General features: G+C 48.0%; 3 protein-coding genes across 7 annotated transcripts; all 3 read right to left on the bottom strand.

The window, feature by feature from the left end:
• Nucleotides 1-72,921: 72,921 nt before the first annotated feature.
• On the bottom strand, nt 72,922-81,455 carry DYRK1B (dual specificity tyrosine phosphorylation regulated kinase 1B). 5 transcript variants are annotated; one of them, XM_060084500.1, is made up of 12 exons: nt 80,531-80,908; nt 79,106-79,269; nt 77,936-78,055; nt 77,658-77,846; nt 77,129-77,276; nt 75,979-76,265; nt 75,113-75,259; nt 74,891-75,031; nt 74,544-74,579; nt 74,264-74,459; nt 73,764-73,870; nt 72,922-73,668 (listed from the first exon to the last, which is right to left on the bottom strand). In XM_060084500.1, exons 1-12 carry the CDS (start codon nt 80,604-80,606, stop codon nt 73,297-73,299), a joined length of 1,983 nt encoding a protein of 660 aa, XP_059940483.1. In that variant the 5' UTR covers nt 80,607-80,908; the 3' UTR covers nt 72,922-73,296. The 5 variants fall into 5 exon arrangements, with proteins under 5 accessions (XP_059940483.1, XP_059940486.1, XP_059940482.1 ...); XM_060084503.1 differs by lacking the exon at nt 80,531-80,908 and adding an exon at nt 81,309-81,455 and having other exon boundaries at nt 74,264-74,579; XM_060084499.1 differs by having other exon boundaries at nt 74,264-74,579.
• Nucleotides 81,456-81,738: 283 nt separating this feature from the next.
• Nucleotides 81,739-90,744, bottom strand: FBL (fibrillarin). The gene is made up of 9 exons (XM_060083897.1): nt 90,641-90,744; nt 86,931-87,104; nt 86,744-86,845; nt 86,560-86,654; nt 85,370-85,540; nt 84,335-84,467; nt 82,899-83,011; nt 81,935-82,080; nt 81,739-81,848 (listed from the first exon to the last, which is right to left on the bottom strand). Exons 1-9 carry the CDS (start codon nt 90,648-90,650, stop codon nt 81,824-81,826), a joined length of 969 nt encoding a protein of 322 aa, XP_059939880.1. The 5' UTR covers nt 90,651-90,744; the 3' UTR covers nt 81,739-81,823.
• Nucleotides 90,745-96,322: 5,578 nt separating this feature from the next.
• On the bottom strand, nt 96,323-142,490 carry FCGBP (Fc gamma binding protein). The gene is made up of 20 exons (XM_060083234.1): nt 142,404-142,490; nt 136,284-136,340; nt 131,470-131,819; nt 126,510-127,080; nt 123,984-124,588; nt 120,938-121,505; nt 117,012-117,604; nt 115,491-116,076; nt 115,183-115,382; nt 113,832-113,970; nt 111,008-111,345; nt 109,330-109,903; nt 108,371-108,998; nt 107,401-107,933; nt 105,715-106,286; nt 104,826-105,399; nt 103,513-103,712; nt 100,155-100,538; nt 96,588-96,856; nt 96,323-96,466 (listed from the first exon to the last, which is right to left on the bottom strand). Exons 1-20 carry the CDS (start codon nt 142,459-142,461, stop codon nt 96,436-96,438), a joined length of 7,830 nt encoding a protein of 2,609 aa, XP_059939217.1. The 5' UTR covers nt 142,462-142,490; the 3' UTR covers nt 96,323-96,435.
• Between the last annotated feature and the right edge of the window lie 419 nt (nt 142,491-142,909).

Genomic DNA, 142,909 nt, shown 5'->3' with positions numbered 1-142,909 from the left:
TCCCTCACAAATCTACAATTTTCTATATCCATATTACTTTCTTTCCCATTTAGAAATAACCAGTTTTTGACCAAATTACTTTCTTTTCCTTAACAAAATGGATTTCCATTCCTTATACCTTCTTTTTCCTTGTATACAAAGATGTGTTTCTTATACATTTGAATTCTCAACTCTTAAAAACCTTAATTTCTAGTGAAAACTAAGAAGTAAGCAATTATAAACTTTCTTACATTAGCACTCTGTAAGATTATAAGTTACAGCACTCTGTAACTTATAAATACTCTTCATAATTTCTAAAACCATGTGCTTTTTATAGAAAATGTGCAATGTAGCACCAAATATATGTATTAATAGTCCCAAATATCTTTAGTTTTTCTGTAAAAGGAAGCCTATGTTCAGTAATCAATGTTCCATTATCTTATTTTATTTGGAAATGATCTAGATATTTAATAAACTTCCACCATTTACCTTAAGTTAGCAAAACCCTAAAGGTTCAAGTTACCAAAATCTGGAGAGACTATTTAAGTAGACAGTCATAAAACATAATTATTCCTAAAGAGTTCACCCCAAAACTTTTATTTACATTTAACTTTCCATCATATCAAGTTATTTTTCTTGCTGGCAAATTTGCAACAAATAAAATAACATCTTATTTGACTTCTAGTAAACCTAGGTACATTCAAAGTATTATACTTAATGGATGACTCTAGAGACATGTCTAAATTAATTAAGCTAACTAGCATCAGCTACTTTAATATCAGATAGTAATTTAATAGTGAGTATTTTGCAGGTCATGTGATCCTGAAATTCTTCAGTTTAGTCTCTTTTATATTTCTAAGAATTGATATAAGCACTTAATTTCTTACCTTTAAAAAAAATTATTTATTTATTTTGGCCGCATTGAGTCTTCGTTGTTGCACACAGACTTTTCTCTAGTTGCGGCTAGCGGGGGCTACTCTTTGTTGTGGTGCGTGGGCTTCTCATTGCAGTGACTTCTCCTGTTGCAGAGCACGGGCTCTAAGTGCATGGGCTTCAGTAGTTGTGGCACATGGGCTCAGTAGTTGTGGCGCACGGGCTTAGTTGCTTCGCAGCACGTGGGATCTTCCCAGACCAGGGCTCGAGCCCATGTCCCCTGCATTGGCAGGCGGATTCTGGAAGGCCAGCACTTAATTTCTTTTAAGCCAATTAAATAGAACTTTTATAAGTTAGTTTTGATAATGCTGTCTCAAGGTAAAGACATATCATATTCATAATGCACACATAGATACGTAGAACCAGAGATCTCATAAGTTCATTTTAAAATTTAGTCACGGGGCTTCCCTGGTGGTGCAGTTGTTGAGAGTCCGCCTGCCGATGCAGGGGACACGGGTTCGTGCCCCGGTCCGGGAAGATCCCACATGCCGCGGAGCAGCTGGGCCCGTGAGCCATGGCCGCTGAGCCTGCGCGTCCGGAGCCTGTGCTCCGCAACGGGAGAGGCCACAGCAGTGAGAGGCCCTCGTACCGCAAAAAAAAAAAAAAAAAAAAAATTAGTCATGAATCAGGTATTACTATATAAAAGTCACTCATTTATAAATAACAGTTGAAATAATTTAGGTTTATTACTTTTTTTATTAATTTTTATTGGAGTATAGATGCTTTACAATGTTGTGTTAGTTTCTGCTGTACAGAAGAGTGAATCAGTTATACATATACATATATCCACTCCTTTTTTAGATTTCTTTCCCATTTAGGTCACCACAGAGCACTGAGTAGAGTTCCCTGTTTATGCAATAGGCTCTCATTAGTTATCTATTGAAATAATTTAGGTGTAAAAAGACCTCCTTTACCTTTTTTTCCTTCAGTCTCAGGAATTGGAGGTGGTCTAGATGAGATAAGACAGGAGTTCCTGAGGGCCCTGGTCAAACATTTACATCTCAAGGCACAGGGAGAGAAAAGCACATTCCTCCTACAGAGACTTATTCCCTTAGGGTCAGAATTCTGAAAAGATGTTTATGGAGTTGGAAAACCGGTTTGGGATTGTTAAATGAGCCTTATCTTGGACATTTTTCTCAGGAGTCTAAAGAATATTGTGGCCATGCAGTGTTACACAAAAAATATCATTTTGGCCTTAGTCATGGAACCATAACTAAAGGTGGTCCAATTTTGTAGGACTCATTTTAAAGGACTGTTTTTAGGAACTGAACTTTCCCATGTCTGCCAATTAAAATAGTGCACCTTCTTTAAGACAAATATACAAGAGAAAAGTTAAACCACTTCCAAAAGATTTGAAGTTAAACCAATTTCAAAAAGTTTAAAGCCATTTAAAGCAATTCCCAAAGCAACCTTAGACTATTACTTTTATCAAACCCATTTTTCCCCCAATACCAGGCAATGGGCCTAGGAGGGCACCATAATACAAGGATAAATGTTTTTGGCCTGAACTGTCATGCTGGCTGCTTACCGAAAGATGTATTTCAATCCAAAAACTGTTCCTTTACTGCATGCCTAAAACATTGCCTACGGCCTTCCCTGGTGGCGCAGTGGTTGAGAGTCCGCCTGCTGATGCAGGGCACACGGGTTCGTGCCCCGGTCTGGGAAGATCCCACGTGCCGCGGAGCGGCTGGGCCCGTGAGCCATGGCTGCTGAGCCTGTGCGTCCGGAGCCTGTGCTCCACAATGGGAGAGGCCACAACAGTGAGACGCCCGCGTACCAGGCAGAAACAAACAAACAAACAAACAAAAGCATTGCCTAGGGTTGCTCTGTTGCAAAGGGAATTCCCCAGCTGGATCCCCAGGCCAAAGGGGCCTGGGCGTCTGCTGGATCTGCAAATGGAAATCCCCGCACCTGCAGAGGGCCAGCAGACCATGGACACTATCCTCAGAGGAAACTTGAGAGGTCCCTCATGGTTGCCAAGTTGTAACCAACAAGGACTCTTGTGCCTGAGGCACAGAAAGACAGATTCTGACAATGTGTTTGCAGCAAAGTAAAGTTTTTTTGAAGGGTGCCAAGCAAGGGAGTATGAGACAAATCTCATATCCATTCTGACCTGGTCTTTGAATTAGGGTTTTTTTGTTTTTTGTTTTTCAAGGGGAAGAATGAAAGAAGCTGAGATTGCATGGCCCATGGAATCCCTGTCCTTGTGCTGACCTACTGGTGGCTGGGGACTGGGACACGAGGCTGCTGGCTGTGGAGCCCCAAGGGTCCTGGGGCTAGTGCTGGCCCACTGGTGGACAGAGCCAGGTTCTCGTATGAATGGCTGAGGGGCCAGAGTCCCAGAGCTGGTGTCCTGCTGTTGTATGGGGCTAGATTCTGGGGCAGGTGGCTCAGGAGCCCAAGGTTTCTCGAGGCTGGTGCCAGCCCGGTGGTGGGTGAACCAGGTCCTGACCTGGCTGGCTGCAGGGTTGTGGTGGTCCTGGGGCTGCTGCCCACACACTGGTGAGTGAGGCTGTGTCCTGGGGCTATTGCTGAACCACCGGTGGGTGGAGCCAGGTCCTGGGATTTCTGGCTGCAGGGCTTGGGGTTCCCAGAGCTGGTGTCAGCCCACTGGTGGGTGGAGCTGTGCCCCAGGGTCTTTGTTCCAGGGTTCTGTGGGTCCCAAGTTGGTGTCACCCACTGGTGGTCAGGGCCGTGTCCTGAAGGCTAGCTGTGGGGCCCCATGGGTCCCAGGGCTAGTACAAGCCCACTGGTGGGTGTGGCTGGGTCCTGGACCTTCTGGTTGGTGGGGCCAGGTCCCAGGGCATCTACCTGCTTGGTATTGGGTATCCCAGGACTGGTGCCAACTGACGGATGGGTGGGTCTAAGTCCCTGTGCTAATAAGCTAGAGGGAGGATTCCAGAATGACACTTGCCAGTAGCAGTGTCCTCCCAGTAGAATAAGCACCCCAAAATGGCTGCTGGCAGGGTCTGCTTCCCCAGGGTGAGTCCCAGTTTTCTCCTGCCCCTCTAGGAGGCTCTGTAAGATCAGCAAGTGTGTCTGACACAGGTTCCTTTCAAATTACTGCTCCTGCCCTGGGTCTCAGAGCAGGAGAGAGTGGAGTCTCTGTTTCCTGCAGCCCTCTGACTCTCTCAAAAGTAAGTCCCAATGGCCTTCAAAGCCAAACGTTATGGGTGTATGTCTTCCTGATGTAGAACCCCTGGGTTGGGGAGCTCAGACCCCTCACTCCTTCGGGAGAACCTCTGCAATTGTAATTATCCTCTTGTTTGTGTGTTGCCTAACTAAGGGGGTTGGTCTTGACTATACTGCATCTCTGCCCCTCCTACTTATCTTGTTGTGGATTCCTTCTTATATCTTTATTTGTAGATCTTTTCAACTAGTCTTTGGGTCGTTCTCATAGATAGTTGCTCTGTAAATAGTTGTAATTTTGGTGTGCCCATGAGAGGAGGTGAGCTCAGGGTCTTCCTACTCTGCCATCCTGGCCACTCAGAGAATTTTTTTTTTTTTTTTAACATATCACAACTGACTCAAGAAGAAAATATAAAGTGTAAACAGAACTATAAAAGTAAAGAGATTGAACCAGTAACCTCCCAACTAAAGCCCTCCTAGATGAGATGGCTTCACTGCTGAATTATACAAAACATTCTATGAGGCCTTTACTCTGATAACAAAGGCAGACAAAGATATCACAAGAAGGGAAAATTGCAGATCAATATTCACATGTATTTTCTGCATGCCTCGGAAAGAGGAAATATGATTGCTTAATATCTAGCTATTCTCTCCCACAGTGTGACTCACCTGTGAATTTTACAGGGTTGCAAATGACCCCTTCTAAACCAAATTCTCTCCAAATTATGGAAAGCACACAATTTCAGAAAACATTAAAATTAAATTAATTATAGTAGAAGGTAATTGAGTACTCCTAAAACTTCTAGACTCTACAATGACCTAAATTAAAATGGTTCTTTAAAAGAAAAAACTGCCATCAAATTTCGATGTTGCAAATATTTATAACAGATATAGAGTTGTCCTAAGGCTTTATAGTACATCCAGGAAGTCACCAATAGGTCTCCATATATATGTAAAGACTACCCTGGGATTGCTAGGGACAATGGTCATCAAAGTGTGTTTCCCAGATCAATAAATCAGCCCATCTGGGAACTTCTTAAAATGTATATTTGTGGGTCTTAGTCCATATCTACATATATTGGGTTGGCCAGAAAGTTCGTTTGGGTTTTCCACAACATCTAACGAAATTTTTGACCAACCCAATATATACTAAACTCTGAGGGTGGGACCCAGCCTTATGTGTTTTTATAAGCCCTCTAGGTGGTTCTCATGTACCCTAAAGTTTGAGAACTACTGGCCAAAAAAAATCTCTCTTCTGGTAAAACAAAAAACAAAATAAAAACAAAAAAACTCCTGCAAACTCTTAAGAGAATGAGAAGACAAGCCACAGGTTGGGAGAAAGTAATTGCAGAACACATATCTTGATAAGACTCTTGTCCAAAATAAAAGAATTCTTAAAAGTCAACAATAAACCTAAACAGACCTAAATAGACATTTCTCCAAAGAAGATATACAGATTGCTAACAAACACATGAAAGAATGCTCAACATCATTAATCATTAGAGAAATACAAATCAAAACTACAATGAGATATCATCTCACACTGGTCAGAATGGCCATCATCAAAAAATCTAGAAACAATAAATGCTGGAGAGGGTGTGGAGAAAAGGGAAGCCTCTTGCACTGTTGGTGGGAATGTAAATTGATAGAGCCACTATGGAGAACAGTATGGAGGTTCCTTAAAAAACTAAAAATAGAACTACCATACAATCCAGCAATCCCACTACTAGGCATATACCCTGAGAAAACCATAATTCAAAAAGAGTAATGTACCACAATGTTCATTGCAGCTCTATTTACAATAGCCAGGACATGGAAGCAACCTAAGTGTCCATCATCGGATGAATGGATAAAGAAGATGTGGCACATATATACAATGGAACATTACTCCGCCACAAAAAGAAACAAAATTGAGTTATTTGTAGTGAGGTGGATGGACCTAGAGTCTGTCATACAGAGTGAAGTAAGTCAGAAAGAGAAAAACAAATACCGTATGCTAACACATATATGTGGAATCTAAAAAAAAAAAAGTCATGAAGAACCTAGGACAGGAATAAAGACACAGACCTACTAGAGAATGGACTTGAGGACACGGGGAGGGGGAAGGGTAAGCTAGGACAAAGTGAGAGAGTGGCATGGACATATATACACTACCAAATGTAAGATAGATAGCTAGTGGGAAGCAGCTGCATAGCAAGGGAGATCAGCTCGGTGCTTTGTGACCACCTAGAGGGGTGGGATAGGGAGGGTGGGAGGGAGGGAGACGCAAGAGGGAAGAGATATGGGGATATAAGTATATGTATAACTGATTCACTTTGTCATAAAGCAGAAACTAACATACCATTGTAAAGTAATTATACTCCAATAAAGATGTTAAAAAAAAGGGGATGTGATTGAGCTAATTAAATAAACACATATCATTGAAAAAAAAAGTCAACAATAATAAGAAGAACAAGTCAATTTAAAAATGGGCCAAATATCTGAACAGATGCCTTAACAAAGAAGATACACAGATGGCAGATAAATCTATAATAAGATGCTTAACATCAAATATCATTAGGGAATTGTCAATTAAAACAACAAGATACCACCACAAACCTTTTAGTGTGCCTAAAATTTAGAACACAGACAACACCAATACTGGTGAGGATGTGGAGAGACAGGAAATTTCATTCATTGCTGGTGGGAGTGCAAAATGGTACAGCCACTTTGGAACGACAGTTTGATGTTTTCTTACAAAGCTAAACGTATTCTCACCATGTGATTCACCATGTGCTCCTAAATGTCTACCCAAAGGAGTTGAAAACTTCTGTCCGTAGAAAACCTGCACATAAATGTTTATAGCAGCTTTATTCATAATTGCCAAAAGCTGGAAGAAATCAAGGTGTTTCTCGGTAGGTGAATGGATAAATAAACTGTGGTACATCCAGACAATTGGGATATTGTTCAGTGCTAAAAATAGGAGTTAACGAAGCCATGAGAAGACGTGGAAGAACCTTAAAGGCATATTAGTAAGTGAAAGAATCCAATCTGAAAAGGCTACATAGTATATGATTCTGACTATAGGACATTAAGTAAAAGGTAAAACTATGGGGACACTAAAATTATCAGCGGTCCCCAGGGTGAGGGAGATGAGTAGGTTGAGCACAGAGGATTTTTAGGGCAGTGAAAATCCCCTGCATAATGTTTTATTATTACGTTATATAAAATATGTTATAATATCTTATAACATATAAGTTATGTTATTACACATGTGTCCAAACCCATAGGAAGTATAACACCAAGAGTGAACCCCAAGGTAAACTATGGATTTTGGATGATTATGATGTGTCAGTTTAGGTTCATCTATTATAAAAAATGTACCACTCTAATGGGGCATGGATAATGGGGAGGCTACGCAGCCGAGGGTTTATGGGAAGTCTCTGTATCTTACTTTCAATTTTGTGTGGAACTTAGAACTGCTCTAAAAAATAACGTCTGAAAAAAGACATTAGTGGAAAAACTGGTGAAATCAAAATGAAGTCTGATATTTAGTAATAACATACCAATGTGAATTTCTTTTGGCAAGTGTACTTGGGTATGTAAGATCTTAACATTAGAGGCAGCTGGATGAAGTGTATATGGAAACTCTCTGTATTATCTTTGCAACTTTTCTATGAATCTAAAATTATTCCATAATAAAGTTTATTCACACAAACAACTACTACAAGCCCTACCTGGATATCTAGACTATAGGAGCCTCCAATGACCAGTTCAACAGAGAACATATTAAAAAATAAGTCGGGGCTTCCCTGGTGGTGCAGTGGTTGAGAGTCTGCCTGCCGATGCAGGGGACACGGGTTCGTGCCCTGGTCAGGGAAGATCCCACATGCTGCGGAGCGGCTGGGCCCGTGAGCCATGGCCGCTGGGCCTGCGCGTCCGGAGCCTGTGCTCCGCAACGGGAGAGGCCACAGCAGTGAGAGGCCCGCGTACCACAAAAAAAATTTTTAAAATTAAAAAAAATAAGTTCAACAAGGTACATATGGTCTTTGGGAAAGAGTAAGCTCCAAGTCTGGATCCTGGGAAAATCGCCTCAGAAAATACAGAAATGCTTACATATGTTCACCAAAATACATGAGTTAAGACCTATCACAGAGAAAAACGTCTTGAGGAAGAATAAATAAATGAAGGTGGAAGAAAAATGAAGAACACAGGGCCAGTGAAAGGGAAGCTAAGAGGCAAGAGAGAGGCATGGTTATTTTTATTTATTTATTTATTTTTAAAATTTATTTTTAAAAATATATTATTTATTTAGTTGCGCTGGGCCTTAGTTGCAGCAGGTGGGCTCCTTAGTTGCAGCTTGCCGGCTCCTTAGCTGTGGTGTGCGAACTCTTAGTTGCAGCATGTATGCGGGATCTAGTTCCTCCCTGCATTGGGAGGGCAGAGTCTTAACCACTGTGCCACCAGGGAAGTCCCAAGAGGCATGATTTTTTTAAAAAATTATATTTTTTATTTATTTTATTATTTTTTTTGCGGTACGCGGACCTCTCACTGTTGTGCCTCTCCCGTTGCGGAGCACAGGCTCCGGACACGCAGGCTCAGCGGCCGTGGCTCACGAGTCCAGCTGCTCCGTGGCATGTGGGATCTTCCCGGACCGGGGCACGAACCCGTGTCCCCTGCATCGGCAGGCAGACTCTCAACCACTGCGCCACCAGGGAAGCCCAAGAGAGGCATGATTTTTTAAAATTCATACGTTCCCTTGCTTAGAATTCTTCATGGGCTTTCGACTGTCCAAACTGCAAACTCCGTAACATAAGTTACAAGCACCTCTATGATTTCAGCCAAGTGTTTCACCCGAGTTTACTGCCGTCTCGTGTGGGAAAGCTGGGCAGAACTGGATATCGGGGGCTTTGACAGTCCATCTCCTCCACAAGCTGTCCCCTAGACACCTCATTCTTGCACCCCAGGTCACGCCAAGAGTTGCCCACCCACAGAACCCCTTCTTCACCTTCTGATTTCAGGTGTCTTACAAAACTTATTCTTTCCCCCAGCACCCTGTTTACTTACTCTTTTGTCCTGAGTGACAATTTTGAACATTTTATTCATTTCTTCCTTGACTTTCATTTATTTTCCTCCACTATTTGAGGTCAGAGATTAAATCTGGACTCACACTTTTATTCCCGGGACCCTGCACAGCACCAGGCACAGAATAGGTTCTCAATAAGCATGTGTTGAGTGGATGATTGGAGGGTGTGGCATTAGGGAGGGGTGGGGCAGAGAACTGATTTTGTTAAAATTTTGCTTAAATATTGGACTTCTAAGCCCAGCAGACACAGACGACAATTCAGAGTCAGGAAACACCTGGTTGAATCACTGCACTTCTAAAAGATATCATGGCAGGTAAGCTGGGGCAAAGGCAATGTATGCTTAAGATGCTAGAGTTGAGTGTTTGGGTTGTGATAAAGTAAGGTGAGAGGGGTGAGACTTTGTGGTAGCCCCTGGGCTTTGCCAACACCGGTTGTCAGTTTTGGGAACCACTGGGTTATACCAAAAAGGAGCATTTGAAACACAGTTTGTAACTGGACTACCACTACGGAGTCCAAGCTCATTCTGCTCGCTGCATAACAGGCCAGTAAATCGAGAGATGACTTGTTGGGGCAAGGAATAGCGACTTTATTCAGAAAGCCGGTTCAGTGGCCATGGCTCACGGGCCCAGCTGCTCTGCGGCATGCAGGATCCTCCCGGACCGGGCATGAACCCGTGTCCCCTGCATCGGCAGGCGGACTCAACCACTGCGCCCCCAGGGAAGCCCCAGGCTTCTTTTATGCTAAAAGGCGAGGGAGTAAAGTCAAACATTTCCTGGTTTCCATCAGCCTCCAGAGCGGATGTGTTAATTTCTTGTTTCCTGCAGTCATTCACAGGTGGGCCTGGTCAGGATGTTTCCTGTGAGCTAAACAAAAGATATTTTAGCTTAATGATCATTACCTGGGAGGCAGGGTTCCCAGAGATGGGCTATTATGTATAATTTAACATCCCTTTAATGATGAACTTGTAGTAGAATACAAATGTTTTCCCCATTTACACCACCAGTAATGTGAGTTTTTGTTTCTCCACCTTTTTTAACACCTGGTACTGGCATACTTTTAAAATGTCAACCATTTGGTGGTGTTCAAAAAACAAAATTCAACTGAGTAAATTTTTTGTTTTTGCGGTACGCGGGCCTCTCACTGTTGTGGTCTCTCCCGTTGCGGAGCACAAGCTCCGGACGCGCAGGCTCAGCGGCCATGGCTCACGGGCCCAGCCGCTCCGCGGCATGTGGGATCTTCTTGGACCGGGGCACAAACCCGTGTCCCCTGCATCGGCAGGCAGACTCTCAAACACTGCACCACCAGGGAATCCCCTCCACTGAGTAAATTTTTAAAGATCTTACTGGCTTTATTCAACGATTCATGAATCAGGCAGCATCCAATCTAGCATATCAAAAGGAGCTCCGAGGAACTGTGTAAAATGAATGATTTTTATGTGCAGAAGGGAGCAGGAACTAGGAAGTTATACAAGGCAAAAAATCAGATTGATTATTGCAGGGTTACTTTCCTTTATGGGGTGGCAGGAGTCTATCAGGCAGTTACCTAACTATGCTGATTGAGCAATTCCTGATTGATTGGTTTAAGATTCCATTTCTGGGAGAGCTGAAACTAAATTAAGTCTCTGATGATGTGGAGCTTAGCATAAGTGACTCCATTTGGGGGGTTTTGTTTTGAATAGTGGGTACTTGAAATTTGATCCAATTCCATTTCTTTATTAACCAGTGAAATTGAGTCTCTTAGCTCTATTTTAAAGTCTATTTTTAAGTTTTGCTTTTCTCTTATGCTGATTTTCCACTTCTCTCCTTTGCCATTTTTCTAGTGTTGTGGGTTTTTTTTTTTCCCCTTGAGGCTTAGTAGAACATTTTATTCTAGACACCAATAATGTATTTCTTATATTTGTTGCAAATATATTCTCCCAATCTGTGGCTTGTGTTTTTAAATTTACTCATGAGTTTTTTTTTTTTTTTTTGCGGTATGCGGGCCTCTCACTGTTGTGGCCTCCCCCGTTGCGGAGCACAGGCTCCGGACGCGCAGGCTCAGCGGCCATGGCTCACGGGCCCAGCCGCTCCGCGGCATATGGGATCCTCCCAGACCGGGGCATGAACCCGTATCCCCTGCATCGGCAGGCGGACTCTCAACCACTTGCGCCACCAGGGAGGCCCTACTCATGAGTTTTATTGCCCAGATTTTTTTTTTTTTTTTTTTTTTTTTTTTTTTTTTTTTGCGGTACGCGGGCCTCTCACTGTTGTGGCCTCTCCCGTTGCGGAGCACAGGCTCCGGACGCGCAGGCTCAGCGGCCACGGCTCACGGGCCCAGCCGCTCCGCGGCATGTGGGATCTTCCCGGACCGGGGCACGAACCCGCGTCCCCTGCATCGGCAGGCGGACTCTCAACCACTGCGCCACCAGGGAAGCCCTGCCCAGGTATTTTAAATGTTGATGTTGGGATATTTATCAACATGTCCCTTTTATTATTATATTTGGAAAGCCTAGTTTAGAAGTGTACTTCTTGTCCAGGGATGTGAATATAATTGTATACATATTTTCTTTTTAAACTGTTTGTTTATTTTTAAAGATTTTTAAAAAGTTTTTTTAAACGTAGACCATTTTTAAAGTCTTTATCGGATTTGTTACAATATTGCTTCTGTTTCATGTTTTGGGGTTTTGGCCTGGAGGCATGTGGGATCTTAGCTCACCGACCAGGGATCACACACACACCCCGTGCAGTGGAAGACAAAGTCTTAACCCCTGGACCCCCATGGAAGTCCCCTTAAATTGTTTTTTTAAGACAATTTTCTTTTAATAATAGAAGAAAGCAGTATTGTGCCTCAAGAGGCTCACTCATCAAAACTTGTAACTGGTTCTTCTGATACATGTTCCATCCCTATTGTTTGATACTGAACTAATGAAAATAGTAGTTCATTCATCAGTTTTATATATTGTCCTCTCAGTTTGGTAGATGAAGATTTTAGATCCATAGCCACATCCCACCTCATTTTCACTCTATACACCTTACTAATAGAGGTTAATAATAATTTAACACTTGATTAACATTGGTTAGTTAAAGTAATTTAATAATATTTTAATATTAATATTTTGGGGGCTTCCCTGGCAGTCCAGTGGTTAAGACTCCATGCTTCCAAAGCAGGGGGCACAGGTTTGATCCCTGGTCGGGGAACTAAGGTTCCACATGCCGCATGGTGCGGCCAAGAAATAAATTAAAAAATATTTTGATTAAGTCAATATCATTTTAATCAGACTTATGTAAATATTGTTCCCTGCAGAATTAATTTATACCAGAATGACTCACGTAACATAAACTTCACAATTTGGGGTGTTAATATTCTCCTTTTTTCCTCATATGCTTAAGATGCATCTTTCTAAATTTTCAACTGTGTGATTTATCAATTTGGCCTATTGCATATTCAGTATTTTTTCCTGATTACCCAAACCCATCAGGTAATCAATTGAACCCATTTTCCTGATTGTCTCTTATATGGTGTGTTAAATAACAAAATTCAACTGAGTAAATTTGAAGATCTAATTGGCTTTATTATTTAGTTATTTTTATTATTGTTATTTATTATAACAATTCATGAACTGGGTAACATCCCATCTAGGAAAAAGAAAGGAGTTTCTGAGGAGCTGTACAAAATGAAGTGGTTTTTTTTGTTTTGCTTTTTGGCTGTGCATGGGCTTTCTCTAGTTGCTGAGAGCGGAGGCAACTCTTCGTTGTGGTACGTGGGATTCTCATTGTGGTGGCTTCTCTTGTTGCAGAGCATGGGCTCTAGGCACGTAGTCTTCAGTAGTTGCAGCATGCGGGCTCAGTAGTTGTGGCATACCGGCCCTAGAGAGCAGGCTCAGTGCACGGGCTTTGTTGCTCTGAGGCACGTGGGATCTTCCTGGACCAGGGATCGAACATGTGCCCCCTGCATTGGCAGGTGGATTCTTAACCACTGTGCCACCAGGGAAGTCCCAAAATGAAGGTTTGTAAAGGCAGAAAGGGGTGAGACAAGGAAGTCATAAACAAAAGAAAGGATTATTTCAGGCAGAGTCACCTTTGGGGGAAGACAGGGGTCACCTTTGAGGGAAGATTAGCTCACTAGTGCTGGCCAGGAAACTCTAGATTGACTAATTAAAGGTCACATTCCTGAGGGGGGCTGAAAGTACAGTTAGGTTAAGTATTAAGTTTTGGTTTGCTGACATGGAGCTTAGCACATTTGGGGCCTACTGTGTCTTTTACACAGGTGCTTCTGTCCTCCTGGAATCAGCTCTGCTTGCTTTCCAGGCCTGGTGTATAGGACTTAACCTGGGAATTCCCCATGTCACCCTTTTGTGTGGATCCTCTTTTCTTCCACACAAATCCCACCCCCTTTTGTTTTTGTTTTCCTTGCCATACTGTGTGACACGCAGGATCTTAGCTCCCCAACCAGGGATCGAACCCATGCCCCCTGCATTGGAAGCACAGATTCTTAACCACTGGACCGCCAGGGACATTCCTCCTCCCTGACCCCCTGTTCTTTATTTTGCTGGGTTGAACTATATCCTCGTGTAGTACACGGAAGATAAGTTGGTTGAACCTGTGAGCATCTGAAAGTGTCTTCATCCTGTTGTCACATGGAAGGATAAATTTGGCTGCATAGAGAATTTTAGCTTGAAATTAGTTTCCTTAAGAATGTGATATTAAAGTCCCTAACTATTATTGTTGCTGTGTATTTCTTTATTTCTTTAATATTTACTTTCTATATTTATGTCCTCCTATGTTGGGGGCAGAAATGTTTACAAATGTCATATCTTCTTGTTGGATTGACCCCTTTATCATTCTATAATTCCTTTTTTGTCTTTTGTTACAATCTTTTAAAGTCTATTTTTTCTGATACAAGTATTGCTACCCCAGCTTTTTTTCCTTCCCGTCGGCATGGTATATATTTTTTTGATCCCTTCACTTTCATTCTGTGAGTGTTTTCAGTTTTGAAGTGTGTCTTTTATAGGCAGCATATAGAAGGGTCTTGCTTCCTTGTTTTTTTTTAAATTTTTATTTATCCATTCAGCCACCTATGTTTTTTGATTGGAGAGTTTAGTCCATTTACCTTTAAAGTAATTATTGATAGGTATGTAATTATTGCCATTTAAAAAATTATTTTCTGGCTATTTTTGTAGTCCTCTCTGTTCCTTTCTTCCTCTCTTTCTCTCTTCCCTTGTGGTTTGGTTTTCTTTTTCTTTCTTTTTTTTTTTTTTTGCGGTACGCAGGCATCTCACTGTTGTGGCCTCTCCCATTGCGGAGCACAGGCTCCGAACGGGCAGGCTCAGCGGCCATGGCTCACAGGCCCAGCCGCTCCGTGGCGTGTGGGATCTTCCCGGACCGGGGCACGAACCCGTGTCCCCTGAATCAGCAGGCGGACTCTCAACCACTGCACCACCAGGGAAGCCCTGATTGTTTTCTTTAGTGTTTTTATATCTTTTGTCATTTTCTTTAGGTATTTAAGTGTTTTCTTTGTAGTTACCATGAGGTTCACATATATAATATACTATGTATTTGACAGTCTTTTTTTTTTTTTTTTTTTTTTTTTTGAGGTACGTGGGCCTCTCACTGTTGTGGCCTCTCCCATTGCGGAGCACAAGCGCCGGACGCGCAGGCTCAGCAGCCATGGCTCACGGGCCCAGCTGCTCCGCAGCATGTGGGATCTTCCTGGACCGAGGCACGAACCCGTGTCCCCTGCATCGGCAGGCAGACTCTCAACCACTGCGCCACCAGGGAAGCCCTGACAGTCTCTTTTAAGTTGACAGTAACTTAATTTTGAACACATACCAAACTTTATATTTTTAATTCCCCCTCCCACGTTTTATATTTTTCATGACACATTTTACATCTTTTTATTTTATGTATCTCTGGACTCAAAATTAATTTTGAATCAATTTTACTACTTGTGATTTATCCACTACCTTTATTATTGGATATATCTTTTTTTTTTTTTTTTTTTTTTTTTTGTGGTATGCGGGCCTCTCACTGTTGTGGCCTCCCCCGTTGCGGAGCACAGGCTCCGGACGCGCAGGCTCCGGACGCGCAGGCTCAGCGGCCATGGCTCACGGGCCCAGCCGCTCCGCGGCATATGGGATCCTCCCAGACCGGGGCACGAACCCGTATCCCCTGCATCGGCAGGCGGACTCTCAACCACTTGCGCCACCAGGGAGGCCCTGGATATATCTTTTATGAAAGTTTTTTGTCTATTTTTTTACAGGAAAGCCAAATTCAGCTCGCCGATCCCGCACACAGTTCACCTGGGAACAGCTTGGAGCACTAAAAGATACATTTGAAAAGACCGTGTACCCAAATTGGTTCATCATAAAAGAACTTTCTTCAAATATTCATCTTGATGAGTCAGTAATAAAGGTATGTCCCTGAGTCTGTCTCTGTATAGCCAGATAGCACACCTAACCCAGAGTTTCACACACATTTAGTCATCAATATAATTCTGATTGCTTGAAAAATTGCCTTGTGCCAGAACAGATGTTAAGCATTTTATATATTTGTTCTAATGACCACCCCTTTTATTGAAGAGCACTAAGGGTCACAGAGAGGAATTGTCTTCCAAGAATTATAAACACAAGAGCTAGAACTTGAACCCAGGCCTTTCTGACTCCAGGCCCACAATGCTAGATGATATCCTTTGGTGATGGATCTCAGATACTCCCATTTGGGTCTGTTCCTGTTTATTTCTAGGTTCTCCTTAATCATGACATTCACAGTTATCTACATGCCTTGCAGCTAAGTACCCACAGAGTATTCAGGGCATAAGAACCCCTGAACGAATCCTGAAGGCACCCCAAGCTAGAATCCCTCTCCATATTCTCAGGCTTCAGAATCCTCTCTCTGAGAACCCAGAGTATCCACCAAGACAAAACCCACTTTCTTAAATATACCTCCTGTTCAAGGCTTAAGGTGTTCTGTCCTATTCTACCTATTGCTAGCACAATCCTACACTCCCTTTTCCCCCTGGATCCCAGGACAGAGAGGATAGAAAGAACTTTCCTCATTCAAATAAATATGAAGACATGTGAGAGTAACTTTCACACACTAAAGCAACCTAATTTCTGAGGTACATGAGGATTCCCCTTTGGGCACATTCCCCCCGACCTTTTTTTTTTTTTTTTGCGGTACACGGGCCTCTCCCTGTTGTGGCCCCTCCCGTTGCGGAGCACAGGCTCCGGACCCGCAGGCTCAGCGGCCATGGCTCATGGGCCCAGCCGCTCCGCAGCATGTGGGATCTTCCCGGACCGGGGCACGAACCCGCGTCCTCTGCATCGGCAGGCAGACTCTCAACCACTGCGCCACCAGGGAAGCCCCATCGCCCCTTATTAACCTACTCATCTCTTCCCTTCCCAGACTTGGTTTAAAAACCAGCGTGTCAAAAGGAGGAAGGAGGATCAAGCTCAGCGAAATCTGTCACTAGAAGACCCGCAACAGGTCATTTCAGTGAAAGGGGAAGCGATGCCCTTACCTGGCACTTCAGGAAACACTCATCCCATGAGTCCCAGCCTTTCAGATGCTCCCTGTCATGAACTACATGAGCCTTTCTGTGTTCAGCAACATGAAGGGGCTGCCAGCACTCCACGCCGTTCCTCCTGTGATTTTCTGCCTGATGATCTCCAACAGATACGTTTCAGAGACTCTGCTCTTCCTTGGGCCTCCATTCCTTACGACGTGGATCAACTTATACAATTATATGTCTTACCTGAGGATGATGATTCCAGCAGTCTAGATCAGTACCTCTTCCCAAAGTGCTCCAGTTGAGGGAGTATGGCAGGCACTGATCTCCAGAGTGATGGCAAACAAACACATCCATGGATCCTCAGAAAGTTCTGTGATCCAAATCTTGATCAACTGAGATACATTTCTAAACACCTTTAATGGGTCCACTTCAGTCTAAACAGGTCACAGCCCAGGAATTTATTTATTTTTTCTGAAAGAATAAATCCTTCTATGTTTCATCATTACCAACAATTTCTGTCCTCTAAGTGCCTCCTTAACCAAACTTCAGTATAAAGGACAGTCATCAGGTGTCTTTGGAGAAATAGCAGAAACCAACTAGTTTTCCTAGCTTGTCCCAGTTGAGCTAGCTCCGTTAATACCATGTAAAAATACCTATTTCGCATGGACCATCTTAATCTCCTAAAAAAAAAAAAAAGGATTTAGGAGTGTGACATTAGCAACAGAGTGGACTAGGTGGTCCCAGCACTTGTACCTGACAAAAAACAATGATTTAATAATTATCCACTGGGCTTCCCTGGTGGCGAAGAGTCAGTGGTTGAGAATCTGCCTGCCGATGCAGGGGACATGGGTTCCTGCCCCAGTCCGGGAGGATCCCACATGCCACGGAGCGGCTGGGTCCGTGAGCCATGGCCGCTGAGCCTGCGTGTCTGGAGCCTGTGCTCCGCAATGGGAGAGGCCACAACAGTGAGAGGCCCGCGTATCGCAAAAAAAAAAAAAAAAAAAAAAATCATCCACATTAAAAATAATAATAATAATAATAATTATCCACTGATGAAAACAGCTCTGGGAGAGCTCTTGAGTTCAATTAAGAAGTGGCAGGGTAATAGGCACATGAAAAGATGCTCGACATGGCTAATCATCAGAGAAATACAAATCAGAACCACAATGAGATACCAACCCACGCCTGTCAGAATGGCCATTATCTAAAAGAACACAAATAACAAATGTTGGCGAGGACATGGAGAAAAGGGAACCTTCATACACTGTTGGTGGGAAATGTACAGCCACAGTGGAAAAGAGTATGGAGCATCATTAAACGGGTTCTATAGCAAATATTTTATAATAACTATAAATGAAGTATAACCTTTAAAATTTGTGAATCACTGTATTGTACAACTGTAATTTGTATAATATTATACATCAACTATACTTCAATATTAAAAAAAGCAGCAGCAGCAGCAGTGTCTGTGTGGGGCACAGAAAAACCAAGAAGGTCCCCATAGGAAATGGAAGCATTTTACCTGTGTCACCACATCCTCCCATCCCACATATCTTGCTGCCAAGAGTGATCCCTTTGGCTGTGACCTCGCACTGGAGGAGAAAAGAAGAGCAGGAAGACCTTATCCACTATCACCAAGGAGTACCAAGCAGCCCTTGTGGCTGTCAGTGATACCCGCAGTTTTGCCACTGAGGACTCCCTGAGTCTTCCCATATGCTAATCCCAGCTGATGGAGCTGTGCAGAGTCCATCCCTGAGCCCTCAAGAGCAGGAACTGATGCCGCAACTTCATCAAACACTGGCCCTCACCTACTGCGTGGACACTCACGTCGCTGATGGTTAGGTGATGTCGGAGGAAGTAATCCAGAGGATGTGACCTGTGAGACAGACCCAGCCAACGAGAGCCTCCTCACCCCGTCTTCTGTCCTTGGAATGTACATTCTGCCCACATTTCCCACAGTGGAAGCTTTTGCAAGAACACAGCCTTGAGAGAGTAAGGTGTTGTTGAGACCATCCGAAGTCAGTATGTGACTGAACCCAGTTAAGTCCTCTGTATAAACATTTTAAGATTTGTTGGGTGGGTGTGGGGATCTACTTGTCTTGTGTCCACCCAGGACAAGCCTTTTAATTAAGTTTCTTTGCTCATTAGACTTGTCACCCACCAATCTAGCGTGATCTACATCTTTCTCCAGTCTCTCCTTGCCCTCTGTGAGTATGGGGACCAGTTTATGAATCATCAGGTGGTTATCAAGAAATGGGATGAATAAAATGCAAACTGGGACTTGCGTGGTGGTGCAGTGGTTAAGAATCCGCCTGCCAATGCAGGGGACATGGGTTCGAGCCCTGGTCCGGGAGGATCCCACATACCGTGGAGCAACTAAGCCCGTGTGCCACAACTACTGAGCCCATGTGCCACAACTACTGAAGCCCGCATGCCTAGAGCCCGTGCTCCGCAACAAGAGAAGCCATCTTAATGAGAGACCTGCACACGACAACGAAGAGTAGCCCCCGCTTGCTGTAACTAAAAAGAAAGCCCATATGCAGCAATGAAGACCCAATGCAGCCAAAAATAAATAAATTTATTTAAAAAAAAAGAATAAACTTAACCAAACAGGTAAAACACATGAACACTGAAATTTATAAAAAATGGATAGAAATTACACAAGTCATATTTAAATGGAACGATAACCAGCATTCATGGATTGGAAGAATTAATATTGTTAAAATGATGTTTATACTTCCCAAAGTGATACCCTCCAGAAGTCACCTCATGAACACAGTGAAAAGCACCTTTATGGCTCTCATCACAGGAAGTGCCAAGGGTTTTAGGAGCTCTGTGTCAGGAGCAGAGACTAAGACAAAATATATATTTCTTATAAATAACAGTATCACAACTTGAGCGCCCAAGTACCTGGAAAAGAATACAGAAGTTCAGACAAATCAGAGAATTGCAGAACAGGAATTATGGGTTATAAGAGATTTTGAAGGAGACTGCAGAGGAAGAGAGTTACAATCCTGGTTCTTCCCTGTACAATGTGTCCCATCTTCCACTTCCAAAATCAGCTATAAATTGAGTTAGGCTCCCCCAACCTAAAGTTTGAGAGACATACTGAATTTGACCAGGACAAGAGTGAGCAAAAGTGCATTGAAAAGTCTGTGCATAAGAGGAGTGGATGAAGAGAGGGAGAGAAGAAAAGACGGGAGAATTAGAATGGAGATATGATCCCCATCAGCACGGGGGGTGGGTAGAAGGAGGGGCTGAAATACATGAATGAAAGGGGGAAGGACAGTAATGAGGGGGTGGCAGGACTGGAGGGTATAAAAGACAGAATAGAAGCAGCTGGATTTATCGAGAAGTGATAGTATATCAGTGGGAAGGATCAACACTGACTCAGACTTGGATGTTTGAAGTGAAGACAATATACCTGGGCCAGCTCCAGGTGACAACAATGTCCTGAGTATGTATGCAAGGCAGGCTGGGAAAGGAGGTCATTTACTTGAGTTGAGTGGCTAGAGAGATGAACTCATCACCCACCTGAATTCAACTCACTCAGTGGTATGGGGAAAGCCTGTGATGCAGGGGCGGGGAATAGTGCACCATGTAAAGGTATAGGGAATGCGGTATTTTGCATAAAGTTGGGGAGGAAACCTAGAATGCACAACAGGTGGAGGGAGAACTTATAACCCAGCTCCCATTTCAGAGGTAAGAGGAGTGAGAAGGTGAGAGGTTCTACTTGAGAAAGTTTCAAGGGAGAGAGGGCTGTTTCAAGGTAAAGACAGATTTTATACTTGTGTATCTCTCTCTGATGGTGCTTTTTAAACTCAAATGTACCTTTAAGTTCTCTGGGAATCTGTTTAAACTGCAGATATTGATTTCTTGGGTATGGTGATTCCGTTGGCCTGAGATTCTGCGTTTATAACAAGTTCCGAGGTAATGCAGATGCTGCTGGTCCACAGACCACACTTTGAGCAGCTAGGCTCTATGGTACATTTTTATAGTGGTTATCAAACTTTTCATGTATTTCTGTGAGTTACAAATGGTTCTTTTTTTTTTTTTCAGGTTCTGAGTTTCCTGAGGGAAGTGTTTTCTTTAAAGCTGAACCCAGAGGCCAAGCAACGATATGAGGCAGGTACTCCATAATCTTGCAAATGATTACATATAAAAATGTGATTATTTAATTTTGTATGTATGACTTATACTGCATACTTAGCCTTGTGTGTACAGAACTTTATGCATTGTAATTGTTACCGGACCAAACTTGGGTCCACTCGCCCAAGGTGCAGCAAAGCCAATCTCTTGACACTGGGTTGTGGTGAAGCAAAGTACAGTGTTTGTTGCAAGGCGAATGCTTAAAAGACCTGGATTCTCTGATGGCTTTTAGGGAAGAGTTTTTAAAGGTGGCATGAGGGAGAGGAATGCAGGCTCCCTGATCAGCTCATGGACATTCTTCTGATTCATGGGTAACAGGGTGGTATTTCAGGAGTTAACATCATCAACCTTCTCTTTCCAGCGGGTGTGAGGTCTATGTGCCTGTGGTCAGCATGCAGTTAACGACTTCCACCTGGTAGGGTTTTAGTATCTGCAAAACAACTCATGCATATGGCTCAGGATATCATCTATAGCCCTTTAGGAGGAACTAAAGGTCCTTGACTATGTTTTATGGGTATTAACTATTATTATTTTGTCTTGCTTGTCTGTTTTTGTTTCTGCATTTTCTCACTTCTCTGATGAAATTTGCTCTTTGGACTGGGGGAAGACCTAGGAGACTAAAGCTCTTCTGCAAACAGGAGGCAGGGAAAATGGTGGGGGGAGGTCTGTGCCTGGGGGTATCCTGCAGGTTCCTGCTCAGTTTCATAATTAATGTCTTGTTCCTGGTCGCACCTCATGAACTCAGACACACAGCACCCCCTCTTCAGTTCTGGGTATCTCCCACCTGTGAGGGAGGCAGTGGGTGGTCACTAGCCTTGTCCAGGTAGGATCACCTGAAGTGGATCTGCTACCTCTTTCATTAAGTCTTATTACCTGTTATTTGAATGCTTTCTGCTAAAGTTGGTCATAATTGATGAATTTGATGAGTTCAATCAGGAAATGGACAAAGAAAATTGCTAAATTGATCTAAGAACTCTCAGGTTGTCTGGGGAAGGAAATAGTTCTGGGGAGGACACAGAGTATGGTCTAGGGGGAAAGAATGTGATATGTTAATTACAAAAAGGCAGACCTCAGAATTTCAGTTTCTAATTGGCATGTGAGGTGCTTGGAAGTTGCCAATGAATCCTAACAAAAAGTGAAAAGATGAACATATTGAAAAACCAAACAACTCTTCCTGAATATATGAGAGAGGGGAGGGACTTCCCAGGTGGTGCAGTGGTTAAGAATCTGCCTGCCAGTGCAGGGGGCACAGGTTTGAGCCCTGGTCTGGGAAGACCCCACATGCCTCACAGCAACTAAATCCATGCACTGCAACTACTGAGCCTGCGCTCTAGAGCCCATGAGCCACAACTACTGAAGCCCGTGGGCCTAGAGCCCGTGCATCACAAGAGAAGCCACTGCAATGAGAAGCCCGTGCACCTCAACGTAGAGTAGCCCCCCCGCAACTAGAGAAAGCCCACGTGGAGCAATGAAGACCCAACGCAGCCAAAAATAAATTTAAAAAATAAAATTAATTAAAAAAATTAAAAATACCTTTAAAAATTATTTTTAAATTATTAAAATAATTTAATATTTTAAATTATTTTAAAATATTGTGTTCCCTGCACTGGCAGGCAGATTCTTAACCACTGCACCACCTGGGAAGTCCCTCCCCTCTCTCATATATTCAGGAAGAGTTGTTTGGTTTTTCAATATGTTCATCTTTTCACTTTTTGTTAGGATTCATTGGCAACTTCCAAGCACCTCACATGCCAATTAGAAACTGAAATTCTGAGGTCTGCCTTTTTATTTAACATATCACACAGGGCATACTGCTGCTCCCAAGATTGGAGAGACAGGAAAATACATGAAGTCTTTGCTTGCTGGAACAGAGACTAGGGGAAACTACCATGGGAACCAGTGCTGGGGTAGGAAAACCTAAGTTGTAGCTGACAAACTGTTAGAGGACAAGTTGCACAATCTGGGAGTTAACTCCAGTGGGGAACCCAGTCATAACGGGGCTGCTATAGTATCGTGGAATTTGCCTCGAGGAGTTTGACCAGGTTCCCACATTAAATGTGGAGGAAAAACCCCTTGTGCTTCTAGCATGGGGAAGAGAAAAGAACCTTTTTTTTTTTTGGCCGTGCCATGCAACATCTTAGTTCCCCAACCAGGGATCAGGGATCGAACCTGGCCCTGGCAGTGAAAGCGCCGAGTCCTAACCACTGGACTGCCAGGGAATTCCCTTTTTTTTTTTTTTTCCAGCTGTGCTGCACAGCTGTGGGATCTCAGTTCCCTGACCAGGGATTGCCAGGGATTGAACCTGGGCTATAGCAGTAACCACTAGGCAACCAGGGAACTCCTGGAACCATTTTGAAATATGCTAGAGCACTTTGTTCTTAACAAGGCCTGCCCTCAGGGCAACCTAACTAGCCAGAGCCTAACCTGCTAGGGTATTATCAGAGTCTCACTAACCTGGTGGAAGAAAATATCCAACTTCAGCTGGCTTGAGCTGCATGGGAGAAGGGAAATGCCTACTCCAGCCCACTCTAGCCATCTTGTCCAACCTAAGGCGGGTGGAATCTGAGAAATAGTTGTGAAGTTTATAGTCCAGAATCAGAGTCACTAAAAGACTGAGACCTAATCATAGGACTATAGAATATTTCTCCTCCCCCCACCGCAACTACCACATTCCTCAGGTATTTTTTGATGCAATTTTAAATGGGAGTTTTAAAAACTTTATTTTCTCATATTTCATTATTAGTGTAAAGAAATGCAACAGATTTCTGTATATTAATCATGTATCCTGCAATCTTGCTGAATTCATTTATTACTTCTAATGGTTTTTGGGTGGAGGCTTCAGGGGTTCTCTATATAAGGTATCATGTCATCTGCAAATAGTGACAGTTTTACCTCTTTCCTTCCAAACTGGATACATTTTATTTCTTTTTCTTGTCTGATTTGCTGTGGCTAGGACTTCCAATACTATGTTAAATAGAAGTGATGAAAGTGGGCATCCTTGTCTTGTTCCTGAATTTACTGGAAAGGCTTTCGGCTTTTCACCATTGAGTATTATGTTGGCTGTGCGTTTATCATAAATAGCTTTTTTTTAAAATTGTACTTAAAAAAATTTTTTTTTTAATTTTTGGGCTGCGTTGGGTCTTTGTTGCTGCATGCGGGCTTTCTCTAGTTGTGGTGAGCGGGGGCTACTCTTCATTACAGTGCACAGGCTTCTTGCCGTGGCTTCTCTTGTTGCAGAGCAAGGACTCTAGGTGCGCGGGCTTCAGTAGCTGTGGCTCACGGGCTCTAGAGTGCAGGCTCAGTAGTTGTGGCGCATGGGCTTACTTGCTCCTCATCATGTGAGATCGTCCTGGACCAGGGCTCGAACCCGTGTCCCCTGCATTGGCAGGAGGATTCTTAACCACTGTGCCACCAGGGAAGTCCCATTATATAGCTTTTATTATGTTGAGATATGTTCCCTCTACACCCACTGTTATGAAAGTTTTTTATTATAAATGGATGTTGAATTTTGTTAAATGCTTTTTCTGAGTCTATTGAGATAATCATGTGATTTTTCTTTCCTTTAAAATGTGTATCACAGTGATTGACTTGTATTTGTTGAACCATACTTGTGACCCTGGAATGAATCCAGCTTGATCATGGTGTAGTTCCTTTTTATGTACTGTCTAATTCAGTTTGATAATACATTGTTGAGAATTTTTGCATCTATATTCATCAAAGGTATTACCCTGTAATTTCCTTTTTGTTGTAGAGTCTTTGTCTGGTTTTGGTATCAGGGTAATGGTGGCTTGTAGAATGAATTTGGGGGTGTTCCCTCCTTTTCAATTTTTTGGAATAGTTTGAGAAGGATAGTTATATGTTTATGTTTTTATGTTTGGTAGAATTCCCCAGTGAGGCTATCTAGTCCTGGACTTTTGTTTGCTGGGAGTTTTTGTTTTTGTTTTTTTTTATAATTAGATTCTATTTCACTTCTAGTGATTGGTCTGTTCAAATTATCTGTTCAAAAAAATTTTTTTTGTTCCTTCTTGATTCAGTCTTGGCAGGCTATATGTTTCTAGAAACTTGTCCATTTCTTCTAATTTGTCCAATTTGTTGGCATATAACTTCATAGTATTCTCTTATGACTTTTTGTATCTCTGTGGTATCAGTTCTTATTTCTCCTCTTTCATTTCTTATTTGGGTCCTCTCTTATTCTTGGTGAGCCTGGCTAAAGGTCTATCAATTTTGTTTATCTTTTCAGAAAAACCATCCCTTGGTTTCAGTGATCTCTCTATTATTTTTATCTCTATTTTATTTCTTCTCTGACCTTTAGTATTTCCTTCTGCTGACTTTGGGCTTTGTTTGTTCTTTTCTAATTATTTTAGGTCGTAGGTTATGTTGTTTGAGATTTTTTCTTGTTTCTTGAGGAAGGCCTATATCACTCTAAACTTCCCTCTTAGAATTGCTTTTGCTGCATCCCACAGATTTCGAAAAATTGTGTTTTCATTTTCATTTGTTGTGAGGTATTTTCTGATTTCCTCTTTTATTTCATCATTGATCCATTGTTTTTATAGTACAATGGTGTTTAGTCTCCACATGCTTAGTCTCCACATGTTTGTTCTTTTCCTGTTTTGATTTCTGTAGTTGATTTCTAGTTTCATACTATCGTGGTCAGAAAAAAATGCTTAATATAATTCCTATCCTATTAAATTTGTTGAGGCTTGTTTTGTGATCTAGTATGTGGTCTGTCTTGGAGAATGTTCCATATGTACTTGAAAAGAATGTTCTTTTTTGGATGTAGTGTACTGTAGATATCAATTAAGTCCAACTGGCATATTGTGTCATTTAAGATCTCTGTTGCCTTATTGATTTTCTTTCTGGATGACCTTTCCATTGATGTCAGTGGGGTGTTAAAAGTCTCCTACTATTATATTATTGTCAGTTTCTCCCTTTATATCTGTTTGTATTTGCTTTACATATTTAGGTACTCCTGTATTGGGTATGTATATGTTAACATGTGTAATATCCTCTTAGTGTATTGATCCCTGTATCTTTATATCTTTGTCTTTCATTGCAGCCTTTGTCTTAAGTTCTATTTTGTCTGATATAAGTATTGCCACCCCTGCTTTCTTGTCATTTCCATTTGCATGGAATATCTTTTTTCCTTCCTCTCACTTTCAGTCTGTGTGTGTCTTTTGTCCTGAAGTGTTCTCTTGTAGGCAGCAAGTCTTGTAGGCAGCAAGTTTTATTTTTAAATCCAATCAGCCACCCTACATTTTTTGATATGAGCAGGTAGCCCATTGACATTTAAAGTAATTATTTTTTTAAATCAAGCTTTTAATGAAAATATCATAAAATAACAGTTTCTCATCACTGTACACTGCACGCTTCTAAATGGAGAGATTGGTGAACTGCTTTACTATGACACTTGAGGGCTACATACCTGCAACTCTGACCTGAATTTATCCAAACTCTCGAGGGAAGTGAACTCAATGTGATGACTGACAGTGGCAGTGGCCAGTACAGGAGTGTGATGGTGGTCCCCCCCTTCCTGGGAAGGGCACATAGCAGGACATGATCCCTCTTCCAGTTCCCATTAAACAAAACATCTATAACCCCATCCCTCCCCCTCCCCCTCGAGGTATTTGTGAACAGGCCAGTGCCCAACCTGGGGTCCCCCAACAGGGGAGGGGAAAAGCAAGTGATGGGTGGGGGGATAGAGAGGTTCTCCTCAGCACCTGGCCCCATGGGGTCCTGCCAAGTGGAGGCGGGGGGAGCCCTGGGGATTCTCCCTGCCCTGAGTGAGGTCTGTTGTGCAGCATTTTGAGGTCAATAAATTACAGCAATAAATAGCAAGGTGGGGTAGGGGTAGGGGTCCCTGGTAGAAGATTAAAGTGGGGTGACAAGCCCGGAGGGGGTGGTCCTAGGCAGAGGATCCCAGGCAGCCTCAATTCCCATAGAGCACACCCACCCCCTGATTTGGAATGTCAAACTGAGGCTCTGGTCAGGCCCCGCTCCACCACCCCCTCCTGGCATTGAGCTCACATGTTCAATGATGCGCACCCTGGCTCTGGGGAAGAGCAAGGGCCTTGGTCCCTGCAGGGGGCTGGCAGGGCTGGGATCCCTGGTTTGTTCTGAGGCCTGGCACCTCTGCTTTTGCCCCCACCCAAGCCAAGGGGACGGGACAGATGAGGCCACCTCTGCCCTGAACCCTGCCCTCCCACCTGCCCAGGCCTCACCCCAACTCAGGATGGCTGTGGGGAGGGTGGCTGGGGTCCGCCAGCCCAGCCAGCCTGCCCCTATCGCACTCCTACACACAGCCAGTCCAGTGAATACTGATGGGTGGGGCTGGGGTGGAGGCCACGGACAGCCCAGAGCCCCCAACTGGTGACCAACGGTGGTAACACACATGGCTGTGTGAGGTTCTGAAAGTCCGTCTGGGCCCAGATTGTTTGTTTTACAAGCGGAGGTGTATGGCCATGCTGCAAGTCTCTGAGATTCGTATTTGCTTAAAGGTTCGTCTTTTCTTCTTTACCTTTTTTGCAATCCTGGAGGAGCCCCGGTGGTGGGCTTGGTCTGGTGGGAGTGAGCGGTGGCAGAGCCCAGTTGCTGCTCACTCGCCCCAAGTCTGAGAAATAAATACATTCATCACTGCACAAACATATTGATACAAAAACAACACTGTTCAGAATGTTTGCACCATCTGTGTAGGTAAGGACCGGCCCAGTGAGCCCCTCCCATGGCTGGGGTGGAGGTGGGGGTCCCCAGGGGGAAGGGACCTGCTGGAGTCGATGGAGCTGTGCAAAGCTCCTGGCTTTTTGGCTTGAGAGGGACCCTCACATCAACCCACGGGAGGGTTGCAGGCAGAGCTAAAGTAATTATTGATCAGTGTGTACTTATTGCCATTTCATTCCTCGATTTCTAGTTGTTTTTGTAGTTCTTTGCTCATTTCTTCTTCTTTTTGTTTTTCCCATTGTGGTTTGATGATTTTCTTCTGTAGTATGCTTGAGTTCCTTTCTTTTTCGTTTTTGTCTATCTATAGTAGGTTTTTGATTTGTGATTACCATGGGGTTCATATATATTGACCCATAATTATACTCACTTGCTTTAAACTGATAACTATTTAATTTCAAACACATTCTAAAAGATCTACACTTTTTACTCCCCTCTTCACATTTTGTGTTTTTATGTCATATTTTACATCTTTATGCTTATCCTTTTACTGTTTATTGTAGTTATAGTTGCTTTATACAATTTTTTTTGTTTTTTCCATCTACACTGGATTGTTTAAGTGATCTTCAGTCCTTACTATATATTCACCTTTCCTGTTGGAATTTTTTCTCTTTCCTATTGACACTTATTTCCCTCCTTTTAGAGAAGACCTGTCAACATTTCTTTTAGGATAGGTTTAGTATTGCTGAATTCTTTTAGTTTTTGCTTGTCTGAGAAATTCTTTCTCTTTCTATTCTATTTTTTAAAATTTATTTATTTATTTATTTTTGGCTGTGTTGGGTCTTTTTTTTTTTTTTTTGTGGTACACGGGCCTCTCACTGTTATGGCCTCTCCCATTGTGGAGCACAGGCTCAGCAGCCATGGCTCACGGGCCTAGCCGCTCCGCGGCATGTGGGATCTTCCCGGACCAGGGCACAAACCCGTGTCCCCTGCATCAGCAGGTGGACTCTCAACCACTGCGCCACCAGGGAAGCCTGTGTTGGGTCTTTATTGCTGTGTGCAGGCTTTCTCTAGTTGCGGCGAGCGGGGGCTGCTCTTCATTGTGGTGCAGGGGCTTCTCTTGTTGCAGAGCATGGGCTCTAGGGGTGCAGGCTCAGTAGTTGTGGCTCACAGCCTCTAGAGCACAGGCTCAGTAGTTGTGGCACTTGGGCTTAGTTGCTCTGCGGCATGTGGGATCTTTCCGGACCAGGGATCAAACCTGTGTTCCCTGCATTGGCAGGCAGATTCTTAACCACGGCACCACCAGGGAAGTCCCTCTCTTTCTATCCTAAATGATAATCTTGCTGGGTAGAGTATCCTAGGTTGCAGGTTCTTCCCTTTCAGCACTTTGAATATATCATGCCACTTTCTTCTGGCCTGCAAAGTTTCTGCAGAGAAAGCTGATAGCCTTATGGGGATTCCCTTATATATGACTCTTTGTGTTTCTCTTGCTGACTTTAGAATCCTCTTGATCTTTAACTTTTGCCATTTTAATTTTGATATGCATTGGTATGTGTCTGTTTGGGTTCATCTTGTTTGGGACCCTCTGTTCTTCCTGTACCTGGGTATCTGTTTCCTTCTTTAGGTTGGGAAATTTTCAGCCATAATTTTGTCAAATATGTTTTCAATCTCTTCTCTCTCGTCTCCTTCTGGAACTCCTATTATGGGTAGTTTGGCACATTTTATATTGTCCCATAGATCTCGTATGTTGCTATTGGTTTTTCGTTTGTTTTCTGCTGTTCTGATTGAGCAATTTCCATTATTCTACTTTTCAGGTCACTTATGCATTCTTCTGTGTCATTTAGTCTGCTATCCACTGCTTCTAGAGTGCTTTTCATCTCAGAAATTGAATGACCTGTTTTTTATTTTCTTTATAGTTTCTAGTTCCTTGTTAAAAGGATCTGTGCTTAGATCAATTCTCTTAATTCTTTTTTTTTTTTTTTTTTTTTTTTGCGGTACACGGGCCTCTCACTGCTGTGGCCTCTCCCGTCGTGGAGAACAGGCTCCGGACACACAGGCCCAGCGGCCATGGCTCATGGGCCTAGCCGCTCCGCGGCATGTGGGATCTTCCCAGACCGAGGCACGAACCCATGTTCCCCGCATCGGGAGGCGGACTCTCAACCACTGCGCCACCAGGGAAGCCCTCTTAATTCATTTTTATTACCAACTTTCTGAATTCATTTTCTGGTAGACTGATTATTTCTGTTTCATTATTTTATCAGAGGTTTTATCTTGTTCTTGCAATTGAGGGTAGTTCCTCTGCCTTTTTATTTTACTTAACGTGCTCTATGAGTTTAGGTGAAATAGTTATCTATTGTGGTCTTAAAGTTGGTGTTTTTATGTGGGAGTGTCTCACGTAGACTGTGTGTGCCCAATGTCTTTGTGAGGACTGGGTACGATGGGGGTGCTGGCCACCCTTTCCTCATGGTGTGCTGGGCACTGTCACCTTGATAGGGGTGTGGGTGGTGTTGGGGGAGCTAGAGCCTGCACAAAGTGTGAAGCCGAACTTCCTCTCTGTTCCATGGCTGTGGCCGACCTCTCAGAGTTGGGGTCTGCTCCCAAGTTGCTGGAGTGGAAGCCCCAGGCTCAAGCTGGCTCTGTTCCCTTTAAGTGTGTTTCTTGTCCTCTCCCCCACTCTGGGGCCTCTGCCCCAAAGGAGGGGAGTGCCGAAGTAAGTGGAGGTTGTGCGCTTAGAGGTCCAGGGTGCTGCCTGTGTAGGCACCTGCAGCTCCACTAGGGTGCAGTTCAAGTGCGCGTCTTTTCCCCTGTTGTGGTTGCCCCAGCTCTAGTGCAAGGTTCTGGTGTGGAGCCCAAGCCTTCGCCCAGCTGGGAGTGGGGATCGTGGCACGGTGGTCACTGGGGTTCCAGGGGCTGTGCAGCCGGGAGGTCTGGCTGCACCTGGGGCGACAGTGGCTACCGCTGCCTCACCTGGACTACTCCCCGGGCCCCCGGGCTGCCTCTGCATCCCTAGTTCAAGTCTTTTCCCAGGACCTGGCTGCCCTAGACCCAGCGCCAAGCTGTGGCATGATGGGAGTGGGGCCAGGGGGTTCGCTTAGTTTGGATTTGGGAATGTGGCAAGGTGGCAGCCACTGGGGCAGACCTCTCTCCACCCTGTCTAGTGGCAAGCCAGCTCCCACGCACTCCTCATGAGTGGATTCTGGGCTTCTCCAGCCTTTGTATCTATCTCAGAGATTCTCCAAGCAGCCAAAGGGGCTTGTCTTCTCCACGTAGGACCCCAGGACTGGCAGGTCCAGGCTGTGGCTCAACCCACTCACTCCCCAGGGTGAGTGTCTGCCTGTGTGATCTCCCTTTTCCTCTTAATCCCCTCCCAGGGGCACAGGTCCCAACTCGATGCCTTCCTTCCCATCCTACCCGATTATGTGGGAATCTTTCTTGCAGCCTTGGTTGTATAGGAGTTCTTCTGTCAGTTTCCAGTTAGTTTTCCATGTGAATTGTTCCACATGTAGATTTTTTTTGTTGTTGTTTTTTTTGCTGTATGCGGGCCTCTCACTGCTGTGGCCTCTCCCGTTGTGGAGCACAGGCTCCGGACGTGCAGGCTCAGCGGCCATGGCTCACGGGCCTAGCCGCTCCGCGGCATGTGGGATCTTCCTGGACCGGGGCACGAACCCGTGTCCCCTGCATCGGCAGGCGGACTGTCAACCACTGCGCCACCAGGGAAGCCCTGTAGATGTATTTTTGATGTGTTTGTGAAGGGGGTTAAACTCCACAATCTCTTACTCCACCATCTTGATCCCCCTCTACAAAGAACTCTTAAAACTCAACAATAGGGACTTCCCTGGTGGTGCAGTGGTTAAGAATCTGCCCTGGTGTAGGAAGATCCCACATGTTGTAGAGCAGCTATGCCCGTGAGCCACAGCTACTGAGTCTGCGTGCCACAATTACTGAAGCCCACATGCCTAGAGCCCGTGCTCCGCAACAAGAGAAGCCACTGCAATGAGAAGCCTGCGCACTGCAATGAAGAGTAGCCCCCGCTCGCCTCAGCTAGAGAAAGCCCACGTGCAGCAACAAAGATCCAATGCAGCCAAAAATAAATAAATAAAAATAAATAAATTTATTTAAAAAACTCAACAATAAGAAAACAAAAAGCCAAATTAAAAGTGGCCAGAATATCTGGGCACCTCACCAAAGAAGATATACAGATGGCAAATAAGCATATGAAAATGCTCAATATCATATATAATTAGGGAATTGCAAATCAAAACACCAGTGAGATAACCATTACATACCTATCAGAATGACTTAAAAACTGACAATGCCAAATACTAGCAAGAATGTAAAATGTGAGGAACTTTTATGTAGCCACTTTGGAAGGCAGTTTGGCGATTTCTGACAAAGCTAAACAAAGTATATGATCCAGCAATCAAACTCCTAGGTATTTATCCTAATGGAAAACGTATGTCCATGCAAAAACTGCACATGAATGTTTATAGAAGCTTTATTCATAATTGCCCAAAACTGGAAGCAAGATGTCCTTCAGTAGATGAATGAATAAACTTTAGTACGTCCATATCATGGAATATTATTCAGTGATTTAAAAAAAAAACATGGGTTATCCGGCCATGAAAAGACATGGGGAAACCTTAAATACCTATTGCTTAGTGAAAGAAGCCAGTCTGTGAATCTGTGAAGGGTACCTTTTTTGTTTTTGTTTTTGTTTGGCTGCATCGTGTATTAGTTCCGGCAGGCCGGAGCTTCGTTGAGGCATGCAGGCTCTTCCTCGTGGCGCGTGGGCTTCTCTCTAGTTGTGGAGTGTGGGTTTTCTCTCTCTAGTTGTGGTGCACGGGCTCCAGGGCACGTGGGCTTTCTAATTGTGGTACGTGGGCATAGTTGCCCTGCAGCATGTGGGATCTTAGTTCCCTGACGAGGGCTCGAACCTGCGTCCCCTGCATTGGAAGGCGGATTCTTTACCACTGGACCACCAGGGAAGTCCCAAGGGTACTTGCTGAATGATGCCAACCATATGACATTCTGGAAAAGGCAAAACTACAGAGGTGGTAAAAAGATCAGTGGTTGCCAGGGGTTTGGGTGGGGGAGAGGAGAGATGAATAGGTGTCCCACAAGGAATGTTTAGGCCACTGAAACTATCTTGTATAATACTGTAATGGTGGATACATTTGTCAAAACTCAGACTGTACACCATAAAGAGTGTTGTACAACTAAGGCAACTTTAGTTAATAACACTGTGCCAATATTGTTTCATCAGTTATAACAAGTGTACCACACTAATGTAACATATTAATAATCGGAGAAGCTGTCAGGGGTTGTGTGAAGGATACACGAGAACTCGGCGCTATCTGCTCAATTATCTGTAAACCTAAAAATACCTACTCAAAGAACAAAACCAAAACAGAAAAATGAAAACAACAAGATAAGTGTCCAGCTTGATTAAAATGGAATCAATGTTTCCCAAAGAGAGCTTAGTGAGTGCAGTGGCCTTGGAGTCTGCTGGCTAATCCCTGAAATTGGCTGTAAAAATGGCTCTCACTTCATTGTTCTTTGTACAGTTCAGCTTGATCAGGGACCTCCTGTCTAGTTTATGGAAGAAGGTACAATAACCCTTAAATAATAATGGTACATAAGTGACTGATAGGAAGAAATGCTTAGGCACTAAAGCTGGATGAAAAAAGAGAACGGGTGAAAACTTCTCTGAATATCTAACGCTATGCAACTATAAACAAGAAAGTGGTAAAGCTGCAGATGCTGACCTGAGGAGCCCCAAGGCATAGCCATCCGCCAGGATAGGAACAGCTGCAGAATGTGTGGACAGGGTGGTCTTGTCTATGTAACCTGCCTCCCCACGCCAGCCTTTAAGTGAGTACACATTTGCAAACACAGGAACACATAACACTGTTCTCAGTGGCTGGAGTGTGAGACCAGAGGCTGGAGGTTTGCTGCAATGTAAAACACTTTTTCAGAAGTAAGCATAGATTACTTCTGAAATTTAATAACAAAAATATTTCTAGAGAACAGATTGGTGGTTGCCAAATATGGTGAGTGGGCGTAGGAGGCAAAATGGGTGAAGGTGGTCAAAAGGCACAAACTTCCGGTTATAAAATAAGCCCTGGGGATGTAATGTACAGCATGGAGACTATAGTTAATAATATTATACTGTATATTTGAAAGTCGCTAAGGGAGTATCTTTAAAGTTCTCATCACAAGAAAAAAATGTATAACTATGTATGGTGATGGATATTAACTACACTTATTGCGGTGGTCATTTTGCAGTATGTACAAATATCAAATCATTATGTTGTACACCTAAACCAATATAACATGTCAGTTATCTTGAAAATAAATTTTAAAAAAGGCAAAACAAAACATAAATGTATTGTTTAAACTGCATGGTGGATACACAGGTATCCTTATTATTCTGTTGTATGGACAATGAAGAAAAAAAACATTAAAAGGTGGGGGTGACCAGGACCCCCCAAGCCCCACAGTCAACTATGCCAGGACTGGCCACACCCACCAGCATGCTGGCACCAGCCTTGGGACCCTGCTGGACCATGCAGCTAGCTGTGCTAGGACCTGGTCCTGCCCACCAGTGGGCTGGCAGTCACCACACAAGTCAGAGCCTGGAAGCCAACAGTCCAGGAGCCAGTCCCACCTACAAAGACACCTACAGTAGTCAGCCCCACCATGACAGAGGGCACACACAGCCCACATAGGAGGCATCCCTAGAGCATATAGCTCTGCTGACCAGCAGAGAGTGTGCTGCTGGGCCCAACAGGATGTTTTCTCCAAGACTGGGAAACGTAATCAACCTACCTAATATAATACATAGAAATAAGCACAAAGAACTAGGCAAAATGAGGAGACAGAGGAATATGTTTCAAATGAAGGAGCAGGATAAAACCCCAGAAGAAGAACTAAGTGAAGTGGAGATAGCAGTCTACCTGAAAAAGAGATCAAGGTAATGATCACAGAGGTACTCAGTGAACTCAGGAGAAGAATGGATGAACACTGAGAAGTTTAACAGTATTAGAAAATAAAAGAAGAATCAAAACAGAGCTAAAGAATATAATCACTGCAATAAAAAACACACTAGAAGGAATCAACAGTAGTTTAGATGATCCCCTAATCTGACAGAGTAGTGGATATTACCCAAGCTGAACAAAAAATAATGAAAAAAAATTGAGGATAGTTAAAGAGACCTCTGGGACAACATCAAGCCTAACATTTGGGGTCCCAGAAGGAGAAAAGAGAGAAAGGGGCATATAATGTATTTGAAGAAGTAATAGCTGAAATCTTAACTAACCTGGGAAAGGAAACAGACACCCATGTCCAGGAAGCAGAAATCACATTCTTTTCAAGAGTACATGAAACATTCTCCAGGATAGATCATATGCTAGGCTATATTAATGTCCCAATAAATTTAAGAAAACTTAAATCATATCAAACATCTTTTCTGACCACAGCAGTATGATACTGGAAATCAACTACAAGGGAAAAAACTGCAACACCCCCAAAAAACCCCATAAACACAGGGCTAAACAATATACTACTAAACAACCAACGAGTCACTGAAGAAATCAAACAGAAAATCAAAAAATACCTAGAGACAAAAATGGAAACACAAAAATCCAAAATCTGTGGGACACAGCAAAAGCAATTCTAAAACAAAACTTTGTTTTTTTAATTGAAGTATAGTTGCTTTATAATGCTGCGTTAGTTACTGGTGTACAGCAAAGTGATTCAGTTATACATGTGCCTATATTCTTTTTCATATTCTTTTCCATTATGGTTTATTATAGGATATTGAATTTAGTTCCCTGTGCCACAGAGTAGGACCTCATTGTTTATCTATTTTGTATATAGTAGTTTGTATCTGCTAATCCCAAACTCCTAATTTATTCCTCCCCCACTTTGGTAACCATAAGTTTGTTTTCTATGTCTGAGTCTATTTCTGTTTCATAAACAAGTTCATTTGTGTCATATTTTATATTCCACCTATAAGTGATATCATATGGTATTTGTCTTTCTCTTTCTGACTTACTGCACTTAGTATGATAATATCTAGGTCCATCCATATTGCTGCAGATGGCATTATTTCATTCTTTTTTATGGCTGAGTAGTATTCCATTGTGTTTATATACCACATCTTCTTTATCCATTCATCTCTTAATGGACATTTAGGTTGCTTCCCTATTTTGGCTGTTGTAAATAGTGCTGCTATGAACATTGGGGTGCATGTATCTTTTTGAATTATAGTTTTCTCTGGATCTAAGCCCAGGAGTGGGATTGCTGGATCATATGGCAACTCTATTTTTAGTTTTTTAAGGAACATTCACAGTGTTTTCCATAGTGGCTGCACCAATTTACATTCCCACCAACAGTGTAGGAGGGTTCCCTTTTCTAAGAGGAAAGTTTATAGCAGTACAAGCCTACCTCAGAAAACAAAACTCTCAAACAATCTAACCTTACACTTAAAGGAACTAGAAAAAGAAGAAACAAAACAAAGTTAATAGAAGGAAAGAAATAATAAAGATTGGGGCAGAAATAGAGACAAAAAAATAGAAAAGGTCAGTGAAACTAGGAGCTGGTTCTTTGAAAATGTAAAAAAATTGATAAACCTTTAGCCAGATTCATCAAGAAAAAAAGAGGACTCATATAAAATCACAAATGAAAGAGAAGTTACAACAGACACCACAAAAATACAAAGGCTCACAAGAGATTACTACAATTATACACCTATAGAATGGAAAACTTAAAAGAAATAGATAAATCCCTAGAAATGTCCAACATCCCAAGAATAAATCAGGAAGAAATAAAAATATGACAGACTGAATATACCAGTAATGCAATTGAATCAGTAATAATAATAATAAAATAAAAACTCCCAACAAACAAAAGTTCAGGACCAGACATCTTCACAGGTGACTTCTACCAAACATTTAAAGAAGAGTTAACACCTATCATTCTCAAACTATTCCAAAAAATTGAAGAGGAAGGAATGCTTCCAAACTATTCTACAAGGCCAGCATCTCCTTGATACCAAAACCAGACAAAGACACTACAAAAAAAGAACATTACAGACCAATATCACTGATCAGCATAGATACGAAAATCCTCAACAAAATATTAGAAAACTAGATTCAACAATATATTGAAAGCATCATATACCATGGTCAAGTGGGATTTATCCCAGGGATACAAGGATGGTTCAATATCCACAAATCAGTCAGTGTTATACACCACATTAACAAATTGAAGAATAAAAATCATACGATCATCTCAATAGATGCAAGAAAACTTTTGACAAAATCAGCATCCATTTATGAAAACAAGTCTCAACAAACTGGGAAAGGAAGGAATGTATCAACATAATAAAGGTCATAGAGACAATCTCACAGGTAACATCATACTCAATGGTGAAAAGCTGAAAGCATCTCCTCTAAGGTCAGGAACAAGACAAGGATGCCCACTCTCACCACTTTTATTCAACATAGTACTGGAAGTCCTAGCCACAGCAATCAGACGAGAAAAAGAAATAAAAGAAATCCAAATTGGAAAGGAAGAAGTAAAACTGTCACTGTTTGCAGATGACATATATATAAAAAAATTCTAAAATGCCACCAAAAAATATTAGAATAAATAAATCCAGTAAACTGGTAGAATACAAAATTAATATATAGAAATCTGTTGCATTTCTATACACTAGTAATGAGCTTACAGAAAGGTAAGAAAAATATTCCTTTTACAATTGTATCAAAAGAATAAAATACCTAGAAATAAACCTACCTAAGGAGGCAAAAGACCTGTACTCTGAAAACTGTAAGATGCTGATGAAGGAAATTGAAGATGACAGAGATGGAAAGATACACCATGTTCTAGGATTGGAAGAATCAATAATTTTAAAATGACCATACTATCCAAGGCAATCTGCAGATTCAGTGCAATCCTTATCAAAACACCAAAGACATTTTCCACAGAACTAGAACAAAAAGTTGTAAAACTTGTATGGAAATACAAAAAACCCCAAATAGCTAACACAATCTTGGGAAAGAAGAAAGGAGCTGTAGGGAAAGAACAGTGGAGCTGGAGGTATCATGATCCCTGATTTCAAACTAAACTACAAAGCTACAGTAATCAAAATAGTATTGTACCAACACAAAAACAGACACATAGATGAATGTAACAGGATAGAAAGCCCAGAAATAAAAACATGCACTTATGGCCAATTAATCTATGACAAAGGAGGCAAGGTTATAATAGAGAAAAGACAGTCTCTTCAATAAGTGGTGCTAAGAAAACTGGACAGCTACATGTAAAAGAATGAAACTGTTCTACTTTCTCACACCATAGACAAAAATAAATGGAAAATGGATTAAAGACTTAAATGTAAGACTGGATACTATAAAATTCCTAGAGGAAAACATAGAACACTCTTTGACATAAATTGCAGCAATGTTTTTTTGGATCTGTCTCCAAGTAATGGAAATAAAAACAAAAATTAACAAATGGGACCTAATTAAACTTAAAAGCTTTTGCACAACAAAGAAGACCATAAACAAAATGAGAAGACATCCTATGGACTGGGAGTAAATACTTACAGTGTATCCAATAAGGGGTTAACATCCAAAATATACAGACAGCTCACATAGTTTAATTAAAAAAATAAAAATAGGCAGAAGACCTAAATAGACATTTGTCCAAAGAAGATATACAGATGGCCAACAGGCACATAAAAAGATGTTCAGCATCACGAATTATTAGGGAAATCCATATCAAAACCACAATGAGATATCACCTCACATCTGTCAGAATGGCTATTGTCAAAAATACAACAAATAACAAGATTTGTCAAGGATGTGGAGAAAAGGGAACCCTCTCATGTACTGTTGGTCAGAATATAAATTGCTGTAGCCACTTTGGAAAACAGTATGGAGTTTCCTCTAAAAATTAAAAATAGAACTACCATAGGATTCACAAATTACACTCCTGGGTATTTTTCCAAAGAAAACAAAAAAATTAACTCGAAAAGATATACACATTCCTCTGTTAATTGCTGCATTATTTACAATAGCCAAGATATGGAAGCAACCTAAGTGTCTATCAGTGGATGAATGTATAAAGATGTCTTATACATATACAATGGAATATTAGCCATAAAAAGAATGATATCTTGCCATTTGCAGCAACAGGGATTGACCCAAAGGGTATTATGCTAAGTGAAATAAGTCAGACATAGAAAGATAAACACTGTATGATTTCACTTATATGTGGAATCTGAAAAACAGAACCAACGAACAAACAAAACAGAAACAGACAGATACAGAGAACAAACAGGTGTTGCTAGGCGAAGGTGGGTGGGGGGATGAATGAAATTGGTGAGACAGATTAAGAGGTAGAAATTTCCAGTTATAAAATAAATAAATAAGTCACGGGGATGTAACGTACAGCATAGGGAACATAGTCAATAATATTGTAATAACTTTGTACTACCAAAGTCTAGATGGTGGGGCTTCCCTGGTGGCACAGTGGTTGAGAGTCCGCCTGCCGATGCAGGGGACACGGGTTTGTGCCCCGGTCTGGGAGGATCCCACATGCCATGGAGCGGCTGGGACCGTGGGCCATGGCCGCTGAGCCTGCGCGTCCGGAGCCTGTGCTCCACAATGGGAGGGGCCACAACAGTGAGAGGCCCGCGTACTGAAAAAAAAAAAGTCTAGATGGTAACTAGGCTTATCCTGATTATCATTTTACAGTGTATATAAATATTGCATCACTATGTTGCACTTTAAAAAAAAAAAGTGGGGGTGGGGTTTGGGAGAGACCACTCTTTAACCAGTTCCCTACATGTTACAGAGGGTCTGTCTTCCAAAGAATTGGTGAGCTGTCTCTCATCTTGCATGCAGCTAAACAGGCGTGGGGATGTTGGAACCGTGAGTGGGTAGTGTGACCCTGGAGGGTACCTGTGGAAACCTCGGACCCAAGAAATGTTCTGAGAGTTTGGGACAGTGAATGAACACTATGTCGCCTATCTCCACTACCAACACTGAGCTCCAGGTGGCGCCATTTGGGCAGAACATGAAAGATCCTGCTTAGTGATGGTGTGGTACTCTATTCCATCTCCTGCCGGTGGGCACCCTCCTCCGCCCTCTGCACAGGGACCGCTGCTTCTCAGGTTCACAAACTGGTTGGTAAACACGAGTGGATACCGGCTGAGACCCAACCACCTGCTTTCCACAGGGATGTTCTATCCAAGTTTCCTGCTGTGTTTCCAGCATTGTTGCTCAGGGCTTAAGACTCACCCTTTACCTTTGATGTCCAATCAGGACGAGGACTGGATCTCTAAAGGCCCTAGCCAGGCAAAGGATACTTTATACCAAAAAAATTAAATTTAAATGAAAATGGAATTTCTCCATGGAAGTATTAACGACAATAATTGATATGTGAAAAAGTAGAAAATCTGAATAGAACAATAACCAAAGAAGAAGTTATAAAGGAAGTAAAAAGAAAGACATTAGATGATTTGTTAGCCAATTCATTATACATTCAAAGAAAGAATTCCTGTGTTATAGAAAGTGGTCCAGAGAATAGAAAAAGAAGGGGCACTGCTCAAATCATTTTTTTTTTTTTTTTGCTGTACGCGGGCCTCTCACTGCTGTGGCCTCTCCCATTGCGGGGCACAGGCTCCGGACGCGCAGGCTCAGCGGCCGTGGCTCACGGGCCTAGCCGCTCTGCGGCATGTGGGATCTTCCCAGACCGGGGCACGAACCCGTGTCCCCTGCATCGGCAGGCAGACTCGCAACCACTGCGCCACCAGGGAAGCCCCCACTTTGTCTTTTGATCACAGCATCTAGTCTACTGACTTTTAATTGCTGATAGGTATGTACTTACTGCCACTTTAAACCTTATTTTCCAGTGTTTTTGTAGTTCTTCTTTGTTCATTTTTTCTTCTTTCCCTTTTGTGGTTTGAGGGTTTTCTTTTGTAGTATGCTTGAGATCCTTTTTTTTGGTTTTTGTTAATCTTTTGTATGTTTCTAATTTTTGGTTACCCTGGATTTCAAGTATGTTGAGTCATAACTATATCTACTTGCTTTAAACTGATGTCATAGAAGTTCAAACACATTATAAAAGATCTACATTTTTATACTCCCCTCCTCCACATTTTGTGACTTTTATGTCCTATTTTACATCTTCATGCTTATCCTTTTGCTGTTAATTGTAGGCATAATCACTTTTATAATTTTTTATTATTTTTTGAAATCCATGTAGTGGCTTATTTAAGTGATCTTCAATCCTTTTTATTTATTTATTTATTTTATTTTTATTTTTTTTGCGGTATGCGGGCCTCTCACTGTTGTGGCCTCTCCCGTTGCGGAGCACAGGCTCCGGATGTGCAGGCTCAACAGCCATGGCTCACGGGCCCAGCCGCTCCGCGGCATGTGGGATCCTCCCAGACCAGGGCACGAACCCGTGTCCCCTGCATCGGCAGGCGGACTCTCAACCACTGCGCCACCAGGGAAGCCCTTCAATCCTTTTATACATTTGCCTTTCCTACTGTGATTTTTCCTTTCCTATAGATCCTTGCTTCTTTTCTATTTAGAGAAGAACTTTCAATATTTCTTTTAGGGTAGGTTTAGTATTGCCAAATTCTTTTAGTTTTTGCTTGTCTGAGAAATTCATTCTCTCCTTCTATTGGCTGCGTTGGCTCTTCGTTGCTGTGTGTGGGCTTTCTCTAGTTGCGGTGAGCCGGGGCTACTCTTTGTTGCAGTGCGCAGGCTTCTCATTGTGGTGGCTTCTCTTTGTTGCTGAGCACGGGGTCTAGGTGCATGGGCTTCAGTAGTTGTGGTTCATGGGCTCTAGAGCACAGGCTCAGTCGTTGTGGCACATGGTCTTAGTTGCTCCGTGGCATGTGGGATCTTCCCGGACCAGGGCTCAAACCCGTGTCCCCTGCACTGGCAGGCGGATTCTTAACCACTGCACCACCAGGGAAGCCCTCCTTCTATTCTAAATAATAATCTTTTTTTTTTGAATGATATATTTTTTATGTGTTTTTTATTAGTTTCTGCTTTATAACAAAGTGAATCAGTTATACATATACATCTGTTCCCATATCCCTTACCTCTTGCATCTCCCTCCCTCCCACCCTCCCTATCCCACCCCTCCGGGTGGTCACAAAGCACCGAGCTGATCTCCCTGTGCTATGTGGCTGCTTCCCACTAGCTATCTACCTTACGTTTGGTAGTGTATATATGTCCATGCCTCTCTCTTACTTCGTCACAGCTTACCCTTCCCCCTCCCCATATCCTCAAGTCCATTCTCAAGTAGGTCTGTATCTTTATTCCTGTTTTACCCCTAGGTTCTTCATGACATTTTTTTCCCTTAAATTCCATATATATGTGTTAGCATACGGTATTCGTCTTTCTCTTTCTGACTTACTTCACTCTGTATGACAGACTCTAGGTCTATCCACCTCATTACAAATAGCTCAGTTTCGTTTCTTTTTATGGCTGAGTAATATTCCATTGTATATATGTGCCACATCTTCTTTATCCATTCATCCGATGATGGACACTTAGGTTGTTTCCAGCTCCGGGCTATTGTAAATAGAGCTGCAATGAACATTTTGGTACATGACTCTTTTTGAATTATGGTTTTCTCAGGGTATATGCCCAGTAGTGGGATTGCTGGGTCATATGGTAGTTCTATTTGTAGTTTTTTTTGTTTTTTTTTTTTGCGGTACGCGGGCCTCTCACTGTTGTGGCCTCTCCTGTTGCGGAGCACAGGCTCCGGACGCACAGGCTCAGCGGCCATGGCTCACGGGCCTAGCCGCTCCGTGGCATGTGGGATCTTCCCGGACCGGGGCACGAACCTGTGTCCCCTGCATCGGCAGGCGGACTCTCAACCACTGCGCCACCAGGGAAGCCCTATTTGTAGTTTTTTAAGGAACCTCCATACTGTTCTCCATAGCGGCTGTACCAATTCACATTCCCACCAGCAGTGCAAGAGTGTTCCCTTTTCTCCACACCCTCTCCAGCATTTATTGTTTCTAGATTTTTTGATGATGGCCATTCTGACCAGTGTGAGATGATATCTCATTGTAGTTTTGATTTGCATTTCTCTAATGATTAATGATGTTGAGCATTCTTTCATGTGTTTGTTGGCAGTCTGTATATCTTCTTTGGAGAAATGTCTGTTTAGGTCTTCTGCCCATTTTTGGATTGGGTTGTTTGTTTTTTGCTATTGAGCTGCATGAGCTGCTTATAAATTTTGGAGATTAATCCTTTGTCAGTTGCTTCATTTGCAAATATTTTCTCCCACTCTGAGGGTTGTCTTTTGGTCTTGTTTATGGTTTCCTTTGCTGTGCAAAAGCTTTGAAGTTTCATTAGGTCCCATTTGTTTATATTTGTTTTTATTTCCATTTCTCTAGGATGTGGGTCAAAAAGGATCTTGCTGTGATTTATGTCATAGAGTGTTCTGCCTATGTTTTCCTCTAAGAGTTTGATAGTTTCTGGCCTTACATTTAGGTCTTTAATCCATTTTGAGCCTATTTTTGTGTATAGTGTTAGGGAGTGATCTAATCTCATACTTTTACATGTACATGTCCCGTTTTCCCAGCACCACTTATTGAAGAGGCTGTCCTTTCTCCACTGTACATTCCTGCCTCCTTTATCAAAGACAGGGTGATCATATGTGCGTGGGTTTATCTCTGGGCTTTCTATCCTGTTCCATTGATCTATCTTTCTGTTTTTGTGCCAGTACCATACTGTCTTGATTCCTGTAGCTTTGTAGTATAGTCCGAAGTCACGGAGCCTGATCCCTCCAGCTCCGTTTTTCGCTCTCAAGATTGCTTTGGCTATTTGGGGTCTTTCGTTTTCCCAAACAAATTTTGAAATTTTTTGTTCTAGTTCTGTGAAAAATGCCAGTGGTAGTTTGATAGGGATTGCATTGAATCTGTAGATTGCTTTGGGTAGTAGAGTCATTTTCACAATATTGATTCTTCCAATCCAGGAACATGGTATATCTCTCCATCTATTTGTATCATCTTTAATTTCTTTCATCAGTGTCTTATAATTTTCTGCATACAGGTCTTTTGTCTCCTTAGGTAGGTTTATTCCTAGATATTTTATTCTTTTTGTTGCAGTGGTAAATGGGAGTGTTTTCTTGATTTCACTTTCAGATTTTTCATCATTAGTGTACAGGAATGCCAGAGATTTCTGTGCATTAACTTCATATCCTGCTACTTTACCAAATTCATTGATTAGTTCTAGTAGTTTTCTGGTAGCATCTTTAGGATTCTCTATGTATAGTATCATGTCATCTGCAAACAGTGACAGCTTTACTTCTTCTTTTCTGATTTGGATTCCTTTTATTTCCTTTTCTTCTCTGATTGCTGTGGCTAAAACTTCCAAAACTATGTTGAATAAGAGTGGTGAGAGTGGGCAGCCTTGTCTTGTTCCTGATCTTAGTGGAAATGGTTTCAGTTTTTCACCATTGAGGATGATGTTGGCTGTGGGTTTGTCATATATGGCCTTTATTATGTTGAGGAAAGTTCCCTCTATGCCTACTTTCTGCAGGGTTTTTATCATAAATGGGTGTTGAATTTTGTCGGAAGCTTTCTCTGCATCTATTGAGATGATCATATGGTTTTTCTCCTTCAATTTGTTAATATGGTGTATCATGTTGATTGATTTGCGTATATTGAAGAATCCTTGCATTCCTGGAATAAACCCCACTTGATCATGGTGTATGATCCTTTTAATGTGCTGTTGGATTCTGTTTGCTAGTATTTTGTTGAGGATTTTTGCATCTATGTTCATCGGTGATATTGGCCTGTAGTTTTCTTTCTTTGTGACATCCTTGCCTGGTTTTGCTATCAAGGTGATGGTGGCCTCGTAGAATGAGTTTGGGAATGTTCCTCCCTCTGCTATATTTTGGAAGAGTTTGAGAAGGATAGGTGTTAGCTCTTCTCTAAATGTTTGATAGAATTCGCCTGTGAAGCCATCTGGTCCTGGGCTTTTGTTTGTTGGAAGATTTTTAATCACAGTTTCAATTTCAGTGCTTGTGATTGGTCTGTTCATATTTTCTATTTCTTCCTGATTCAGTCTTGGCAGGCTGTGCATTTCTAAGAATTTGTCCATTTCTTCCAGGTTGTCCATTTTATTGGCATAGAGTTGCTTGTAGTAATCTCTCATGATCTTTTGTATTTCTGCAGTGTCAGTTGTTACTTCTCCTTTTTCATTTCTAATTCTATTGATTTGAGTCTTCTCCCTTTTTTTCTTGATGAGTGTGGTAGAATATCCTAGGTTGCAGGATTTTGAGTATATCATACCAATCCCTTCTGGCCTACAGAGTTTCTGCAGAGAAATCATCTGATAGCCTTATGAGGGTTCCCTTGTAACTGGCTTTGTTTTTCTCTTGCTGCCTTTAGAATCCTCTCTTTATCTTTAACTTTTCTATTTTAATTATGATATGTCTTGATGTAGATCTGTTTGGGTCCATCTTGTTTAGGACCCTTTTTGCTTCCTGTACCTGGATATCTGTTTCATTTTTTAGGTTTGGGAAGTTTTCAGGCATAATTTCTTCAAATACTTTTTCTATCTCCCTTTCTCTCTCTCCTTCTGAAACCCCTATTATGTGTAGATTTGCAAACTTTATATTATCTCATAGATTTTTTTTTCCATTTGTTTTTGTGATTTCCATTATTCTATCTTCCACATCATTTATTCGTTCTTTTGTATCATTTAGTCTGCTATTCATTGCTTCTAGATTGGTTTTTACCTTGGCAATTGAATTGTGTAATTTTGATTGGTTCATCTTTATAGTTTTTACTTCCTTGTTACAGTGGTCTGCATTTCTCTTGATAATCTGTCTTAATTCCTTTAGTATTTTTATTACCTTTTTTTTTTTTTTTTTTGCGGTACGCGGGCCTCTCACTGTTGTGGCCTCTCCCGTTGCGGAGCACAGGCTCCGGACGCGCAGGCTTAGCGGCCATGGCTCATGGGCCCAGCCACTCCGTGGAATGTGGGATCTTCCCGGACCGGGGCATGAACCCATGTCCCCTGCATCGGCAGGCGGACTCTCAACCACTGCGCCACCAGGGAAGCCCTATTACTTTCTTTTTGAACTCGGAGTAGTAGACTGGGGAGGTCTCTTTCATTATTCTTTCAGGGGATTTCTCTTGTTCTCTTAATTATGAGTAGTTCCTCTTCTTTTTCATTTTACTTAACTTTTTCTGTCTCTATGAATTTAGGAGAAAAAGTTATCTGCTGTGGTCTCAAAGGGGTGTTTTTATGTGGGAGCATCCCTGTGTAGACTGTGTGAATCCAGTATTTTTGGTGCAAGGGCTGATTTTGGTTTGAATGACAGCCACATCTTTCCTCAGAGTGTGCTGGCTGCTATCCCTTTGATTAGGGTGTGATTGGTGTTTTGGTGTCCAGAGCCTGTGCTGTGTGTTGGGCGGGGCCTCCTCTTTGCTCCATGGTTGTCACCACCACTAGGGACAGGGTCTACTCCCCAGTTGTTGGAGTAGAAGACCCGAGGGTTAGGTTCTGTCAGGCTCCATTGCTCTTGAGTGCATGCCATGCCCCAAAGGAGGTGACCGCTGCAGCAAGTGAGTCCCGTGTGGTCACAGTGAACCTGCGTACCACCTGTGCAGGTGTCCTGCGGTTCTTCTCAGAATCAGCCCAGGTTCATGTATTTTTCTCCATTGTTTTCATCCCAGACCTAGTGCTAGGCTATGGTGTGAAATAGTCTGGGGCTCAGAGCTGGAGCACTGTTGTTGCAGGAATCAAGGTGGCTGTGCTGCTGCCTGGGATCTGGGCTGCATCTGTGGCAGACCTCTTCCAGGACCTGTCTTCCCCAGATCTGGCTCCAAGCTGTGGTGTGGAGTGGGCAGAGTCAGGGAGTTCCTGCCTGGAAACCACTGCATACTCCTGCCCAGAGCCTGTCCACCTGAGACTTAGCATCCAGCTGCTGTGCATTTCTGTGGCACTGCCCAGCGTGTGTGCCAATAATGACTGCCAGGGCCAGACCCACTCCCACCGTGTGTGTGCTGACAATAGGCTCCACCATTCCCCACCATCACCACATCCCATGCCCTCCAGGCTGTCTCCATGCAGCTAGATATAGTCCCCTCCCAGGGCCTGTATGCCTGAGATTCAGCTCTTTAGCCACTGTGCCTATTTGTGGCTCTGCCCGGTGCTTGCCTTGACAACGTCTGCCTGGTTTGATCCACCAGCCCATGCGTGTGCCGACAGTGGATTCTGTGGTTCAGCCTGGATCACACTCCAGGTAGCCCAGTCTGTCTCTGCACAACTAGACCGAATCTCTGCTCTGATATTGTGCCAGACTGTAGTGTGGAGTGAGGGGGCCAGGGCATTTGCCCCTTTGGGTTGGGAAGTGCGGCAAGGCACAGATCTCTCTCTGCCCTGATTGCTGTGCAAGTCAGCACACGCGCACTCCTCACGGATAAAACCTAGACTTCTCCAGCCCCTCTGTCTGTCCCAGCAGATTTTCCAGCACACAAGGGGGCTCCCCAGGGTGAGGGGCAGCCCATGTTGACCTTCTTTCCCTTACAGATCACTCCCAGTGTCACCAGTCCTGTCCTGATGCCTTTTTTCCCCCATTGTACCTGGTTACATGGAGATCTTCCTTGCAGCTTTGGCTGTATAGGAGATCATCTGTTAGTTTTCAGTTGGTTTTCTGTGAGAATTGTTCCACACATAGACGTATTTGTGATGTGTTTGTGGGGGGAGTTGAGCTCCATGTCCTCCTACTCCACCATCTTGATCCCCTCCCACCACATCTTCTTTATCCATTCATCTGTTGATGGACACTTAGGTTGCTTCCATATCTTGGCTATTGTAAATAATGCTGCTGTGAACATTGGGGTGCATGTATCTTTTTGAGTAAATGTTTTCATTTTCCTTAGATGTATACCCAGGAGTGGAATTGCTGGATCATGTTACTTCTATTTTTAGTTTGTTGAGGAACCTCCATACTGTTTTTCAGAGTGGCTGCACCAATTTACATTCCCACTGACAGTGTACAGGGTTCCCTTTTCTCCACATCCTCCCCCTAAATTGTTATTTGTGGTCTTTTTTATGATCACCATTCTGACGGGTGTGCAGTGATATCACATTTTGTTTCATTTTTTAAAACAGGTTCATTGAGATAGAGTTCACAGGCCATAAAATTCATCCATTTAAAGTGTGCAATTCAATAGTTTTTAGTATATTCATAGATATGTGAAACATTCATGATAGTCAATTTTAGAACATTTTCATCACCTCAAGAAGAAACCCCATACCATTAGCTATCACCCGCTAGCCCATCCTTCCCAGTCCGAATCAACCACAATTCTCTCTCTCTCTCTCTCTCTATATATATATATATGTATATATAATTTGGCTATTATGTACATTTCATATAAATGGAATTGTACAATATTATAACATGTGGCCTTTTGCATCTGGCTTTTTTTTAAACCTTACTGTAATGTCTTCAAGGGTCATTCATGTTGTAGCCTGTGTCAGCCCTTCATTTCTTTTTATTAATAATATTCCATTGTATGGATATACCACATTTAGTTTCATCGGTTAGTAGACATTTGAGTTGTTTCCAGCTTCTGCTACTATGGATAATGCTCCTATAAACATTTGGGGTTTGTGTAGACATAGTTTTCTTTTCTCTTGGGTATATCCCTAGGAGTAGAATCATTGGGTCATATAATAACTCTATGTTTAATCCTTTGAGAAACTCCCAGACTATTTTCTAAAGTGGCTGCACCATTTTACATTTCCTCCAGCAGTGTATGAGTGTTCTGATTTCTTCACGTCCTCACCAACACTTATCTGACTTTTTTTTATTTTAGGAGTTTAATTAATTTATTTTTGCTGTGTTGGGTCTTCGTTTCTGTGCGAGGGCTTTCTCTAGTCGTGGCAAGCGGGGGCCACTCTTCATCGCGGTGCGCGGGCCTCTCACTGTTGCAGCCTCTCTTGTTGTGGAGCACAGGCTCCAGACGCGCAGGCTCAGTAGCGGCTCATGGGCCTAGTTGCTCCGCGGCATGTGGGATCCTCCCAGACCAGGGCTCGAACCCGTGTCCCCTGCATTAGCAGGCAGATTCTCACCCACTGCGCCACCAGGGAAGCCCTGACTTTTTATTTATAGTTACCCTAGTGGGTGTGAAGTGGTACTTTATTGTAGTTTTCGTTTGCTTTTCCCTGATGACTAATGATGTTGAGCATCTTTTCATGTGCCTATTGGTCTTCTGTATGTCTTCCTTGAAAAGATGTCTATTCAGATCCTTTTCCCATTTTTAATTGGGTTTGTCTTTTTTATTATTGAGTTGTTTAAGTTCTTTATATAATATATTCAAGATACAAGCCCCCCCCCACTTTTTTTTTTTTTTGCGGTACGTGGGCCTCTCACTGTTGTGGCCTCTCCCATTGCGGAGCACAGGTTCCAGATGCGCAGGCTCAGCGGCCACGGCTCACGGGCCCAGCCACTCCACAGCATGTGGGATCCTCCCAGACCGGGGCATGAACCCGTGTCCCCTGCATTGGCAGGCGGACTCTCAACCACTGCACCACCAGGGAAGCCCAAGCCCCTTTATATATATATAATTTGCAAATACTTTCTCCCATTTTTTGGGTTGTCTTCACTTTCTTGATAGTGTCCATTGAAGCACAAAAATTTTTTATTTTGATGATGTCCAATTTATTTTTTCTTTCGTTGCTTGTGTTTTTGGTGTCATATCTGAGTTTCATAGTTTTTCCTCTTACGTTTAGGTCTTTGATACATCTTGAGTTAGTTTTTTAATGTGGTATGAGATAAGGGCCCAACTTTATTATTTGTATGTGACCATGCAGTTTCCCAGCTCCATTTGTTGATGGGACAATTCTTTCCCCATTGAATGATCTTGGTAACCCTGTGGAAAATCAGTCAGCCATAGACACAGCTCTGTCTCTAGGTGTGTTCACACACTACACTGTGAACCTACAATATCTCCAAAGTATGCCTGTACAAGATCATGTCATCTGCAGTTTACTTCTTCCTTTCAATCTTGATGCCTTGTTTTTCTTCCTTAATTGTTCCAACTAGAACTTCCAGTACCATGTTGAAAAGAAGCGGTGAAAGCAGACATGCTTGCTTTGCTCTTGATCTTAGGGGGAAAGCATCCAGTCTTTCCCCACTAAGTATGATGTCGCTTAATTGTTTCATAGATGCCTTTATCATGTTAAGGAAGTCCCCTTATATTCCTAACTTGCTGAGAGTCTTTGTCATGAATGAGATTTTGCCAAATATTTTCTATGTATCTATTGAGATAATCATGTGGTTTTTTTTTTTTTTTTTTTGTGGTACACGGGCCTCTCACTGTTGTGGCCTCTCCCATTGCGGAGCACAGGCTCCGGACGTGCAGGCTCAGCGGCCATGGCTCACGGGCCCAGCCGCTCCGCGGCATGTGGGATCCTCCCAGACCGGGGCACGAACCTGTGTCCCCTGCATCGGCAGGCGGACTCCCAACCACTGCGCCACCAGGGAAGCCCAATCATGTGGTTTTTGCTTCTTATTCTACTGATGTGGTGTATTACATTAATTGATTTGGGGATGTGAAACCAATCTTGAATTCCTGGAATAAATCTCACTTGTTCTTTGTGTGTGTGTCCAAATGCAAATTTTATTTAGAATAATTAGGGTTTGCCTATAAGCTGATGGATGTAATACACAGTAGCAAACAGCAGAGAGTTCATGACCTACTTCCTACAGATGCTGAAATGAAAAGTGGTTTGAGTCTTGTCTGATTCCAATTTTATGTCAGAAAATTTGTAATTGGCTATAGGCCAGACATTAAGACACAATACCCAGGTCTATCCAGGAAAACTCCTAACCGTCAGTCCTGGGTGTGGATCACACCTCTGCTCTTGGCCTAGATACTGGCCCCAAAGCAGCAAAGTGTTGGACATGATCAACTTCTCCTTGTGCGGAGCAATAATGGGAAACCCACATGGAGCCATCTTTTCCAGCCAGAGCTAGAAGGTGGAGGAAAATCTCACTTGTTCTTGATGTATAGTTATTTTTATATGTTGCTGGATTTGGTTTGTTAGTATTTGAAGATTTTTGCATCTGTATCTGTATTCATAAGAGATACTGGCCTGTAGTTTTCTTTTCTTGTGATATTGTTGTCTAACTTAGGTAGCAGGGTAATACTGGCCTCATAGAATGAATTGGGAAGTATTCCCTCCTATTTATTGGAAACATCTGTGAAGAACTGGTATTAGTTATTATTTTAATGTTAGGTAAAATTCAGTGGTGAAGCCATTTGAGTCTAGGTTTTCTTTGTGCATAGTTTTTAGATTATGAATTAAATATTTTTACTTGCTTTGGGTCTCTTCAGATGCCCTGGTTTCTTCTTGACTCAATTTCAGTAGTTTGTGTCTTTCTAGGAATTTGTTTTTCATCTAAATTATCTAATATATTGGCATACAGTTGTTTATAATATTCCTTTTTATTTCTGTAAGCTTTGTATAATGTCCCCTCTTTTGTTTCTAATTCTTATCATTTCAGTCTACTTGCTTTTTTTTTCTTGGTACACCTAGCTAATGTTATGTTCCTATCTTGATCTTTAAAAGAACCAACTTTTGGTTTTTCTGATTTTCAGTATTTTTTAAAATTATCTATTTCACATATTTCTGCTCTAATCTTTATTGTTTTCTTCCTTCTTCTGCTATAAGTATAGTTTACTCCTCTTTTTCAGTGTCTTGAGGTGGAAGTTTAAGTTATTTATTTGCAGTACTTATTTTTTAGTATAGATATTTACAAATATAAATTTCCCTCTAAGCACTGCTTTTGCTGCATCCCATGAATTTTAGTATATGATGTCTTCATTTTCATTTATTTCAAAGTATTTTCTAATTTCCCTTTAATTTCTTTTGGTTATTGAAGAGAATATTGTTTACTTTCCACATACTTGTGAGTTTCCCAAATTTCTTTTTGTTATTGATATCTAATTTCATTCCATTGTCATCAGAGAATTATCTCTGTCTCTTTAAATTTATCAAGGTTTTTTTATGGCCTAGCATATGGTTTATCCTGGAGAATGTTCCATATGCACCTGAGAAGAATGTATATTCTGGTTTTCTGTAGATGTCTGTTAGGTCTAGTTGGTTTATAGTGTTGTTCAAATCTTCTATTTCCTTGTTGATCTTTTGCTGAATTCTATTATTGAAAGTGGTGTACCGAAGTCTCGAAATATTATTGTTGAATTGTGTATTTTTTCCCTCTACATCTTTGTCTCTATTTCTGCCTTGCAAACCAGTTCATCTGTGCCATTTTTCTAGATTCCACATATATGAGTTAATATACAATATTTGTTTTTCTCTTTCTGACCTACTTCATTCTGTGTGACAGTCTCTAGGTCCATCCACATCTCTACAAATAACCCAATTTCGTTCCTTTTTATGGCTGAGTAATATTCCATTGTATATATGTACCACATCTTCTTTATCCATTCGTCTTTTGAGGGGCATTTAGGTTGCTTCCACGACCTGGCTATTGTAAATAGTGCTGCAATGAACATTGAGGTGCATGTGTCTCTTTGAATTATGGTTTTCTCAGGGTATATGCCCGGTAGTGGGATCGCTGGGTCATATGGTAGTTCTATTTTTAGTTTTTTAAGGAACCTCCATACTGTTCTCCATAGTGGCTGTATCAATTTACATCTCCACCAACAGTGCAAGAGGGTTCCCTTTTCTCTACACCCTCTCCAGCATTTGTTGTTTGTAAATTTTCTGATGATGCCCATTATAACCAGTGTGAGGTGATACCTCATTATAGTTTTGATTTGCATTTCTCTAATAATTAGTGATGTTGAGCAGCTTTTCATGTGCCTCTTGGCCATCTGTATGTCTTCTTTGGAGAAATGTCTATTTAGGTCTTCTGCCTATTTTTGGATTGGGTTGTTTGTTTTTTTTGATATTGAGCTGCATGAGCTGTTTATATATTTTGGAGATTAATCCTTTGTTGATTCATTTGCAAATATTTTCTTCCATTCTGAGGGTTGTCTTTTCGTCTTGTTTATAGTTTCCTTTGCTGTGCAAAAGCTTTTAAGTTTTATTACATCCCATTTGTTTATTTTTATTTCCATTACTCTAGGAGGTGGGTCAAAAAAGATCTTGCTGTGATTTATGTAAGAGTGTTCTTCCTATGTTTTCCTCTAAGAGTTTTATAGTGTCCTGTCTTATATGTAGGTTTTTAATCCATTTTGAGTTTATTTTTGTGTATGGTGTTAGGGAGTGTTCTAATTTCATTCTTTTACATGTAGCTGTCCAGTTTCCCCTGCACCACTTATTGAAGAGGCTGTCTATTCTCCATTGTATATCCTTGCCTCCTTTATCATAGATTAGTTGACCATAAGTGTGTGGGTTTATCTCTGGGCTTTCTAGCCTGTTCCATTGACCTATATTTCTGTATTTCTGTATTTTCTCCTTTCATTTCTGTATTCAGAGCTGTTGTTATGTGCATATGTGTTTATAATTGTTATATCTTCATGATAAATTGACTTGGTTATCATTATAAGATTTCCCTCTTTACTTTTATTTAGTAACATTTTAAAAATCAATTTCATCTGATATTAGTATAGCTACTCCAGCTTTCTTATGGTTGCTGTTTACATGATATACCTTTTACATTCTATCACTTTTGGTCTATTTGTATCTTTGAATCTAAAGTATGTTTCCTATAGGTCACATATCATTGGATCTTGGTGGGTTCTTTTTTTTTTCCCTGACAATCTCTGCCTTTTGATTGGATAGTTTTAATCTATTAAATTTTAATGTTATTATTGGTATAGATTTATATCTGCCATTTCACTTTTTATTTTCTATGTGTTTCATGCCTGTTTTGCTCCTTTATTCTTCCTTTACTGTTTCTTTTACATTAAGTGAATCTTTTCTAATGTAGCATTTAAATTTCTTTACTAATTTCTTTTCATTAATTTTTTTTTTTTTTTTTTGCGATACGCGGGCCTCTCACCGTTGTGGTCTCTCTCGCTGTGGAGCAGAGGCTGTGGACGCGCAGGCTCAGCGGCCATGGCTCACGGGCCCAGCCACTCCGCAGCATGTGGGATCCTCCCGGACCGGGGCACGAACCCATTTCCCCTGCATCGGCAGGCGGACTATCAACCACTGCGCCACCAGGGAAGCCCCTTTTCATTAATTTTTTTGAGTAATTTCCTTAGTGGTTGCTTAGGGCTTACCATATACATCTTAACTAATCAGAATGAGCTTCAGATTTATACTAACTTAATTCCAGTGAGCTATAGCAACATTGCTCCTATAGAGGTTTTTTTTTTGGCTGCGTTGGGTCTTCATTGCTGCACACAGTCTTTCTCTAGTTGTGACAAGTGGGGGCTACTCTTTGTTGTGGTGCAGTGGCTTCTCTTGTTGCGGAGCATGGGCTCTAGGCACTTGGGCTTCAGTAGTTGCAGCACACGGACTCAGTAGTTGCAGCACACGGGCCCTAGAGTGTGCGGGCTTCAGTAGTTGCGGCGCACAGGCTCTAGAGAGCAGGCTCAGTAGTTGTGGGGCACGGGCTTAGTCGCTCCGCAGGATGTGGGATCTTCCTGGACCAGGGCTTGAACCCACGTCCCCTGCATTGGTAGGTGGATTCTTAACCACTGCACCACCAGGGAAGTCCCTCCTGTAGAGTTCTATTACCTTTCCCCCCTTTGTATTGTATTATTGGTATACATTTTACATCTATAAATGTTACCAAGAATGCGTTATTTTAATTATTACTTTATATAGTATTATGTCTTTTAAAGAGGATGAGAGAAGAGAGGAGAGCAAGCATATATTTATAGCTTTTGTTATATTAACCTTCTTACTTACCATTTCTTGTCTTCATTTGTTCTTGTTCATTTCAAATTACCATCTGGAGTCCTCTCCTTAGCCCAATACAACTTTGCTTTAATGTACTTCCTTTGTGCTGTTGTTGGCAGTTATATTACCATTCTATATGTTATAGGCTCAACAATACTATATGTACATGTATGTATGTATGCATGTGTTGTGTGTGTGTATACACCATTATTTCTTAGAATAATTTTTCTTCTGTTCTCTCTCCTCTCCTTTTGGCACTCCATTAAGTGTATACTGCTCTGCTAAATGGTGTCCCACTTTTCTCTGGGTTCTGTTTATTTTGTTTCTTTATTCTTTTTTCTCTTTGTTCTTTAGAATACATAATATCTCTCTTCAAGTTTGTTAATTATTTCTCCTGTCAGCTCAGATCTACTATTGAGCCCCTCTAGTGATTTTTTCATTTCAGTTATTGCACTTCTCAGCTCCAAACTTCCATTTGGTTCTATTTTATAATATCTAATTCTTTATTGATATTTTAAATTTGGTAAGTCATTATCATCATACATTACTTTTACTTTTTAAGTCATGATTCCCTTTAGTTATTGGGACATATTTATATAATGGCTACTTTGAAGGCTTTGTCTGTTAAATCCACCATCTGGTTACTCTCACAGGCAGTTTCTCCTGCCTGCCCTTTTTACCAGTTGAGGGGGGTGGTGGTGGGGGAGTCATACTGTCCTGTCTTATGGAACCCAAACCACTCCTCCTTCCCAACCAGCACTTGTCCAATAGAACATTCTGCAATTATAGACATTCTATATCTGCACTGTCCCGTGCAACAGACACTAGCCAGCTGTGGCTAATGAGCACTTAAAGTGTGGCTAGCATAACTGAGGAACTCAATTTTAAATTTTATTTCATTTTATTAATTTAAATAGCCATATGTGACTAGCGGCTACCTTCTTGGATAATGCAGTTCCAGGCCATGCACAGAGGACCCAGTTCTCTAGAATCCTCTACCCAGGTGTTCCTGAACCTGCTTCCAGCACCTGGGTGGACCTTGTCATAGTCCATCTCGCCCCCCAACCCAGGGCAGGTCATGCTGGTGTGCACACCTCTAGATCCAAGGGGTGGGCAAGAGGTGATTTGAGACGGACCAAGCTCCACCATGCAGATTAGGGTGCCCTCACACATGCATAGATGACCCCACAAGGGTTCAGGATGTAGACAGGAATGGGAAGAGAGGGTGAGAACTGTAGGCAGGGAGCCTCCATTTGCACTGTTGGTCCAGGATCCACAAATGTTAGGGGAGGTTTTGACTGGCAATGTCCCATTTCTTACCTATGTGGTGGCTACACGTATGTTCAGTGTATAATTTTTTTCAACTGTATACACGTGTATAAATGTGTATGTATATACACATAGATATACTATATGTCACAAGTTTTTAAATGATTTAAAATTTTTACCACTATTAGGTTAGAGGCCAAGTTCTTCTCATGACATGTAAAGCCTTTGCACAATCTACATTCTGCCTGTATGTCTGACCTGACCTCCTGCCATCCTTCTCCCTCACTCTCAGCTCCAGCCACACTGACCTTCTTGCTCTAGCTAACAGGTCAAGTTATAGAGGAGCTTGTTGGAGGGGAGCTTAATTGGCTCTGCATTTAAAGCCATTTGTATTAGCAAAGCAAAGAAATGCCTGTGATGGGGGTTGGACAGCCAGTGTCAGGAATGATGTGGCAAATGCAGCCCACTAGAGGTTAGGAGGAAAGGGGTCTGCTTATATAAGCAAGCTGGAGACAGTTCTGAAGGCAGACGAAAAAGGAGCAGTTGTGGTTGAAGGAACCATCAATCAGGTTCCCTGAACAGGTGGAGGCTGGGGCTACTCCCAGCGGAAAGCAGGGCTCAGAGCTCCAGTTACCAGCACAGAGAACCCAGCTATCAAAACTGATGCCAGAGGGGAGGGAGAGGAGGAGAAAGAAGCCTGAGTCAGTGGAAAAGAGTGATTCCAGAGCACCTGAGGTGACTGCCGAACCACCAGAAAGGGAGTTGGAGACCACTAGCAATAACCTCTAACTCAGTGGTTTTCAAAGCAGGGTCCCCTGCACCAGCAGCATCAACGTGACCTTGGAACTAGTTAAAAATGCAAATTTCCAGGCTTCCCTTAGTGAGAATCAGAAATTCTGAGGGGAGGGGAGGGCTGAGTCATCAATGTTTTAACAAGCCCTCCAAGGTGATTCTAATGTCCAACCAAGTCTGATCTAACTTTAATGAGTGTGGACTATGTGCCAGGCACTATTCTGAGCGATTTACCTCTATTAACTCATTGGCCTACATAACAGTACTATCAGATAGAAGTGCACCATTTTCCAGATAGGAAATGTGAAGCAGGGTGATTTATGTAACTCACCTGAAATCAGAGGGCCAGACAGAGAGAGGCAAAGACACAACTTGGACCTCAAGCCTGTGCTGTTCCTCTCCCACCATGCTCACCTGTGGTGATGCTCTGACTAGCACACAGCCCCTGGCGGGTTTCTCAAAACCCTCTTGGCGGAACCCATTCCGAGTTTGTGATTCGCTAAAGTTGAACCCAAGAATTTGCATTTCTCATAAGGTCCCAGGTGATGCTGGTGGGCCTGGTCCAGATTCCACAGTGTGAGAACTTCTGTACTGTTACACTGCCTTTTCCACACAAGCACTGGGTCTTTTTAAACAACTCCATGTGCATAACCCCCTGCAGGGACTCTCTGGGCTACAAATAACAGAAAACCCAAATTCAAACTGGCTTAAGCAGAAAAAATATTTATAGACTGATCTAATTGAAACAGGTTAAGTTTGCCTTCAGGTACAGGTGGACCCAGGGCCAAGGAGGTAGCTAGGATTCTCTTTCCGTCTCCCAGCTCTGCCTTCCTCTCTTGTGTTGTCTTCATTCCCAGGCACGCTCTCCTTTCACAATGGGCCCCTAGCAGCTCTGGCCTTAGGTTCTACCAGCTGGGAAACCGTATGATAAAAGGAGCTCCCCTTCCCTACTAATTCAGCAGAAGCCCACCCTGGCTCTCATTGGCCAGGTTCAGATCACAGGCCCATTTCTCAACAGTCATTGTGGTCAGGGAGATGGAAGAGTCTCATTAGCCAGGTCTAGGTTATGGGCTCATCCCCAGAGAACCAGCAGGTGGACTTTGCTGCCCCCCAAACACACAGATGAAGAGTGAGGGATAATTTGGGGTGCTGCAACCAGAAATATGAATGGATGTTGGACAGGCCAATATAACCAATGTCCACTACACCACCTTCAAAGGAAGGAGCACCAGGAAGCCAAAGTGTGTGCCCACTCCTTAAACTCTCCTAAGATGGGTCCAGGCACAGAGATCATGATAAAAGAGGAAACCCGGAGGTTGATACACTTTATTTCATTTATACAAAGTAAAGAATTGGGGGAAAAAATAATCTACGGCATTAGAAGTCAGCACAGTGGTTATCCTTGGGGAGAGGGGGGTGTATCAGCTACCTACTGCTGCTTAACAAACCTCCCTAAACTTAGTGACATAAAATAGTGGTAACTGATTACTCCTTTTTTTTTTTTTTTTTTTTTGGTAGGCGGGCCTCTCACTGTTGTGGCCTCTCCCATTGCAGAGCACAGGCTCCGGACGCGCAGGCTCAGCAGCTATGGCTCACGGGCCTAGACGCTCCGCGGCATGTGGGATCTTCCTGGACTGGGGCACGAACCCGTGTCCCCTGCATCAGCAGGCGGACTCTCAACCACTGCGCCACCAGGGAAGCCCGGTGGTAACTGATTACTATTATCACTCATGTTTCTGGAAGTTGGCTGAGCTCTTGAATATGTGATTGCAATGTTGGAATTCCTTGAAGGTGATGGGCAGACACAGCAGTGTGTCTAGACCCAGGAGGCATCCAGTGGGAGGCAAGAGCAAGCTTGACAATCCGTAGTCTCTTTGAGGGCCCACAACACCTCACAGGGGTGTTGTGAAGATTCAAAGAAATCATGCAGGTAAGGGCCTCACATACGGCCTGACACGCAGTAGGTGTCCCCTGTGAAAATTAATAAAAGGAAACCAACTAAAATTGGAGTCAGAGAGACCTGTAGAGGGAGGTCTCATGCCCTACCACTCCTAGTCAGTTACCTCAAACAGGAGTATCAATTACCCAGACAGGAAGATGCCAGTTACTGACCCCAGCAGGAAGAGAGGTACCTTGCACTCCCAAACAGGAAGCACAACTACTTTACTACCCTAGCAGGGGGACGGAAGACTTCCTTCTTGTCTCACAACAAGCCCAGCCAATGGAAAACACCACAGCTCAGCCAGTGAGAAGCCAGTGTCACCTGAACTTTTGTTTTCCACCAATGAACTTTCATTTTTTCCTTGCTGATAACTTCGTTTCCTTGTCCCATCCTCCTTACTATAAAAGCCTTCCATGTTGTGTAACTTCCAGGAATATCTGTCTGCCGTATAGAATGCTGCCCAATTCATGAATTTTTAAACAGTGCCAATTAGATCTCAATTTACCCAGGGAAATTTTTTTTCTTTTAAGTCTTTATTTTTTTTAAATTGGAGCATAATTGCTTTACAATGTTGGGTCAGTTTCTGCTGTAGAACAAAGTGAATCAGCTATATGTATACATACATCCCCTCCCTCTTGAGCCTCCCTTCCACCCCACCCCCCATAAATTTTGTTTTTTAATACCCCTAAAATGTTAGCAGTTAACTCACTCACCACGCGGTCACCAGTTAAGATGTGTTTGGCTACAGATAAGAGGATCCAAGTCAAAAGGGCCTGAATCAGAAGGAAATGTGTAACTTCACACAGCAAGCACTCCAGAGGCAGGATGCTTGGGGGTTGTTAAATTCAAACAGTTAAGAAAATTATATTTTACTTCCAAAAGAATTTTTACTTAAAAGTACCTATATTTATTGAGCTCCAAATAATCACCAGGCATGGAACTGGAACTGGAGACATAGCACAGAAAGCAAAGTCCCTTACCTGGCTCAGTGATTAAGTGGCTCAGGTCCTTTCTTCTGCCTGACCTCCTCAGCATGACAGGTGAGTCACCATATGGTGGCATTTGCCCCCAGCATCACCTCCTTACACAGTATATCCAGAGGCACAACAGGTAGTCTGTTCTGCCCACTCTCCTTTTTAATTCAGCTTTACTGAGGTATAATTTATGCACAATAAAATATACCCATTTTAACTGCACAGTGCAACCAATCCCAAAAGATTCCCTCTCCCCCTTGCTATTTTAAGATACAGTTTTATCACATATTTTCAAATGCCTAAACAATGTTTCTGTGTGCTTGGTTTTGAGCTTTATAAAATAGTATCATCCTATATGAAATCTTCTGAATTTTGCTCCTTTCACACATTATTTTGCTTGTGCACCTGTAGTTCCTTCCTTTTCATTGCTGCATAATGTTCCACGTGTGAAGATACAATTTATCCATTCTCCTTTTAGTGGACATCAGGTTTGTTTCTGATTTTTTGCTGTCAGTGCTATTACATACTTTCTTGGACATCTCACCTGATGCATGTGTTGATGAGATTCACAACATGTCTTCTGTACACCCAATAAAAGTTAAAGCAGTTCAAAATGCTGCGCTGATGTCAGGGCACATCAAAACAAGACTTCGAAAGCTGGCTTCATGGTCCAGTTCAAGAGTTACAAGTGCACATGACCCACATCTTACTTGTCATTTCTTAATTCAGTTAACAGATATTACTGACTCTGTGCCCGGTTCTGGAGATAAAAGTGGTGACCAGAACAGACTTTGTCCCCATCCTCATGGATTTATCTTTCTAAAGAGGGAGACAGACATTTATATCGTGAAAGTGTCCCTCCTCCTGTCTCTTTGTGGCTTCTTCTTTGTCTTTGGATGTAGAATATCTTTCCTGGTAGGTTCCAGTCTTTGTTGATGGTTGTTCAGCAGTTAGTTGTGATTTTGATGTTTTCGTGAGAGGAGGTGAGCTCAAGTCCTTCTGCTCTGTCATCCTGTCTCCAGTCTGCGGGAGACAGACGTTTAGACGCTGACATCACAGATGGTCAGGGCTGGGATGGGGGAAACCGAGAGAGCAGAAGCCCAAAACAGATACCTGACCCACCCTGGGGGATCAAGGGGGCTTCCTGGAGGAGGAGACATCTTGAGACCTGAAAGATGTGTGTGATTAGTTGTGAAGAGGAGGTAGGGAGAAGGGAGGTAGGGAGAAGGGGGGGGTGCTTCAAAAAGAGGGAAAAGCATGTACTTAGAGGTGAGAAAGAGTCTGGCGTGTTCTAGACCAGCACGATCCAAGAGAAACATAATTTAAAATTTTCTAGTAGCCACATTAAAAACCAAGAACAGGTAAAATGAATTTTAATAACATTTTATTTAACCTGATATATCCAAAATATTACCATGTTAACATGTGATCAATATAAAAACTATTAATGAGATATTTTACATTCTCTTTTTTGTGCTAAGTCTTTGAAATCTGGCTGGTATTTTACACTTAGAACACGTATCAGGTCACACCAGCCACAATTCAAATCCTCAACAGCCACATGTGGCTGGTGGCTGCCTTACTGAACAGCACAGCAAGAGCCTTGTGACTCAAAGCATTGGCATCATTTGGGAGCTTGTTAGGAATGCAGAACCTCAGGCCCCTCCCCAGACCCACTGACTCAGAATCTGCATTTTAACAAGATCTCACGGGATGTATATGCACGTTAGTTTGAGAAAAATGGGTCCAGTTCTGCCTAAAACACTTCTGTGGCTTCATATTGCCCTCATGATAAACGCCCAGATATTGACCTTGGCAATCATTCATTCATTCCTGTTACTGAGCGCCTACTGTGTGCCAGGCCCTGTGCTGGGTGATGCTGGGGACACAGCAGGGATAAAGACAGACCTGAGTCATGGAGCTCCCAGGCAATTAATGGTTAAGTACCCAAATCCCTGTTTCATTTCGACTATATTAAACATACTGTGCTTGAAGTTACAGAGTGCAAGGGGTGTTACAGGAGGCCTGACCTGGCTTGAGTGGAGGGGGTATCCAGAAAATAACCCAAATAAGGAAGAGGCCACTATCATGGCAGAAAGCCACCCGTAGATTAAATGTCCCTCTGCAGGGGATGGGCCTGCCAGGCAGCACCAGCCATCCACGGTCACTAGGAGGGCCATTTTCAGGCTTCAGGGAAACGTGGAAAAATGCCCGGCGGGGGTAGGGTTTCAGGAAATGGGAGAGCCAGGGACGGAGCCAGTGAGAGTGTCACATCCTGCACAGGTGTGTCTGCATTTGGAAAATGAGAGGAGGAGAGGGAAGAGAGAATCAGGAAGGTGTTCAGTTTGCCGGAAGGGGGCGGACTTGGGGCAGGGAACTGTGGGTCCCCTTTCCTTTAAAGGCAATGTCTTTTTTTTTTTTATTTTTAATATATTTTTTTTTGCGGTACACGGGCTTCTCACTGTTGTGGCCTCTCCCGTTGCAGAGCACAGGCTCCGGACGCGCAGGCTCAGCGGCCATGGCTCATGGGCCCAGCCGCTCCGCGGCATGTGGGATCCTCCCGGACCGGGGCACGAACCCGTGTCCCCTGCATCGGCAGGCGGACTCTCAACCACTGCGCCACCAGGGAAGCCCAAGGCAATGTCTTTTAATAAAACATATCTGGATTTGCTTTAAAATTCACTGAGCAGGGGAGGAAAAGGTGCAGAATATGGATGGAACAAGAACGGCCGCATGCTGGTTAACTGCTGAAGCTGGGTGATGGGTGTTCATTAGACTTTTCTCTCTGCTTTTGTGCATGTTTGAAATTTTCCCTTAAAATAAAAAGTTAAGTGTTTCTCTTTGCAAGTAATTGGGGATGTTGAAAAAAGATTTTTGGCAACTAGAAAAGAAAGTCATTTAACCTCTTCTGAAAAGAAGAAATTGCAGTATTCAGAACTGTGAACATCTCAGGGACCTCCCTGGAGGTCTAGTGGTTAGGACTGAGGGCTTTCACTGTGGAGGGCTCGGGGTTCAATCCCTGATCAGGGAACTAAGATCTTGTTAGCCGTTCCGCGAGGCCAAAAAAAAAAAAAGAAAAAAAGAAAACATGAGCTTCTCCTTTAAGAATGGAGTCCAGGTCCAGGAGGAAGGGGGTTGAAGGCACAGACAACAGAACCAACGGTTCCTGGGTTCAAATCCCAGTGCTGCCACTTACTAGCTCTGGAACCTGAAGCAACTGAGTTAAACTCTAAAGCCTCCCTGAAACACTGGGATAATGACAGCAGCTGCCTCCTAAGGGCCACGTGAGGTTATTCCTGAATTCATACATGCAAAGGGTGTACACTGGTGCCTGGCATGAAGCAGTGCCATGTAAACGTGGGCAGTGATTATTAAAGCACGTGCCAGCCAGATGTAAAGCCGCAAAAGGTCTCAGAGCAGATGCATCCATAGTTCCTTTACACAGAATTCACTGATATCAGAGGATAAGACAAGAATTCTCCCAACACCAATGTACTTTAGTAACCTTCCTTTAGACGTGCAAAATCCTTTGCTACAAGTCAGTTGTTCCAAATGCTTGTCAAACACCGTCTAAATTACATAAGTCCTGTCTATAATGATAAATAACTGTGAAAATTAACGGTAGAAAGTTCCCTAAGTTGATGTGATTTCGAAAGGAATCTTACAAGCACTCCTCCGAAGTCCAGTCTGGGGTGACTGTTACAGTGTGCTGAGAAACACACCTCTGTTCTCTTCCTGCCTGGCAGGATTTTGTAGGTAATACAAATGATTCTTGAGAGGTCTCTTCCTCTTAGACTCAAACAGCAGGTGACTTTCTTCTTGTTTAGGTAACTCTCTCCCACAGCAGCTCTTGGTGTGTTATGTTAGTAGTCAGTGAAAATGTGTTTGTTTGTTGCAAAAAATTTTGCAACTTCCAACACTCAGAAATGACCACTGGTTACATCTTGTTCATCATCTTTCCAGATGATGTCTGGGAGTGTTTCAAAGTAATATGAGTGGGAAGAAAGTGGGAGGCGTGTGGATTGGGCAGTGCTGGCCGGGCTGGAGGTTGCTGGGGCCAAGAGAGGGTCCATGCCAAGGCCCAGGTGAGAACGCTGGCCATGCTCAAGGGAAGAGAGGAAGTTCAGTGTGTCTGCAGCTCAGGTGGTCAGGGAGACAGGCTGAGCGACAGTCAGGGACCAGATCACACCAAGTCTTCAGCATTAGTCTAAGGAGTTAGGACTTGGTCCTAAGGACTGTGGAGAAACATGGAAAGGCTTCAAGCAGGAGGGCATGATCAGTTCTGTTTCACAAAAATCCCTCAGCTGTCAAGTGGGAGGGGGGTTAAACAGTGAGATGGGAGGCCAGGCAGAGACAAGGTGGGAGAGGACAGGGTTAGACCAAGGCAGGGCCATGAAAGGCGAGAAAGGGCAGGTGGGAGAAATGTCCAGGAGTCCTCGTGGTCAAGCTCTGGAGGATGACGGGTTGGGCCGCAGGGTGGGGATGGGGAGGGAGGCATCAAGGGTGAAGCCCCGGGCTCTCTCTGGGAGCCTGGGGCGTGGAGGAACCACCCCTAAGATAGGGACCAAGAGGAGGAGCAGGTTTGCAACGTGGGACACAGTGAGTATTAGGGGCTCAGGGGTCACCCGGGCCTGAGGGCAGGATGGGGAGAGGGCTTCTTGAGGCCTCAGGACCCTGAGGTCTGGGGCCCAGGGAGGAGATGGGGCTAAGGGCAGAGAGTAGACATCATCAGCACAGAGATAGGAAACAGACCACAGAAGAGGGTAAGGTGGCCCGGCGGGGGGGGGGAAGGAGAGAAGAGCCCGCCAGATTTAAGAGGTCGGCGAAAACAGGAACTTCTTGCAAAGAAGCAAGACACAGGAGAAAAACCAGGGGACAGGATTGTCACAGAAACCCAGGAGAGAGTATCCTTACGGAAGGTGGGAATGGCCAACACTGGCAGTTCTTGCCAAGACGGCCCATAAGATGAACACCAAAAAGTGCCCACTGAGCCAGGTTTCTCATTGCCAGAGAAAGAAGTTACAAAGAAAACGAGGGACGTTCTCACCTGAGAACGAACCCTCTGGAGATGGATTAGTCAGAGATAGCAGTATGGACTGAGGTATATTTTTATACACAGATAGCTATATCTATATATACACACACACACACAAATATAGACGTGTATGTATACATGGGTTTGTACACATACATTTTCCCCAGCTCCGTCCACTGAGAGGGACTAGAAATAGGACACCTCAGCAGCAATGACCACACTCAGTGTCCAGACCTTGGTTTCTAATACCATTCTCTATCAAAGGAACCAGTGCTCCCTGGAAAGGGGCTGATTCTAGGGCTGGGGCAAGGAAAATGCAATGTAAGCCTGGAGCATCTCACGGTGCCAAAAAGTAAGGAAGTGCTCAAGGAAAAAAAAAAGAATAAAGAATACAGAGCCAACCTGAAAGAGCCCCTAGGGCCAAAACTGGAACAATTTGAGTGAAAAAGTTAATTATGATGGTATTGGGTTATACCCAAAGAAGAAAATAAATGCCCATGAGTCCACACTGATATGAGGTAATGATTGTACAAATAAAATAAATGGGGTAGAAGGGACAAACCTTCCTACAGAAGAATTCCCAGTAATTAATGTAGGAGAAATGAGGAAAATAGAAGAGTATCATTAGAACACCACAGTAATGATTTCTGCAGGCAAGGTCCACAGATGCCAAAATTAGTGGGTGGAACTTTGAGGAGAAATAGGACATTTGCACGGCCTCAAAGGATCTTCCCGTGTTTATCAGTTACTGTAGTGGTTTTGACAATATGAACACAAATTCTTTGATATTTTCCCTCCAGGAACCGGAGCTTACGGGCTGGATTTTGTGACCTGCTTCTAAACAGCGTAAGGGAAGGGAAAACCTGTCAGATTACAGTTGAGAAACCTGGCGGACATGGCTGTAACGAAGTGATCCGGGTTACCATCACCTGAGTGATGTTCTTCCCCAAACGTACAATCCCAGTCTAACCATGAGAAAAACATTAGACAATCCCAGACTGAGGGACATTCTACAAAATACCTGACCGGTACTCCTCAAAACTGTCAAGGTCATGGAAAACAAAGACTGAGAAGCTGTCACAGATTGGAGGAGACCAAGGAGACAGGATGAATAAACACAACAGGGTACCCTGGATTGCATCCTGGAACAGAAAAAGAACATTAGTGGAAAAACGGGCGGAGTACGAACGAAGTCGGGAGTTTCAGTAGTAGAATACTAATCAATGTTCATTGCTTAGTTTTGACAAATGTACTGCAATTAAGTAAGATGCTAACATTAGGGGACGCTGAGTGTAAGGTATATGGGAAGTCTCTGTACTATCGTTGCAACTTTTCTGTAAATCTAAAGTTATTAAAAAATTTTTTAAAAATATCTACTAACTGGGCTACAAGCAGTCATCGGCAGGGTCCCTAACTCCCTTCATCTGACTCTTCAGGTCTCATCTCGTGGGGTCTCTACTCCAGGAAGTCCTCCCTGATACCTTCAACTAGGTCAGGTGCTTCCTCTGGGCTCCCCCTTCCCGCCCTGACCCCATCTGGTAAGGGGTTGTCCCCCCACCATGTGTGCTCTGTGAGGGCAGCATGGAGGCTGTCTCAGGTCATCGCTGTGTGTCCCTTACTGTGGGAGCACCCACAGGTGGCAGAAGCTGGGCTGGATCCCCACCACCTTCCCAACCCGACCCTAACCCTTCTGAGCCAGAGCCTGCCGGGCCCCACCTTCCTGGTTTCCCCCGCCCCATCACCCAACCCAGGACGAGTCTAAGGCTACATAAATGGTCTGTCCCACCCACCTACCAAAACAGGGTCAAATCACGCCCAACGCCTGCCCATAATACACCGACTATCAGGGACACTGTGTGAATATCTGAGGTGACCGCCCAGTCCACAGCCCTTCCCAGCAGACAGACACCACTGTAGGAATCCTCCAGCTACAGCGGGTTGAGCAAGCTTGGACGCTGGACCCCAGCAACCTGAGTTCTGTCTGGGGGAATTTGGAATGGGGACAGAAGGGCTGTGGGGCACTGCACGGGAAGGTCGCCTAGAGTCAGGGCAAGAGCCCACCCCGGGCCGGCCCGGCTGCCTGCAGACAGAGGAAGCAGCAGAGACCACAGGGCCTGGGGAAGGAGGGAAGCAGAGTCACTGCCCCACGTTCTGACTCTATTCTGTTCTCAGGAGGCCCTGGTCCATTTCTTTGTCATCACCCGCAACCAATCCATTGTGGGTTCTGCCTTCAAAATGCATCCAGACGACCACTCACGCCTGCCTATGCCCTGATCTGGGCCACCGTCATCTCTCGCCTAGACGGCTGCAGTAACAACCTCACAGAGCTCGCCGTTCCCACTCCCTTCCTTAGTGATCTCATCCTGGGCCTCACTACCATGAAAATGCCAATAGCTCCCAAGTTTATATCTCCAGCCCAGAACTCGGCCCTGGATGCCAGACTCCTATATCGTGCTGATGCTCATCCCGCTGGGATGCTTACCATGTCCACAGGCTCCCTCAGCCCCCGCCCCACAGCTCAGGCTAAAAATCTTACAGTCGTTGACTCCCCTTTCTCCCCCCACACCTAAATCCTGCCCACTCCTTCCTTCAAATTACACCCCCAAACCAGCCACATCTGCCCACTTCCACTGCCCACGCCGGCCACGCCGCCACCGTCTCTCAGCTGCACTAGTGCAGCAGCCTCCTCGCTGGAGCCCTGCGTCCACCCTGGTGCCCACACGGCAGCCAGAGGAGTCCCATTAGGACGTGAGATCACATCACTTCAGCTGAGGATGCTCCAACTGCTTCCCATCTCACTGCCCGTCAAATTCAAGCTCTTCCCAAGGCCCATCCAGCCCTGCATAACCCCTTGCCCTCATCTCCTTCCTGCTCAGCGGGCTCAGCCTGGTCCAGTTCACTCCTTTCTGCTCCTCCCACACACCGAGCACACCTGAGGGCCTTTGAACTTGCTGTTTTTTCCCCTTGGAATGTCCTTCTTCCCAAAACAGGCGCACAGCTGGCTTCCTCCTTTTTTGTCAGGTCCCTCCTCCAATAACATTTCCTCAAGGATATCTCAGTGAACCCCTCCACCTAAAACAACAGCTCTTGTCACTCTCTATCCCTATCCTCAGCCTTCATAGCTCATATCACTAATGTTAATCTTTAAAAATCATCTACCTTCGGGGCTTCCCTGGTGGCGCAGTGGTTGAGAATCCGCCTGCCAATGCAGGGGACACGGGTTCGAGCCCTGGTCCAGGAAGATCCCACATGCTGCGGAGCAACTAAGCCCGTGTGCCACAACTACTGAGCCTGCGCTCTGAAGCCTGTGAGCCACAACTACTGAGCCCGTGAGCCACAACTACTGAAGCCTGAGCACCTAAAGCCCGTGCTCCACAACAAGAGAAACCACTGCAATGAGAAGCCTGCACACTGCAATGAAGAGTAGGCCCTGCTCGCCGCAACTAGAGAAAGCCCGCGCACGGCAACGAAGACCCAACGCATACAAAAATAAATAAATTTATTTTAAAAAACTCATCTACCTTCCCCACTAGAACGTAAGTTCCACGAGGACAGGGCTTTTGAGGGTCTTGTTCACCATTATAATACCAGCACCTAAAACAGTGCTTTAAACAGTATCCATATCTGATGAATCAACAAATAACAGAACCCAGGAATCAGGATGTTGGTTCCAAGTAACAGAAAGCCCAATTCAACTGGGCTTAAATGATTTTTTTTTAAAAAAAAGATTTATTGGATTCCCTAATAAGAAGGTCCTGAAGTAACTTATTTCAGGTGAAGCCTGATCCAGCACTTGACAACATCACCAAGGACCTGATGCCTTTCTGTCTCTCCACTAGGCCTCCCAAGAAAATAGCTTCATCCTTGTGGCCACAACACACCTGGATGCATGCTTTGTAGTAATTATCACCCCTGCTGTATATTAGATGTTTGCCCCCTGTCAGACCCTGTGCTCCTCACAATAATCCTGAGATAAGAAGTATTATAATTTCCATTTTACAGTGAAGAAATTGAACCTCAGAAAGGTGAAGTCACTTATTTAAAATCATACCACTAGTAACTAGGTTAATAACGCTCTAATTCCTTTTACTATCACTTCTTTAGCAATTATGGAAATTTTAATGCTGATGAACATGCTGCTGATAATAGCTATCACATGCTCAGCACTTACCATGTGTCAGGTATCTTGCTAATACTCCACTAACTTCTCTGTGCCCTGGTTCCCTCATACATATAAAAGCAATAATAATATTACCACATAGAATGACTATGAGGATTAAATGAGCTAATACACAAAATGGTAAGATCTCAAAAAACATTCATTTGTTTCAGTTAGCTATTGCTGGGTAACAAGTCATCCTCAAAACACAGTGGCTTAAAATAGCAACCATTTATTTGCTTCTGATTCTGTAGTTTGGACAAAGCTCTGACTCAGGATGGCTCGTCTCAACGCCGCATGGTGTCAGCTGGGAGCTGGGCTAGACTAAGATGGCATCACTCATGTGTGATTTAGCACATCGGCTAAAACAGTGGAAGAGCTGGGGGATGACTGGGCCCCTCTCTTTCCACATCTCTCTCCAGTGGGGGAGCTGGACTTCTTTCTACAGTAGCCCGGGGCTCCAAGAGAGTAAAAAAGTACAGCTGCCAGGCCTCTTAAGGCCCAGGCCTCCCAACCAGCAGAGCATCACTTCTACTGCATTCTGTGGGTCAAAACAACTCACAGACCAGCCCAGATTAAAAGGGAGGAGGAGACTCCGCCTCTTCATGGGAGAAACAGGAAAGAGCACGTGGCCTTCTTTAGTAGCAGCCATTTTAATCTCATGGTAACAGCCTCCTCACTGCTCTACTTCTATCCTCAATCCCCACACAATAGCCAATTCCCCACACAACAGCCTGAGGGAGTTTTTAACACACGTAACTGACCATGCCTGCTTCCACTGTTTAAAATTCTTCTACAACTTCCCTGGGAATTCCGGGAAGCTGCATGGAGAGGCCAAAAAAAAAAAAAAAAAAAAAAAAAATCTACAACTTCCCACTGCACGTGGTGGGTAAGGACACAACCTCCTTACAGGATCCACATGGTCTGGCCTCTTGCTCCCCCTCAGCCTCTAGGTTCCCAGTACCACACACACACTTACCTCTTAACAGAGTTAATGCCTACCCCATCACCTCAAACCGCACTTCCTAGGGTCCAGATTAGACTTCCTGTCAAGTGCTCTTATGACACTCTTAACTTTTTTTGTAATTTCATATTTGCGTGATAAGTTGACAATCTGAACCTCCACCCCGGAGACTGTGAGCTCTCGGGGGACAGGGAAACTGTTTTGTTCTCTGCTGTATTCTCAGTCCTGAGCACAAAGCAGAGGCAAGATGAAATGTTTGTTGAATGTCTGAGACCTCAGAAAACTTTAAGGCAGTCCCTTAAGGTTCTGTGCACAGGGGATCAACAGAGTCCCTAGAATGCTAGGATCAGGAATTGTACTACTGAAATCATCCATCCATTCATTCAGTAAATAGTTATTGAGCCTGTACTACATGTCAAGAGCTCTTCTAGGTGTTAGACATAAAGCATGGAGTAGACAAAAGCTCCTGCCCTCATGAAGCTCATGATCTACTACGGGGGGAGACAGACAATAAACAAGATAAATAAATTATGCAACGTATTAAGCAGTAATATGATTAATGCTAAGGAAAAAGTTAAAGGGAAGACAGATATGAATTTTTTTAAATAAATTTATTTATTTTTGGCTGCGTTGGATCTTTGTTGCTGTGTGCGGGCTTTCTCTAGTTGCAGAGAGCGGGGGCTGCTCTTTGTTGTGGTGCGCGGGCTTCTCTTGTTTCAGGGCACAGGCTCTAGGCGCGCAGGCCTCAGTAGTTGTGGTGCACGGGCTTAGCTGCTCCGCGGCATGTGGGATCTTCCCGGACCAGGGCTCGAACTCGTGTCCCCTGCATTGGCAGGTGGATTCTTAACCACTGCGCCACCAGGGAAGCCTAGATACAAATATTTGTGGCACCATTCTAGAAGGGTGGTCAGGAAAGATCTCAAGGAGAAAGTAACATCTGAGTAAAGACCTAAAGGAGATGGTGGTGAGCCCTGACTATTCGGGAGAAGAGTGTTCAACATAAAGAGAACAGCAAGTGCAGAGGCCCTGAGGCCAGTGTGGCTGGAACAGAGGGAACAAGGAGAAGGGAGTAGACGATGTCAGACAGGCAACAGGGACAGATAATGCAGGGCCTTGCGGGCCATGGAGAGGAACGTGGCATTTACTTTCTGTGAGATGGAGCCACAGGGTGCCGAGCAGGGGAGGGATGTGACCAGACCCAGGTGTTCACAGTGTCCCTTTGGCTGCATGTGAGAAACAGAAAGTGGGGAGCAAATAGACCACTGAGGTCTAGGCAGGAGATAAGGGTGGACAGGGCTAGGGTGACAGGAGTGGAGGTGGGAAGAAATGGTCCGATTCTGAATATACTTTGAAGGTATTTGCTGATGGACCAGACATGGATAAAAGACAAAGAGGGGAACCAAGGACAGCTCCCAAGCTTTTGGCCTGAAGGACTACAAGAATGGAGGTGGCATTTAGTAAGAATGTGGGAGGTACACGTTTTGGGGAAAAAAACAGGAGTTCAATTTCGCAAAGATTACTCTCAATATCTCTAGATATCCAGGAGGAGATTATCATGTTGGCAGTCAGTCAACAGGCCAGGAGAGGGGTTCTGGGCTAGAAATAGAAATTGGGAATATATATTTCCATGCTCATCACAAATTCCTCACAGGACCCACATGATTTGACTCCTGCTGATGTCTTGAGGTTCATCCTGCACCGTGCTAAGTCAATAGTTCACACACAAATCCTGAGCCCTCCACTTCCTAGCCATGTGATCCTGGGCAAGTCACTTAATTTTCTCTACCATTAGTAATCTTATTTGCAAAAGGGAGATCATAGTAGTACCTGCTTCCTATGACCGTTCATTCAAAAAAAAAGTTTTATAATCATTTTTGATATGTCAGGCACTGTCCCACAGTGCTGAAGAGGTCACTTTCGCGCCCGTCTTCGCCTCCCTCTCCCACACAGCCTGTCAACTCAGCCTTCTGGAAGTCTCCCCCACCGACACTCATCCTCCCCTCCCATCCAAGGCCCGTGCCCTTCTCCATCCCCGACATCTCCTGCCTAGGATACCACAGCTGCCATCCTGGGCTCCCAGACCCTAGTCTTTTTCCCGTCAATCTATTCCCAGCTGGCAGCAAATTGGGCCCCTTCCCTTCTGGAAATCCCTCCGTGGCTCCTCACTGCCCTCAGGACAAAGTCCAAACTCCTTAAAGAACCAACAAAATCTTCCACGATCTAATTCACAAAGCACTTTCAGTAAGATTTCCACCAACACCAATCACCTGCAGGTCATTCACACACCAGGCTATTTCTCATCGTTGCCTTTGCGCAAGCCATTCCACCGCACCACCGCCACCCCCAAACGTCCCTCCGTCTTCAGGTCTCAGCTCAGACAGCACCTTCTCCCCCGGTAACGTTTCCCTACCGGTGCCAGGCCTGGGTTCTCCGCGTTTCACGCTGCCTCCGTTAGCGAACACATGCAGGCCCGTAACGGGGCCTTTGCCCGTCTCTCCTATTGACCGGGGCTTCCCGCGAGCCGGGCCCAGAGGCTAGTGACGCCCCACGTGGTGGGGCCGCTTCGGGACTCCGCGCTTACCTCCTGCTCGGTAACTATGAACGCCTAACCTGCACGCTCTCCCGGCACAGCGCAGTCACCCACCTTCCGCAAGACTTACAGAACTCAATACTCCCGCAGTCTGGCCAAAGCCACCCAATCACGGCCTTCTCCTCCTCTACAGCCCGCCTTAAGCATCCGGGCCCCGGCTGCTTCTGACTGCTCATTGGCTACCTGAGAACCCGCCCCTAAACACGTGAGCGAAAAGAATTCTGGTCTTTGTAGTTCAGCAACGAAAACGGGGAGAAGAAATTGCCAAATAGAACTCCATTTCCCAGGAATCCTCGGGGGACGATACCCTTTGAACCTGGCGGCTCTTGATTGGCCAGTTAGAGACAGAAGTTTCCAAATTACTGTGGAAACAGGCCCACTTACCTGGAACCCCGGGAATTTCTTTTTGCCCGAGAATCTTAAAATGCTTTGCTCCACAATGGTTCCGAAGAGTGAGACAAGACGTGTGGGGGGTAAATTCTGTACCCACTGCCTGCCTGCCATTCCCCAGGTGGCACCAATAAGGCCTGCTACATGCACTCAGCACCTACCGGATGCCTGGCAAAATGAGCCATGCCTGTGCAGACTCTGTGGAAGCCCTGGCTTATTAGAGCAGAACCTGATGTTTCCCAGAGACAGGCCAGAGCTGGGCCTTTACCTTTCAAGGTCTCAGTTTACCCTAGAAAAAGCAAGTGTGGGCTAGCATCCTATCCAGGATTTCTGTCTAGATTTCCACAGCCCCAGACCTCCTGCAGTCCCATGCCTGCACCAACAGCGATAACCTCCCCAGGGACCAGGGACTCATCCCACATGACAAAGCTCTTCCAGCACCCCTTCCCCGAACACCGTTCCCCACCACGCCTCTGAGGGCTGGGTGAGGGGAGCCGAGGGCCTGCAAACGCTCAGGCGGGAATGTGAGAAAGCTCTTTACTGGGGGGTACAGCAAGGAGGAGCAAGGCCATCTCCCCCTACCTGCCCCCACCCCCTCCTAGGGCCCTGGGGTGAGAGGGAATCTCCCCCTCCCCGCACTGGACCACCACTGTCTTTGGTACAATAAATAGAAAACAAAGGGAGAGAAGGGACCAAGGGTCCAGTCCTTAGTGGGGAGGTGAGCCTAAACCCCTCTCCTTGAACCCCTGCCCCAGGCCCCAATCAGTGCAGGCCTCACCCACCCCGGCTGGGTAGCAGCAATTCCAGTCAAGGGGAGAGATGAGGATGGGAGCCCAGGGCCCCCAGATTGGGTGTGGGGGGGTATGGCTTCAGGAGGGGCCCCAGGGAGGGGGCAGGGTCATGAGCTGGCTGCCGTGCTCTGGGGTATACCACAGAGGCCCAAGTGCGGCCCCAGAGTGGCAGGGTCATCAGGGGGTGGGAGGGGTGGACGACCTCCTGTCATCCGAGTCCGGAGGGCTGAGGCAGCCGGGTGCTGGGGGGCAGGCGCTGGGTGGGGCTGGGAGCAGTCCGGAGGGCCGCCCACCAGGCTCACGTCCATCAGCTCTGGGGGTGGTGGCGAGGTTGGTGACGGGGGACGGCCAAGGCATCGGGGTTGAGGGGGTAACTGGGCCCCGGCCCCTGGCAGTGATGAGGCAGAGGCAGGGGCCTGATGTGTCTTGTGCGGCACATCACCCCCTGCCCAGGGGCGCAGTGGCTGGGAGGGCGGGACCTAAAGGAGCAAAGGAACAGTTGGTGATGGAGACCTAGGTCCTGAAGCCCCAGACACTCCACCACCCACTTCCAAAGTCCCCAAGGTCCCATTACCTGGGGGCTGTTCATCTCACAGTCAGTGATGGGGGGCCCAGGGCCCCCACAATATCGGTTGCTATAGCGGTAGGTCCGGTTGTCACTGGAGGAGCCACTGGAGCCTCCTGGAAGTGCCAGGGGAAGAGAGGAGAGGCCTTAAGTGAGGAAAGGTAGGCCTGAGTTTTCAGGTGGCTGAGTCTGGTTCATGGTCCGGGCCCAGGTCTGGGCTTTGAGGCCAGCACCCAGTCGAAGGATCAGACCCAATTTTGAGATCAGGGGTCAGAGTTCAGTTTGGGGTGTCAAAGAGTCATAACCAGTTTTAGACATCTGAGCCCAAGCTCAGTTTCAGAGACCAAATCGGGGCCAGTCTGAGCTCGCCTACCCCACCCATTCTGGAGCTGAGGATCATGCAGCTTCATAGCTCTAGGTGAAGACCCAGTGACAAGGCCCCCCCCAGATCAGGCCAAACCAGGGCTGCCCCAACCCCTGTTCTACCCCATCTGGCACTGAGCACCCACCAGAGCTGGAGATGGAGCTGGCGGTGCTGGAAGAGGGGCAGGTATCGAGGGGCGCGGGCGAGGTGGAGGCACTGCTGCCTGCCGGGCCCGTGTTGGTGGCCTCATCAGCCGTGCGGCGGAAGAAGCCATGCTGCAGAGCCCCCAGTGGGCTGATGCGGGCGGCGGGCTCATACTCCAGCATGCGCAGCACCAGGTCCTGGAAGCGGAGGTAGTCGGCGGGGCTGTGGCCCGGCTCCCCCGCCCGCCGGCCCCCGGGCCCGCCCGTCTGCACGCCCAGCACCTCCTGCAGCCGCCGTGTCCCGGGGCCCTGGTAATCCTGGCAGGGGGAGGTGGGAGGGGGGGCAAGAGAGTGGCCGTCAGTGGGCAGGAGGGGCAGGGAGACGCACACGGGGAAACAGAGGCACAGGAGAGAAAGTGGAAAGAGAGGAGCTAAGAAGAGTTGTGGGGTAGGTAGTAGGAGAGATGGGGTGGGTGGGGGAGGAAGGAAAGGACAGACGGGATGGAGGGAAGAGGAAGGAAGGGAAAGACACAAGGGAGGGGAAGCAGGGAGAGAGGGAGGAGGGAGCCCCAAGTGTGAGAGTGAGGGGCCACCGGGGTAGGAGGAGCGGCATGGGGCAGGGGCCGCACCTTCCTGAGTTCCTTTGTCCTTCGCAGGGTCCAGCCACCCCCAGGCAGCCGCTCAAAGTACTTTCGAGCCTTGGGTGCCTGGTCCAGCATGGGGGCTGGTGGGATGCCCAGCACCTCCACAATCCGGTTCATCTGGTCCACCTGAGAGCAGGCAGGCAGTCAGGATCATCAGGCCGGCCAGCCCTCCACCCCCTCCAGCACACCCCCTCCTCAGGAGCACACCTCGTTGGAGCCACTGAAGAGAGGCTCTCCAGTGTGCATCTCCACCAGGATGCAGCCCAGGGACCACATGTCAATGGCCAAGTCGTAGGGTGTGCCCAGGAGCACCTCGGGTGAACGGTAGAAACGGCTCTGGATGTACTGGTAGATCTGGGGGAGGAGAGAGGGCGATAGTCAGAGGTCCCGCCTCCCCGACTTGCACCAGTGACACCCCCGCAGCTAGGAGGACTGACTAAGGACAGGTCTCCTGCCCCCAAAACTGGGGACAGGGGTCTCCAACCCTGACGTTATCAACACCAGCTTTCCAGGAGTCACTCTGCTGGCCTAATCTGATCCTGATCTCCATTTCTGCTGGCCTGATCCTGGGCCTCTCTTGGTCACCAGAGGCCAGGAGTCTGTAAACCTAGGCCCTTCCCACCCTCCCCACTGGACACTTCAAACCACTACCAGCATCGTCTTAAATGCCAGCTCACAGGAAGCTGCAAAGCTGGAGCCCCGCCCCCTTCCATCCCCAGCTTTAAGAGCACAGGGTAAACAAAACTTTGCAAACTGCCACGCCAGGCTCAAAGCCACCCAACTCCTCCCGCCCCACTACAATCTGGCAGCCTCAAAACTGGCTTGTTCTCCCAGGCTCCACTCCTCTTTCCTTCCCGCAGTATACCGTGTGGCCCTCTCCTTCACCCACTGGCCCCACCCTCCGTACCCGCAGACACCCCCATCCCAAGCACTATCCCTCAGACATCAGCCACTTCAAGCTGCACATTACGATCCAATCCCCTCCTAGCCTCGCCCCTTGGCCCCAGGCCACCAGTTGGCCCCGTCCACAGTCTGGCCACACCCACACCACTGGCCCCGCCCCGGGGCCGCACCCGCTGGCCAAGCTGGCAGGAGCTGCCGAAGTCCACGATTTTGATGGCGCTGCGCTTGGGGTTGCAGAGCAGGATGTTCTCGGGCTTGAGGTCGCAGTGAATGATGCTGAGCTCGGGCGTGGCCAGGAAGAGCAGCGCCGTGCAGAGCTGCTGCGCTAGCTTCCGCGTCAGGTTCAGCGAGACGCCACGGAAGTGCGTGTTGCGCAGGAGGTCGTATAGGTTGTAGGAAAGCAGCTCGAACACCAGGCACAGGTGGTTCCGGAACATGAAGTGCCGCTTCAGGTGCACTGCCGGGAAGAGGACGGAAATGGGCCGAGGGAGAAGAAACAGGCTCAGAGAGGGCCAGCGGCGGCCTGGGGCCCACGCTCATAAGGAGAGAGGCTGGAACCAGATCTCTGCTTCTGTCTCTGCTTCTGGAGCACAGGCCAAACTGTGGTGTGCCCACAGGTACCAGCTGCTAATCAGGATGTTTTTATATGTCTATAACTTGATTCACACAGGAAGTTAATCTTCTTTTCAAGTCTCTGTCAAACTTCCTGATTAAACCAAAGAGAAAGTTTCCATTTGGTGCTGATGGGTTTTTAACAGCATCCTACACTTCCTCATTTAATTTTATAATCTTGTTTTAGTCTCAGTTCTGTTTATTTTTGTGACAAGGGATGCTTGCTTTCCATTTACTGTAAGGTTTTCTTTGAAAAGAAACGCACTCCTTAAATCCACTTGCTTTTTCTAAGAGGAATCAGTACAGGAAAGAGGAAAAAGACTGGCATAGATGTTAAGAGTAAAGGCTCTGGAGTCCACTGCCTGGTCAAATTATAGCTCTACTGAGTACAAACACTGTGACCTTCTGCAAGTGACAGCACCTAAGTGCCTCTGTTTTTCCATCTCCAAGCTGTGGGCAATGATAATGGGGCTTCGGTGCGGGTTAAACAAGTGAATTTATGTAAAGTCCTCACAACAGAGCCTGACCCTTAGTGAGCACCGGATAAACTCTGACCAGCATTCTCATGTGAATAGGGTAGACATCCTGAAAGCGACAGGAGAAATCACTGATGTCAGGGAATTACAGACCAAACCCTGCCCTGAAGACACCAGCCCCTTCCTGTGCCGAGGGTGACCCATCCCCAGGCAGCTCTGCCCCAGGCCTCACCTATATAGTACTTCATCTCTGTGTCATGCTGGTTCATCAGCTCCAGCAGCCGCAGCTCAATCTGGGCCTGGTTCAGGAAGGCCTTTTTGTTCTTGATGATCTTGATGGCCACCAGCTCCTGGGTCTGATGATCATAGGCTTTCACCACCTGTGACCACAGGCATGTCACAAAGTGAGGGAATGGGGGCGTGGAGGACAGAGCCAGGTACCACCACTCTTCTCCCTCCAGTAAGGAGACCCACCAACGTCACCATCAGTAACACTAATAACTCAGTTTGAGTGCTCACCAACAGTCAGACACAAGTGTAAACACTGGACATGAGATAACACAACCACCTTACGTGGGGAGTCCTGTTATTTGCACTGTTTTACAGAAAAGGAAACGGAGGCACAGGTAACCAACTGATTGCACTGGGGTGAGTGGCCCAGCACGGAACTTGAAGCCACTGAACCACTGGCTGTGTGGGTATCAGTGGGTGCCCGTACCTCCTAACCCCTGGATCAGGGCCGGGTGGGGGGCATCCCGCACCTGGCCAAAGGAGCCTTTGCCAATGAGCGAGTCAATCTCATAGCGCTCCAGCCAGCGCTCGCCACTGCGCACGATGTAGTCGTGGTTGTCATCGTCATAGCCGTGGTTCAGGACCTTTTTCTCCTTCTTGGTGCTCGAGTCCTGAGGTGGCACCTGCTGGGCCCGCCGCTTCTTCTTCGCATAGTATACCTGCCCGGCCGGCCGGGAGATGAGGACTGGTGAGTGACCGACGCCAGGACCCCTCGGCACCCAGCCGGTGTCCCCCACCCCCTGCCCACCTCATTGATGTGCTTGTAGGTCTTGATGAGGTCCACGGAGAGCTTGCGCAGCGGGGCCGAGGTCGCGTTTCGGAAGGCCAGGGGCAGCCTCCGCGGCAGTAGCCGCCCATCAGGCAATACCTGGGGGAGGCGGGGTGACGGGTGAGCACTGAGGACAGGCCTTCACCTCTGACCTCAAGGGGGAGAACTGCAATGGGCAGCTGGCTCATCATTTCCACACACATTATTTAGTTGGTCACTGTCTGACAACCCCACTGGAATAGAAACTCCCCAAGAGCAGAAACTTTATCTTGCTCTTGCTTTATCTCCCGTGCCTGGAGCAGGGCCTGGCACATAGTGGGTGTTCATGAGAAATTTGCTGAGTGAATGAAGTGAACTATTTACCCCTGATCTTTCATCACATACCTTTACTCTCTTCTAAACCTCAGTGGGAGAGATCGGATAGAAAACCTCGGCTCTGACCCTCCCAATCCTTCACCTGAGACCATCCATTTTGGGTATCCCATGTTGAGGAGCTCCCTATCTTGCTTTATCCTCCTCATCCCTTGGGGCCTTCCTAACCCTCACCCCCCACTCTGTGCATCTTTGACCAGTTTTCTCATCCTAAGGATCTGGGATCTGGGTCCAGCACCCTAGACCTCCTGCTCCATCCTGCTTCCAGCTCTACCGTTTAGAGCCTTAACAGTCTACCCTTGAAGGTCTTTACCCTGCGCCCCCAGGCCCTGCTGGCTCCAAGACCCTGCAGCTCAACCTTCTTCCCTTTCAACCCCTCCAGATCTTTCACTCTGGACTTTTTTTTTCCCTTAATGAACATTTATTGAGTGCTTACTATGTGCCAGACACTGTTCTCAGCATTTCCAATTGCATTTCATTAACTTGTTTAATCCTCACAACAACCCTGTGAGGTAGGTATCATTATAGGCCCATTTGACAGAACAGGAAACTGAAACATGGAGAACCTAAGTAATATAACCGTGGTGCCAGGATTTGCACCCAGGCTCTCCAAACCCTGCCTCCACCAGCAACCCCTCTATACCTTCCACTCCCATGGCACCCTTCATGCTCCTGGGAGACTGTCTTGGGCAACCACACCATCTTTTCGGCCCCAAGATCCTTCTATCCCAGCCTCCCCCGACCCCCAGGCAGGTGAGGATCCAGCTGAACGCGTACCTGCGTGTGCTCCTGGGGCCCCGGGAAGCCAGAGAAGGGACCATGGCCCGGTGGGACGGCCATGGTGGGCTCAGAGGGCCGCAGGGGAGTGAGGCCTGGAGCGGGAGCCCGGCCGGGGGGCGCCTTCTCGCATCCTGCACCTCGGCTGCCACCGCCGCTGAGACCTGAGAGCGGGCGGGAGGCGGGGGAACAACATGGAACAAGGGGATGTGTTGGGCAGTACCAAGCGGGAAAGAGGCGGACAACACAGAGAAGGCAGGGCACAGAGTGAGGAAGAAAAGGGTACAACACAGCAGCAGGTGGCAATGAAGAGAGGGCACAGAGAGAAGTGGTAGAGGCGGGGCACAGCGGAGTCCCCAACAAATGATTACCAAATAAATGAAGTAGGCAGCACAAAGACAGGAACATGGAAAAGGGAATGATTGGGGAGCCAGGCAGGGATGTGGGCCATGACAGGAAAGGACAGAAAGACACGAATAATTGCGGGGGAGGAAGAGAAGAAGAGAGAAACCACAGACAGTATAGGGAGTAGGGTTCACTCTTCTCTCCCCATCTCTCCTCACGGCCCTCCCCAGGGCCCCTCACACGAGACCCCACCGTCCTGTAGTCTCCCCTGAACGTCATGACCTCATCGTACCACAGCAAGGTCCCTCCACTTCAAGATCTACCCTTCCCAGTTGGTCCCCTAGTCCAGAGAACTCTAAGATCCCCCCAAACCACATGAGAGTCTTCTGGGCCCCCTCCAAACCACAGAGGGGTCCTCAGGGATCTCCTGATCACACCAAGGTTTTCTGAGGATCCCTTCATAACAGGGTCCTAACCCTATGGCATTCTCACCCACCAGGGTACACCCTTCCCAGGGGACCCTCCCCATATGGTGTTAAGACCTCTTCCGTATCATTTCCTCCCACTGAGGACCACCCCTCCGTAATTTCCCAAACGATATTCCAGTTCCCCCATGCCACATCAGGGCCCTTCCCCACATTACTCCAAGCCCCCGCCCACCCCCAAACAAGGCCCACTCCTTCTGATGGAAGCAAGGGGGAGGCGTTCCTTCCCACGGTTTAGAGTGGATGGTCCTTGTCTCCCCTACCCTGGCTCCTACCCCCACCCTCCCTAATCGTTTTTCCTGTCAGGGCCCTTTCTCCAGTCACTCCTCTACACCAGCGTCAATCCACAACTGTGCCCATTCCTAGAAGGCCCCCATAGGTAAATTCCCCAAATATCACAGAGTTCTCCCCTTCCAGAGCATCTATCATACCCAAATCCTCTCCCCACGGACCTTCTCCCATGTCAATCCTCTTCCCCTATGCCAAGTCTTGCCACTCCACGACCCCTCCTCTCTCTTGGAGCTCCCCCACAAAACAATCTCTTCCTCGGGGCCCTCCCACACCAGGACCCTCTCTCCCAGCCCCCACCCCCTACCCAGGTCGGGGTTGGCGCGCCCACGGGGGGCTGGGGCGCGGTGGGGCCCCCAGTGGGGTGGGCGAGCGGCCAGCATGGCGGCGGTGTCTGTGGTGAGAAGACGGCCGCCTGTCCCGGCCCGGCCGGCCCGGCAAGCCCCGCGGCGGGGAGGACAAGCGGGACAGGCGGCTCGGTGGGTGACAACAGCAGCCGCCGCCCCGCCAAGGGCGGGGAGAGGAGGGGACGAGGGTCAGCCCGGGGCACGCGGGGGAAGGGGAAAGCAGGTGGACGGGGGAGGGGCGGGTTAACCCTCGCCCCGCCAGCACCGCCCCGCGCAGCCACCCGCCCCAGGGGACCCCAGCGTCCCGCCCCCCACCCTGGAGGCCCGCCGGGGCCAGCGGAGCCCCGGCGGGCGGGGCCGGACAGAGCTTGGCAGTCCACACCTACGATGGCAACAACCCTGCCATTGGCCGCTGCTGCCAAGAGCTCAACCAATTACAGTCCAGGACAGCTGTTGCTAGGCGACGAGGATGCGGCCGGCGGAGCCGAGCCCAAACAAAGAGCGGGAGCGAGGCCCGGCTACCCCCTCCCAGTCTCCCTCCCAAGACTGCTACCTCGGGGCTCGGCCCCTTCCAGGAATCCGACTAAGAATAGCCAAGCAAGGCCTGCACCTGCCCACCGCCCCCCTCCTCTTCTCCCTCGGCCTCATGCTAAATCTCGCGGCGACGCGGGCAGGGCGGGTCCCGTACTACCCCCCTCCCGAGAGCGCGTGCTGCCCCGCCCGTAGCCGCGTCGTTACCTGAGGGCGCGGGCAAGGGAACTCAAACTGCCCGGGAAGCCCGAGCTCAGTCCTGCCCACTGGCTGAAGATATCCGGCAGACGCGGCGAGCCAGGGCCCCGATTACCCAGTAATGCAACCAGCAAAATGGCGACCACAACAAACCGGCCCCCCCCCGCCCCGGACTCCGCCTCCTGCCCCCCCAATCTGTTTCCCCGTCACGTGACCCAGGGAAACACTCCGCGCCTGCGCTCAGAAGAGCTTACAGGGATCTACACGCAGGGAGCAACCAACCCCGCCCAAGCCCCGAAATACACGTTACGGCTGCGCAGGAGGCAGCTACGGTAGGAGCATGCGCTGTATGACCGATGAGAACGCCCGCCCCCACCACCACGCAAGTTGACTGAGGGCGCATGCGCCCTGTTGATAGAGGTCGCCAAGCAATCAGGGGCAAAGGGAGATGAGTCTTTTAATAGAAAAACACACGTGTAACAGTAGCAACACAGTCTGTCTCGCGATCCTGATGGCGCTGGGCTTCAGTTCTTCACCTTGGGGGGTGGCCTGTGAGAGGAAAGAGATGAGGGGACTCAGAGCTCATCACCACTGTGGGGGACTCCTAACAAGTACTGACTGGACCCCCTGCTCACCTGTACACACCCACGACCACAGCGTGGTCTCTTTCGTATGGCTCTAGCGTCAACTGCTCCTGGGGCTTCATGTTCTCCTGCTGCATCTTTTTCACTTCAGAGGCAAACACGGCCTCTGCAGAGGCTGTGGAGTCAATGCAGTTGGCCTGCAGAAGAGAGAGGATTTGAAGTCCACAGCAAGGCTTTGGGCTGTTTTCCCTTTTTTGTGCTTCTTTAAACCGGTAGAATTTGTTTTCATTGGAGACTAGGCTTTGGGAATGTAGGGAAAGACTTCGTTAGATAAATTTTCAATTTGGTTTGGATTGGAACAGGAAGCCTTCAACAAAGCCCTATTTATCTAAAAGCCAGTGTTTAAATCTTACACTCCGGGTTTGTTTTTCTTTTTTCTACTTCCTCTTCTTTAACAATAGCAATAATGCAGCTGAGAATACTAAAACAAATGCAGCAAAGGCTGCAAAGAACAATGGTGAATCTGGATGAAGACGATGGAGAGGCCTCTGAACTTCAAAATGAAACATGTTTTAAAACGCACCTAGCACTTATCTGGTATTTATTTTACACCAGGTTCTGTTCTCAACACTCCATACATATTGAGACATTTAGTCCTTACATCAACACTAAAAGAGATAGGACTCACATTGCTATTTTGCAAGTGAAGAAACAGGCATATAGGTTAGGTAACTTGATCACAAAGACACACAGCAAGATGCAATTCAAACTCAAGATACTCAGACTCAGCGATCATGCACTTAATCGCTACAGTCTATGGCCTCTTTAAATTCTAAGCGTTTTACTCTTGCAGACATTTTTCATTATGTGCTATTTGATTGGGTGGCTTATAGGGAGCTGGGAATACACTGACTGGATTGGGGGATGGAGGCCCCCTTGTTTTGACTGGCTGCTTGGCAGTTACAGATAAAGAAGATACTGCCACCCCATCTTAGGACTCCTCTAAGCCCCGCACCTTAATGGAAATCACAAAGTGTCCTCCATTACGCAGGAAGGTGTGGGCATTCAGGGCTACAATCCGCGTCTGATCTGGCTGGGCCACGTCAGCAAAGATCACATCCACCATTGCTAGGGAGAAACAAGTAGCGGTTAAAAGCTGGATCCCCCAGATCTTCCCAGCTCCTCCCATGGGGCCTGCGCCCCAACACCAGCAGGTTCCTGGCAGAGTCTTCCCTGTCTCCAGTCTCACTTCCCCCCGTTGATCCCCCTCCCTCCACAGTGCCCCCAAGATGGGTCCAAAACCCACAGTCACACCATTCATTCATTCTTCTTGTAAACTGTGTTGCCACCTACTCTGTGGCCAGCCCTGGGCCGGGCGTGGGGGACAGAGAGACGAATCAGACCCGGACCCTGCCCTCGAGACGCTCCCGGGTCTGGGGGGGGAGACAGACACGTCATCAAAAAGACAAGTAAAGGTGAGCACTTACAGGCAAGAGCGTCTGCAGGATTGTCAAATGAAAACAAGTTGCAGGACAAAGGGTAAGGTATGAATGCACAGGGGAAAAAACTCACGGAAAGAAAAACCAGGGGGAATGCAAAGTAGTATTTTTAAGGCAGAGTGATTAAAAAAATAAATAAAATAAAAAAACTTAAAAAAATGAAAAGATGGTGTAATGAAAACTGACTTTTTTAAAATCAGGAAAAGCAGACATCAAATGGTTCATATTGGTTACCTCTGGGGGTGGTTTATAATGCGCTCCATTTTTACACTATGCTTCTGAATTTGTTTTTAAAACAAAGTTATTTACAGTCACAATGGGCCCCTCTGGACCAGGCCGTACTCCGTTTGTGCTTTCTGGGTTATGATCTCCCCAGACGGTACTGATGAGGACCGTCGAAGCAGGCTTTTATGCATAAGTCAGGGGTAGTATAAAAGGTACCACGTTTTTGTTTTTGTTTTGTTTTGTTTTGCGGTACACGGGCCTCTCACTGTTGTGGCCTCTCCCGTTGTGGAGCACAGGCTCTGGACGCGCAGGCTCAGCGGCCATGGCTCACGGGCCCAGCCGCTCCGCGGCATGTGGGAGCCTCCCGGACCGGGGCACGAACCCGTGTCCCCTGCATCGGCAGGCGGACTCTCAACCACTGCGCCACCAGGGAAGCCCAAAAGGTACCACGTTTTGCAGGGAGGCAGGAAGTACTGGGGTGGGGGAGATTAGGGGCAGGGGCAGGAGATTGGAGGAAAGGAGGTTGGCCCTCCAGACATCCCAGACCCTGAAGCAGGACTGCCACCTCCACAGCCTCACCTGGCTCCCCCAACCCTTTTCATTTCTGCAGACTCAAGAGGCCTGTTCATCCACTCCAATTCCATCCAAATCAGGGCTCTGGAGGCCTCTTCCAGGAAACCTGGAGTGGCCTGTCCTACCCCACCCGAGCCAACCCCAGATCCCTCACCGATGAGCATGCGGTATTTGTGCGGGTGCCGAGCATCTTCAATGACAGGAATAATGTTGGTCCTCTTCTTGGCCAAGTTAATGAGGTCACGGCCAGAACGGTGGGAGAACTCAACTGCATAGACCAGACCGTCCTAAAATAAATCAAAATCAAACAAAAACAACAATGATACTAGTTCTCATGTACGGAGTGCCTATTTTGGCCCATATACTGCATGCATCTCTTCAAATCCCCAAATCAAAACCCTACCATTTAATGACTTGTTATCATTTTAGATGAATAAACTGAGGTCCACGGGTTATTCAATCCTGCTTTGCCTGATCTGAGAGCCCAGGCCCCCAATTCAGGCTTAAAATGAGGAAGCTAGGGCACAGAGATGACATCGTAACAGCTAAGAATATTTGTAACGGGCCAGGCACTGCTCTTGGCACTCTACAGGATTTAACTCATTTATCTTCACAATGACCCTATTTTCCAGACGGGTAAACTGAGGCTCAGAGAGGGACAGTAACTTGCTAAAAGCCACTTCACTGTTAAGTGAAGTGCCAGAGCCTGGGGTTTTTAACCACTAAGTTACACAGCCTACAGCCTTGTAGCTGAGTGAGGGGTCATGAAGTGAGATGCATGGGTGCCCTCTCAACGGGGAGCCTGTCTAGCCACACAGAAACACAGGCCCAGAAACTGACATCTTCTGTTCTTTCAAGAGAAACCAGAAGACCAGATTTGGGGGGTATCCATTTTTAAAGAGGGCAACCAATTCAAACGTACTCTCAGCTCTGGGCCCCTCTATCACTGGTCACCCCGATACCCACGCCCCTTCCCTCCAGGCCGAGAACTCAGGAGTGAGGCTGAATGAGGCTTTGGAGACGATGTGGTTCAAGCCGCTCCTTTCACTCACAGGCACTGTGACCAGGAAGGGCCTGGCTCCAAGCCACACGGTGCAGAGAAGTGGCCAGGGCCTCTGACTTCCAGGCTGGCAGAGGAGGTGGCCTTTCCCTCCCTCCCACCCCTTCCTGCCCCCATCTGTCTACTCACCGGGCCTACGATATCAGAGACGTGAGAGACGGTGGTGCCCGAGGCAGCCCCAAGGTACAGCACCTTGGCCCCTGGCTTGATGTGGATCTGGTCCACGCCGCCCAGGATTGCTGCCGCCAGCTTGGAACGGAAGGGGTTCCAGGCGCGGTACTCAATTTTGTCATCTCCCTCCTGGGCCGGGAGAGATGGGGACAGAAGTCAGTGCCAGGCTCTTCTGCAAGACCGCACCGCTCTTAACTCCTGGGCCCTCAAAAGGGACTGGGCGCCCAATCATCGTACAAGAAACGAACGTGGGTACACATCTGTGGCCACGGCAGAGGCAGGGCCTGCCCTCTCGTGGAGGTTCCTGACTCAGGGGCAGCGACAGGGACAATAAACAAACAAGATCATCCCGGGTAACAGCAAGGCAAGACCTAAGTGTTCATTCTATAAACACTGACCGTGCCCCTGTGCTTAGGAACTGGGGAAACACAGTGAAGGGGACAAAGGCCTCGCTCTCAAGGAGTGAGGATACGCTGAACTGACTAACACACATGGCATAATAGCTAGTGACGGGGCTAAGGAGAAAAGATCAAGCCAGGAAGGAAGATGTGAAGTATGGGGAGCAGGGTGAGGGCAGGTGAGAATGAGAAAGGGTGGCCAGGGAAGAGCCAAGGAGGAGACATGTGACGCAGACCTGAAGCTGAGGGGCCACTCAAATTATCTGGGGAAGTGCATTCCAGGCAGCAGGAAAGCCAGCAGAAAGGCGGTGAGGGCAGCTTTTGATAGACAGGGTGGTGAAAGGGGGCCTTGTGAGAGAGACAAGGTAACACCTGCCCAGAGCTGCTGGTGATGAAAAGGAACCAGCCATGCACAGCTGGGAGGACAGTGTTCCAGGCAGAGGGAACAGCAAGGTTGTCATTGTGGCTGGAAGACACCAGGTTAGGGGGACAGTGGGAGGAGACAGTGGGGAGGGGGGCGCTAGAATGTGCAGGGCCTTCCAGGCCACACCGAGGACTCGGGACTTTAACCTGAAGGCAGCGGGACATCACGGAAGGTATCTGAGGAGGGGCGTGCATGATCTGACTTATGGATTAAGATGATCCCCTGGCTGTCACGTGGAGGACGGACGGTGGGAACAGGGAGACCAGGCAGCCGGTTACACCGTCAGCTTGGGGCTCTGGTGGCTTAGCCAGGCGCCCAGGTCTCACCGAAATCGAGACTCTCTTCTCTCCATAAACCGATTCTCCAGGGACCAGATTCTTGGTGACCAGTGCATCTTCCTTTCCTCGACAAATGAAGACACCTGGGTGAGGGGATCAGAGCAGGGGTGAACACCCCAGCGGGCCACACCCCATCCTTAACCCCAGGGGGTTCCCTGCCTTCCTCACTCACCCTCATGCCGATGAGGCTCGACCATCACATTCTTCCCCGACTGGTTTCCTTTTTTCCCTCCCCGACCACGACCCCGGCTGCCACCAGACTGGAACCCGCCACCTACAAGGCAGAGATGCAGTGAGAGCGAGACCCCACGATGCTTCCCTCCCCGCTCCCCAAGCCCAGGGAAAGCCCCCTCCATCACCTCTTCCTCCTCCTCCTCCTCCTCCTCGCCCACGGCCCCTAAAGCCTCCGCCTCGACCTCGGCCCCCGCCAAAGCCTCCACGGCCTCCGCCAAAGCCTCCACGGCCTCCGCCGCGACCGCCACGGTCACCAAAGCCACCTCGGCCACTGAAGCCGCCCCCACGGGGGCTGAAACCTGTGGTGGAAACAGAAACACCAGGCCACAATAGTGAGAGGCCTGCGTACGGCAAAAAAAAAAAAAAGAACGGTTTTCAAACTCCTACACCAAGAGTTGTTGACCTCTGGTCTCCCGCTCCCTCTGCAGTCTACTGCCCACACAGCAGCTGGTGACTGACCTTTGCAAAACAGCAAATCAGCTCTCATCATTCCCCTGCCCAAATCCCTTCAAAGGTTTTCCATCACATTCTAAATGAAATCAAAATTCCTTTCTCTGCCTTCCAAAGCTAGAAATCGGTGGGTCTCATCCTTGCCCAGTGCTGTTGCTTAGATTCTCATGTTGTGGCCTCTCCCGTTGCGGAGCACAGGCTCCGGACGCTCAGGCTCAGCGGCCATGGCTCACGGGCCCAGCCGCTCCGCGGCATGTGGGATCCTCCCGGACCAGGGTCCGAACCCGTGTCCCCTGCATCGGCAGGCGGACTCTCAACCACTGCGCCACCAGGGAAGCCCCATAGGGCTTTTTAAAGTTCCCCAGGTGACTCTAATGTGCAGCCCAAACAGAATCACCACCATTGGGCTTGGCTTTTGCTGACTTTTCTGACCTTATTCTCTCTATGTTGGGTCCCGTGCTCTTCCTCCCCAAGAACAAACTTCGCTTTCCAGCTTCTAAACCTTGAGCATCTCCTCTTCCCACTGCCTGGGTCCAGAGGACATTGCTTGACCCACCCACCCCACTGCACTCAGGTCTCTGACTGAATATTCCTTCCTCAGAAGGGCCTTCTCTGGCTACCTGACCTTTACTCTGCTTGCTTTTTCTTCCTATCAGTTATAATACATGGCATCTTAAAGATTATTACTGCCTGCTTCTCCCACTAGAATCAAGCTCCAAATGGACAGAGATGTTTGTTTTGGACATCACTGCATCCTGCATAACACCTGGCACAAGTATGGGCTCAACAGATAGTAAATGGACTGATAACTCTTAAACCCCTGGGTTCTGTCTCAGGAAGAAAACACCCTCTCTGTTCATTCAGGAAGCAGGTGATCAGATGGTGACCAGAGCCCCAGTCCCTCCCTCAGGCAGCTCATGTATTGACTACAGGGAGACGGCCATGTCATTCACGACCCTAGAGAGTAGGGAAGGCCTGTGGGTATCCTGAGAAGTTCACCTGTAAGAAGCAGATATGGAAATAACACAGTGTCCACCTCGCAGAGTTGTAAAGATTAAATGACAATACACCCAGAGCACTTAATATGCTACCTTGCACACAGTTTGAATATATTATTCAAACTCAGGAGAATGAATCCCTCCTCCTTCCTACTTAGGGGAGAAACCACTAGGCCTAAGAGACCCTCAACACAGGCCTGATAGAACAGAGACCCAGAAAGTGTGGGCACGCCATGGGGCACAGTGGGCATGATACTCAAAACATATCTCAATCCATTTCAGGTCCTGGGGTTCTTAGTAAAATGTACTGAAAGTACCCACTCCTCAGAAAAACGCACATTCACATACCTTTTTCTATAAGTTTTGGCTGGAGGGTCCACAGACCCCCTCCCCCACCCCAGTGTAAAACTGCTCTCCTGCCACAGCCTCCCCCATCTCAAAACTGGAAACTCTACCCCTCCAGTTACACACGCCAAAACCCTTCATTGACCTTGACCCCTCTCTCTCACACCCACATACAAGCTGTTGGCTCTACCTTCAAAATACATTCCCCGACAATTTGTCAGCCAGGTCCATTGCTACCACCCTGGTCCAAGCCACATCATCTCCTAGTAGATGACGGCAACAAACTTCCCACTGATGTGTCTACTTTCACTCTTGTTCCCCTAAAGTCTTTTGCACACAGAAGCAAGAAGGATCCTTTTAAAGGTCTCAGTCAAGTCTGACTGACATCAGGTCCCCGCTCAAAATCTCCCAAAGGCTTCCTCTCTCAACCAGACTAAAATCCTCGCTAAAGAGCTTACTCCGGACAACTTCTACAGCTTCTTATCCTAACACAGTGAGGGAAGGGATGGGAAGGCGTATCCTCCATTCCTGGGACAATCAGCACAGGATGCCTGCAGGCTTGCCAGGGTCTCAGTGGGAGACACACTGCCTGGCACTTCCTATTCCACCAGTAGATCCGTAAACACTGAAGAGAAAGGGAACTTGGGAGGGTGCATGGACCCACAAATTCTGCCCCCCCAGATGACCCCATCTCTCCACAGGCTGAAGAGGGGGGGAAGGAAGGAAAAAAGAAAACCAGTACTAGGAAACAGACCCTTTCAGTCACGGCAGAAGATTTCCCCAATTCCAGGGGAGCAAGTTGTGGGGAGGGGAGAGGGGCTCGGCCTGATTCAGGAAGAGCTGAGACACCAGGGAGAAGGACCCTAATTTTGCCCCCCTTGAGAAGAAAGATAAAGCTAACAATTAGAGAAAATACTATTATATGTCAAGCACCGTGCTATATGAGACATAACTGCAAACTGTAACATTGTGTAAGTTTAAAGGGTACAACATGTTGATCTGATACACATATATTGCAAAATGATTACCACCATGTGCTATTTTTTAACATGCTCTCACTAAATTAGAACTGGGTGCCATTTTATTGATGAGATAACTGAGGCTCAGAGAGGTAAAGCCACTTGCCCAAGGTCACACGGTAAGTTAAGCATAGTTAGGATTGAAACTTTGAACTGAGGCCCTTCTGCTGTCAAAGCCAGGACCCTCATCATTCCACTAGGAGGGAGGTGTGGAGGGTTCATCAAAATCTCGAGTAAAATCGGAATGAATAAAACCACTCACGCCCTGTGATTACCTCCTTGCCCACCCCACGATAATCCTATACTGGGCGTGTGAAGTTTCACCTCACCTCTCACCGCGAGTTGAGAATCACTAGGCCCAGGAGCTCCACTCCATTCTCAGGGACCCGCCCCCCTCCGGAGAGTAGAGAGCGGGAAAGTGGGCCAGGGAGGGCAAGCCGGGAATACTCATCTGTGCCGGCCCTCTCTGAGAAGCTAGGTTTGGAGCCAAGGGTACTGTTGTTGCGGCAGCGACTGGGGAGCATATGGGGTCCTAGAAGACCCAGCCCCCGCACCCAAGACCGGGGGCTCTCCGCCTCCCAATGAGGACAAATTCCCAAATCCCACGCCCAGAGATCCAAGACCCCAGATGCCTGGATCTAGATTCTGGTTCAGTACCCTCGACTGCCGCCCGCGGCCCAATATCCAAGACCCCTAATGACTGCCTCAATGAAACGAATCCCAGTTCAGGACACCCCCAATTCTACGCCCAAGACTCTCTACTAACGACCGTGACCTCTGAGAAGTCAATCACAAACCTCTACACCAGGAACCCGAACCCCAGGCTCAGGTTCGATCACAGGGCGGAACCAAGCCCTCCCATCCCCACAAGAGACCGGAACAAGACCCCTTCCTCACAAGAGACCGGATCCGGGGCTCAGAATCCTTGCCCCCCGGCCAGGACCCCGCCCCTCCGTTCCGGCCTGGCACCCCGATCCCCGTCGGATCCCAGTCCTGAGCTCCGACCCCAACCCCGGCCTCCACCTGGCTTCATAGCGAGCGTGGAGCTGCACGGCTCAGTAATCTGCGGCTTCCCCGGGTCCACGCGTCTGAAGCTTCCGCACGTGGAAAGGAGCGCACGCGCGCGGCGACGTACACTGCGTGATGCAACCACGCAGCCCCGCCCCTCGGAGCCTCAGCCCCACCCGGAGCCTGGTGTGCGCGCTGTGGGCGGAGATTTCTGAGCCTCTCAGGGCACCGCCCCCTCGACCGTCCTTGATGCTGCCTTGACCTGTGCAGCGTTCGCTGTCCTAAATACGCTCCCCACTTCCCTTTTACTGGTGCGATCACCCCAGTAATCAGGGCTTATCCCCAAACTTTCGCACGGGCTATGCCCTCTGCTTCTCTTCTCTATTCCTAGTTAGCTCCCTAAGATTCCCTCTACACTCAAAAGCCTTCCCTGATCCATTTCCATCCCCAAGAACAAGGGCCGACTCTGGACTCCCATTCATACATTGGAAAAGCATTTGTTGTGCGCCTGAATGTACCAGACACTGTTCTAGGCCCTGGGAATAGAGTAGGGAACAAGACACACAAATCCTGGAGCTCATCTTCCAGTGGGGGAAACAGACACCAGACACGCTATTAAAAGCACGCTGAATGATAGACGGCGATAAGTGCTTTGGAGAAAATAACAAGCAGGGAAGGGGGATAGGGACTGGTGCTGGGATGGGGGGTGTGGGGTGTGTATGTGTGTGAAACTGCTTACGAGGTGGTCAAGGAACGCATCCAGTGACTTTTCTTAAAAATCAATTAATTAATTAATTAATTTTTGGCTGCATTGGGTCTTGGTTGCTGTGCGCGGGCTTTCTCTAGTTGCAGTGAGCGAGGACTACTCGTTGCGGTGGCCTCTCTTGCTGCGAAGCACGGGCTCTAGGCGCGCGGGCTTCAGGAGTTGTGGCACGTGGGCTCAGTAGTTGTGGCTCATGGGCTCAGTAGTTGTGGCACACGGGCTTAGTTGCTCTGCGGCATGTGGGATCTTCCCGGACCAGGGCTTGAACCTGTGTCCCCTGCATTGGCAGGTGGATTCTCAACCACTGTGCCACCAGGGAAGCCCCATCTGGTAAGGAGTGAGGCATGCTCCTATCTGGAGGAAGAAAGTTCTAGGCAGCTAGGATTTTAGGTGCAAAGGCCCTGAGGCAGGAAAAGTAAGGAGGGTTGTAGAAACACTGAGGAATGTGGTCGAGACAGAGTGAGGAGGGGAGAGTGGGAAGAGATGAGGGCAGGGAGGTTAACAAGGCAAATTATGTGGGGCCTTGGGGTGAGAACTTTGACTTTTACTCTGAATGAGATGGAGGGTCCTGAACAGAGAAGGGATATGATCTGACTTGGGTCACTCTGGCTGCATGTGGGAAACAGAGTGAGGGAGCGGGGTGGGAGCAAGAAGACCAAGGAGGGGCCTGCTGCAGTGGATCAGGTAGGAGACAGGATGGACCAGATCAGGATGCAGGCAGAGGAAGGAGGGAGGAGGGAGAAGATTCTGTGTAAACATTGAGAATTTTTTTGGTAATTTTATAATTTGAATATTCATCCTCATATTCATTCCACAAAGCAAAACACGTGCTACTAAGAGAAGTTACTAACAACCTCCAGGAGAATCCACTGGTCTGGTCTGTTCATTGTTGTATCACTTTGTACCCAGAACAGGGCCTGGCACAGAGTGGGTGCTCAGTAAATGTTTGTTGAAGGAACGAATGAACCTATGCTATCTTGAGTTCTCTGTGAAGGGTCTCAGAAACATTCCTGAAAATTTGTTTACATATTAAGATGGAAAATCTGCTGAGTCTATGCTGGATTTCCAGGAGCTATGTAATAATTCAAATGGCTCCAATTCAGGGTGATGTTATCTACTACTGATGGATTTTACTGTTCGCCTTCCAATTAAAAATGTTTTTTTTTCTAAAGGATGAAAATCCTCAGCGTACAGTGCAGACTGTATTCTAGAATCCTGGCACCATCTCCTGGGTCTGAGGTATTTCACCTGCCAACTTGCAACCTGAAATGGCCACTACCAGTGAGTAATTAGGGGGTGCCTTCTGGTTTTGTGCTGGGGGCACAATGGTGACTGAAAGAGTCCAGGCTTCCTGGAGCTTCCAGTCCCCTGGTCCTCAGACAGTGGCAGCCCAGAGGGGTCAGGGCCAGAATGGGGGAAGTACAGGCAGAATGGTCAGGGCTGGGATGGAGGAAGCACTGAGGGCTTTATCGGATGTCCCCCATGTCCTCTGAACCTTCCTTTTACCTTGCTGCTCTGACCACAACCTAGTTCTCCCATGAAGACATGCCTTTCCATGCAGCCCTTCTAAGCAGAGGCTGGTTTCTCTTCCTCAGCCTTCATGCCCCCTGGGCCTGTAGATAGCATAAGCTCCTCCATGCTGCTTCTAAACCATTCTCTGCCTCTTCTCTAAGCCCCTAACTTTGAAGTTTATACACGGCACCTGCTCCCATTCTTGTAACCAGCTTTATCAACTCCCAAGTCACTGCACCTCATTGCATCTTTTTAGCTCCAGGCTCACTGCCACACAAGCTGCTCCTCTCATAATTCTTGGTGATTTCCAAATTCAGGTAGATGAACCTTTGACCCTTCTGGCCTCTCGATGCCTTGACTTCCTCTTCTCTAGCGATCTCGTCCTCCACCCAACACTTCCTTCCCACACTTAGACTATGTGCTGGGGACACAATGGTGACTGTGGCAGCCCCGAGATCCCAGGCCAGTGGGGGAGAAAGGCCCACCCCCATACAGTGGCAACCCCCAAACCACAGCCCCTGCAGAGTCTCAGTTCCATGCATCTCACTGTCTGCCCATCACCTCCTGTCTTTCCAGCTCACTCCCTCTAAACCTATTGCTCCGAGGATCCTTCACCCCCACAAGCTGACCTCCTTTTCCCTGCCCCTCACCCCCTTGGGACCACAGTACTCACCACCCAGCCCGATTCCTCATCCAGTGTTCTCTCCTTTGCTCACACCCTCAAACTTCTAACTTTATCTTTTGCACCCAATTGAGTCCACTCTCCACCTCCTCCGCACCTGCTCACTGGAAGCTGAATATGGATGGAGAAAAACCCACACCCACTCTGGCTGGTCTCACTTCGGATTCACGACCACAAACCCAAGTGGGCCCTAATGTGGCCCAGCCATCCTATCACATGTCCCTAATTAATTCATTCTCTCGTTTCCTTTTTTTTCTTAATAGTATGGGAAATGTGCTCATTTTAAAATGCCTGATTAAGGCATAATTTACATACCACAAAATCCACCTATTTTAAGTGTATATAGGTCCACACATTCTAGTAAATGTATACAGTTGTGCGCCCATCACCGCAATCCAGTTTCAGAACAGATCCATCATTCCATTTCACACAAATAAAACCATACAATATGTAGCCTTCTGCATCTGGCTTTTGTCACTTAGCATCATGTCCCAAATGGTTGCATGTATCAATAGTTGGTTCCTTTTCATTGCTGAGGATTCATCGTATGGCTATACCACATTTCGTTTGTCTGTTCACCTGTCGAGTATTCGAGATGTTTCCAGTGTGCAGGTTATTAATGCTGCTATAACCATTCACTTACAAGTACTGGTGTGGATAAATGCTTTCATTTTTCTTGAGAAGAGTCCCAGGAGTCAAATGGCTCAGTCAGGAGATCACAGTATGTTTACCTTTTTAAGAAACTGACACACTGTTTCCCAAAGCAGTTGGACTCATTTCCTTGAAGGATTATCTTAGGCTCTCTCTTCTCATCAGACCTCAAGACTTACTCTTAGCTGATGACCTTGCTTCCCACTTGAATGAGAACATACAAGCAATCATAAGAGAACTGCAGTATCCTCCTATCCCCGTATCTACCAGGCAACGGCACCTGTTACCTCCTATGCCGTAAAAGAAAACTGTTTTTGTGCTCATACACTTCACTTCTGACACCAAATGTATCTCCACACCAAGCAATTCTCCAGTGTTCTGCAGACTCCACCTGCTGACCTATAATTTAATTCAGTTTGGACACTAACTACCCAGAGTTGCATCAGACCCCACAGGTTAAGGACGGAAAGGAACAGAGGAAATCACTTTAAGTGAGGTGGTTGTGGAAGTCCTCTCTAAGGTAGCAACATGTAAGTGGACATTTGAAGGATGAGAAGCATCTAGTCATGTGATGACAGCTTTTCGCAAAGGAATGAAGCGAAAAATTTTGGCATGTTCAATACCCTGAAAGATCAGGTTCCCAAATCGTAGTTAGCAGGAAGGACAGTGATAGATGAGTCAGAAGAGGTTAACAGGGGCCTTGTAGGACAAGGTGAAGGAATTTGATTTTATGACAAGATAAATTTGTAGCCAGTGGTCCTATTTATATGTCAAGAAGAGTCATCTAGTGGCTGTGAGGATGAATTACAGGCAGGGAAGAGCAGATGGTAGGCTACTGTTGACAGGCGTGAGGATGGTGGTGACAGCGGGCACAACAAGAAAGACAGATTTCAGGTGCGTTTTGATACCATCCAGAAAGATTTGTTGATGAACTGAATAGATGGCAAAGGGGAGGGAAGAAGCAAGAACAATTCCCCATTTTCTGGTTGCTAGACTGAGAATTGGTGGTGCTATTCACTGAGGTGGGGAAGACCACTACAGGCAGGGCACGAGACAGGTTTCAAAGGGAAGAGAGACTTCAATTTTGACTTGTAGTTTGGATGAACACACTAAATCCTTGCTCCAACTCTGAGAGGTAGGTACTGTCCTTAGCTCTACTTTATTATTTTTTAAAAATATTTATTTATTTGGCTGCACTGGGTCTTAGTTGTGGCATGCAGGATCTTTAGTTGCAGCATGCAGAATCTTTAATTGCAGCATGCAGGCTCTTAGTTGTGGCATGCGGGATCTAGTTCCCTGACCAGGGATCGAACTCGGGCCCACTGCTTTGGGAGTGCAGAGTCTTAACCACTGGACCACCAGGGGAAGTCCCATCCTTAGCTCTACTTTAAATATGATGCTTTTGGCTGAATGTTTGTGTCCCCTCAAAATTCATGCGTCGGAACCTATCTCCAATGTGATAATATTTGGAGGTGGGGACTTTGGGAAGTGATAGGTCATAAGGGTGGAGCCTTCATGAATGAGATTAGTGCCTTTATTAAAGAGGCCCAGAGAATACCCTTGTCCTTCCACCAAGGGCGCATGAGATAGCCACCTATGAACCAGAAAGCAGGCTCTTACCAGACACCGAATCTGCTGGTGCCTTGATATCGGACTTCCCAGCCTCCAGAACTTCTGTTGTTTATAAGCTACCCATTTTATGGTATTTTGTTACAGCAACCTGAGTGGACTAAAACGTATGAGGAAACCGAATGACAGAGACATTAACGTGCCAGGGTTATAAATGATAAAGTCAGAATCTATTGATCTTTCTTTTCATTTGCTACTTCTTCCCTCCAATTATTCATCTTCTCATCCATCCATTTTTCTAATCCTCCATTTCTCCATTTTCCCATTTCCCCACCCATCTTATTCCCAATCTACCCATCTATCTCCATCCATCCACCCCCTCACCTGCCAGCAAATATTCATCATGTGCCAGATTCCCCAGGTATCTGACACCTGCTGTGCAGGAAGGAAAGTCAGGGATGAGAAGACATAAGACAGGCACATTGGTATGCAGCTTAGCTTAAGATATTTATTCAATGCTTTCACCGTTGGCCTCAGTGGCTCAGCAAAGGGGTAGAGTGGATGAGGGACATACAGTGACAGAGTGCATCCTTCAGTTATTGCAACCTCCAGGGGGTTCGGGTCCTGAAGTCCTCATTCCCGGTGGATGACTGATTGGTCCTGACTGCAAGAGACAGACACTTAGCACTTTTTGTAGACTGAGCACCCACCCCGACTGCCCCTTTCCCATGAGGACCCAGGTGCCCCTGCTCCAAGTAGCCTGGCTTCCAAGCTACATTCCTCACCATGGGGAGAAGTCCTGTGCTCTCCAGTTCTCCAACGTTGTCTCCTGGGAGTCATGCCCATCGTTGGTCTGGTCTGCATCAAAGTTTCCGCAGGCCCCACACAGCATCCCAGCATGGTCATCGCTGACCACCACAGCCAGCTGCCCGTCGGTGCCAAGCTGCACCTGAACCCCTGCCTTCTGCTGGACTAGCACAGAGCCATCAGGATTCCGACTCACGGACACAGATGTTAACACCTCAGCTGGGAGATCTACTTGGCGACCATTCACCTGGTGGTCGGGGGAGGGTGGGTGAAACACAGAGGTGAGGCTGGAACCACAGGAGAGCTGGGGTGTTATTAGGATGGAAAGCCCAAGGAAGACAAGAAGTTCAAGGAGTGAAAGCAGAGAGGCAGATTCTGAAAGAGATGAAGACCTGGATGAATGGACCACATGGAGAGATGGAAACCTAAGGTAGCTGGAGATGTGGATGGATGGATAGAAGGACAGAGAGTGGATGGATGAACAGATGGATCAATGCATAAGCAGGCGTGCACACAACATTCCAAGGGCGGCCGGGGTTGGGGGGAAGCACTTGTATCAGACAGATAAACAAACAATCAGTCAAACCCCAGCATCATCCTGTCTGATTCTAGTTTTCAAAAGAAAAGAACACTTGAGCATGTCCTGTAAGTTACTGATTCTGTAACAAGGCAACTTCATCCCTTATTTTTTCAATGCTGATGTCTGAAGACAAGTAATGACCTAGCAAGTATAATAATCATGTGAGAAAATGACTATTTCTCCATCACTGGCTGTGGACTCAGTAACCTTGTGAATTTTTCCCTTTAAATAACTGTGTCTGTTGGTTTTTTTAAAAAAAATAAATTTATCTATCTATCTATCTATTTATTTACTTATGGCTGCGTTGGGTCTTCACTGCTGCACGCGGGCTTTCTCTAGTTGTGGCAAGTGTGGGCTACTCTTCGTTGTGGTGCGTGGGCTTCTCATCGCAGTGGCTTCTCTTGTTGCGGAGCACAGGCTCTAGGTGCATGGGCTTCAGTAGTTGTGGCGCGTGAGCTCAGTAGTTGTGGCTTGCGGGCTCTAGAGCGCAGGGTCAGTAGTTGTGGCATACGGGCTTAGTTGCTCTGCGGCCTGTGGGATCCTTCCGGACCAGGGCTTGAACCTGTGTCCCCTGTATCGGCAGGCGGATTCTCAACCACTGTGCCACCAGGGAAGTCCCGTTGTCTGTTTTCTTCGATGAGTTAACCCTTCTAAAGTTAGATTCCCTAGCAAGCCTTGTTTCAAAGAAAAGTTCTTTTTTTCTAAATGCTTTTTAATGTGACTCTTCCTCTGCCAGATAATTGGAGAGTTGGGTAGATAGACTGGAAAGATAGGTAGACAGGTCTGAAAAGATGGATGGATGGGTGGGTGAATAAATGGATGGGTGGAAGGAAGGAATGGAGGGAGGGGAGGGGGGAGGGAGAGAGGGAAAAAGGAAAGAGAGGTGGAAGGAGGAGAGAAGAAGGAGGGATGGATGCAGTGAAGGATAGTTGGAGAGACGGATGGAAAATTTCACCTGGCTGCAAGCTTCGACGATGTAAGAACTGGGTCTGAGTTATCTGTGTTACCCAGCACGTGGCCTGGTGCGGAGGAAACAGGGATGAATGTATTCACAAAACCAAACTTTTCCTGGGTACCTTCTTGGTGCCAGGCCCTGATCTGGGTACTGGTGACAAAGTGATGATCAAGATGAACAGGATCCCTGCCCATCTGAGGATTATATTCTAGTAATGTAGAGAGGCAACAAACACAAAGAAATAATGGATAACCTCAGGTAGTGATAAGCACTTGCAGGAAATAAAACAGAGTAACAGCACTGAGACTGGGATGGAGTCAGAGCTTCCATAGGTAGTTGGGAAAGGCCTCTCGGTAGAAGCAATGCCAGAACTGAGGTCTGAAGGATGAGAAGGAGCCAACTCTTAGAAAATTTGCATTGCAGCAGTGGGAACAGCGAATGCAAAGGTCCCGAGGTGGGAACAAGCTTGCTCTACTGTATGAATAGAATAAAGGCCAGCTTGGCCTATTATCAGCACAGCCAATGAGGGAAGGGGTTGTAGGAAATGAGGTTGGTGAGGCTGGCAGCAGTCCGATCACACAAGGCCATGGAAGGGAGGTGGCTTGAGTTTGGAATGTTGTTCTGGGAAGTCACTGTAGAGTTTTAAGCAGCAGAATGCCCTGATCTGATTCACATTTTTAGAACATCTGCTGTGTAGAGAATCGCTTCTTGATAAAGGAGCAAGGGAAGGTCAAGAGTAGGGGTCTGTTCACCTGAATTATGGATCAAGCAGAGGGCCAGAGAAAAAGAGTGACTGGTCCAGATTACACTAACAAGAGAACTCAAGCTTTCCTGCTTTCAGAAGGGCTGAGTCTTGGACCATCTCGATGCCTTAGTGGAGGGACGTAGACAGACCATTCATTGGGGGAGGAGTGTGTGGAGCATTGGCTTTATCGCCCCACTAGACCCAGAAGACACCAGTGGATGTTTCTGCAATCAATGAACAGGTCATGGAAACAGAGACATGGGAACTTTAGGGCAGCCTGACATCTGTGTTTGGGTCTTAGGCTCTATTACTTGGGCCATGGCTGATTAGACTCCGAGTCAGCATCAGCCCTCAGTTCGGCCAGATTCTCTCTCTAGAAATTTGGAATTGGGGTGGCGAGAACTGTGGGGTTTGGCAAATGCAGGGCAGTGGTAAGTCAACAGAAGCCAAGGGGCAGAAGGGAGAACCCACTGGGGCTGGAAGGGACTCATGAGGCAAACAATGACAGGCCTGAGGGGGCCCTAAGAGCAAGCTGAAAGACGGCTGAGGGAAGGGTCGAGTGGCCTGGAATTGATAGAGTCCAAAGGATGTTCCCACTGAGCACTGCACCTGGAGTCCATCTTGGTCCCTTATATCCACACAGTCACCACCATACTCCATTTCCATCAAAGTGGTTCCGAGCCTGGGTGCCGGTGGGTTCAAAGCCTGGATCTCCCGGGTACGCTCTGAGTGACTTGGGTAAATGATGTCACTTTTGGGGCCCTAGTTTCCCCTCTGTGTAAAATGGGGATAATAATAGTCCCTGTCCCATGAGTATGTTGTGGGGAGTCACAGAGAATGAAGCTGATTTGGTGGACAGCAAGTCTAAAACACAGAGGTACAAGTCCCGATGACACTGCCAGGCACCTGGATCCAGCCACTCCTGAGGCTCTGTCCCTGGATTTTCTAGTTATGTGGGCCAATCCATTCATTTTTACTCAAGGCACTCTGAATTTGGTTTTCTGTCACTTGCAAACAACAGAGTCTGGATTAACACTAAAATCAAAACTAGTGAGTTACTTGAATGTGTTTTTGCTCTTCAAGAGCTCAGCCAGAATAGAGGGACTAAGCCTGAAGTACTGACACAAACAGAAATCCAGAGAAACAAACTGCAGAGATCTGTAAAGAAAACAGACAGCAAGACAGATGGGCTGCCAGGAATGTAGGGACACTGCAACAGGAAGAACAAAGCCCGGGGTAGACATGCCCCCTGTGTCCAGGCTTACCCACACGCCCTTGTTTCGGGTCACAGTCACCAGTCCATCCTGGAAGAAGATGTGAACCGGGCCCAGAACTTCGGCTTTGCCATTGCAGGGCCAGACATCAGCGACCACACGGTACCACGGGATGGTCTCCTGTAGTCCTGGGCAGCGGAAAGAGAGCTCGTGGATGCCGGGGGAGCTGACGGCACTGCGGGCCCCATCGAAGGTGGTGAGGTTGGCATCCACAGAGAGGGAACAGTGGCCACGGGAGACCCAGCAGTCCCGGACCCCAGCCTGGACCTCGCATACGCGGCCTGGCGGACAGCTGGCCGCCTGGCACGTCAGGCCGGTGCTTGAGGAGCAGGAACAGCGCTCGCTGCAGTCTGAGGTCAGCAGGGAGGAGTTCACCTGTGCACAGAAAGGGGCCAGGTTAGAGTGGTGTGGTGGACTGCAAAAACAGACACAACCCTTCCACCCTCTGGATCCATGCAGAGTGACTTTGCAGCAGCTCCCATTAAGAAATGGAGTTTATTTCCCCTTCCTCACAAATCTGGGCTGGCCTTAAGACTATGCCTTGGTTATTACAATGCAGCAGAAGCAACGCTGGGCCAGGCTCAAGCCTGGACCTCAAGAGACCTTACAGGTTTCCTCTCTTTCTCGGAACCCTTCCCAGACACCACAGGCTAGTCTGCCTGAGTATGAGAGACCCCGTGGAAGAGAGACAGCCAGCCCTCAGCTGACCCACTGGGGGACCACAGATGTATGAGTGAGCCCAGGGGATGGCAGAAGAACTGCCCTGCTGATCCCAGCCCAAACTGTAGAGCTGCAGAATTGTGAACTAAACAAACCATTGTTTTAAGCCACTATGTTTTGGGGGTGGTTTGCAACCCAGCAAAAGCTAACTGAGACAGGTAGGAGTGGGCACTGGAGATATTCCAGAGTTCTGGCACCCCCAGCCTAGAACAAGAGGGCTCTGGAAACCCAATTCCAGGAAATGGACTTTCTCCTGGTTTTCTCCTGACTGGCTGTTCTTTCTTCACTGCATTTTCAAGTTCCTCCTCACCTCCCAAATCCTGAACACTATCCTGCCCAGGGCTTAGTCCTCAGACCTATTCTTTCTCTACCTACCATTTACTACCTGGTGATCTCACCAAATCTCATGAAGACTAAAAGCAGTGTCTGATCCTCAGCTGTACCCTGGCCCAGGGTGTGGGTCAGGTGGGGGTAATTGTTATAGAGACCATTATTGGGCCAACAGGTGAAATTCAAATAAAACCTTTACGTTAGATAACAGCATCAAGTCAGTATTAATTTTCTGACTTTGAATTGTATTGTGGTCAGATCAAATGAGTTTTTTATTCTTAAGAAATCCTTGCAAAAGTATTTAGGGGTAAAGGGGTACTATGCATCATACCCTCACATGGTGCAGAAAAAGCAGTATGTGTGTATGCATACAAATATATATATATATATATATATATATATATATATATATATATATATATATATATATATATATATATATATAGAGAGAGAGAGAGAGAGAGAGAGAGAGAGAGAGAGAGAGAGAGAGAGAGGGGATGATAAAGTGGCAAAAATGGTCAACATTCGAAGTACTTGAGTAAAGGGTAGGCAGGAGTTCTTTGTACTATTCTTGCAATTTTTCTTAAATTCGAATTATTTAAAAATAAAAGTTTGAGGGCTTCCCTGGTGGCACAGTGGTTGAGAGACCACCTGCTGACTCAGGGGACATGGGTTTGTGCCCCGGTCCAGGAAGATCCCACATGCCGTGGAGCGGCTGGGCCCGTGAGCCATGGCCGCTGAGCCTGTGCGTCCGGAGCCTGTGCTCCGCAGCGGGAGAGGCCACAGCAGTGAGAGGCCCGCGTACCGCAAAATAAACAAACAAACAAATAAATAAATAAATAAAAGTTTGAGAACTTTAAACAAAATGAATACATTTGATTAAAAAAAATTATCATCTCTATACTGATGACTCCCACATTTATGTCTCCAGACCAGACCTCTCCCCTGAATATCAGACCCACAAATCCAAGAAACCTTCTAGCACAGGCAGAGTGGTCAAGGCTGGCATGGGGAAGCACAGGGGTCTGTGGGAGTCCAGAGGAGGACCCTAACCCAGCCTAGGGGATCAGAGAGGGCTTCCTGTAAGCAGTGAGGCCTGAAGGAAGGAGTAGTAGTTTGGCATCTTCTTCCGCAGAAGTCCTGCACTTCTAGACACTCTAGCCTACCTTTCTGCCGTTAATAAAACTGGGAGGAACGGGGAAGGGATGTGGTAATCCATCTGTCCTTTATTTGATAAATATGCTTTTGAAGAAGCAGGACAGCCTAGTAGTTCAGAAGGTGAGCCCAGGCTGCTGGGGTGTGCATCTCAGACTCCCCACTTGCTAATGGGTAGCCTTGGGCTGACTTCTCTCTGTCATCCATAAAATGGGGAAAATAACAATAGTACGTGTCTCGTAGAATTGCTGTGACTATCAAATGACGTCTGTAACAAACTTGGTGCATAGTAAGAGCTCAAAAAATATCAATCACAAAAGTAAATCAACTATTAACTTTTGATTCCCATTATTAAATGACTGTAGCTGTGCTGCTATAAATTACTATTATTTTTACTGAGTGTGATGAACATGGAGGGTGAGGCCCAGTGCTCCGTGGGTGCCTTTTAAGCACAATCACCCCCGCTTCCTCAGACACCTATGGTGCAAGGATGATGATTAACCTCATTTTACAGATGGAGAAAATGAGGCTCAGGAAGCAGACTGTAGTAGGCCTGATAATGGCCACCCCAAAGACATCAGGTCCTAGACCCAGTAAATGTTACCTTATATGGAAAAAGGGTGTTTGCAGTTGTGATTAAGAATCTTGAGATGCTGAAATTATCCTGGGTGGGCCTTAAATACAATCAAGTGTATCCTTATAAGAAGGAGCCAGAGCAAAATTTTATGACACGTATAGAAGAGGAGGAGAAATGCAACATGGAAGCAGAAATTGGAGTGACGTGGCCATAAGCCAAGGAATGCCTGCAGCCACCAAACGATGGGAGAGGCAAGGAACAGGTTTTCCCCTAGAGCCTCTGGAGGGAGTGCCGCCCTGCTGACATCTTGCCCCAGTTATCCTGATTTCTGTCTTCTGGTCTCCAGAACTGTGAGAGAATAAATTTCTCTTGTTTTAAGGCACCGAGTTGTGGTCATTCGTCACAGCAGCCACAGGAAACTATTACAGGGACGTTACTAACATTGAGTCACACAGCAGGGAAGTGGTGGCAGCCTCTCTGTCCCCATGCTCGAGGGGGTCAGCACAGAAACTCTGAGTCCCCCTCAAGCTCCTCCACCCTCCCTGCTCATCTCAAGCTCCTGCTTACTGGCAAGTATCGGCCGTCATGGGTGCAGCCACAGTCTTGGACAGGGATGCAGACACCTTGGGACAGCAGGAAGCGGTCGTCACACTCACAGCCCTCAAAGCAGCGGGTGGTACAGCCCGTGAGGCCAGAGAGAGCGGCACAGGAGCCCTGGCAGGAGCGCGTGCAGATGGAGTAGTGGCTGTGGGCAGGGCACTGGAGCGCTGCGGAGAGAGAAGGCAGGGTGGGGTCACGCCTACACACAGCCACTGAATAATGAATGGGGCCTACTGCACACCCAGCTCTGGGCTGCCGGTGCTGGGGATACAGCAATGAAGACAGCTCCAGGCCCTGCCCTATGGAGCTCATGTCAGTGGGACAGATAGTGATGGCCCAGTGTGATCAGGGCTGCATTGGGGAAATACAGACAGAAGGTCAGGCCAGGATGCGGGAAGCACAGGCAGAGGGGTCAGGGCCAGGATGGGAGCTGTGAGGATCCAGGGGAAGTAACCAGAGTGAGGGTCTGGGCTCTGGCTAAGCAACTGGTGGATGGTGTGGCTGCCCCATGATGAGGACCAGGATCAAGGAATAGGAGGATCAGGTTTGGGGTGAAATGCTGATGTCATATAGAACACAGGAGGTGTGTGAGGGACCCTGAGGACATCAAGTGGAAAGTGTCCAGGAGGTCACTGGACCCATGAGGCCGGCAGTCAGGAGAGAGGTGAGACATGGAGACAGACAGTGTCTACTGCCAGCACCGAGGACAAATCTAAGGCTATAAGGGTAGGTATGGGCCTGGATGTAGGTCCTACGCTGAGGAGAATGAAGGAGACACAGCCCTGCCCTGGGGGTATGAGTGGCCACTGCCTTGTCCAGGAGAGTCCAAGGAGACATGGCCCTGTCCTGGGGGTTTGAAGGAAACAGATAAGCCCTAACTGGGGGTATCTAAGAGGTACAGTCTTGGGCTGGGCGTCTGAGGGAGCTGAAGCCTTGTCTTAAAGGATCTGAGGGGCTGTGGTCCCATCCTGGAGGAACTGGGTGAGCCACAGACTCAGGCTTTATTGTGTGAGCTTCTGACCTGCCCGACCCACCCTCCAAGGTCACCACAAAAAAGGTTCAGGATGGGCCTTGAGAAGAACTGTATCTGAGGTCTCAGGAGAGCGGGGCCCTGAAAGGAGTATGAGAAGGGCCAGTCAGCCAGGCAGGAGGGAAGCCAGCAGGGTGCGCTGTGGGAGGAGCTGGGGACTGCTCCTGAGATGCAGACAGGACAGGGAGCAGGCCAGAGGGTGCCCCCCGAGCCTGGGCTGAAGTCCTCCCAGGGGCCCATGGACACTCACGGCAGAAGCTGTCTGTTCTCCAGGGCTTCACGGCCACGCCAGCTGCCTGGCAGGCCGCTGTGTAGGCTGACAGGCTGCTGCAGAGGGCAGCACTGTTGCCCTTCTGGGCACAGAGGTCATACACGCACTGGCGGAAGTACTCAGAGGGGCTCAGAGCCGCATGGCAGGCCGAGAAGGGGCCCTTGGCATCCCGGAGCCGCCCGCAGGCCTCAAGGCTCTCATGCGGCGCCGTCTCCTCTGCTGAGCACAGGGGGCAGCCCTGGGGCCCGCAGCCTTCGCCACAGCCCTGGGAGGAGCCGGGCGCCCGCCATGCGGCTCCAAAGGCATCCACGCTGGGGGCCATGGCGCCACTGGGCAGGACAAAGTCATCACTCCAGTTGCCGTTGAAGTTCCCACAGAGGCCACAAAGCCGGTCATGGAAGGGGCTAGGGATGGATATGAGGACGTGGGCATCGCCGTCAAAGAGAAGACGCAGCTCCTTGGTGGTCTGCAGAATCATGTTCCGGCCCTCGGCAGTCACCCGCACGTGGCCCACAGCCACAGGCAGGGCTACGGCCTCGCCGTCCACAGTGACCTGGATGGAGGGTCAGATGCGTCAGGGACTCACAGAAGCACAGGTAAGGCAGGTAAGGCAGTTCCCTCAGACTCCCAGGATGCAGCTGTCTCTCTCTCAGTCACACTGGGGTGGGGCCATGTCCCCCCGAGACTTCCCAGGGCAGGGTCGTGTCCCCCTCAGAGACCCCAGGGCAGCGCTGTGTCTCGTTCAGTCCCCCGTGGGGAGGGGTCATATCTCGCTCAAAACCCCCAGGGTGGGCCCTGTCCCCCTCAGAGCCCCCAAGGTGGGGCCAGGTTGCCCTCAGACCCCCAGGGCAAGGCCACGTCCACTTACCTGCAGCCCTCGAGCCAGGCCCACAACCTGGCCAGCCACAGTAACCACCAGACGCTGGGGATCTCCAGCCGCATTCTTCTCAAGCACAATGGTAAAGTCCTCGTCCCCAGGCTGTGGGTGGCAGACCTGGGCCAAGATATAGGAGCAGGAGCCATGCAGGTCATAGGCACGGCCGTCGAGGGTAATGTAGTGGACGCCCCCGTTGGCCAGGCAGCGGCCACAGCCTGTAGGGCGACAGGCCTGGACGCCGTCCTGTAACCGGCACTCCTCATAGGGCCCGCAGGCCGCGCCCTCCTGGCAGCTGACCTGGCCGCCCGGCCCACACTCGCAGCGCCGCTCACACTCAGGACCCGGGTAGAAGTCCTTGCCCAGCGGGTAGTAGCGGCCCTCGTGGAGGCAGCCGCACTCGCCCACAGGCACGCAGGTGTCTCCACTAAGCACAAAGCCAGCGTCGCAGACACAGCCCTCCCGGCAGGTGGATTCGCAGCCCTCGGGTGCTGAGAGGCTCGGGCAGCTCACAGGGCAGGAGTCACCACAGAGCTTGTAGTGACTGTGGGTTGGGCACTGGAGGGCTGTGGGGACAAGAGGGGAATGAGCCAGGCAGGCACGAGGGAGGGCCACAGGGGAGGCACAGGGCGGGAGAACCTGCCCAGGTGGATCTGTATGTTCTGCCTGAGCATATTTCGTGAGTGAATCTGTCCGGGGATCTGAGCAGGGTGTCTGATCCACTACATCTAACAGGGGGCTTCAGTGTGGGGATCTGGGGTCTCTCTGCCCAGGTAGTGTGTCAACCGGATCAAGTGTTTCTAAAGATCGAGTCGATCTGACTGGGTGAATCCAACCCCATATATCTGACCAAGATATGCAGGAACGAACTGTGTCTCAGGGTGTGAATCTGGCCGGGGTGTGGGCCCAGATGTACCCTGGGGTATGAACCCACACGAGTATGCCTGACTGTCAACGTCTGACCTGGAGCCTCTCACGGTCTCGATGACAGGGTCTGTCAGTGTGTGACTCTGACCACGTGTATGTGGACTGGGTGAAGCTGACAGGATAAATCTGACCAGGAGATCTGTCTGAGGGGAACTGCCCAGGACTATCTGACCATGAATCTGCATGTATCTGCCTGGGGCTATGTCAGGGTCCTGATTCTACGTGGGTATATCCGCCTAAGTGTGTCTCAAGTGTAAATGTGATCAAGTGTCTCTAACCAGAGGAGTCTCTGTCTGAGGTTATGGGACCAGTTCTATCCAACCCTGTGTATTTCCTTGTTTAAAACCGTCTAGGGGCATCTGACCAGGTGTAACTCTCTAGGTCTCTCTGACCAGGGGTAGCTGAGAGAATCTACCTGACCAGGTGTTATCTAGCTGTGTAGCTTGGACAGGGTCAGCCACCCCAGTCTATCTGAGCGCATGAATCCTGAGAGGGTACTCAGGACGCGTATCAACCACGTGTATCTACCACGTGTATCTGAGTCTCTACCACTGCAGTATGTGGTAGTATGTGACCTGGTATATTTCAGTGTGTGAACGCCAAGGTGTTTCTTTCACAGGAGATATCTGGGCTCAGGGGAGGCAGGGTGGTGCCTAAGCCCCACCGAGGAGAAGGCTCTTGTCTTAGAGCCCTGGGAAGTGGGGAGGAGGGGATGACCGCAGCTATGCGGCCCATGCATGGATCAGTACTCACGACAGAAGTCCGGCCGCCTCCACTCGCCGAGCTGGGCCCCAACGGCCTGGCAGGCTGCAACATAGGCGGCCACGGCAGGGCAGAGGCCTCCCGGATGGCCCTGAGCCTGGCAGGCGTCCAGCAAGCAGCCCTGGAAGTACTGCGTGGGCGGCACGAGGCTGTGGCAAGGAGCCAGCGGGCCGTCGGGGGCAGAGATCACGCCGCAGGCGTCCGGGCCGCCGAAGGCCTCCTGCTGCTCCTGCGTGCAGGGCTGCGGGCACGGCCCGGGCACGCACTCCCCGCAGCCCTCGGCGCCGCCCACTTGCCAGCCGTCCGGGTTCCCGCCCACCGCATTCAGATCGTCGTTGGGGTTCTGGTTGTAGTTCCCGCACAGGCCACAAAGGGCGCCCGCGTACGCCGCCGGCACGCGCAGGCGCAGGTTGTTGTCTCCGTCGAAAGCCAGCGAGATTACCGTGGCCGTGGTCACCACCACGTCGGCGCCGCTCAGGTATGCGCGCAGGCGCGAGTCCAGCTGGAAGGGCAGCGCCACCAGCCTGCCGTCCACCTACAGGGTCGGGGTGGGAGTTGGGGTGGTGAACGTCGCAGACACAGGTTCGAATCCAGACTCCACTATCTAGTGGCGGGGTGGGGTGGGGTGGGGGGTGGGGGTGGCGGGTAGGGTCCTTGTGCACGTGACCTCCCCCCTTGTAATTATAATAGTAGTACTAATAATGAGCGACTATAGGCATGATGTCACTGGCTCCTCACACTGCCCTCCAAAGCAGGTAGTTCTTAGACCCATTTTACAGAGGAATAAACTAAGGCTCAGAGATGGGGAAGCCACTACTCCAAGCCATCCAGCTCCAAGGCCTATGCTCTCTCTCGATCCCTCCATCTGCCCTGTTAACCTGTGAAAGGCAATCAGAGTAGTGGCAGACCCCTAACTGTCCCAGGCAACTTCAGGGCTGGCACATGCTCTTGCCTGGCCCACTGACCCCTCACCTGCAGCTGTCGGGGCCTGCGGGCACTGAGGGTGAAGCTGTGGCCGTAGATGTGCAGGGTGACAGTGCGGGTGTAACTGACGGCCTGGCTGCCCCGGTGCTCATTGGCTACAGTGACCGTGAAGTTCTCTACCCCCGCGGGTGGTCTGTGGCAGGGCATACTCAGCAGGTACTCGCAGGTGCCTTGGAATTCGAATCGGTGCCCATCCAAGGTAATGTAATGGGGGTCACCCCAGGCCTGACACTGAGCTGTGCTGATAGGGTGGCAGCCATGCTGGCCTGAGGGCAGTAGGGCACACTCTTCACCTAGCCCACAGCTGGCAGGCTTGCAGACCAGTGAGCCACCGCCAGGCCCGCAGTGGCATCGCTGGGAGCAGGTGGTATCAGCCCAAAACTCGCTGCCTGCCTCGTGGTAAGTGCCGTTGGCCCAGCAGCCGCAGCCACCATCCAGGGGAACGCAGCGGTCGGCGCTCAACACGAAGCCTGAGTCACACTGGCAGCCCTCGGTGCAGGGGCCCTCACATGGGGCAACGGCGGTGGGGGGTGCAGGAGACGGGCAGCTGGCTGGGCAAGGTGGGCCACAGAGCTCGTAGTGGCTGTTTTCTGGGCAGGGGAGCTCTGTGGGTGGATGAAGGAGTGGGAGGGAAAGAAAGGAAGAGAATGGTGTCAGGAGGTGGGGTCTGAGGATAGGGTAGGAGGAGACAGACAGAAACCACGAGAGATAGAGCAGGAGACAACGAAAGACCCAGAGACAGGGAGAGAGAGGATGAGAGACAATCAAAGGGAGACACAGAGACAAGCACCAAGAGACTGAGAGACAAAAACAAAAACAGAGAGACAGAGAGAAAAAACCAAACAAACAGACCCAGAAGGACTGGAGTGAAACCAAACCAGCCCCAAAGAGACAGGACCCCTGCCCCCAGCTTCTGCTCTGTCCCCCAACACTCACCGCAGCCGGCCTGCGTCCTCCAGTCCTTAATGACAATCCCAGCAGCCTGGCAGGCAGCGGCATAGGCAGCCAGAGCCTGGCAAAGTATGTCCTGGGCCCCACCGCCCAGGCAGACATCCAGAACGCAGCCCTTGAAGAAGCTATCAGGGGCCACGTGGGCATGGCAGGCAGCAAAGGGGCCTCCGGAGCCAGGGGCCAGGGGTCCACAGAAGCCGGGTCCCCTGTACTCCTCTAGTTGGTCCTCGGCGCATGTTGGGCAGGACCCCTGACATTCATCCCAGCACAGTGGGTCCCAGCCTGGAACCCGCCAGCTGCCGCCCCAGACGGGTATGGAGGGAGCCAGCGTGCTGTTAGGGAAGGCTTGGTCGTTGCTGGGGTTAGAGTCCATGTTCCCACAGAGCCCACACACCGCACCATGATAGCTACTGGGCAGCGTCACCTCCACTCGCCAATCCCAGTCATAGCTGACCCGCAGCCCGAAGTCGGTGGCCAGCACCGCTCTCGATGCGCCCTGGGTGACTGAAAGCCGCCCACCGGCCACAGAGACAGGCAATGCCGTCAGCACGCCGTTCACCTGGGGGAAGAGGGGGAAGGGAGGCAAACACAGGTCACTGGAGATGCCGAGGCCCAGCTCTGGCCCCCTGCCTCCCTCGCTCGTCCTGCCGTGGCTGGGAGCTGCCAAGGCCTTCCCCGTGACTGCTGGTCATATAGTCATTTGACAAACATGGACATCTGCTCTAGTCCAGGCCCTGGAGAATGAAAGCCCACTCTGCTGCTTTTTCTGGGTTTCTCTTTTGATCTTTGTCTCCCTCCCTCATCTCTCTCTCTCTATTTCTCTCCCTCTTTCTACATCTAGACCTATCTCTCTCTCTCTGGATTCTCTATGAGTTTCACTTTGTCTCTCTCTCTGGGCCCCCTCCCTTCTCTGTGTCTCTCTCACTTGTGCACTATCTCTCTCTGCATCTGTGTGTGTGTGTGTGTGTGTGTGACATTCTCTCTCTGGGTCTATCTCTCTGGGTCTTTCTCTGGGTCTCATTCACCTAGTCCCTCCCTCTCTCATCATCTCCTGTGCATCTCTGTGTGTCTGGGCATTTCTTCCACTCACCATCGTTTATTGAGGGCCTGCTCTGTTCCATACCTCATTCTCTCCCTGTGAGCTGCCATTAATCTGCATCTCCATTATTCTGGGCAGTCCATCTCTCTCTCCATCTCTCCCAATTTCTCTTCATGTCGGAGGCTCTGGGCCTCTCATTTGTTCCCTCACAAACAATCAAGGGTGCTTACCTGGGTCAGACCCTCAGCTGAGCACTTTACATGCATCACCTCACTGTGGGGCAGGGCCTGCTATGATCCCCATTTCACAGATGAGGAAACTGAGGCCCACCAAGTCAAGTCATTTGCCCAACATCACACAGCTCATAAGGAGAGCCTGGATTCAAACCCGGATCTCTAAAAAGGCAAATTCTAAAAAGGCAAAATTTAAGCCCTACATTAAAGCCCTTAACAAAGGGCTAGGCTCATTTAATTCCCAATAGAGGGCTGATGTTTTTGTTGTAATTATTATTGCTCTTGCTGCCATTTTGTTTCAGGCCTAAGTGAAGAGAGAGAGCACTGAGCTCCTAACTGTGGCTGGCAGGACCCTTCCCACCCTACCTGGGGGCTCAGGGGCCATCCTTACCCGGACTTTGCCAATCTCGCCTTTGTGGATGGAGATGTTGGTGTTGAGGGTGGTCACGGTGACCAGCCTCACGAAGGACACAGAGGGGTTGCCCCGGTTCTCATTCTTGGTGGTGACAGTGAAGGATGTCAGGCCCTGGGCACTGCTCCCTGGGCAGCTGGTTGATGCCAGCACATAGTTACAAGTACCCTGGAAGTCAAAGTTCCAGCCATCGAAAGACTGGTAGTGTGGGTCACCCCACAGCCAACACGTGGCCTCGTAGTTGGGCATGCACACACCCTGGCCATTCTTCTCCTGGCATGTCTCCTGTGGCTGACACGTCACACCATGGCACGGGTCTGGGGGCAGAGGAGAGAGGACCTTGAGGGGCTGCCAAGCATACGGCCAGCTACTTCCCAGCATCTGCCCCAGTCTGTGCAAGGGATACTGGCTCTAAGGGCACCTGGGGGTGAGACCAGATTCCAGGTTCCTCCCATCTGAGATGCAGGCCCTACGGTCTGCCATTTCTGGCCCTGGGCACCCCTCCACGTCTGAAACTCTGTGTCCAAGACCCTGTCAAAGGTCCCCACATCTGAGACCCAGGCCCTGCTGTTTGTTGTCTGAGACCCAGGCCCCAAGGTCCTTGCAGCCAGGACTCAGGTCCTAGGGTCCCTACATCTGACACCCAGGCTCTGGGGTCCCCTTGCTTGAGATCTCAGCCCCAGAGGACCGAGGTCTGAGACCAGAGACACAGGAGTCCCTGTGTCTGTGATGTCAGCCCTGTGGGCATCCATGAGGACATCCACAGCCCAGGGTTCTCTGTGTCCAAGACCTCGGGCCCGGGTTCCCCCACACCTGAGATGCCAGCCTCCTGGGGGCCACCACACCTGAGACCCAGGTCCTGGAGGTCTCTGTGCCCAAGACCAAGGTACTGCAGGAACTTCCTGATGAGAAACTAACCCCAGAGGTCCCACCATTTGAGACCCTGACCCCAGAGTCCCTGTATCTGAGTCTCATAGCCTGGCAATCCCTCTGTGCAAGATTCTATCTCCCTGGGGTTGCTGTGCCTAAGACCCTGGCCTTGGGGGATCTCATTTCTCAGGCCCTACCTCCGAGGGTCTCTTTGTCCAAGACTGTTCCTAGGGCCACTGAATCTGTGAACCCAGCTTTTGGAACCCCTGTGCCCAAGACCCCAGCCTTAAAACTTCCTTCTCTCTCCCCCTGTGCCAGTTTTCAGTTGACTGCCCCTTAGCTCCAAATCCACCAATAAAGTTAGGCTTTGTCAGCAGAAGGTGCTGGAGGAAGGAGGAAGGGGCTCCTCTGCTTCCAGTGGGCTTTGCTCTCCAGGCTCCTGGTGGCAAGCAGGGCCAGCAGCCTGGGGGACACCCACTCGGTGAGGTTCACTGGCCCCAGCTGGTTTCCCAGCGAGTCACTCAGGCACCCCGGCAGGTGGCCTCCCAGTGAGTTTTGCCAGCACCCCAGTGGGGGCTTTCCCACCTTCCAGCTCAGCCTGCACAATCTCTCTGCTACCCTCCAACGAGATCTGCCTCTCAGCCTTGGAGTGGGGGCCGTCTTCCCAATTCCTCTCTTCCTTAGGTGCTCTGCTGTAACATTTGGGGGCAGGGGCTGCTCCCTATATCTGCTCTTCCTGTGTTCATTGGCGTTCTTTTTATCCCTTAGTAGTCAATCCCTATTACAAGCAAAGAATTCTATTAAACTTTCCCTATTTAAGCTACTGTGTGGCTTTTATTTATTTATTTATTTATTTATTTTTCTTTTTGCGGTATGCGGGCCTCTCACTGTCGTGGCCTCTCCCGTTGCGGAGCACAGGCTCCGGATGCGCAGGCCCAGCGGCCATGGCTCACGGGCCCAGCCGCTCCGCGGCATATGGGATCCTCCCAGATCGGGGCACGAACCCGTATCCCCTGCATCGGCAGGCGGACTCTCAACCACTGCGCCACCAGGGAGGCCCTACTGTGTGGCTTTTGTCTCCTGTTGGACTCTGACCAAGATACTCCGGTCCCTGGGAGTCCCTGATATCCTGCCCATCAGCCCTGAGATCTCAGTCAGTTCTGGAGGTATATCCCTTTATCCTCAGGAATAAGGGAATTATTCTCTGCCCTCCACCCCGAGAAGTCAGTCATGTGGGGTGGCTTTGTGGCTTAGACTTAATCCTGAGAGGTGTCCCCTCTCTGAGAGTGTATTCCTATAAATCCTGATTTTTCACTTGAGGTGGGTCCTGTATTCAAGACCCTGGCTTTGGTGGGGTCTCTGCCTTAGACCTCAGGACTCTGCTTTCTGTCCCTGTGGGTCCCAGTCTCCTCTACCCCTTGGGGATGGTGTCTGAAACCCTAAGCCTAAACCCGCATACCAGTGGCCAGCAAACTATACACTTCCAGCTGCCGGTTTCTGTAAATAAAATTTCATTGGAGCCACACCCCATTCACTTATAAAGTCCACAGCTGACTTCATGCTGCAAAGGCAGAGTAGAGTAGTTGTGACCAAGACCATATGGCCTGCAAGTTTACATATTTACCATCTGGCCCATTAGAGAAAAAGTTTGCCGGTCCCTGCCTTACACTGAGGGTCTCTGCCATCTGCCCTGGGAAACCTATCCCTGAGGGTTCCCACAGCCTGGTTTCCACCATAAGAGTCCCTGCCTTCCAGTCTGAAGGGCTACTGCCCCTGGCCCTGGGAATCCCAGCCTAGGGGTCCCCAGGTCTGAGACCTCAATCCTTAGTCCTCTGTGCCTCCCACCGTGAAGAGCCGGGTCACATCACCCTCAGCTCCAGAGTCCCTGTCCTCTGTTACCCCAGCCACACCGGCCCTGGCCCCAACCCAGCACCTTTGTTGCAGCTCAGGACGCCTCCCGAGGGCTGGCACACCTGCCCTGGACTGCAGCTGTGGTCCTGGCACAGCAGGCCTTTTCCGGCGTGGCACACGCACTGCTGCTGGCAGTTGTCAATGAGTACAGTCTGCCCCAGCTGCGGGGACAGAGGACGCAGCTATCAGGCTGGGAGCTGACTCTGGCAACTTTGGTGTTCCGGGCATAAAGGGGTCTGGAGGACATAAAAGGGACATCTTCCAGCAGGGTGGCCCCTTGTCTAAGGCACAGCATGGCCTTGGGGCCCAATTTATTCATTCATTCAGTTTCATTCATTTACTCACTCATTTGTTTATTCCAAAATAGCTACTAAATGTCTGCTGTATGGGAGAAACATAGAAATTAAGGGCAAAGGCTCTGGAGCAGATTGCCTGGGTCTGAAGCCTGTTTCTGCCATTTCCAGGTTACACCACTCTGCTCAAATTACTTAGCCTCGTTATGTCTCAGTTTCCTCATCTGTAAGTTTCAGGTAATAATGGCACCAACTTATGAAAGTATAACTGAGTTAATAATACATATAAAGTACAGATGAAATGAAAAAGGATTTCCTTTAAATATCCAGAATGGAGAGGAAACGGGCGTAGCGATGAAATAAGATTGGGAAAATGTTGATTATTTTTGAGGCTGAGTGATGGGTACATGGAGATTTATTATACTGTTCTCTTGACTTCTGCCTGTGTGAAAATTTTTATAATAAAAAGTTTATATATAACATTATATAAAAAGTATATGTATTATATATAAATAAATAAATTCATATATATTGTACATACAGCGCTTAAAGCAGTAACCAGCACATAGTAAGCACCATACACCTGTTTGCTGTAGTACTATTATTATTCATATGAGGAGGTAAACAGAGAGGGTTCCTGCCCTCACAGAGCTTTCAGACCTTTGAGGGAGACAAACTTTAGATAAACACACACTCAAATCAAAGGAAAAGGAGTAACTCTCAGAGAGTGGGAGAGGGAAGCAGAGGGAGTTAGCCTCTGGTATCACAGAGACGAAATCTAGACCTGGCTACAAAGCCAAAACTTGACCTGGGGAGCCAGGGGATGGTTTCAAGTTGCAGGACCTATGGTCCTATTTGGAAGGGTCTTACCTGCTACCTTGGGGATGGTAGACGAGAGGGAGCAAAAGTGAGGGCTGGGAGAGGACAAATTTGGACCACGGTGGGGCCATGGCGAAGGGAAGAGGAGTGGGTGGGAGAGACGTTCAGGAGGCCAAGCGGACAGGCCGTGGGGCTAATGGGCAGTGGGAGGGGGGTCCAGCTTGCAGTCCCCAGCTCTGCCCAGGATGACCAGGTCCCTACCTCGTAGTAGACACCGTTGTGGTAGCAGCCGCATTCCTGGATGGGCACGCAGGCTTGGCCGTTGTTGAGGAAGCCGGAGTCACACTGGCAGCCCTCGGCACAGCTATCCGGGCACTGCGGGGGGGCACTGAGTGCCCAGCAGCCCAGGGAGCAGGTGTCTGCACAGAGCTCGTAGTGGCTGTTAGGGGGGCACGGCATCGCTGCAAAGAGGGGGTGCGGGTCAGAGCCCCTGGGAGTGAGAGGCTGCAGGTTCCAGGGTCTGCCCCTTCTGTGCCTCTACCTCCCTCCCCTCTCCGCCCCTCACTCACGACAGAAAGATTTGGTCCTCCAGGGTTCGACGTGGCCTCCAGCTGCCTGGCAAGCACTCACATAGGCATGAATGTTGCTGCAGAGAATGCTCTCGTTCCCGCCACCCACACAGAGATCAAAGACACAATCTTGCAAGGGACCCTGGGGGTCCACCAGCTTGTGGCAGGCAGCCAGCGGCCCCGTGGGGCTGGTGAGGAGCCCACAGAACTGCTGCTCCTCATATTCCTCCTGCAGCTCAGGTTTACACTCCGGCTCTGTGTCACAGCTCCCGCCGGGCCTGCAGATGGGCAGGCAGGGAGAGCCTGGCACTGCCTCCTCCCAGGAGCTGCCGAACTCATTGGAGCTGCCTGCCTGTGAGCCGTCGGGCTTCTGGAAGTCGTCCTTGGGGTCGCCATTGTAGTTCCCACACAGGCCACACAGCTGCTGGTAGTAGTTGCCTGGGATGGTGACCCGCACATTGTACATGAGGTCGTAGGCCACACGCAGGCCAAAGTCAGTCTCGATCACAACGTCTGAGCCATGCTGGGAGGCGCGGACCCGGCCCTCGGCCAGCACCATGGGCAGCCTCTTGTCCACACCATTCACCTGGGAGGTGGGAGATGCTGTGCTTCAGAGGGTACACTTCGAGAGGTCAGACCCTAGATCAAGCCCCTGTCCGACACTGAAGATCTGTGTGACCTCACCTCTCTGGGTCTTAGTTTCCATATTTGTAAAATGGGCCTAATAATAGGGTCTTGTAGTGGGTTGAATGGTGGTTCCCCAAAGATATGTCCATCTAGAACCTCAGAATATGACCTAATTTGGAATAAGGGTCTTTGCAGATGTAATTAGGGTAAAGATCTTGAGATGGGATCGTCCTGGATTAGGGTGGGCCCTATATCTAATGACAAGTGTCCTTAAAAGAGCCAGAAGAGAAGATACAGGGACACACAGGGGAAAAGGCCATGTGAAAATGAAGACAGGGACTGGAGTGATGTGGCCACAAGCCAAGAACACCTGGAACCACCAGAAGCTGCAAGAGGAAAGGGAGGATTCTCCCCCAGAGCCTTTGGAGGCGGTGCATCTCTTGCCAACACTTTGATTTCGGACTTCTGGCCTCCACAACTGTGCGAAAATAAATTTCTGTTGTTTTGAGCCACCAAGTTGGTGGTAACTTGTTACAGCAGCCTCAGGAAATGAATACAAGTCTCAATGTAATAACACCCTTATGAAAGCAGGGACCAGGAGGGAGGGGAAGATGGAGTGGAAGGGGTAGGAGAGATGTCCAGAGGGGATAATCAAGGGGAGGGAGGTGGAGACTGAGCCACATGGGAGAAGGTCTTGGTCCCCAAGGCCTCCTCCCTCCTTAGTTCCCCACTGTAGGCTCTGACTGGCACCTCCTCTCTTTGCGGACCCCATGCCTCCCACATCTACTCGGAGCTCTGTGCCCCCTGCCCCTGGCCTGAGTGCTTCACATGCTCCACCCACAGATCACCCTCTACCCCAGACCCCTTCCCTTCATGTTCCACCCGTGCTCTCACCGTGACCTTCCACTGCTGCTGCTCCAGCCGCAGGGTGAAGTTGGCCACCTGGACAGTGATCACCCTGGTCACACTGACTTTCCCATTGCCCCAGGCCATGTTCTCCTGCAGGATGGCAAACTGGGCCAGGCCAGGCCGGGTCCCGCAGGTCTGAGCCAGCGTGTACACACAGGTGCCCATGAAGTCGAAGCGGCGGCCGTCGAAGGTGGTATAATGGGGGTCTCCCGATGCCTGGCAGGTGGCAGAACCCACAGCCACACAGCCCAGGACGCCACCGGACGGCTGGCAGGCCTCGTGTGGGCCACAGCTGGAGGGCTCACAGGACACCAGGCCACCCTCCTCACAGTGGCACAGGGAATTGCACCCCGACCCCGGGTGGAAGGTCTGGCCGGGTGGGTGGTAGGTGCCCTGGTACACGCAGCCACAGGAGGGGAGCGGCACGCAGGACTCACCGTTGAGCACGAAGCCCTCATCACACACGCAGCCCTCTTTGCAGTCGAAGCCACAGCCCCCAGGCACCGGGAGGTCTCCGCAGGACAGCGGGCAGCCGTAGGAACACGCCTCGTAGTGACTGTGGGGCGGGCATCTCAGGGCTGCAGGGAGAGCGGCCATCAGGATCAAGAATCCCTGCTCCCTGGGGACACCGTGGACCTCCCCCCCACACACACGCATGCACACACACATGCTCACACACACTCACACGTATAAGCGGTACAATGGCAAGGAGACCCTCTGTTCAGTGGGGCCTGGCAAACATATCACAGTTAATCTACTCCTGATAATTAAGATACTATTCCAATTTAACAGTGGTCTGGGTTTATCTGTAATGTCTTTAATGACCTTATTCAAGTTGGTAACAAGTTGTGGATCTGTGGTACATATTTTAACCATGCAAATGCGTGTGTGTGTGTGTGTAATCTATGCACTGTATTTGTGAATGCAGTATTTTTAGCTTCTTCACTCTATAGCAGTAATGTAGTAGTAGTAGTAGTAGTAGTAGTAGTAGTAGTAGTAGTAGTAGTAGTAATTCTATAGTAAATTAAAATATTTGGCCAGGGTGGTAAAGAAAAAAATAAAAAAGAATCCCTGTTTCTCTCTCCAAACTCCAGTCATGCCAGATTATAAAACAGGTGGTTTCCTCACAAAAGAAGAACCAAAAAAAACACCTAAAACTGAACCCAATCAAGCCTCTATCTGCACCATCCAATATGATAGCCACACGTGGCCATTTAAATGTAAGTTAATTAAAATTAAGTAAAATTGAAGATTTAGTTCCTTAGTCACACTAGCTCGATTTCAAGTGCCCAATAGCCACACGTGACTAGTGGTGACCAGATGGGACAGCTTTTAGGTATAGAACATTTCCACCATCACCAAAGTTCTATTGGACAACACCATTATAGATCTAATATCCAGTTTCCAAGAGATTCAGGGGACAGAGGGACAAATTAAATACACTGTGAAGAAGCAACTAGCCAAATCCAGAAAGTAGGAAATTCTGTAGAATAAACGACCTGTTTTTCCCGTGAACAAAGGAAGGGGTGGATAGAGGGATAGATATGTGATAAAGCAAGTATAGTAAAACACAGATTGTAGGATCTCGATGGTAAGTATATGTGTGTTCACTGTAAAATTCTTTCAACGTTTTTGTATATTTGAAAATTTTCATAATATGAGGGGGAAAAAAAGGAGGGGGCTATTACAGGATAAAAATGAATACAGAAAAATCAACCCAGTGCAGTGTGGATTTGGTCTGGATCCTCATTCAATTAAAGTGAAAAAAACCCATTTTTTAGACAATTGGGGAAATTCGAACCCAGGTTGGGTTTTAGAGGATGTTAAAGAATTAGTGTTATTTTTGTTGTTGGTAATAACAGCACTGTGGTCATGTTGCTTAAAAGTCCTATCTGCTGGAGATGTTTACTGAAGTATTTGTGGCAAAATTCATGTCTAGAATTTGCTTTAAAATATTTCCACAAAATAAAAAAAGAAAGGGGCGGTGGTGGAGGACATAGAGGAATGAGAATAGCAAAATATCCACAAGAGCTGAAGCTGGTGCTGGACACATGGGTTCAGGCACCACCCAGGCCTCCCTCTGCCTGGTGTCTGAGTCCTCACAACCCAGTCTTCTAGAACTTCCAAGGGGTCCAAGGGCAAGAGTAGTTTTAAGGAAATAAGAGATTCTCAATTACTACAGAGGCCATAGAATGCAACAATTAACTGTACAAATTCAGGAGCCAACCGGCCTGGGCTCAAATCATGCTGCCCTGCTGTGTGACCCTAGGCAAGTTACTTAGTATCTCTGCGGTTCCATTTCCTTGATGATCCCACCTCACAGGGTGGTGGTGAGGATGAAATGAGAGCTGTTAAGCCCTTAGAACAGAACCTGCCCAAAGGGAAGTGTGCCACACAAGTCCTGGCTCTAATTATGCGAGTCCTTCCTAAAAACGATCAGCCTGAGAATGCGCCTCTGATGGAGTTGCATCTGCTTTCCCACCGTCCCTTTTGCAAGTGTGCTTCTCCCACTTTACAGAAGAGAACAGTCCCAAATCTTAACACAGTGTGCTGCCATGGGGATGTGAAAACTTCCAGGGACACGAAAGGACAATTTCAAATATTACCATAAGCATGGAGACAATGGATGACAAATCATTACTGGTATCAAATCAGTTCCAGCTCTGATCCCGACAAAACAGAAGGAGGGCCTCATAGAATCAGCCGCTCAGAAGTCATAAAAAGTAAGTTTTATGGCATCTCTCAGTGTGACTAACTTCCCTGCAACTCAAAAGGGGTTCAAAGAACGGAGTGATGTTCCTCTAGCAGAACTCCTGCTACTTCCACCCACTTAGTAATATCATATCTACAAAATGAAAAATAGAATTGATGCTACACCCTGTCTCCTTCCAACAACAGACGTGAACTACTGGGGGAAAACCCCCATCCATCTCATTAACAGATGTCTTTCCAATACGTGTTTAATTTTTTTTTTTTTTTTGAGATACGCGGGCCTCTCACTGTTGTGGCCTCTCCTGTTGCGGAGCACAGGCTCTGGACGCGCAGGCCCAGCGGCCATGGCTCACGGGCCCAGCCGCTCCGCGACATGTAGGATCTTCCCGGACCGGAGCAGGAACCCGTGTGCCCTGCATCGGCAGGAGGACTCTCAACCACTGCGCCACCAGGGAAGCCCCGTGTTTAATATTTTTTATCAGTTGTGTACTAACAAGACTTGCAATGATAACTCACTCTATCCTTTTTTTTTTTTTAACACTTAGAGTCTATGGTCTCAGGCATTTCTCAAACTTATTAAATGTTGCCCACTCATGCATATGTTTGTGGCAGAGATGTATGATGGGGATTGTGACAGACTGACGCTGGCCACCCCTTACTCTGGGTTTGGCCATGGTACTGACTTTGGCCAGTGGGACATTAGGAAATGTGACGTCAAGCAGAGGCCTGGAGTGTGCTTGCCCACTGGGGGCTGTCCACCCTTGCTGCTCTTTGGAACCTTGAGACCACTGTGTGAAGAAGCCTGTGCTAGCCAGCTGGAAGATGAGACCAAGCAGAGCAGAGACAAGCAGTCCTGACTGAGATCCTCCAAACCAACCAGCCTGACAACTGCCAGATGTGCAGGCAGGGATCCTTAGGAGCTCATCTTTGAATGACAGCTGCCAAATGGGAATCAGACCTGGGGCCACCAGATGTATTCAGCCATCTTACAAATATTTACTGCATCTGTGACTTCCTAGCTGTCGTGATCCCCGGCATGTAACAAACTTTCTGAGCCTCTGTTTCCTCATCTGTTAAGTGGGTATAACCACAGCCCCTACCTCATGGGGCTGTTATAAGAATTCAATGACTTAGTGATATTTATACATTAATGAATATACATAAGGCTGAGTCCCCCAGTCGTCACTCTCGGTACTCACGGCAGAGTTCCTCACTCCTCCAGGGGTGCACAGTGGCCCCGGCGGCCTGGCATGCAGCAGCATAGGAGGCCAATGCGTCACACAGTGGTCCAGACTGGCCTGGCAGCAGGCAGCGGTCATAGACGCAGTCTCGCACAGCACCCTGTGGGTCCAGTGTGTGGTGGCACTCCCGGAAGGGCCCACTGGGGTCGGCAAGGATCCCACACTCCTTCTTGCTCTGCAGCTGCTGGGCCACCAGGGTGTCCAGCTTGGGACAGTCGCCTGGCTCAGCTGCTCCACAGCCTGGCCTTGTTTCCTCCTGCCAGCTCTTCCCGAAGGCCAGTGCGTTGGCAGCTTGGCCTCCACCCCTCAGAGCCAGGTCGTCAGCTGGGTCCCCATTGAAGTTCCCACAGAGCCCGCACAGGGCCCCCGCATAGCTGCTGGGCACCTTGGCAGTCACATGGGCATCCCAGTTATAGGTGACAGTCAGGCCAAAGTCTGTGTGCACGACAGCGTCTTGGCCCTGGCGGAACACCTGCACCTGCCCATCTGCCGCCTGGAAGGGCAAGTACTGAAGGACGCCGTCCACCTGGGTAGAGATGCGGGAGGACCAAGAGGTCAGGGTATTCAAGGCTCTGTGGCTCACCCTTCACTCACTCAGTTCTGGCTCCTCTGGGCTCCTTGCTATCCTCTTGAGCACATTATGCTTGATCCACCTCAGGGCCTTTGCACTTGCTGTTCCCACTGCCTGGCAAATCATCCACCTCTCTTCATCCTTCAAGTATTTGCTTAAATCCAAATCCCTAACCCGCGGCCTTCAAAGCCTACAAGATCTGTCTCCCTATTACCTCCCTGACCTAACCTCCTCCCACTCTCCCCCTCACTCATTCTGCTGTAGCCACACTGGTTTTCTTGAGATTCCCCCAACTCTCCCAGTTTAATCTAACTTTAGGGCCTTTTCACCTTGCCAAGAACACCGCCTACCACTTTTCTCCTGGCTGCTTCCCCTTCATTCTTTAGGACTTGGCTTAAATCTAAGCCCCTTTCCCTAGAACATCCTGCTTAACCTTGGCTCTTGTCCACCTTTGTGCCTGCACCACCTCCCACATCACTCACTCAGGCTCCCTGCTGTCTCCCAGAACATATTAAGTGCACTCCCACCTCTGGGCCTTTGCACTTGTTGTGACCTCTTCCTGGGATACCTCTCATCACTCTTTAGTTGGCCACCTCTACTTCCTATTCTAGGGATCAGCTTTGATCCAAACCCTTTACAATGGCCTAAAAGACCATACATGATCCGAGCCTCACTGCTCTCCGATTTAATTCTTCAGGACTGCCTCATTTCCCACCCTTGGAACTCCAGCCATGCAGGCATTTTGATAGTCTCCTGAACTCACCAAGCTCAGCCCAGCCTCAGGGCCTTTGCACTTGCTATACCCTATGTACCCTATGCTTGCAACATACCTACCCTCTTCCACATCTTTATTCTTTGTCTGGCTGCCTCCCCATCACCCTTCACATCTCAGCTTAAAATCAAATCCTCTACCCACTAGGCCCTGCTTGTCCCCTCTTTTCTGACTTCATCCCCTACCAACCTCTCTATCCCATCTCCCCAGGCGCACTCTCTCAGGTGCAGCCTCCTTGGCCCCATCCTGCTCTCCTGCACTCTTCAAGCTCAGTCCAGCCTCAGCCTTTGCACCTGTTGTTCCCTCTGCCTAGCAACCACTACTCTTCACGTGGTGGTCTCTTCCTCATCCTTCAGGTTTCAGATTAAATCAGAAACCTCTAACATAGCCATCCCCTACATCATCTCCGACCTCGCTCTCCCTTCCCTCTCTCCATTCCAGGCCCACTGGTCTCCACGCTGTTCCTCTACCCCTCATGTTTGTTCCTGCCTCAGAGCCTTTCAGTTGCTGTTCCTTCTGCCTGGAACAGTCTTCCATCCACTTCCATCCCTGCCTGTTCCATCTCTTTCTTCAGGAAAGGCAATAGAATGCAGAGGTTAAGAGTATGGACTCTGGAACCAGACAGCTTGGTTTCAGATCTTGGCTCTGCCACTCATTAGCTGTGTGACCTTGAATAGTTGACTTAACTTCTCTGTGCCCAGTTTTCTCCTCTAACAAGATTACCTGTTTCACAGGGTTGTTACAGAGATTAACATATGAGTTACCGTATGTCAAGCATTTAACACATAGAAGTAAATTATATATATATAATTTACTGGGTGGTGGACCCTGTAAGAACCCTCTGTCCAGAACCCTGTGGGCCCATCTGTAAGTACCCCCACACCCCTGTAACACCCCGCCCAACACCTTTTGTTCCTGACTTTTCACATGTCACCTTACTCTCTGAATATCAAATTTCTTCCAGAAAATGCACCAATCTTTACCTTTGGAGGGTTCATAACAATAAAACATTGAGTCAACATTTACTGAACACTTGTTGGGCACCAATGTCTCTTTTAAACATCCTACAGGGCTTCCCTGGTGGCTCAGTGGTTGAGAATCTGCCTGCTAATGCAGGGGACACAGGTTCGAGCCCTGGTCTGGGAAGATCCCACATGCCACAGAGCAACTAGGCCCGTGAACCACAACTACTGAGCCTGCGCGTCTAGAGCCTGTGCTCCGCAACAAGAGAGGCCGCGGTAGTGAGAGGCCCGCGTACCGCAATGAAGAGTGGCCCCCGTTTGCCACAACTAGAGAAAGCCCTCGCACAGAAACGAAGACCCGACACAGCCAAAAATAAATAAATAAATAAGTAAATAAATAAAACAGTTTAAACATCCTACAAATAGTAACTCGTCAAACCTCCACAACCACCTTGTGAAGCGGCTCGCATTGGCGAGGCACCATCTTATTATCCCATTTGTCAGAGGACAAAACTGAGGCACCGAGAGACAAAGTCACACAGCCAGGGAGAGGCAGCGCCGCCTGGCTGGGGGGACCCAAGCCTAATCAATGGCCACAAGGTCTTCTAGCAGACCCCCACCCTTTCCCAGTGGCCAGATCCCTACTCTTTAAGGGGGATTCCCTGCCCCTCCACCTGGCCTTGGGCGCCCATCACTCACCAGCACTTGCCCAGGGTACTCCCGGCGCACGGCCACCTTCACGCCACGAGCCTCCACGCGCACGGCGCGCGTGTAGCTCACTGTCTGGCTGCCCCGATGCTCGTTTTCCACCAGCACCCGGAAGGCAGGCAGCCCCGCGGCCTGGCCGCACGAGCCGGCCAGCAGGTACGTGCAGGTGCCCATGAAGTCGAATCGCCGGCCGTCGAAGCTCACGTAGTGCGGGTCCCCAGACGCCTGGCAGCTCCCAAAGCGGTCGGGGTAACAACCCAGGAGACCGTTCTGGACGCGGCAGCGCTCGCCTGCTGGGCAGCCCTGCGTGTCGCTGCAGCGCACCTGCTGGGTGGCGGCGTCACAGGTGCAGCGCCGCCGGCAATACTCATCGGCCCACACCTCCTGGCCGGGCGCGAGCGGGCGGCCCTCGAAGTTGCAGCCGCAGGACGAGGCGGCCACGCAGGCGCCGCCGCTGGCCACGAAGCCGGGGAGGCACACGCAGCCCTCGACGCACGGGCGCGCGGAGCAGTTGGACGGCACCGCGGAGGGGTTGCAGGAGGCCGGGCAGGCGGGGCCGCAGAGCTCATAGCGGCTGTTGGCGGGGCAGGACAGGGCTGCGGGGACACCGGAAGCGGGGGTCAGGCCAGCACAGTCAGAAAGTGCCAGGACTTTCCTCCCCAACCCAGCTCCTTCCTCAGAGATGCCCATCTCAGTTAATGACACTTCCACCCTTCTGGGTGCGCAGGCCCCAAACCTCAGAGATATAGTTGACTCCTTCCCCTTTATTCACTGGACAACCAACATGTCGGTAAGTCCTGTGAGCTCCATATTCAAGATCTATCCAGAATCTGCCCCTTTTTCCTTTCACCACAGTCCCCACCCTTGTCCTGTTCACCCCAGCAGCCTCCTGCCTGGTCTCCCCCCTACTCCCATCCTGCATCCCATTCTATTCCTCACATGCAGCCAGAGGGATCCTGTGAACACTTGAGTTAGATGACATCCGTCTCCTGCTCAGAGGCCTCTTGTGGCTCTGTCTTGCTCAGGGTAAAAGCCAGAGTCCTCCTATTCGTCCATGAGGCTGCCCATAATCCACGATCTGCCCCCATCACCTCCCTGTCCTCATCTCCTCTCACTTTCCCTCTGGCTCACTCCGCCCCAGTGGCATCCTCTCTAGTCCTCACACTCCCGCCTCTGGGCCTTTGCACTGGCTTTTCCCTGTGCCTGTGGTTAAGAGAAGGTTACTGGAATGTAGATGGCCTGGGTTCAAATCCCAGCTCTCCCCTTCTTAGCTGTGTGATTGTGAGCAAACAACTCCAATTTCTCTGTGCCTCAGTTTCCCCATCAGTAGAATGGGATAATAATAGTCCCAATATCACAGGAAGTTCCAATGGCAGCTTCTCCCAAGGGCCTTCCCTGAGCACTCTCTTCATGAGCCTGCCATTTGCTCTTATCCCATGAACTCTGTTTCTTTTGCTCTCTGAAGCTATTCCACAGTTTACTGCTTACTCTCTGTCTCCCCTGCTAGGATTATAAATTCTGTGAGAGTGGGAACCTGATCTGTCTCAGACATGGCTGAATCTCCAGCACCAAGGACGGGGCCCGGCCCACAAGAGATGCCCAGTAAATACTTTGAAAATGAATGGGTAGATAAGTGAATGCACTGGTTCTTCTTTTGCACCAGGCATTGGGGAACTCGGCGGTGGTGGGGAGTGGTGTTTACTGGGCAGTGAGGACACAGCAGTGACCAAGACAAACCCCAAATGGCCTCAGTGTCTCCCCTAGACTTACCTCTCTCTGGAGTCCCTGTCCCAAGCCATGGGCCTGGGCCTGGAAGCCTCCTCCTCCTTCCTGTGCTAGCCTTTCTGCCTCCTGAACATTTCTCTGGGAGCCTCACAAGGGCAGAGACAGGTGTTTTGGTCCCCACTGTGCCCATCGTCAGCACAGGGGTGGGGCCAGATAGGGACTCAGGGAATGCATGTTGAATGAATGAATACATGAGTGAATGAATGATTCAGTGGATGGATACCTGGCTATGGAGCTGGGACTTTATCCAGAAGACATCGGGGAATCATGGAAGAGCTATAGATGAAGAGATGTTCACATGTCTGCTTTGGGACATCTCATGCCAAGTCTTTGCACGTGCCCTTCTCTCAGTTTGGAACCCACTTCCTGCCCCCCCCCTTTTTTCTATCTAGCTCCAATCCCTCCTACAGGCTTCAGATTGGGCACCCCTTTCTCTAGGAGATCCTACTTGATTCCCCAGACTGAGTCAGGAAGCTTCTCTGGTCTCCCATAGCCCCTCTGAACTTCCCCCATCCCAGCCCTGACCACTCTGGACTGTCACTGTCTAGTGTGATACGTCTGCCCCAACCTTAGGCTCACTGTGGGCACAGCCTGGCCATCGTGGCCATTGCTCCATCCCTGGCATGGTGCAGCTCCAGGCTGGACCACAGTAAATGCTCAGATATTGAGCAGATGCAAGGGGTCCCCTGCCTCCCACCATGTGCTCCCAGCCCCCACCAGGGTATCACTCACGGCAGCTGGCTGGCAACCTCCAGTTCCCAACAGAGATGCCAAACTCCAGACAGGCCTGGGCGTAGGCGCTAAGGGCACGGCACAGGCTGGCCCGGTCCCCATTGGCCACACACAGGTCATATACACATTCCTTCAGGAAGGGCTGGGGGTCCAGGGCATCATGGCAGACAGCAAAGGGGCCATCGAGCTGGGTCAGCATGCCGCAGAGATGGCTGCCCTCATAGTGCTGGGCCTGGTCTGTGGTGCAGGAGGGGCAGTTGTTCTGGCAGCCGTCCTCACATAGGTAGTCCTCGTCGTCCAGCTTCCAGCTATTGGCAAACTCCACGGCATCAGGAGCCTGCTCCCAGTCAGGTGTAAGGAAGTCATCAGTGGGGTCACCGTTATAGTTGCCACACAGACCGCACACCTGGCCTTGGAAGTGTACGGGCAGGCTCAGTGCCAGCTGGGCATCCCAGTCATAGGTGAGTACCAGCCCGAAGTCCAGTTCTACCATGGCCCGTGTCCCACTCTGGTACACGCGCAGGCGGCCCTCAGCCAGGGAGGCAGGCAGGCGTGAGCGCTGGCTGTCGATCTGCAGAGGGAGTCAGGAGAGGAGGGTCAGACCCCCGTGTGGTCTGGCCTTCAGCCCCTCATCTCCTCCCACTTGCTTCCCCTGCTCTAGCTGCGTGAGGTTTCCTTCCTCCCGTCAGTGCCACCGACCAAGCCTCAGGAGCTTTGCTCCTGCCTTCCCCGTGACCTGAGATGTTCTTTCCCTAGATATACACTTGGCTCACTCCCTCACCTCTTACAAAAACTTTGCTCAAATGTCACCGTCTCAGGGAGGCCATCCCAGACCACCCTATTTTATATGGCAACTCCTCCCTACTCCCTATTCCCCTTCCCTGCTCTATTTTTTTCCCTATAGTGTCTAACCTTCTAAAATGTCATCTGCAAATATCTGATGTTTATCATCTCTCTAACTTGACTACGCTGTCAGCTCCACGAAGACAGGGCAGATGCTTCATCTCCAGTGCCTAGAACTGTACCTGGTAGAATAGCAGGTGCTCAGTAAGTGAATGAAGCCCCTGCTGTATTAAATAAACATTCACTGGGCACTGACCCTGTGCCTGGCCCTGGCCTGGGAGATCCTGGAGATACACTGATGACAAAGACAACCCCAGACCCTACTGCCATGGGGCTTCCAGTCCAACAGGGGAGACAGACCTGTCACTAGACAATGACAGATCAGAGTGATCAGGGCTGGGATAGCGGAGGCACAGGAGGCTGCAGGAGCCTAGAAAAAGAGCCAGACCCAAACTTTCAGGTCAGGGAAGGCTTCCTGGAAGAAGAGACAGCTGAGCTGAGCCATAAAGGACCAGTGAGAGATAGCCACGAAAACCAGGAGGGGGAGTGGTGTTCCTTTGCAAATGTCCTGAGTGGAGAGAGAGTCCAGCCAGGAGATAAAGAGTGTGTTCTCTCTGTCCCCTGGGCCCATTCTCCTCTTCCTAAGCATGTCTTTCTTATCCTTTCTTCACAAAGTCTTGTCTTAGCCAAGAGGATGGGGTATGAAAAAAGGAGTAACAGGCAGAGGGGACAGCATGAGCAAGGTCAAAGGTAAGATAGATCGTTCATTCAGTCAGCAACGCCTCCATGAGCCTTCCTGTGTGTCCAAGTCTGTGCCAGGCAGTGACCGAGACAGCCCACATTCACAGGCTCTCAGTCCAGGGACCACTGTTCACATCTGTCTTCCCCCTAAGACCAGTGATCTTCATTTTTAAATGACACAAGTAGTGCCTGTTCAGTACAGAAAACTTACAAAATATGCACGAGCAAAAATGAGAAAAGAGAAAATCACCCATACTGCTGTACACATACACACGGGGAGGGGGAAGGGTAAGCTGGGACGAAGTGAGAGAGTGGTATGGACATATATACCCTACCAAATGTAAAATAGATAGCTAGTGGGAAGCAGCCGCATAGCCCAGGGAGGTCAGCTCGGTGCTTTGTGACCACCTAGAGGGGTGCGATAGGGAGGGTGGGAGGGAGATGCAAGAGGGAGGGGATATGGGGATATATGTATACGTATAGCTGATTCACTTTGTTGTGCAGCAGAAACTAGCACAACATTGTAAAGCAATTATGCTCCAATAAAGATGTTAAAAAAATACTCACATTTATGAATCATGCCAGGTTTTTTTCTACCTTTAAATACATTTATACTCAAAAAAAAAATAATGAGACCATGCTGAAGTCACCATTTCATGAACTCCTCTTTTCTCCTAACAAGCTCTTGTGGACATCCTACCATGATCCTACCAGGAACTCTAAACCTTTGTCAGGTCACTGACCTCTGTAAGGATCTGACAAAGTAATGGACCCTCTCCCTGAAAAACTACCCAGCATATGCAAGATTCTGCACATAAGGTCAAGGGATTTGAGGTCCCCCTGAGCTTGTGTTCAACCTCTCTAGCCTTCAAGAACACTACTTTAATCCACTTGGTTATTAATCTCACAGATCCACCTGCACACTCACAAAACGAGGGAGATACACGAATATTCACGGCAGTACTGCTTGCCAGCATGAACAAAGCGTCCAACCACAGGGGCCTGAGCTAAATGAACTATGATGCATCCAGCCGATGACAAACTGTGCAGCTGTAGAAAGGAAAGAGGAGGCCCCCTTCCTACTGACAAGGAGACAGCTTCAGAATGCACTGTTCAGTGCAAAAAGTAAAGTTCAGAACAGAGCACAAGTACAGTACTGTTTGCTAAGAAAGGGGAGACGTAAGAATGTATTCTTTGTGTTGGCATAAAGAAACCCTAGATGAATACTCAGGAAACTAGTAAAAGTCATTACCTGTGGCGAGCAGGGAAAGCAGGTAAAGATAGGCGTAAAAGCAGGATCTTTCACAACATGTCTTTTTGTTTTGAGCTGTAAATTCTTTTCCTATTTAAAAAAATTAATCGCAGCAACATGGAAGAAACTCGAAAGTATCATGCTGAGCAAAAGAAGCCTTACACAAAAGGCTTCTTGCACTGGATGATTCCATACTATGAAGTTCTTGAACCAGCAAAACTAATCTATGGTGGAAAAAAATCAGAACTGTGATTGCCTCTAGGGGTGTGTGGGCCATTGTTTGGGAAGGGGCACGAGGGAATTTTCTAGAGGGATGAAAACCTTCTATATCTTAACAGAGGTTTGGTTTGCACATTTGTCAAAACTCAGTGAACAGTGATTTGTGGATTTTATTATGTTTAAATTTTGATTTGTGGATTTATTTATGATTTGTGGATTTTATTATGTTTAAATTTTGTTTCAAAAGTAATCAAAAAGGGCCTCCCTGGTGGCGCAAGTGGTTGAGAGTCCGCCTGCCGATGCAGGGGATACGGGTTCGTGCCCCGGTCTGGGAGGATCCGATGTGCCGCGGAGCGGCTGGGCCCTTGAGCCATGGCCGCTGAGCCTGCGCGTCCGGAGCCTGTGCGTCCGGAGCCTGTGCTCCACAACGGGGGAGGCCACAACAGTGAGAGGCCCGCATACCGCAAAAAAAAAAAAAAAAAAAAAAAGTAATCAAAAAGAAGTGTGAAAATATTGTATTCTAGTTAACAGTATGCTTGCTAAAATCTTTAGGGGTGAAGTGTATTGATGTCTAGGACTTATTTTAAAGTGCATAAAAAGTAAGAGGGTGGGCTTCCCTGGTGGCGCAGTGGTTGGGAGTCTGCCTGCCGATGCAGGGGACGCGGGTTCGTGCCCCGGTCCGGGAGGATCCCACATGCCGCGGAGTGGCTGGGACCGTGAGCCATGGCCACTGAGCCTGCGCGTCCAGAGCCTGTGCTCCACAACGGGAGAGGCCACGACGGTGAGAGGCCCGTGTACCACAAAAAAAAAAAAAAAAAAAAAAAGTAAGAGGGATTGTTGAGTGGCCAGAGGGATGGACAGATGATAGATGTGTGATGAACTAAGCAGAGTAAAATGTTTAGAATCTAGGTGATTGGCAAATGAGTGTTCACTGTACAATGATCTCAACTTTTCTGGGTGTTTGAACATGTTCATAATAATATGGTAGGAAAAAGGGAAATTGTTGTTTCTATTTATTTTGCTGTTATTATATTTCTGTAATTTATATTGGCTGAGTAGTAATCCATTTACCAGAGGCAGAATAGCCTAGAGGTTAAGACAGAGACTCAGGAGCCAGCCTGGGGGCGTTCCCAGCTCCATCCCTTACTAGCCCTAAGCCCTTGGGAAGTCATTCATTTCTCTGGACCTCAGTTTCCTCATCAAAAGTGTTAATAATAATAACCCCTACCCCCATAGATTGCTGTGAGCATTAAATGCGTTAACACATGGAAAGTGCTAAGAGACAAACCCGGCACCTAGGAGGTGCTCACTACATTTTTAGTGTTTGGTCACTTAAGAAATTACCCACCGTTGGACACTTTGTCTTCTTTCTCTCTCTGCCCGCCCCCTCTTCTTTTTTTTTTTTTTTTTCTTTTTGCGGTATGTGGGCCTCTCACTGTTGTGGCCTCTCCCGTTGCGGAGCACAGGCTCTGGATGCGCAGGCCCAGCGGCCATGGCTCACGGGCCCAGCCGCTCCGCGGCATATGGGATCCTCCCAGACCGGGGCACGAACCCGTATCCCCTGCATCGGCAGGCGGACTCTTAACCACTGCGCCACCAGGGAGGCCCCCCGCCCCCTCTTCTTGCTATTATAAACACATCGGCATAAACTTTTTTTCCCCTAACCATATCTCTGAGCATTCTAAAAATTTTTAGAAATTGAATTGCTGGACAAAAGGGGTTTAAGGTTCTGCCACTGATTTTCAAATCCCCCCTCCCGAGCCCCCACGCCCTCAGCCCACTTCTCTGCACCCTCCACCCCTTGGCAAAGGGCTCGGGTCTGGGGCCTGACACTGCCTCCTCCTTCTGCTTGTTGGGTGGCTCATGGGTTTCTTTTTAACCGGGAACCCTCCTCTGGATCCTTACCCGAGCAAAGCCAACTTCCCCGCGGGCCAGTGACACCGCGTGGCTGTAGGCGCGCACGGTAACCAAGCCCACGTAAGAGACTCTGCGGCTGCCCCGGTGCTCGTTCTTGGTCTCCACGCTGAAGGCAGGCAGGGTCTGGTCGTCGCTGCACAGCTCCACCATCGAGTACAAGCACGTGCCCATCATGTCATAGCGGCGGCCATCGAAGGTGGTGTAATGGGGGTCACCCTGGGCGCGGCAGGTGGCCGCGGAGTCCGCCAAGCACCTGGCCTGCCCATCCAGCACCTTGCAGAGCTGCTTGGGACCGCACTGCTTGCCTTTGCAGGAGGCCTTCTCCTGGGTCTGCAGGGCTGGGGAGGGAAGGGGGGTGGCCACAAAGAAAGAGTCAGGAGTGTCCACCCCACCAGGAATCCTGGAGCTCTCCCACCCTGGGGAGTTTGGGCAGTTAGCTCACAACTACCCATTCTAGAAGTGGGGGGACTGAGGTCTGGAATCTCAGAGGGAGAGAGCTGCTCAGGCCTGACATCTCTTAGGTTTTCTGGTTCCCCAGAAAACACAGCTCAGCCTAGAAGATCTGGAAGGTGGTGAAGAACCACCAGGCAGGAACAGTCATGGAAAGGTTAATGTGTGGCTTTTCTCTCCCTGTTTCCCCCTTGCCCCTACCTTCCCAATCAGGCTAAAAGGCTAAGGGATCGTTTTTATTTTTTATTTATTTTAAATTTTTGGCTGCACCACACAGCATGCAGGATCTTAGTTCCCTGACCAGGGATGGAACCCATGCCCCCTGCAGTGGAAGCACGGAGTCCTAACCACTGGACCGCCAGGGAATTCCCCAAGGGATCTTTTTTAAAGATAGAAAATGGAAGACAGAGACTGTTCAGTAGAATGGAAACGGTGGCATCAGGCTGCCTAGGTTAGAATCCTGGCACAGTCAGTTAGCTGTGTGACACTGGAAAGTAATTTATAATTCTGTATGTCTCAGTTTCCTCACTTGTGACATGGGGGTGATAATAATACCTTCTTCACAGGGATAGTTGGGGAAGGGGGGAGTAGCCTGGCTTAAATAAGCTAAAATATAAGCAGGGTTTGGAACTGATCCCAGGTGTTAATTAGGTTAATTATTACCTATTATAATCAATCACCCACCTCTTCCACATTACTATTCAAGCCTGAAGTGGCCCTTTGAAGTTGGGTAGCTTCCATGCCCTGGAGGATGGATGGGAGGGGCATTTTTGCCAGTGCCGGGAACTCTACTGTCTAGGATCCTTGCTTCGGGAAGGGGATCCACATAGGGAGAAACAGCTCTTCCTCCCCTGCCTCCTAGTCTCCAGAAGCTCTTGCCTTCTGTCTGCTCATAATAATAGCTCACCCTTATGTAGCCCTACTCACTTGCCTGATACCCTCTAAATGAGCTACAAATGTTAACTCATTGCACTGTCACTTAACAACCCTGTGAGGGGTGCAGTTATATCCCCATTTTACAGATGTGGAAATAGGTCCACAGAGGTGAAGTCATATGCCCAAGGTCACACAAGCAAAGGTGGGATTTGAACCTGGGAAGTCTGGCTTTAGCATCTGTGCCCTCAAACGCTGCACCGCTTGGAGGCAACTCCTCAACAGGCTGGGCCCAAAAGTACACAGAGGGCCAGGTCCTAGAAATTAACTATGTTAACACATACAAGGCACCTAGAGTGGACCCTGGTATGTTGAGAAATACTTCCCCCACATGGTAGCCATCATTATTAGACTTTTAGACCTCCTGAGTTTGGCATTCCTATATGAGGTGTTGGGGGAGTGGCAGTTAGCAACTGGTATGGTTGTGTGTCAGTAGCTAAAATAACAAAATATTCCCAAGCTGGTTGGTGAGAAGCTGCTGACCTGACCCGACCCCGCACAAAGATCCCTCCCTCTTGGCACCTTGGCTCTCCCCAGGAACCTTTCCCCAATGCCACCCCCCACAAAAGCAACAGACAAAGGGCTGATGCCAGACACCCTGGGGGCTTCTAGGACCCTGCTGCAGTGCTCTGACTGGCATCTCTTCAGACTGGTTGGGACCCTGGATCATACCAGTTGCTAAAACACTTAGAGTATTGTTCCTGCAGGGGGTTGGGGGACAGGGAGGGCTTGGGAAGCCTTAAGGAAAAGAAGGATGGCAGGGAGGATGCAGGTGAGTGGGAGACAGCCCAGCTGAGCCAGGAAGCCACAGATGAGCACAGAGAGGGTGGGAAGAGGGAAAAGGCAAGTGAGCTGGCACAGGGGTCCCCAGGTGGACAGGGCCAGAGGTCATTTCTGATCACTTACTCCAGCCGCAGGCAGCTGCTGTCCCAAAGCTCACGTCCTGGTCCAGCCCAAAGGTGAGCAGCCCAAAGTTGGCAGCAGCCTCAGCCACATGGATACTGTCCGTAGTGCCGAGGTCCACTTCAGCATATGAGAACTCACTGCCTGGCACAGCGGCCCAGGTGAGGTTGGCCCCCAGCCTCTGCCCATCTATGGTCAGCTCACCAGCAGCCTTTGTTGGTGCCACTACCAGGGCCACGCACTTAGATTTTGGCACGCTCTTCACCACATAGGCAGGGCAGTAGGCTGCCACATCTGGGATCAGGACCAGGAGGGGGTCATAGGTCACTCCATCTTTGGTGGTACCCGTGCCAAACAGCAGGACTTGGATGCCCACATCTGCAGACAGGTAGAGTGGCCGGGACTGCTGGATCTCAAACTCTGCTACGTTACCTGCCTGGAGCCCACGGGAGCCAGTGGTGCCCCCGAGGTTGTAGGTCAGCTGCGTGGCCTGGCTGGCCACGACGTAGACCAGGTCGTAGCGGGTCTGGAAGGACAGAGGGGGCACCACATAGCGGGTGCCCCAGGCAGATGTGGGTAGCAGCTGCTCCACCACATGGTTGCAGTTCGTGTTTTTCTGGGCACAGCTGTGGCCAGAGAGGACAGCCACGGGGCTACTGGCGGTGACCTTTGACCCTGAGAGGTCAGCTGTGCTCTGCACCTGGGCCACCTGGTAGGGGTCCAGAGTCACACTCAGGACATTGCCCGCTGAGTAGTACTTGCCCTGGAATGTCACTGACCCCTTCAGCTGTATACTGACAGAGGCACCGGCTGCACCCGCCACCACAGCAAACTCCTTGAGATTCTGGGACGAAACGCTGGCGGGTGTGAGCACAAAGTACTCAGTGCCTAGGGCGCGGACAGGCCACAGCTGTGTCACATCTGCTGTGTTGGGCTTAGCGTTTACTGCCTGCACAGAGATGTTGCGGTCAGAGTGGACCACCACCGCACGCTGGAAGGTATTGCTGCCGGCCATCTCAGCCTTGGCAGTGATGTTGACCACGACTGACTGCCCGGGCCTCACAGTGACATCCTGTGAGGTGCCATCTACCCGGCTGAGGATGGAGACTGAGGTGAGGCTGTCTGACAGACTGGAGAGGAGGAGGTAGAGGTAGGCTTTGCTGTACCCGAGATTATAGTTCTGCAGGAAGGCCGTGAGGAATTCCTCTCCCCCGCTGTCCTTGGGGTCCACTGAGGCCTCCTGGGTCAACCCTGGGGTGAGAAAATGCAGCTGTGGGTCTGCTTTATCCAACCCTCCCCATCAGAGAAGTAACCTCATACCCCGTGCCTGGGTCGCATGTTGAAATACTAACGTGGGTTTCTATTTTCTCTCTTCTCACTCCTTTCCCCTTATTCATGCAGTGTTCACCTACCAGCCTTTCTGGCTTTTGCCTTCCAAAAGCCTGAACACTTCAGACAGGGATCTCAAACTCAAACACTGACGGGGCCAGGCAAGTGATGTAAATGTGTGAAACAGAATGGGCAGACTGTGCAGCTAGAGCATTCACATGCCATGGAAAGTGGGGTGTTGCTATTAGCTTTAATCTGTTGTTATGATGATGGCTTATGGGCTCTTTCTTAAAAATGTCACATCTTACCATTTTTTCAAGAGAAATTGGATATCTGAATTTCCATGTGAAATCTCCTATCCAAAACTGTTTTAAGTAAGCACTATGGGGCCCAAACTGGCTGGATTCAGGTGCCAGTTTGTGATTTCTGTCTCCATAGGATTAGGGGTGTATGTGAAGGGGAAAAGGGGATTATGGGAGTATGGACAAAATGACTCCTAGAAATAGAGAGGAGTGGGGACTTTTCAACACCTCAATCTAGGAAAAGATTCTCCAGGGCTGAGAAGAGAGAGGGGGAGGGAGAGAGATCACTTTACAGGATCTTGGAGAGAGTTGTGATGGTTATAGAAGGACTGTCTGCCAAATAAGGGGAGCCTTGAAGGACATCCCAGGGTCCCATGGGGCCAGGGGATCAGGGACAATGAATGTTTCTAAAGTAACCTAAATAGATGTTGACTGGTAAAGAGGGCCGGGATGTCCCATCCCTCCCCCCAACTTTGGCTTTACCTAAGACTCTAGTTCTGGACATAGCCCTAGATAATTGGGCACCAAGTCCCCCCTGCCCCCTGCCAAGAAAGACTTCAGTGAAATCTTCCATCACCTCAGCAGAATGAGGCTCTAAGTCAAAACTTTAGCTGAGTTGCAGAAAATCAAGAAAGTTGTAGTTCTTACCTACTTGAATTTGGGGACTAAAGTTTTTACCTGTTTCCCTCTGGAACAGAGAGAGAATGGGTGAATTCCACCACATTTCTCTGCAGGACTTAAAGGGTCTCTCTCCCATCTCAGCTAGCCTGGGGTGATACTGGGAGATGTGTTTGTGGAGGGGGCTCAAATGGAGGGTGCTGACCCAGGCAGGTAGAGTTCTTCAGGCTGGAACCAGGACATAGATGGGATTTTCGTCTGACTTACCCCACAGGAGGGTTGCTCCGGCCCAGAGCATCCACCAGCTCCGCAGAGAACCCATGTCTGCAGTGGAGAAAGAGAGGGGGTCATAGGAGGCTGGTCTGCCCCTCCTGCCAGAGGACAAAAGGGCCCAGTCTCAGGACAAGGGCTGCCTGGGCACCAGGAAGGCTGAGGTGGGCTGAATCCAAGGGCCGGTGTGTGTGTAAGGAGAATTGGACATCTGGTGGGCCTGGGGGTTGGGCAGGGAGGGCAGGACAGAGGTAGGATAGGGAGTTGGATGTCCAGTGGATCTGGGGGGAGTGGGATGGGGAGGCCTAGAGCCAGGGGCAAGGGTAGGGGACCTGATGTCCCACTTCCAAAGGGGATGCAGCCTCTCTCACCTGCAGGTTCCCGGAGCTGCAGGGCTAGTCCCAGGTTCCCTGGGCTGGGCTATATAGTGGAGTTTCTGGACTCCTCAGGCTACGCCCTGGGCCACCTGCCAGGCAGATGATGCCAACTTCTTGGAGGAGGCTGCTAATCTCAGGGCCAGCTGGAATGGGGCCCCTGAAGGCCTGAGAATGGTGGAGGGCAAGTCTGAATGCCTGAGTCCTGAGAGGGATGTGAGAACAGCTGGTGGCTGTGCCTGGGGAGCCTGCTAGAAACTTCAGTCCTGGAAGGGTGGTGTCCCTGAGAGAAACAGCTGGGGAGCAGGGTGCTGAAGGCCTGGAGCTGGGTCCCCAGGGGGTGGGGAGCAGGAGTCGAAGTTGGCAATTGGTCTTGTTTGCTGGTTCAATGGCTAAGTTTTTTTCCTTTGGCTCCTGCCAGGAATAACAGTGAAGGACCCACATCCGGGTCCCCACCCCCCACAAGCTGTTCCCTGGTCCCCAGCCACACATATCCTCTTTCCAACCATTCAGGGTGGGGGGCAGGTGTCTGAGATGTGCAGGAACCTGAGCATCTGACTCAGGACTTTGTTGTGGGACACAATACCTCCACCCCCAGACCAACAGGGCTTCCTGGGTACCTAATCTGCAAAATAGGAACATCAGAACTAGCTTCACTAGGCTTACTTGTCTCCCAGAGGGCACTCTGTAAACTCTCAAGGAGTACAGGTGGGAGGCAGGCTCTTCTGGTGTGGTCCCAGGTGGGGAGCAGGTGGCACCTGGGGGCTGGAGCTGTGTGTAAAGAATGATGCAGACCCCTGTTTCCTGGTTCCACGCAGACACTGGGCTCCACTTTCTGGATAATTTGTTTTCTGGGAGGTGTTTTTTTTTCCTGAGACAGGACTCGCTGAACAAGTTTTGGGTGATTCTGTGCCCCCATCACCCAAAAATCTGCCTGGGATGGGAGTTGGGGGTGTAGGTCACACACGGGGAGCAGAAGCAGAGACAGCTGAGAGGTGGTGTGGGCATTCTGAGGTGGAGTCCGTTCCTTCTGAGGGGCTGGCCTGACCCATGCATGCCCTGCTCTCCTCCGCCCAGCCCCAGGACTCATTGCCTGGGGAGTCTCCCCTGGAAATAGCAGCTGCAAAGCCTGTGTGTCCTCTTGGACAACACCCCAGCAGCTGCTGCCCCCAGGATTTCTCCTCTCTTATCACAAGGCTTGGGCCTCTGTGTGGTCAGGGTGGATGGGGGCTGTTAGAGCCCCACCCAGGGCAGGTTCCCAGAGGGAGAGAGAAAGGCTCAGAGCTGACTGGGCCCCAAGGTCAACCAGGAAAATGAGGTGAGTAAACAAGAGACTGGATAAGAGCCAGACATATTAAGAAACAGGCAGGGGTGAGGGGACCAACGGGGAGTGAGAGCTTTGTGGGGAGTAGTGCCTGAGTCCCTGAGGAAAAGGACCGGGAGGAGGGGCTGCTGGGATTCCTAAGGAGGAAACAGCTATTGCAAACCAAGATGTCAAAATCTTCTGTCGGATACACCTTGTTTAGCCTGAGACACTCAGAGAAATAAGGGGTGAGGGAGCAGAAAATTAGAGTAAGACTCAGAGGTGATTCTGTCCCCCAATCTCTAAGCCTTGAGGTCTCCCCTGGTTGACCCCAGAGAGATGCCTTCCCCCTCCTCAAAACCCATTGTTGCATTCTGTGGCCAGAGTCCCCAGAAGTGGGGCGGCGGTGGTGGGAAATCTCACAGTTTAATATTTGACACCCCTGGGACCTTCTCCCTCCTTTCAGAGCCCAAGGGGTGTGAGAGTGGTGGGTGGGTATGGTACGATGCACCCTGTACCCTACTCCATATCATATCGATTCTCAGAAACCCCACTGGGAACCCCCTGAGATAATCTGTGAGGACACTTCCTTGTGGTCAGCGAAATTACATCCATCCTGCCACTGGCAGCCCTGCTCTGAGCCCAAACAAGGGGTGTTTGTGTGTCCAAGCCCTCTATCCTCTCCCTGCTGATAAGATCTGTAGGGGACAGATCTGTACTGGTCATATGACTTGAGACCCCTGGGGACCCTCTGGCTTGTCTGGGTTTTAGAGATCCAGGGTACAGGTGGAGACAATTTACTCTGCAGCTCAATTCAGATTTTCTGGCAATTTTCAACTTCATTCTTTCATGCTCTGGATCCCACAAGGGTCTCTGTACCCCCTTGGGGAACTCCTTCATCTTGCACAAGTTGCCACTAACCTCCCTGAGGTTCAAACTTGATCTTGTTCCTCCCCTGCTCAAGGAAATTCCATGCTTCCCTGTCCCTGTGAATGCAAGTCCACACTCTTGGCAGGACTATCTCAAGCCCTAATGCTCCATTTCCTGCACCCTCCACCTTGCCATTGCCTGTGCAGTTCCTTCCACTTGGAACACTCTTCTTCATATTCTACCTGCTAACTCCATGCCTGGAATCCAGACGTCATTTTCTGCATGTGTCATTCCTGAAAACCCGAGCTGAGGCTAATCTCTTTTATTCCTCCTATACGGCACTGGCCATCTGCTCCCTTGCTTTATGGAAATTCCCTTTATTTGTCTTACCTTCTTGAAACTTCAGACCTGTTACAGCTATGTTCCTATTCTTCACCTCCCCACCCATCACTCTTTGACCCACCACAAGCTGACTTCCATGTGCATTGAAACTGTCCTGCTAAATCCTCCAGTCTCCTCTTACTTGCCACTTGATTCTAGCTCCTCTTTAACATTTGACATGAATGCTTCCTCCTCAAAAATTTTTAATGTCTTGGTTTCCATGATATCACTTTCTTGTGGATCTTGTGTTACTTTGGTCTGTTTCCTATAATAACCCCTTTAACATTGGTGGCCCTCAGAAATAATGCCATTTGCAGCAACATGGATACAACTAGAGATTATCATACTAAGTGATGTAAGTCAGAAAGAGAAAGACAAATATCATATGATATCACTTATATGTGGAATCTAAAATATGGCACAAATGAACTTATTTACAAAACAGAACAGACTCATAGACATAGAGGACAGACTTGTGGTTGCCAGGAGTGGGGGGAGGGAGAGTGGTGCACTGGGAGTTTGGGGTTGGTAGATGCAAACTATTACATTTAGAATGGATAAACAACAAGGTCCTACTGTATAACACAGGGAACTATACTCAATATCCTGTGATAAACCATAATGGAAAAGAATATAAAAAAAGAATGTATATATATGTATAACCGAGTCACTTTGCTGTACAGCAGAGATTGGCCTAACATTGTAAATCAACTATACTTCAATATAAAAAAACTGGTGGTCCTCAGATTCTCTTTCTCTGCTTCTTTCTCTAACTACCTCTTTTCTCCAGGAGATCTTATCCATGTCCATTTATGCTGTCTAATAGAACTTTCTGTGATGATGAAAATTTTCTGTGTTTTGTGCTGTCCATTGTGGAAGGCAATGGCTCCATGTGTCTACTGAGCTCTTGAAATGTGACTAATGTAATGGAGGAACTGAATTTTTTATTTAATTTCATTAACCCATTTAAAATTAAAGTAACCACCTGTAACTTGTATCCATATTAGACAAGACAAAACTCTAGCATTGTTGCTAGCCCAGGCTCCATTTCATCTACCTAGTCAGCTGCTTATATGTCTGTCACCCACCTACTAACCTATTTATTCTCTTTTATACCCATTTTTACATTCCTGGCCCCCTTGTAGGCAACCATTCTAATGTGATTCATGAGAATATTTTTAATGTCTTCTTGAAATAAAATACACATGTTAGTAAGTGCACAAATCATAAATGTATATAGCTCATTGAATGATCTCAAAATGAATACATCCTTATAACCTACACCCAGGTCAAGAAAGAGAATGTTTCCAGCATTCCAGCAGCCCTCTTCATTCTCCTTCTTAATCACTATCCACTCCCTACCTACCATAAGGAGCCACTATTTTGGCTTCTAACACCACAGATTATTTAGCTTGTTTTTGAACTGTACACAAATGGAATCATAGGTCTAGGTTGTTTTGTGCTGGCTTCTTTCACTCAGTGTTATCCTGTGTAAATAACTATAGTTCATTTTCGTTGCCATATGGTACTTGCTTGTTTAAAAATCACTACAGGGACTTCCCTGGTGGTCCAGTGGTTAAGACTCCATACTTCCGCTGCAGGGGTCACGGGTTTGATCCCTGGTCAGGGAACTAAGATCCCTCATGCCACGGCCAAAAAAAAAAAAAAAAAAAAATCACTACATATTTACCCATTCTACTATTTCCACTTTGGGCTAATGAATACTATCTTCTGATGCACATGTGCACAGTTTCTGTTGGGATGTGCTGTGGAGTTCCTAATGGTCATTGCTGGGTCATTTGGCTCAGCTTTAGTAGATGCTACCAAACATGTTTCAATTTCAACTCCCACGATCAGTGTATGACCAATCTGGTTGCTCCACGGCCTCACCAATATTTGGCCTTGTTAGACTTTGTAATTTTAGCCATTCTAGAGGTGTAGTGGTATTGGGTTGTGGTTTTCATGTGCATTTCCTTGATTTTTTAGTGAAAAAATCAAGAATGTACTTGTTCATTTTAGTAATCTATTTGTTCAAGTCTCTTGCCCATTTTTTAAATTGGGTTGTCTGGTTTTTTTTCTTATTGATCTGTACAAATTCTTTATATATTCTGGATACAAGTCATTTTTTGTTAAATGTTTTGCAATTTTTTTTCTCCCACTATGTGACTTATCTTTTCACTTTTTTTTTTTGGCCCACATTGTATAGCTTGTGGGATTTTAGTTCCCTAACTAGGGATCAAACCTGGGCCCACAGCAATGAAAGTACACCAAGTCCTAACCACTGGACCATCAGAAAATTCCCTTTTTTCACTTAAAAATATATTGATTGATCGACTGATCTGGCTGCACCAGGTATTAGTTGCAGCATGTGGGATCTTTGTTGTTGTGTGTGGGATCTTTAGTTGCAGCATGCGGGCTCTTAGTTCCCTGACCAGGGATTGAACCCCAGCCCCCTGGACCACGAGGGAAGTCCCCCTTTTCACTTTTTTAATGATGAAAAAATTCTTAATTTTTTTTTTTTTTTTTTTTTTTTTTTTTTTTTTTTTTTGCTGTACGCGGGCCTCTCACTGCTGTGGCCTCTCCCGTTGCGGAGCACAGGCTCCGGACACACAGGCTCCGCGGCCATGGCTCGCGGGCCCAGCCGCTCCGCGGCATGTGGGATCTTCCGGGATCGGGGCACGAACCCGTGTCCCCTGCATCGGCAGGCGGACTCTCAACCACTGCGCCACCATGGAAGCCCAAAATTCTTAATTTTAATGTAGTTCATTTAATCAATCTGTAACATTTCATGGCTGGCCTTTTTTTTTCTGTGTTGAATTCTTCTAATCCAGAAACATTCTATTTTTTCCCATTTATGTAGATTTTCTTGGATTTATTTCACCAGTATTTAAATTTTTTTCAGAAATATTATGGGGACAGGAAGTAAGAATTCTGAGGGGCCTTAGAGAAAATAGAAAAGTGATGTGAGCCCTGTCAACTTGGCATGTGCTGTGTCTGAAGAAACTAATAAACATGCACTCTGAAGACTTTCAAAGGGACACTTTGTGCTTGATGTAATGGTTAGTGAGAGTGAGTGGGCTCTGGTAGATATTGACTCTGATGAGGAATGAATAGGTATTTCTCAGGACATTCTCAGGACTTGTGACCAAACCCTTTTACAACTGGACTCTTAAGAGTGGATCCTCCTACCTAGAGTGAAAACATGACACCATCCAGGAAGTTGAAAGAATGCCTCCCAGTCAGACATGCCATTTTTCTCTTCTTTGAATAGGTGAACTACAGGGGTTTAACAGCTTCCTGCCTGAGCCATGCCCTTCTCCAGCAACCACAGATGGAACTGAAAGGAAAAAGGAAAAGCAGTGGGCAAAATTATCTAACTCAAGATTTCAGAGCTGAGTTGATGCAATTCTATGAAGAGAAGCTTTTGGAAAACCTTTAAGACTGAGTTAGGGGACCCTAACACAGAGAGCTGGGTTCTCCACCCCCGGCACCCTGTAATTCCTTTACCAAAACACATTTCACATTGTCTTGTAATTGTTTTCTTGACTTCCTTAATCTGAATAAGGATGTGTTTATTTTGCTGATCAGTGGATCCCCAGGGCCTGGTATAGTCCGGGCTCATAGTGGGTAGATAATAATTATTTCCTGATTGAATGGAGAAATGAAGAGAAGCTCTGGAGGGGTGACCCAGGTTT

The sequence above is a fragment of the Mesoplodon densirostris genome, chromosome 19, assembly GCF_025265405.1.
Source record: "Mesoplodon densirostris isolate mMesDen1 chromosome 19, mMesDen1 primary haplotype, whole genome shotgun sequence".
In the NCBI taxonomy this organism is placed as follows: Eukaryota; Metazoa; Chordata; class Mammalia; order Artiodactyla; family Ziphiidae; genus Mesoplodon; species Mesoplodon densirostris.
The sequence above is the reverse complement of the archived record's forward strand: the minus strand, read 5'-3'. Positions and strand labels throughout refer to the sequence as shown.

Excerpts from the sequence above, each read along its gene's own strand:
- FCGBP (XM_060083234.1), bottom strand. The coding sequence starts at position 142,461 with ATGTCTGACTGGGAGGCATTCTTTCAACTTCCTGGATGGTGTCATGTT. Across the intron at positions 115,383-115,490 it reads GAGGACCAAATCTTTCTGTC|CGATGCCGTGCCCCCCTAAC; the intron begins GTGAGTGAGGGG and ends CCCTCTTTGCAG. Across the intron at positions 105,400-105,714 it reads GCCTGGCTCGAGGGCTGCAG|GTCACTGTGGACGGCGAGGC; the intron begins GTAAGTGGACGT and ends CCCTCCATCCAG.
- DYRK1B (XM_060084498.1), bottom strand. The coding sequence starts at position 79,729 with ATGACGTTCAGGGGAGACTACAGGACGGTGGGGTCTCGTGTGAGGGGC. Across the intron at positions 78,056-79,105 it reads GGCCCCAGGAGCACACGCAG|GTATTGCCTGATGGGCGGCT; the intron begins GTACGCGTTCAG and ends CGCCTCCCCCAG. Across the intron at positions 77,847-77,935 it reads CCTACAAGCACATCAATGAG|GTATACTATGCGAAGAAGAA; the intron begins GTGGGCAGGGGG and ends CCGGCCGGGCAG.
- FBL (XM_060083897.1), bottom strand. Across the intron at positions 86,655-86,743 it reads CGAGCCTCATCGGCATGAGG|GTGTCTTCATTTGTCGAGGA; the intron begins GTGAGTGAGGAA and ends CCCCTCACCCAG. Across the intron at positions 84,468-85,369 it reads TCTCTGATATCGTAGGCCCG|GACGGTCTGGTCTATGCAGT; the intron begins GTGAGTAGACAG and ends GATTTATTTTAG.